The sequence below is a fragment of the Dendrobates tinctorius genome, unplaced genomic scaffold (assembly GCF_039654945.1).
Source record: "Dendrobates tinctorius isolate UK_male_01 unplaced genomic scaffold, ASM3965494v1 ptg000020l, whole genome shotgun sequence".
Lineage (NCBI taxonomy): Eukaryota > Metazoa > Chordata > Amphibia > Anura > Dendrobatidae > Dendrobates > Dendrobates tinctorius.
In genome coordinates, this window is record NW_027361688.1 from 25646520 (window position 1) to 25790698 (window position 144179).

At 43.9% G+C, this 144179-nt stretch overlaps 1 protein-coding gene and 1 long non-coding RNA gene across 3 annotated transcripts; one reads left to right on the plus strand and one right to left on the minus strand.

Moving 5' to 3' along the window:
• Positions 1-14397: 14397 nt before the first annotated feature.
• On the minus strand, positions 14398-35520 carry LOC141083162 (uncharacterized). The gene is made up of 4 exons (XR_012230656.1): positions 35499-35520; positions 32137-32228; positions 25710-25844; positions 14398-15115 (listed from the first exon to the last, which is right to left on the minus strand). It is a non-coding gene; the product is annotated as an uncharacterized lncRNA (long non-coding RNA).
• A 109-nt stretch (positions 35521-35629) lies between these two features.
• On the plus strand, positions 35630-103334 carry LOC141083564 (LON peptidase N-terminal domain and RING finger protein 1-like). 2 transcript variants are annotated; one of them, XM_073567908.1, is made up of 12 exons: positions 35630-35746; positions 37541-37710; positions 42973-43091; positions 53673-53795; positions 54959-55117; positions 69314-69440; positions 74928-75030; positions 77169-77283; positions 77371-77492; positions 82201-82359; positions 85553-85865; positions 96786-103334. In XM_073567908.1, the coding sequence occupies exons 2-12, from the start codon at positions 37614-37616 to the stop codon at positions 96939-96941; spliced, it is 1593 nt and encodes a 530-aa protein (XP_073424009.1). In that variant the 5' UTR covers positions 35630-35746; positions 37541-37613; the 3' UTR covers positions 96942-103334. The 2 variants fall into 2 exon arrangements, with proteins under 2 accessions (XP_073424009.1, XP_073424008.1); XM_073567907.1 differs by lacking the exon at positions 35630-35746 and having other exon boundaries at positions 37170-37710.
• Positions 103335-144179: the final 40845 nt, after the last annotated feature.

A 144179-nucleotide genomic window follows, 5' to 3' on the forward strand; every position in this document is an offset into this window, starting at 1 on the left:
AATGTTTAAATTACACCTATCTAAAAACAGCCTCCTCCATATCCCCTCAAGCTGTCCTATCCATCACCTAGATAGGTGTGTTTTCTACCATTTAGGTAGAAGTAAACGTCAAACAATTTGCTTCTAATTTAGATAAAGTAGCTGGAAGTTATATCATGCAAATTCTACATGTCAGGTCTGCCTATTAAACAATTGCTGTAATATGTATTTACAGAACTTCCATTTTCTCTATACTTGACCTACACAACTTCATGTTTTTGGTAGGTGTTTGTACACAATGGCGTGGCCTTTCATCTATAGGCGCCATCCATTTCCTGAACTGGGCACCATCATTGGTATTTAACAGGCCAAAATTACTTAAGTGCATCTCAATATGCCTTTTAAATAGGCTGTCAGGCTTATAAAGTTTACTGGAAGAATACTAAAATTATATGCAAGACTGTGACAACTTATCAGTGATGAAGACACCACAAAAGAACCCAGCATGGTAAAACTCTTGGTTTTGACCTGTGACAACATACAAGGCAAAAATACACTGTAAACAAATGTACTCTTTAACGCTAGTATCAATTAGACAATAAGATGCATTTTTAGCAAAAAATCTTGCTAAATAATGTATGCGTCTTACTGTCCGGAGGCAGCTTATTCTGAATGAAGAGATGCTGACACCATCCTTCCTGATCACTGAGAGACCTGTTCTCTCTGTGACTGACCCGCACTGATCTATCTGATCGGTGTGGTACAGGAGAAAAAGATATAGGGACCTGCTAGGATACTGCATGCCCTATGTAGCTGAAGGACCTTTGTCATGTATATAGTGCTTATGTGTTATCTTATGTCTATCTTTTATATCTATGTTATCTATGTCTTATCGTATTTATATCTTATCTTGTCTATATCTTATCAATATCTATCTTATCTATATCTTAATTTATCTATAGCTTATCTATATCTTATCTGTATCTAATCTATACTTTATCTTATCTATATCTTATCTATATCTTATCGATATCTTAGCTTATCCATGTCATACCTATATCTTTTCTTATCTATATATTAGCTATATCTTATCTTATTTATATCTTATCAATATCTATATCTTATCTAGATATATAACTTTTATATACCTTATCTTATCAATATCTTATCTTATCTATATCTTATCTATATCTCATCTATATTTTATCTTTATCTATATGTAATTGATAATTTATCTTATCTATATCTTATCTTATATTTCTTATCTATATCTTATCTATATCTTAGCTTATCCATATCCTTTCTTATCTATATCTTATCTTGTATATATCAAATCTTGTATATATCTTATATATGTTTATATCTTATCTATATCATATGTATATCTTATCTCATCTATATCCTATATAAACCTTATTTCATCTATATCTTATCTATATTTTATCTATATCTTAAGTTATCTATACAGTATCTATCTTATCTATATTTTATCTATATTTTATCTATATGTTTTCTATATCTTATCCTTATCCACTCTATTCTACTCTACAGCACTAAAGTTAGTGTTGTCAAATCCTCCACAAATTTACACCTCCAGGAAATCTTAAATAGTTGCAAAAGTGTTTTTCCTTTTTTACTGTTGAAACTGGTGGTGTGTTTTAAATTTAGGTGCATCTAATAGTTAGAAAAATATGAAACTTTCCATAAATTACTAGCAAAATGTTTAAATTACACCTATCTAAAAAAACAGCCTCCTCCATATCCCCTCAAGCTGTCCTATCCATCACCTAGATAGGTGTGTTTTCTACCATTTAGGTAGAAGTAAACATCAAACAATTTGCTTCTAATTTAGATAAAGTAGCTGGAAGTTATATCATGCAAACTCTACATGTAAGGTCTGCCTTTTATACAATTGCTGTAATATGTATTTACAGAACTTCCAGTTTCTCTATACTTGACCTACACAACTTCATGTTTTTGGTTGGTGTTTGTACACAATGGCGTGGCCTTTCATCTATAGGCGCCATCCATTTCCTGAACTGGGCACCATCATTGGTATTTAACAGGCCCAAATTACTTAAGTGCATCTCAATATGCCTTTTAAATAGGCTGTCAGGCTTATAAAGTTTACTGGAAGAATACTAAAATTATAGGCAAGACTGTGACAACTTATCAGTGCTGAAGACACCACAAAAGAACCCAGCATGGTAAAACTCTTGGTTTTGACCCGTGACAACATACAAGGCAAAAATACACTGTAAACAAATGTACTCTTTAACACTAGTATCAATTAGACAATAAGATGCATTTTTAGCAAAAAATCTTGCTAAAAAATGTATGCATCTTACTTTCCGGAGGCAGCTAATTCTGAATGAAGAGATGCTGACACCATCCTTACTGATTACTGAGAGATCTGTTCTCTCTGTGACTGACCCACACTGATATATCTGATCGGTGTGGTACAGGAGAAAAAGATATAGGGACCTGCTAGGATACTGCATGTCCTATGTAGCTGAAGGACCTTTGTCATCATGTATATAGTGCTTATGTTTTATCTTATCTATATCTTTTATATCTATATGTTATCTATGTCTTATCGTATTTATATCTTATCTTGTCTATATCTTATTAATATCTATAGCTTATCTATATCTTAACTTATCAATAGCTTATCTATACCTTATCTTATCAATATCTTATATATATCTTATCTGTATCTAATCTATACTTTATCTTATCTATATCTTATATATCTTAACTATATCTTATCGATATCTTAGCTTATCCATATCATACCTATATCTTTTCTTATCTATATCTTATCTATACCTTTTCTATATATTAGCTATTTCTATATCTTATTTTATCTATATATATATATATATCATATCTATATCTATATCTTCACCACCCTGATCTCCTCACTATCCAACAACCCCAAGAAACTTTTTGACACCTTTCACTCCCTCCTCAGGCCAAAAGCACAAGCCCCTATCACAGACATTTGCGCTGATGACCTGGCCTCCCACTTTATAGAGAAAATAGACAATATCCGTCAGGAAATCCGCTCCCAATCACCAAGTTCAGTGACTCCCATCCCTCCCTGCATTTCCCCTGGCTCACTCTCCACATTTGCTCCCATCACAGAAGAAGAAGTCTCCAGGCTCCTCTCCTCTTCTCGTCCAACTACATGCACAACCGACCCCATTCCCTCACATCTCCTCCAGTCTCTCTCCCCAGTCGTCACAACTCACCTAACTACAATCTTTAATCTCTCCCTCTCCTCTGGCATTTTCCCCTCCTCCTTCAAACACTCTATCATTACTCCATTACTAAAGAAACCCACCCTTGACCCATCCTGCACAAACAACTACAGACCAGTCTCCAATCTCCCCTTCATCTCTAAACTCTTGGAGCGCCTGATATACTCACGCCTTACCCGTTACCTCTCCACTCACTCCCTCCTAGACCCTTCACAGTCCGGTTTCCGCCCCCTACATTCGACAGAAACTGCACTCAAAGTGACCAATGACCTTCTGACAGCAAAACGTAATGGTGACCATTCTCTGCTCATTCTTCTCGACCTTTCTGCAGCTTTCGACACTGTTGACCATCCTCTCCTACTCTCTAGGCTCCAGTCACTAGGCATTAAGGACACTGCTCTTTCCTGGTTCTCCTCCTATCTTTCCGACCGCTCCTTCAGTGTTCTGTTTTCTGGCTCCACTTCATCTCCTCTTCCTCTCACTGTTGGGGTACCTCAGGGCTCAGTCCTTGGCCCCCTTCTCTTCTCTCTCTATACAGCCCCAATTGGACAGACCATCAGCAGATTTGGCTTTCAGTACCATCTTTATGCTGATGACACACAACTGTACACATCATCCCCTGACCTTACCTCCGCTGTACTACAGAACGCCACTGACTGTCTGTCTGCAGTCTCCAACATCATGTCTGCTCTCTATCTGAAACTCAACCTCTCCAAAACTGAACTTCTTCTGCTCCCACCATCTACTAACCTCCCTAAATCTGACATTTCCCTCTCTGTGGGTGGCACCATAATAACACCCCGACAGCAGGTGCGCTGTCTGGGTGTTATGTTCGACTCCGATCTCTCCTTCACCTCCCATATACAATCTCTTGCCCGCTCATGCCGCTTACACCTAAAGAACATCTCTAGAATCCGCCCTTTTCTCACCATGGAAACAACAAAAACTCTCACTGTCGCCCTGATCCACTCCCGCCTAGACTACTGTAATGCTCTATTAATTGGCCTCCCTCTCACTCGACTCTCCCCTCTCCAGTCTATCCTTAATGCAGCAGCCAGGGTTGTCCATCTGGCTAATCGTTTCTCAGACGCGTCCGCTCTTCGCCAGTCATTACACTGGCTGCCAATTCATTACAGGGTACAATTCAAAGTACTTGTTCTCACCCACAAAGCTCTCCACAGTGCGGCACCCCCTTACATCTCCTCCCTCATTTCTGTCTATCGGCCTAACCGACCGCTGCGCTCTGCAAAAGACTTTCGACTAACCTCTGCCCTAATCCGTACCTCCCACTCCCGACTCCAAGACTTCTCCCGTGCTGCGCCAATCCTCTGGAATGCTCTACCCCAAAATATTAGGACCATCCACTATTTGCATAGTTTTAGGCGCTCGCTCAAAACACATTTGTTCAGAGCGGCCTATCACATTCAGTAATCAAAGTCATGTTTGTGTGTGTGTAGCCCATTCACTATCTCCATCTAACCCCCACCCCCTGAAGATGGCTGGACCGTCATTGTAAATACATCATTGTAAATACAAACCTGTGATTTGTATCCCCCCCACCTCATTGTAGATTGTAAGCTCCACGAGCAGGGTCGTCTTATTTCGCTTTAATTATTGTATTGTTAACGTTGTTACTTATGACTGTTGTGTTTGAAACTGTTCAACTGTAAAGCGCTGCGGAATATGTTGGCGCTATATAAATAAAGATTATTATTATTATTATTATTATATCTTATCTATATCTTATCTTATTTATATCTTATCAATATATATATCTTATCTATCTTATCTAGATATACACTCACTGGCCACTTTATTAGGTACACCATGCTAGTAAGGGGTTGGACCCCCTTTTGCCTTCAGAACTGCCTCAATTCTTCGTGGCAGAGATTCAACAAGGTGCTGGAAGCATTCCTCAGAGATTTTGGACCATATTGACATGATGGCATCACACAGTTGGCGCAGATTTGTCGGCTGCACATCCCTGATGCGAATCTCCCGTTCCACCACATCCCAAAGATGCTCTATTGGATTGAGATCTGGTGACTGAGGAGGCCATTTGAGTACAGTGAACTCATTGTCATGTTCAAGAAACCAATCTGAGATGATTCGAGCTTTATGACATGGCGCATTATCCTGCTGAAAGTAGCCATCAGATGTTGGGTACATTGTGGTCATAAAGGGATGGACATGGTCAGCAACAATACTCAGGTAGGCTGTGGCGTTGCAACGATGCTCAATTGGTACCAAGGGGCCCAAAGAGTGCCAAGAAAAAATTCCCCACACCATGACACCACCACCACCAGCCTGAACCGTTGATACAAGGCAGGATGGATCCATGCTTTCATGTTGTTTACGCCAAATTCTGACCCTACCATCCGAATGTCGCAGCAGAAATCGAGACTCATCAGACCAGGCAACGTTTTTCCAATCTTCTACTGTCCAATTTCGATGAGCTTGTGCAAATTTTAGCCTCAGTTTCCTGTTCTTAGCTGAGAGGAGTGGTACCCAGTGTGGTCTTCTGCTGCTGTAGCCCATCTGCCTCAAAGTTCGACGCACTGTGCGTTCAGAGATGCTCTTCTGCCTACCTTGGTTGTAACGGGTGGCAATTTGAGTCACTGTTGCCTTTCTATCAGCTCGAACCAGTATGCCCATTCTCCTCTGACCTCTGGCATCAACAAGGCATTTCCGGCCACAGAACTGCCGCTCACTGGTTTTTTTTTCTTTTTCGGACCATTCTCTGTAAACCCTAGAGATGGTTGTGCGTGAAAATCCCAGTAGATCAGCAGTTTCTGAAATACTCAGACCAGCCCTTCTGGCACCAACAATCATGCCACGTTCAAAGGCACTCAAATCACCTTTCTTCCCCATACTGATGCTCGGTTTGAACTGCAGGAGATTGTCTTGACCATGTCTACATGCCTAAATGCACTGAGTTGCCGCCATGTGATTGGCTGATTAGAAATTAAGTCTTAACACACAGTTGGACAGGTGTACCTAATAAAGTGGCCAGTGAGTGTATAACTTATCTATACCTTATTTTATCAATATCTTATCTATATATTATCTATATAATATCTATATCTTATCTATATTTTATCTTTATCTATATGTAATTGATAATTTATCTTATCTATATCTTATCTTATATTTATTATCTATATCTTAGCTTATCCATATCCTTTCTTATCTATATCTTATCTTGTATATATCAAATCTTGTATATATCTTATATATGTCTATATCTTATCTATATGATATGTATATCTTATCTATATCTTATCTTATCTATACCCTATATAAACCTTATTTCATCTATATCTTATCTATATTTTATCTATATCTTAAGTTATCTATACAGTATCTATATCTTATCTATATTTTATCTATATCTATGTTTTCTATATCTTATCCTTATCCACTCTATTCTACTCTACAGCACTAAAGTTAGTGTTGTCAAATCCTCCACAAATTTACACCTCCAGGAAATCTTAATTAGTTGCAAAAGTGTTTTTAATTTTTTACTGTTGAAACTTGTGTGTTTTAAATTTAGGTGCATCTAATAGTTAGAAAAATATGAAACTTTCCATAATTTATTAGCAAAATGTTTAAATTACACCTATCTAAAAACAGCCTCCTCCATATCCCCTCAAGCTGTCCTATCCATCACCTAGATAGGTGTGTTTTCTACCATTTAGGTAGAAGTAAACGTCAAACAATTTGCTTATAATTTAGATAAAGTAGCTGGAAGTTATATCATGCAAACTCTACATGTCAGGTCTGCCTATTAAACAATTGCTGTAATATGTATTTACAGAACTTCCATTTTCTCTATACTTGACCTACACAACTTCATGTTTTTGGTAGGTGTTCGTACACAATGGCGTGTCCTTTCTTCTATAGGTGCCATCCATTTCCTGAACTGGGCACCATCATTGGTATTTAACAGGCCCAAATTACTTAAGTGCATCTCAATATGCCTTTTAAATAGGCTGTCAGGCTTATAAAGTTTACTGGAAGAATACGAAAATTATATGCAAGACTGTGACAACTTATCAGTGCTGAAGACACCACAAAAGAACCCAGCATGGCAAAACTCTTGGTTTTGACCTGTGACAACATACAAGGCAAAAATACACTGTAAACAAATGTACTCTTTAACGCTAGTATCAATTAGACAATAAGATGCATTTTTAGCAAAAAATCTTGCTAAATAATGTATGCGTCTTACTGTCCGGAGGCAGCTTATTCTGAATGAAGAGATGCTGACACCATCCTTCCTGATCACTGAGAGACCTGTTCTCTCTGTGACTGACCCGCACTGATCTATCTGATCGGTGTGGTACAGGAGAAAAAGATATAGGGACCTGCTAGGATACTGCATGTCCTATGTAGCTGAAGGACCTTTGTCATCATGTATATAGTGCTTATGTTTTATCTTATCTATATCTTTTATATCTATATGTTATCTATGTCTTATCGTATTTATATCTTATCTTGTCTATATCTTATCACTATCTATAGCTTATCTATATCTTAACTTATCAATAGCTTATCTATACCTTATCTTATCAATATCTTATCTATATCTTATCTGTATCTAATATATACTTTATCTTATATATATCTTATATATATCTTATATATCTTAACTATATCTTATCGATATCTTAGCTTATCCATATCATACCTATATCTTTTCTTATCTATATCTTATCTATATCTATACCTTATCTATATATTAGCTATTTCTATATCTTATTTTATCTATATATTATCATATCTATATCTTATCTATATCTTATCTTATTTATATCTTATCAATATCTATATCTTATCTATCTTATCTAGATATATAACTTATCTATACCTTATTTTATCAATATCTTATCTATATATTATCTATATAATGTCTATATCTTATCTATATTTTATCTTTATCTATATGTAATTGATAATTTATCTTATCTATATCTTATCCTATATTTATTATCTATATCTTAGCTTATCCATATCCTTTCTTATCTATATCTTATCTTGTATATATCAAATCTTGTATATATCTTATATATGTCTATATCTTATCTATATGATATGTATATCTTATCTATATCTTATATTATCTATATCCTATATAAACCTTATTTCATCTATATCTTATCTATATTTTATCTATATCTTAAGTTATCTATACAGTATCTATATCATATGTATATCTTATCTATATCTTATCTTATCTATATCCTATATAAACCTTATTTCATCTATATCTTATCTATATTTTATCTATATCTTAAGTTATCTATACAGTATCTATATCTTATCTATATCTTATCTATATTTTATCTATATCTATGTTTTCTATATCTTATCCTTATCCACTCTATTCTACTCTACAGCACTAAAGTTAGTGTTGTCAAATCCTCCACAAATTTACACCTCCAGGAAATCTTAATTAGTTGCAAAAGTGTTTTTAATTTTTTACTGTTGAAACTTGTGGTGTGTTTTAAATTTAGGTGCATCTAATAGTTAGAAAAATATGAAACTTTCCATAATTTATTAGCAAAATGTTTAAATTACACTTATCTAAAGAACAGCCTCCTCCATATCCCCTCAAGCTGTCCTATCCATCACCTAGATAGGTGTGTTTTCTACCATTTAGGTAGAAGTAAACGTCAAACAATTTGCTTCTAATTTAGATAAAGTAGCTGGAAGTTATATCATGCAAACTCTACATGTCAGGTTTGCCTATTAAACAATTGCTGTAATATGTATTTACAGAACTTCCATTTTCTCTATACTTGACCTACACAACTTCATGTTTTTGGTAGGTGTTCGTACACAATGGAGTGTCCTTTCTTCTATAGGTGCCATCCATTTCCTGAACTGGGCACCATCATTGGTATTTAACAGGCCCAAATTACTTAAGTGCATCTCAATATGCCTTTTAAATAGGCTGTCAGGCTTATAAAGTTTACTGGAAGAATACAAAAATTATATGCAAGACTGTGACAACTTATCAGTGCTGAAGACACCACAAAAGAACCCAGCATGGTAAAACTCTTGGTTTTGACCTGTGACAACATACAAGGCAAAAATACACTGTAAACAAATGTACTCTTTAACGCTAGTATCAATTAGACAATAAGATGCATTTTTAGCAAAAAATCTTGCTAAATAATGTATGCATCTTACTGTCCGGAGGCAGCTTATTCTGAATGAAGAGATGCTGACACCATCCTTCCTGATCACTGAGAGACCTGTTCTCTCTGTGACTGACCCGCACTGATCTATCTGATCGGTGTGGTACAGGAGAAAAAGATATAGGGACCTGCTAGGATACTGCATGTCCTATGCAGCTGAAGGACCTTTGTCATCATGTATATAGTGCTTATTTGTTATCTTATCTATATCTTTTATATCTATATGTTATCTATGTCTTATCGTATTTATATCTTATCTTGTCTATATCTTATCAATATCTATCTTAACTTATCTATATATTATCTGTATCTAATCTATACTTTATCTTATCTATATCTTATATATCTTATCTATATCTTATCTATATCTTATCTTATCTATATCCTATATAAACCTTATTTCATCTATATCTTATCTATATTTTATCTATATCTTAAGTTATCTATACAGTATCTATATCTTATTTATATCATATGTATATCGTATCTATGTCTTATCTTATCTATATCCTATATAAACCTTATTTCATCTATATCTTATCTATATTTTATCTATATCTTAAGTTATCTATACAGTATCTATATCTTATCTATATCTTATCTATATTTTATCTATATCTATGTTTTCTATATCTTATCCTTATCCACTCTATTCTACTCTACAGCACTAAAGTTAGTGTTGTCAAATCCTCCACAAATTTACACCTCCAGGAAATCTTAATTAGTTGCAAAAGTGTTTTTAATTTTTTACTGTTGAAACTTGTGGTGTGTTTTAAATTTAGGTGCATCTAATAGTTAGAAAAATATGAAACTTTCCATAAATTTTTAGCAAAATGTTTAAATTACACCTATCTAAAAACAGCCTCCTCCATATCCCCTCAAGCTGTCCTATCCATCACCTAGATAGGTGTGTTTTCTACCATTTAGGTAGAAGTAAACATCAAACAATTTGCTTCTAATTTAGATAAAGTAGCTGGAAGTTATATCATGCAAACTCTACATGTCAGGTCTGCCTAGTAAACAATTGCTGTAATATGTATTTACAGAACTTCCATTTTCTCTATGATTCTATGATTCTATACTTGACCTACACAACTTCATGTTTTTGGTAGGTGTTCGTACACAATGGCGTGTCCTTTCATCTATAGGTGCCATCCATTTCCTGAACTGGGCACCATCATTGGTATTTAACAGGCCCAAATTACTTAAGTGCATCTCAATATGCCTTTTAAATAGGCTGTCAGGCTTATAAAGTTTACTGGAAGAATACAAAAATTATATGCAAGACTGTGACAACTTATCAGTGATGAAGACACCACAAAAGAACCCAGCATGGTAAAACTCTTGGTTTTGACCCGTGACAACATACAAGGCAAAAATACACTGTAAACAAATGTACTCTTTAACACTAGTATCAATTAGACAATAAGATGCATTTTTAGCAAAAAATCTTGCTAAATAATGTATGCATCTTACTGTCCGGAGGCAGCTTATTCTGAATGAAGAGATGCTGACACCATCCTTACTGATCACTGAGAGACCTGTTCTCTCTGTGACTGACCCACACTGATCTATCTGATCGGTGTGGTACAGGAGAAAAAGATATAGGGACCTGCTAGGATACTGCATGTCCTATGTAGCTGAAGGACCTTTGTCATCATATATATAGTGCTTATGTGTTATCTTATGTATATCTTTTATATCTATATGTTATCTATGTCTTATCGTATTTATATCTTATCTTGTCTATATCTTATCAATATCTATCTTATCTATATCTTAACTTATCTATATCTTATCTATATCTAATCTATACTTTATCTTATCTATATCTTATCTATATCTTATATATCTTATCTATATCTTATCGATATCTTAGCTTATCCATATCATACCTATATCTTTTCTTATCTATATATATATATATATATATACACCTTATCTATAAATTAGCTATATCTATATCTTATCTATATCTTATCATATCTATATCTTATCTTATTTATATCATATCAATATCTATAACTTCTGTCTCTTATCTAGATGTATAACTTATCTATACCTTATATTATCAATATCTTTTCTTATCTATATATTATCTATATCTTATATATATTTTATCTTTATCTATATGTAACTGATAATTTATCTTATCTCTATCTTATCTATATCTTAGCTTATCCATATCCTTTCTTATCTATATCTTATCTTGTATATATCAAATCTTGTATTTATCTTATATACATCTATATCTTATGTATATCATATGTATTTCTTATCTTATCTATATCGACCTTATTTCATCTATATCTTATCTATATTTTATCTATATCTTATCTATACAGTATCTATATTTTATCTATATTTTATCTATATGTTTTCTATATCTTATCCTTATCCACTCTATTCTACTCTGCAGCACTAAAGTTAGTGTTGTCAAATCCTCCACAAATTTACACCTCCAGGAAATCTTAATTAGTTGCAAAAGTGTTTTTAATTTTTTACTGTTGAAACTTGTGGTGTGGTTTAAATTTAGGTGCATCTAATAGTTAGAAAAATATGAAACTTTCCATAAATTATTAGCAAAATGTTTAAATTACACCTATCTAAAAAACAGCCTCCTCCATATCCCCTCAAGCTGTCCTATCCATCACCTAGATAGGTGTGTTTTCTACCATTTAGGTAGAAGTAAACGTCAAACAATTTGCTTCTAATTTAGATAAAGTAGCTGGACGTTATATCATGCAAACTCTACATGTCATGTCTGCCTATTAGACAATAGTTGTAATATGTATTTACAGAATTTCCATTTTCTCTATACTTGACCTACACAACTTCATGTTTTTGGTAAGTTTTAGTACATAATGGCGTGGCCTTTCATCTATAGGCGCCATCCATTTCCTGCACTGGGCACCATCATTGGTATTTAACAGGCCCAAATTACTTAAGTGCATCTCAATTTGCCTTTTAAATAGGCTGTCAGGCTTATAAAGTTTACTGGAAGAATACTAAAATTATAGGCAAGACTGTGACAACTTATCAGTGCTGAAGACACCACAAAAGAACCCAGCATGGTAAAACTCTTGGTTTTGACCCGTGACAACATACAAGGCAAAAATACACTGTAAACAAATGTACTCTTTAACGCTAGTATCAATTAGACAATAAGATGCATTTTTAGCAAAAAAAACTTGCTAAATAATGTATGCGTCCAGTCCGGAGGCAGCTTATTCTGAATGAAGAGAATGCTGACACCATCCTTCCTGATCACTGAGCATCCTGTCCTCTCTGTGCCTGACCCGCACTGATCTATCTGATCGGTGTGGTACAGGAGAAAAAGATATGGGGACCTTCTAGGATACTGCATGTCCTATGTAGCTGAAGGACCTTTGTCATAATGTATATAGTGCTTATATGTTATCTAATATATAAAGCTCAAAGTGGGTGTGTGTGTATGTCCGGGATAGGCATCCGCTCCGTCGCAGCTACAGCCACAAAATTTGGCACAGTCACACGTCTGGACACCGAGAGCATCCTAGGCTATGTTGTGAGGCGAAATTTTAACCCCGCGTGCTCCAATTCACCAAACAATTTTGCCCCTATCTCCATAATGGGGAAAGTGTGCGCATCAAGCCCCGCCCCTCATTATGATGTCATAATGGTTGCCATGGTGATGCTGATGTTATCATAGGTTGCAAGCCCCGCCGCTCATTATGATGTCATAATGGTTGACTATGGATGGAGGATGTGTGATGGGTATATGGGCACTGGACTATGGGATGGAGGATATGTATGACGGGTATATGGGCACGGGACTATGGGATGGAGGATGTGTGATGGGTATATGGTCACTGGACTATGGGATGGAGGATATGTATGATGGGTATATAGGCACGGGACTATGGGATGGCGGATATGTATGATGGGTATATGGTCACGGGACTATGGGATGGAGGATATGTATGATGGGTATATGGGCACTCGACTATGGGATGGAGGATATGTATGATGGGTATATGGGCATGGGATTATGGGATGGAGAATATGTATGATGGGTATATGGGCACTCGACTATGGGATGGAGGATATGTATGATGGGTATATGGGCATGGGACTATGAGTTGAAGGATGTGTGATGGGTATATGGGCACTCGACTATGGGATGGAGGATATGTATGATGGGTATATGGGCAATGGACTATGGGATGGAGGATATTTATAATTTGTTATAACTAACCACAGTTAGTTACTATGCCCGGGCAGCGTCGGGCTCTTCAGCTAGTCTTATCTATATCTTATCTACAGTATGTGTGTGAGTGCATATAGTAGAGCCATTATAAAGTCCGTAGAAGAAAAATGGTGGCAGTTACTATTGCTTTTATTGGTTAATGTTGTTAAAACATGCCAGCAGAAAGGTATTCATGACAAACACAATGGACGACGGCCATTTTGTGCCTCCTGAGCTTCAACCCCTGCTGGCAGGTTTAACAAGATTAGCCAATAAAAGGAAGCTTTTATTAAGGAACAGTGAGGGCTAAGTTTTTTCTTCTACAGACATTTGAACTGATTTTTTTCATGGTCCAGGGGCGACGTGTAGAGCGCAATCAGCTGTTTAGCAACTAACAGGTGTTATAGCGGTGCCGTTTTTTTACCTTTTCGCTGTGACATATAGTTGAGCCGTGTGCGTGTATATGAAATTTTTGTGTGAGCGTGCGTGTATGTAGGAAAACTGTGTGTGTGTGTAAAATAGACAGCACATCTACACTACACAGATACATCCATCACATATACAATGTGGATCACGTCATTATTTTAAGTGAAAACCAGGAGTGAAACGTAAACTGATACAATCTATTTTGGAGCGACCTGCACCTCTGTTGTGTTTTGCACACTTTCCTGGATTTTAGCTTGCAAATTCCAAACCGTGTGTGTGTGTGTGTGTGTGTGTGTTTGTGTGTGTGTGTGTGTGTGTGTCCTTATGGTGTAACTATTGAAGTTCTAAAGAACAACTCCCCTGTAAAATGGATGGGCTACAGCAGCTCTTGTCATACGCTCCCCCATCCCCTGGTATGATAAATGTGTCACTAAAGGCTGAAGCTGCGGTCCTGATGTGTGCAAGCAAGGCCAATTCCAGTGGAAAGAATATTTTCCTGCACCCTCAGGATGGCCGCAGTAATATGGGATAGTGTATTAATCTTTTCTCCCATAGTCTCTGCAGCTTCAGTCTCTATTTTGGAGTGATCTGCTCCTCTGTTGTATTTGCAGAAACTCCTGGTTTTGGATTACAAATTCCAAAACCTAAATCCAGGATGGCGGCAGTAATATGGGATAGTGCTTTTATCATTTCTCCCACAATCCGCACAGTAAACAGATATGATCCCGGGCGAGGGGTGACATCTGCCCCAATCCTTATACCCTGCAGTACTGCGGCCATTGTAAGGGGGTCCTAGAAAGTTATAAAGTTATACCACAGGGAAGACAAAGGAGGGGAGGAATACGGAAAGCTGTCACTGGTACTTACCCGTCACTTAGGAAATCCCAATCTTCTATCTGTTGCCTAAGGAAAAATGCTGGTCTTGTTTGGCACCGAAGGGAAGGACGAACATCTGCCGGTGTGAGGACTGCTCTGCTCCAGTGATCAGCTGCAACTGGTGCGACAGGCGGATGGAGCTATGTAATAAGGGAGAAGGCGATGATGTCATAAAGAGAATGCGATGATGTCATAAAGAGAAGGCGACGGTGTCATAAAGAGAAGGCGATGATGTCATAAAGAAAAGACGATGATGTCATAAGAGACAACAGAAGCCCAGAATGAGCCCAGCAATATCGCCTACAGCAATTCATTATTTTCACTGCATTGAAAATATTGTAATATGTTTTATAATTTGGAATAAATATATATAGAGAGGTAACTCTCGATTAAACTCCTACCCACAAAATATCACTATATCATTAATGACAAAATGTATATATATACTGTATATATATACACATTATCTGAAGAGTCAGGCGCTGCCCAGGCATAGTAACTAACTACAGTTAGTTATAATAATAATAATAATAATAATAATAATACATTTTATTTTTATAGCGCCGACATATTCCGCAGCACTTTACATTTCAGAGGGGATTTGTACAGACAATAGCCATTACAGCATAACAATAATCACATACAGTAGATTATAACAGATACCAAGAGGAATGAGGGCCCTGCTCGCAAGCTTACAGTCTATGAGGAAAGAGGGAGACACGACAGTTGCCCTGATTGTATGGACCAGCCATAATGTTAAGTGTGTAACAGTACAGACACAGAGGGCTAATGGATGCATAAAGCATGTGGGAACATGATGCTGGGAACCTGGTTATGGTAAAACTTTTGGCTCTGCCACACAGGGATAGGTTAGGTTAATGTGTTGAGGCGATAGGCCAGTCTGAATAAATGCGTTTTCAGGACACGCTTAAAATTGTGGGGATTGTGGGGTTATAACAAATTATAATGATTATATCTACATATATAAAGCTGAGTGTGCACTATAATATCCCACATCATCCCGTCAGCCAGAGCCACTGGACAACTACCACTAATATGCCACATCATCCCGTCATAGCCACCAGACTACTACCCCTAATATCCCACATCATCCCGTCAGCCAGAGCCACCAGACTACCTCTAATATACCACATCATCCCATCAAAGCCACCGGACTACTACCCCTAATATCCCACATCATCCTATCAGCCAGAGCCACCGGACAACTACCACTAATATCCCACATCATCCCGTCACAGCCGCCAGACTACTACCCCTAATATCCCACATCATCCCGTCAGCCAGAGCCACCAGACTACCCCTAATATCCCACATCATCCCGTCACAGCCGCCAGACTACTACCCCCTAATATCCCACATCATCCCATCAGCCAGAGCCACCGGACTACTACCACTAATTTCCCACATCATCCCGTCACAGCCACCGGACTATTACCCCCTAATATCCCATATCATCCCGTCAGCCAGAGCCACTGGACTAGTACACCTAATATTCCACATCATCCCGTCAGAGCCACCAGACTACTACCCCTAATATTCCACAACATCCCATCAACCAAAGCCATCGGACTACTACCCCTAATATCCAACATCATCCATTCAGCCAGAGCCACCGGAATACTACCCCTAATATCCCACATCATCCCATCAGCCAGAGCCATCGGACTACTACCCCTAATATCCAACATCATCCCACCAGCCAGAGCCACCGGATTACTACCCCTAACATCCCAAATCATTCCGTCAGAGCCACCGGACTACTACCCCTAATATCCCACATTGTGATGGTGTGATATGTTATGTGGATGTCATTTTTTGTATATTCCTATTTTTAACAATTCCAGTTATTTTCATAGTGTTTTTCTTATTACATTGTAAGTCTACAGCCTCACTGTATCTGTCTCTTGATGACCCCCTGTAGTGCATTAATCCCTAAGGCCTTTTGTTCTCCTCTGGGAGGCAACTTGTTTGACTACCCCTGGGAAGGAAGGGGGTGGGGGGAAGAACGGCAGCTGGACAAGTCAGTTCCGGTAGAGACAAGATGGTGAAAAGGCTGCATTTCAGAGAGAAGGACCCATTTTTATCCTCTGGTGCTAGAGTGTTTTGGAATCTCGTTTCCCTGGACATTTTATCCTGATACTGGACTGCATTCTTATTCTGGACTATCTTATCCTTTGTGTGGTGGACTGAATATGGACCTTTTCGTATTTTTGCCTGAATAAAGGTCTTGGAATTGTTCACTCTTCGCTTGCTCTGTTGATTGTGTGAAACCAGAGAAGGACCCCGTGACTCACATCATCCTGTCAGCCAGAGCCATCGGACTACTACCCCTAATATCCCACATCATCCCGTCAGCCAGAGCCATCGGACTACTACACCTAATATCCCACATCCCAACTTGCATACCGGGTATCCATTTAAGAGGGAATCTGTGCCTACGGGATGGAGGGTGTGTGATGGGGATATGGGCAGGGAGGGGGGATTCATTTCTGTCCTGTGCTCTCTGCTCCTTTCCAGAGGCAGGCAATGGCTGGGACCTTACGTTCCCAGGGATCTCTCCCACCATGGCAGTGACTGCTGAGGTGTTGTCATGGAGTGAGAAAACTATTGCTCATAGCAACCAATCACAGCTCAGCTTCTTTGCTTAGTGATTGGTTGCAAGGAAAACTGTTGCTCATAGCAACCAATCACAGCTCAGCATCTTTTAAACAGGTCTGGTGAAATGAAAGATGCTTTGTGATTGGTTGGTGATACACACACATACATACACTTTTATATATATATAGATAGCTCATTGTGGTACTAATAGTAATCACCACTCGTTTTATCTGATGTAGACATCCGATTACGCTATATACTGTATACAGTGATGTAAAAGATTACATGATGACTACCTGCTGCCACCAGTAGAGGGAACATAAGAGCCACTGGAATAAAGCTATACATTACACATAATGTGCATACACCATGTATACATTATACAGACAAATGCACATACATTGGTATTGTTATACACGGCACCTATATATATTGTAGATACACAAATCTACCATATATAGTACATGTATATATAAATACATGTTCCAAATATGTTTCAAAGACACACAATACACATACATGCTATATATATATATATATATATATATATAATGTGGTATACAAATATAGTGCACAGACTGCATATCCAAATGACACATAATACACTGCACTATATTCACATACACCTATTATAAACTACACACATTATATATAACTCTACACACACTGTGTAAATAGACAGCACATCTACACTACACAGATATGTCCAACACATTTTGTACACTATAGATCACATCAGTATTTCTTAAGCAAAAACCAGGAGTGAAACCTAAACAGATAAAACTTATTTTGGAGTGATCTGCTCCTCTGTTGTGTTTTGCAGAAACTCCTGGTTTTGGCTTATAAATTCCAAAACCCAAATCCAGGCCATAATCTGTGTGTGTGAATGTGTCCCCAGGATGGCGGCAGTAACATGGGATAGTGCTTTTATCATTTCTCCCACAGTCCGCACAGTAAGCAGATATGATCCCGGGCGAGGGGTGACATCTGCCCCAATCCTTATACCCTGCAGTACTGCGGATATTGTAAGGGGGTCCTAGAAAGTTATAAAGTTATACCACAGGGAAGACAAAGGAGGGGAGGAATACAGAAACGGGTCACTGGTACTTACCCGTCACTTAGGAAATCCCAATCTTCCATCTGTTGCCTAAGGCCTGTTTCACACTTCAGTCATTTCATGTCAGCGAAAATCCGCCAGAGTGTCTAAAAACGGATTCGTGTGCGTCTTGGTCCAAACGGATGCCTCCGGACCCATTTTTTGGACGGATCCGCTGTAGCTGGGAAGTGGTTGAAATTTAAAGGAACCGAGGTCGCTATAAAAAAAAGTTTTATAGTCCGTCTGCTCCGCCCGGGAGACGCTACAATTCAGACGGATCCATCAAAAAACGGAGGCGACGGACCACCATCAGTCAAAATCCGCCGGTAATGCAAGTCTATGGAGGAAAAAAGAGGATCCGCCAAAAAAGGGTCGGATCCGTTTTTTTCTAAAACTGTCGGATTTTGACTGACGTCAAAAAACTGAAGTGTGAAACAGGCCTAAGGGAAATGCTGGTCTTTTTTGGCACCGAAGGGAAGGCCGGACATCTGCCGGTGTGAGGACTGCTCTGCTCCAGTGATCGGCTGCAACTGGTGTGACTGGCGGATGGAATAAGGGAGAAGGCGATGATGTCATAAAGAGAATGCGATGATGTCAAGAGAGACAATAGAAGCAAAGGATGAGCCCAGCAATAGTGCCTACAGCATTTCATTGACTGCATTGAAAATATTGTAATATGTTTTATAATTTGGAATAAATATATAGAGAGAGGTAACTCTCGAGTAAACTCCTACCCAAAAAATATCACTATATCATTAACTAGCTGAAGAGCCCGGCGCTGCCCGGGCATAGTAACTAACTGTGGATAGTTATAACAAATTATAATTATCCTCCATCCCATAGTCCCATGCCCATATACCCAACATACCTATCCTCCATCCCATAGTCGAGTGCCCATATACCCATCACACATCCTCCATCCCATAGTCCCATGCCCATATACCCATCATACATATTCTCCATCCCATAGTCCCATGCCCATATACCCACCACACATCCTCCATCCCATAGTCGAGTGCCCATATACCCATCACACATCCCTCATCTCATAGTCCCATGCCCATATACCCATCATACATATCCTCCATCCCATAGTCCCGTGCACATATACCGATTATACATATCCTCCATCCCATAGTCGAGTGCCCATATACCCATCACACATCCTCCATCCCATAGTCCCATGCCCATATACCCATCACACATCCTCCATCCCATAGTCCCATACCCATATACCCATCATACATATCCTCCATCCCATAGTCCCGTGCCCATATACCTGTCATACATATCCTCCATCCCATAGTCCAGTTCCCATATACCCATCACACATCCTCCATCCCATAGTCCCGTGCCCATATACCCGTCATACATATCCTCCATCCCATAGTCCAGTGCCCATATACCCATCACACATCCTCCATCCCATAGTCAACCATTATGACATCATAATGAGGGGCGGGGCTTGATACACACACACTTTTTCCCCATTATGTAGATAGGGGCAAAATTGTTTGGTGAATTGGAACGCGCAGGGTTAAAACTTCGCCTCACAACATAGCCTAGGACGCTCTCGGGGTCCAGACATGTGACTGTGCCAAATTTTGTGGCTGTAGCTGCGACGGTGCGGATGCCAATCCCAGACATACACACATACATACATACATACATACACACCCTTGAGCTTTATATAATAGATGACAAAATGTATATACATTATATGGTATATCTAATATATAAAGCTCAAGTGTGTGCATGTATGTATGTATGTATGTATGTGTGTGTGTATGTGTGTGTGTGTGTGTATGTCCGGGATTGGCATCCGCACCGTCGCAGCTACAGCCACAAAATTTGGCACAGTCACACGTCTGGACCCCGAGAGTGTCCTAGGCTATGTTGTGAGGCGAAATTTTAACCCTGCGCGTTCCAATTCACCAAACAATTTTGCCCCTATCTACATAATGGATGGAGGATAATTATAATTTACTATAACTAACCACAGTTAGTTACTATGCCTGGGCAGCGCCGGGCTCTTCAGCTAGTATCATTCTGGTACTAATGGTAATCAGCGCTCATTTTATCTGATGTAGAGATCTGATTTTGCTATGTGCTGTATACAGTGATATAACAGATTACATGATGACTACCTGCTGCCAAAACGAGAGGGAGCATAAGAGCCACTTGAATAAAGCTAAACATTACTCATAATGTGCATGCACCATATATACAATATACAGACAAATGCACATACATTGGTATTGTTATACACAGCACCTATATATATTGTAGATACATAAATCTACCATATATAGTACATGTGTATATAAATACATGTTCCAAATATGTTTCAAAAACACACAATACACATACATGCTATATATACACTGGGTGCAGAATTATTAGGCAAATGAGTATTTTGATCACATCATCCTTTTTACACATGTTGTCCTACTCCAAGCTGTATAGGCTTGAAAGCCAATGACCAATTATGCAAATCAGGTGATTTGCATCTCTGTAGTGAGGAGGGGTGTGGTCTAATGACATCAACACCCTATATAAAGTGTGCTTAATTATTAGGCAACTTCCTTCCTTTCCTTTGGCAAAATGGGTCAGAAGAGAGATTTGAAGGACTCTGAAAAGTCAAAAATTGTGAGATGTCTTGCAGAGGGATGCAGCAGTCTTGAAATTGCCAAACTTTTGATGCGTGATCACCGAACAATCAAGCGTTTCATGGCAAATATCCAACAGGGTCGCAAGAAGCGTGTTGATAAAAAAAGGCGCAAAATAACTGCCCATGAATTGAGGAAAATCAAGTGTGAAGCTGCCAAGATGCCATTTGCCACCTGTTTTGCCATATTTCAGAGCGGCAACATTACTGGAGTATCAAAAATCTTAAGGTGTGCCATACTCAGGGGCATGGCCAAGGTAAGGAAGGCTGGAAAATGACCACCTTTCAACAAGAAACATAAGATAAAATGTCAAGACTGGGCCAAGAAATATTTTAAGACTGATTTTTCTAAGGTTTTATGGACTGATGAAATGAGAGCGACTCTTGATTGGCCAGATGGATGGGCCCGAGGCTGGATCAGTAAAGGGCAGAGAGCTCCACTCCGACTCAGACGCCAGCAAGGTGGAGGTGGGGTACTGGTATGGGCTGGTATCATCAAAGATGAACTTGTGGGACCTTTTCGGGTTGAGGATGGAGTGAAGCTCAACTCCCAGACCTACTGCCAGTTTCTGGAAGACACCTTCTTCAAGCAGTGGTACAGGAAGAAGTCGGTATCGTTCAAGAAAAACATGATTTTCATGCAGGACAATTAATGCTCCATCACATGAATCCAAATACTCCACAGCGTGGCTGGCCAGTAAAGGTCTAAAAGAAGAAAAAATAATGACATGGCCCCCTTGTTCACCTGATCTGAACCCCATAGAGAACCTGTGATCCCTCATAAAATGTGAGATCTACAGGGAGGGAAAACAGTACACCTCTCCGAACAGTGTCTGGGAGGCTGTGGTGGCTGCGGCACGCAATGCTGATCGTAAACAGATCAAGCACTGACAGAATCTATGGATGGAAGGAAGGTGAGTGTCATCGTAAAGAAAGGTGGCTATATTGGTCACTGATTTTTTCGTTTTGTTTTTGAATGTCACAAATGTTTATTTCTAAATTTTGTGTTGCTCTATTGGTTTACCTGGTGAAAATAAACAAGTGAGATGGGTATATATTTGGTTTTTATTAAGTTGCCTAATAATTCTGCACAGTAATAGTTACCTGCACAAACAGATATCCTCCTAAGATAGCCAAATCTAAAAAAAAACTCCACTCCAACTTCCAAAAATATTAAGCTTTGGTATCTATAAGTCTTTTGGGTTGATTGAGAACATAGTTGTTATTCAATAATAAAAAGAATCCTCTCAAATACAACTTGCCTAATAATTCTGCACGCGGTGTATATACAGGGTCGTATTTGCCACTAGGCACTCGCGGGCACGTGCCTTGGGCGGCACGATTGCGGGGGCCGGCACCTGAGTAAGGCAAGTTTTTTTTTTTTTTTGTTATGTCCTTCTTAAGTCAGTCATCCCCTGAATAATCTGTTCCTGGTAACATTGCCTATGAGGTTCAGCATCAATGAAAGGGTTAAATAAATTTGGGCCACTGATCTCACACCGCATACACATAGATCATGATGCCCAACATCAAATTCAGGTCCCTTTATCCTGTCCTATATGTGTTATGGGTATCAGAACTGGCATCAAAGTGGGCAGACGGGCGATTTTGATTTGGTTAAGTGCTGTTTTTCAGGGGTTAAATGACTTTGAGCCTCTGATCTCAGGTTCTGTGCACACGTTGCGGATTTGTGTGTGAATCCTCAGCGGATTTGGCCCTGCGGATCCGCAGCTGTTTTCCATGCGGTGTGCACTACCATGTTATCCTATGGAAAACAACAATCGCTGTGCACATGCTGCGGAAAATTCCAGGCGGAAACGCAGCGGTTTATTTTCCGCAGCATGTCAATTCTTTGTCCGGATTCCTCAGCGTTTTTACACCTATTCCATTCTAGGAATCCGCAGGTGTAAAGACGCAGCTGAAATCCGCAGAAAATCTGCAGTAATTCCGCAGTGAATCCGCAGGTAAAACGCAGGTCATTTTACCTGCGGATTCTGCAGATTCCGCACGGAAAAATCCGCACAGGAATCCGCAACGTGTGCACATACCCTAACGTCTCGCGGTGAGGATTCTCCTGCGCCAGTGCTGGGCGTGTGACTGCAAAGATGGGATTTGCAAAAAAAAAAAAAATCACATCTTTGTGAAAAACATAAGTGTGATCATTGTACCGTGAAGTGATTTGTGGCTAGTACACAGCACAGATGGGTTCATAATGAAGGTTTCTGCCATACAAATTCACACACTCAGCTATAGTGCCTAGGTAATATCACTATGACAGTACTCCCGGGGTCACAGACTGAGTATAGCTAGGGGAGTCTCCGTTATTATTAAAACATAACTTTTAATACAACATATTTTCATAGCGGGTCCACTTTTTCATGAGAAGGGGACAGATAGGACAGGAATAATTTTCCCTGACTCCCCGTTGCGCCCCTGTATAGCTCCTGGGCATACCAATGGCCCACACATAGGCGGAGGCACAGACAGCCACATTGGCTCTAGGGACCTTCTGCCACTGCAGGGCCCTATAATGAAGACGGATATACAATAATAATTCTACCACAGAATTAATTTGGGTAGATCCCCAGAAACGGGAGGAAACGGGTAGGGAAGTTGCAATCTATCTGGATGGTGGGTTATCCATAGCAGGGCACACTTGAGGCCTGTCCTTGTAAGGACAGGCGCTATACAGGGGCACGACAGGGAGTCAGAGAAAATTATTTCTGTCCTATCCCATCCCATCTCATGAAAAAATGGACCCTCTATGAAAATACGTCTACTATAATGGTGAGACCAAACCATTTTTTAACTTGAGCACTGGTATGCACGAGCACTTTATACACGTGGTTTTCTTTGTGTCTTTTTTGTCCATGATTTTAGTGTTGTATTAAAAGTTATGTTTTAATAATAAGGGAGACTCTCCTAGCTGTTCTCAATCATGCCATACAAATTCATCAGATTAAGAGAGCTGCTGTTAAAATACCATTAGAAACAGCAAACATTTTTAAAGCTGCTGGTGTCTCTGGAGTCTGTGAACCCAAAGGTGCAGGATTCTCCAGCTGCCCCTAACATACCCCTGTGGGTGTATGGGCTGTACGGTCTGGGTCCGGGCGCAGTACTCATATTGAAGCTGGCCCATACATCTGATAAGCCCCCACAATGCACCGGACCGGAATTGACGACCGGCTGCGTGTCATACTATGAGGAGAAGGCGGGAATTTTAACATAGGGGGCGAGAAGAGAAGGAATGATGACGCCCAGTGGGCGTGATAAGAGCGGCAAGGGGGAGAGAATGGCGACCCAGAGACTGCCCATCCCAGTCTACGCCGTAGCCTGGAGCCCTCATATCATAGGAATATGTAAGTTGATTGTTTTTCTAAAGCTTTATAGTGTAGTTTTAGGTCAGAGAGGGAAGGTTAGGGATGAGCTAGCAAAGTGCAGGGACAGGTAGTGATGTTTATTTGCTGACATGTGCTGCACTTGTGGTGAGACAAAAAAAACATCGCTAGCAGCATTTTTTTCCATTGCTGCAAGTACCGCATTTGCGGGATCGCGGCAAAACCGCAAGTGCCGCACATGTCCGCAAGTCCCATAGGGAATGAATGAGGCCGAATGCAGTGTTGCCGTAAGTGATCCGTTACGTGGCAGATGCGGAAAACTGCAGGATCTGCCGCGAATGGCAAAAATCGCTGATGTAAAAGTAGCCTAAGTCACTGCCAACAATGTATGCATTAGTCATACTCACCGATGGGGGGGGAGCAGCACGAACTCTAAATACGGCCCTGTATATCTATAATGTGGTATATAAATATAGTGCACAGACTGCATATCCATATGACACATCACACACTGCACTATATTCACATACACCTATTATAAACTACACACATTATATATAACTATACTCACACTGTGTAAATAGACAGCACATCTACACTACACAGATATGTCACATTTTGTACACTATAGATCACATCAGTATTTTTTAAGCCAAAACCAGGAGTGAAACCTAAACAGATAAAACGTATTTTGGAGTGATCAGCACCTCTGTTGTGTTTTGCAGAAACTCCTGGTTTTGGGTTATAAATTCCAAAACCCAAATCCAGGCCATAATCTGTGTGTGTGAATGTGTCCCCAGGATGGCGGCAGTAATATGGGATAGTGCTTTTATCATTTCTCCCACAGTCCGCACAGTAAGCAGATATGATCCCGGGCGAGGGGTGACATCTGCCCCAATCCTTATACCCTGCAGTACTGCAGATATTGTAAGGGGGTCCTAGAAAGTTATAAAGTTATACCACAGGGAAGACAAAGGAGGGGAGGAATACAGAAACGGGTCACTGGTACTTACCCGTCACTTAGGAAATCCCAATCTTCCATCTGTTGCCTAAGGAAAATGCTGGTCTTGTTTGGCACCAAAGGTTAGGACGGAAATCTGCCAGTGTGAGGACTGCTCTGCTCCAGTGATAGACTGCAACTGGTGTGTCTGGCAGACGGAATAAGGGAGAAGGCGATGATGTCATAAAGAGAATGCGATGATGTCATAAGAGATAATAGAAGCCCAGAATGAGCCCAGCAATATCGCCTACAGCAATTCATTATTTTCACTGCATTGAAAATATTGTAATATGTTTTATAATTTGGAATAAATATATATAGAGAGGTAACTCTCGATTAAACACCTACCCACAAAATATCAGTAGATCATTAATGACCAAATGTATATACATTATACAGTGTGTGTATATATATATATATATATATATATATATCATTCAGGTACTAATAGTAATCGGCGCTCGTTTTATCTGATGTAGAGATCTGTTTTTTGCTATATGCTGTATACAGTGATATAAAAGATTACATGATGACTACCTGCTGCCACCACTAGAGGGAGCATAAGAGCTACTGTAATAAAGCTATACATTACACATAATGTGCATACACCATATATACACTATACAGTCAAATGCACATGTTATATCTCACACCTAAATATACTGTATATACAAAAACACAAGAGATTTGTTGAAAGAGGAACTTCAAAAAGCCGGATGCACTAGAGACGCGGGACGTTAGTGAACTCCCGCTGGGACCCTGGTGTGCAGACTGTCATTAGGAATTAGAGCGGGTTCATGGAAACCTTATGGTTTCAACGAGGACACTGTCAGGTGACAGATTACTGTATTCTTATGACCACACATTAATGCCCATTCATCCGGATAGCCATGTATAGTGTAATTGTCACCGTTTCAGCCTCGTAGGGTAATGAGTGCATAACCCACAGTGAGATGGCTGGCAGGTGGCCAACCAAGCTCACTGAGTAGCCCAAGTTCAGTGTGTCGAAGAGCCAGTGGCTAAATGGCTAAGGGTCATTCAGGGACAGTAAGTCGATGAATAGGATACTGGCGTCACACTTTTCAGTGCAATAGCGCTGGGTTTGTTTTTCCAAGATGGTGCTTAGGAGTCCAGGGCCAGGAATAGGGGCAGTCCCAGAACCGAGAGAGCGTAGTGATAATGCCATACAGTCAGAACTGTTATAAAAGCAAAAATTGTCATTTCCTCCTATTTTGATTTGTCTTGTTAATGGTGTGAATAGTTGAATAAATAATAACCTGTTTTTTTTTTTTTAAAACCACTGAGTCCATGTCCTTTGTGCCGCTGCATCCCCGCAACGAATGGCATAAGCACAGCCCAGCACTTGGACTATAAGCGGCTGAGTTTTTGGCACTGCAAAAATATGCAGCGTCAATAACTCATGGAGGGTACACAGCCTTAAATATATGCACAGGAAGGCTCCGGGTGCACACAACAAAGCTGTCCATAGGCCCGACTCCGGTCATTTTTGGCATCTATTGGTGTACTGTATAACATGCTGTACATTTTTCCTACTAATTGACAACTTTATATCCACTAAACATCATAACCTGCATCATATACGTGTTTATCATGGTGTCTTTGCTGATGACATAGAACTATAAGGCTGGTTTCACACGTCGTTGTGTCTCCGGTACGTGTGGAGAGAGTTTTTCTCACGTACCGGAGACACTGACACACGTAGACCCATTCAAATGAATGGGTCTATGCACATGTCAGTGTGTTTCCATGGACCGTGTATCTGTGGGCAAAACACGGTGACATGTCCGTTTTCTCCCGGACGCACGGGCCGCAAAATGGCCCGCAAACGTGCACACGGAGAACACACATTGATGTCCTCCGTGTGCACAGACGGCCGCCCGGGAAGTAGCGCTACTGTAAGCGCTGTTCCCCGGCGGCAGGTGCTGAACGCGGCTGTCATTATTCTCCCCTGCTCTGCCGCGATCAGCGCCTGCCTCTGGGGAACAGCGCTTACAGTAGCGCTACTTCCCCGGCAGCCGTCCGTGTGGTACTGATGCGGCACACTCAGGGGTGAACCTAGCCTCTCTGCTGCCTGAGGCGAACTGCAAAATGGCACACCCTTCCCCCGTAGTAAAATCAGTATAAATAAATCTGGTTTACTCTCTACTAGCCTAACCTGCCGCACATGTAAAATACATACACTTTTAAATACAGTAGGAATATATTTGAAACATCGATCTTTACACTTGTCTTCAGGGACTCAATGTCGCCTGAGGCGAAGTGATCAACTTGCTTTATTTTTATTATAGGTGCTTTCCTGGCGGGGAAACAGTGTTTACTGTAGCGCTTCTTCCCCGGCGGCCGTCCGTGCGGTACTGATGCGGCACACGGATGGCACACAGTTGCCACACGTATTACACACATGGACATGGATATCTCCAGTACCGGAAATCTCAGGATGTGTGAAACCAGCTTAAAGCCACATTCACACGTTCAGTATTTGGTCAGTATTTCACATCAGTATTTTTTAAGGCCAAACCAGGAGTGGGTGATAAATCCAGAAGTGGTGACGTGTTTCTATTATACTTTTCCTCTGATTGTTCCATTCCTCTTTTTGCCTTACAAATACTGATGTAAAATACTGAACGTGTGAACGTGGCCTGATCGCGTGTTTCTGTTACTTCTGACTTCCCGCAGACAGAAGTTGCGGTCACAAAATGGTGCTGATAAAAGGTGAAGACAGCTGCAGGGAGTATAGGAGCAGGGCAGGGACCTTAGGTTAGAAGCACCGCTACAGGGCAACCCCCCCCCAAAAAAAAAAAAAAAAAAAAAGTGGTGCTTAGAGTGCAGAATCCCAGCATTAAATCTACACCTAAATACATACACTGGGAAAATCTAAAAAATACAGCAATAACCCAATAATCGGAGCAGATTGTTAACAACAAAATATATATATATATTAAAGACAAAATGTGGAAAAACGCAGTGTTTCTGCATTTAGGACCATGGCACAGGGGGCAGACAACCTGGATATATCAGCAGCACCCAGGGAGTAGGATTTGGGGTGACACAAATTACTTGTGAATAAAACTGGTGATAAATCTTATAAATTAGTGCTTAGTAATAGTGTAACAAATGCTGTAAGAACAATGGAGATTCCTCCTGCTTTGTCCCGGCTCAGCACCTTCCTGGGAGCAAACATTACTGGTGAGCACACAGGCAGAGCTGTCCCTAGGAATTTCGGGATCTGAGAGGCCAGTAGTACCTTTTTAACAACCCCACCTTTTCTGTTCGTTGGTTATAGGGCACTTCCTCTACTGTGGTACCCCTATGTTTTTAGTTGTTTGACTAATTTGGCTTTTTACAATTTTACCTAATAAAGGTTAAGTTTTAATATCCACCTTGCTACACAGATAATCCCTTAATTAGCCCTTATGGTAATAATATCCCCCATCCTTGCCCCCGTGTGTCAAATTCCTGGCTCCAGCCATATGTTCTCCTATCCTGCCATCATGAGTATTCATTCTGCCCCCATGTGATGTCCCATCCTGCCCCATCTGTCCCACGATCCTGCCCCATCTGTCTCCAATCCTGCCCCATGATCCTGCCCCATCTATCTCCAATCCTGCCCCATGATCGTGCCCCATCTGTCTCCATCCTGCCCCATGATCCTGCCCCCTGCATCTCCAATTCTGCCCCCTGCGTCTCCAATCATACCCCCTGCAATCATGCCCCATCTGTCTCCAATCATGCCCCATCTGTCTCCAATCCTGCCCTATGCATTGCCAATCTATCCCCCGTATCTCTATTCTGCCCCCGTGTCCAGGGCGGTTGGGAGGTATGAATACTCACCACCATACACCTCTTACACGCACGGCTCCGCACACCTCATACACACACGGTTCCGCTTTGTATGCCTCGTACACACACTCCGTATACCTCGCACACACACGGCTCCACTCAGTACACACATGGCTCCACTCCGTAAACCTCATACACATGCGGCTCTGCTCCGTACACCTTGTACACACGTGGCCACTCTCCGCAAACCTCGTACACACATGGCTCCACTCCATAAACCTTGTACACATGCGGCTCCGCTCCATACACCTCATTCACACGCTGCTCCGCTCTGTACACCTCGTACACATGCGGGCTCTGCTTCGTACGCCTCGCACACACAGGGCTCCGCTCCGTACACCTCATACACTAACGACTCAGCTTTGTGTGCTTCGCACAGACATGGCTCCGCTCTGTACACCTCGTACACACGCGGCTCTGCTCCATACACACGCGGCTCCGTACACACACGGCTCAGCTCCGTACACTTCGTACACACAGGGCTCCGTTTCGTACACCCCGTAGACATGCGGCTCCGCTCTGTACATCCCAATCACACACACGGCTTCGTACACACAGGGCTCTGTTCCGTACACTTCGTACACACACACTGCTCCATTCCGTACACCTTGTACACATGCGGCTCCGCTCTGCACACCCCGTACACACGCGGCTACACTCCGTACATCTCGTACACACACGGTTCTGCTCCGTACACCTTGTACACACACGGCTCTGCTCTGTACACCTTGTACACACATGGCTCTGCTACATCCACCTTGTAAACCCCTCCTGACCCCACACATAAACTTCCCCTCATCCAGTACCATGACAGCCAGCACAGCAGAGTCCTGCAGTCACTGAGGCCCCTGATCATGTGACCCCTGACTCCTTCCCTCCTGTTACCTTATCCAAAGGTCCTGTGCGCACAGAACAGCAATATATGTGGTGTGCAGCTCTGCAGGTTGAGGTGGGTCTCTCTGGGAGGGCGAGGATGGGTGCATGAGGACATGGCAGCTTATCAGTGCAGTGCGGGGGAAGTAGCTCCAGGCAGGAATAGCCCGGGCCGCAAAGCAATAGAGTAGTAACTGAACCTGCGACTCCGACGCAAGTTCAGTTACTACACCAGCAGAATCTGCCCCCCTATCTTCACCGCCGCCTGAGGCAAAGTGCTCAACCTGCCTCATGGTAGGTGTGCCCCTGCCTCCCACACACCAAAGACAGTGATAGGAAATTTAGACTGCAAGCAAAAAATTGCAATTCCACAGTTGCATTTTCTGCTTGTTTTTTTTTTTTTTTTTTTACCAAATTCACTAAATGCTAAAACTGACCTGCCATTATGATTCTCCAGGTCATTACGAATTATCAGATACCAAACATGCATGGGTTCTTTTTTAGTTAACTGGGGGAAAAAAATCCAAAGTTTGCAAAAAAAACCCCCTATATGTCATTAGTTACGAAGGGGATAACGCCTCATTCACACATCTGGTTTTTCCATTTATGAGAAAACCGGACCAATTATTCCAATCAGAGTTTAATTAGAGCAATCCGATTGTCTCCTACATGGAGAAATTAAAAAAAGAAAAAAATTCCCGTCTCCATTCTGACAGTTCGTGAAAACAGACCGCGCTTTAATAATATCCGTCTGCGGTCCGATTTTTACCGGACCCATTGACTTGCATTGCCGATTTTCATCCTACCCTCGGATCAAAAAATTGGACATGTCTCTGATATTTTCTGCCGACAGCTCAGAAAAAAAATGGACGTGTGCCCCAGCCCCATAGAAAATCATAGGTACGAATGCTAAACCACAGATAGCACTCGTACGCATAAATCGGAAGTGTGAATGAGGCCTAAAGCTTGTTTTTACGGTGTTTAACCACGCGTTCATGCTGAGTGTTTTGGCTGATGAAACTTGGTAGTTTTTTATTTTTATTTTGGAGAATTTGGACAGTTTTTGCTTCACAAAAACTCAAAACACCTCAGTGAGACCATACTCTAAGGCCATGTTCACACGTTCAGTATTTGGTGAGATTTTTAACCTCAGTATTTGTGAGCCAAAACCAATAATGGGTAAAAAAAAAATCCAGAAGTGGTGACATGTTTCTATTATACTTTTCCTCTGATTGTTCCACTGCTGATTTTGGCTTACACATACTGAGGTAAAAAAGTAACCAAACACTCAACGTGTGAACATGGCCTAACGGAGCGACTTTTAGGCCTCATTCAGACGTCCGCGAAACGTGGTCCGAGTACGGCCGGCCGTGCGTCTCGTGCCTCGAAACAGCCTTGTATATCCAGTTCAGCTCGGGAGACTCGGACACAGCGGTCCATACTCGGACGTCTGAACGAGGCCCAGAGGTGTAGCTAGGGTTTCGGTTCAGGTGGGGGCGAAACTCCAGAGTGGGCCCCTAACCAGGAAACTTTGATTACAACTCGGTGACGCCCCCTAATAGTGGATGTAGGAGATGACTGCGCTGTTACTGAAAATAATCCCTATATAAAGACCAACATGGATATTACCGCCATATGGTCAGAGGTAAATACCAGTCCTACACAACATAAAAGTGATTACTGCACAGGTATAGTTGGTGTCTTACCGCTGACGTTCTTTCTGATGGAATCCTTCACTTTTCACGTCTTTTCTATCTGGCCCAGACCGACAATGACAACGTCTCCAGCTACGACTCTGCTACAGAGAAAACAACAAAGACACGTTTCACTTCTCATATTCCAGCTCCATCACCATGTATCCCCAACCTGCACAAACCCCTCATCCTGCTGATACCCCAATGCTGAGCCGCTGCTGCCGTATGTGTCCCTATTACTGCACCTGATACCCCAATGCTGAGCCGCTGCTGCCATATGTGTCCCTATTACTGCACCTGATACCCCAATGCTGAGCCGCTGCTGCCATATGTGTCCCTATTACTGTACCTGATACCCCAATGCGGAACCGCTGCTACCATATGTGTCCCTATTACTGCACCTGATACCCCAATACTGAGCCACTGCTGCTGTATGTGTCCCTATTACTGCACCTGATACCCCAATGCTGAGCCGCTGCTGCTGTATGTGTCCCTATTACTGTACCTGATACCCCAATGCGGAACCGCTGCTACCCTATGTGTCCCTATTACTGCACCTGATACCCCAATGCTGAGCCGCTGCTGCCATGTGTCCCTATTACTGCACCTGATACCCCAATGCTGAGCCGCTGCTGCCATATGTGTCCCTATTACTGCACCTGATACCCCAATACTGAGCCGCTGCTGCTGTATGTGTCCCTATTACTGCACCTGATACCCCAATACTGAGCCGCTGCTGCTGTATGTGTCCCTATTACTGCACCTGATACCCCAATGCTGAGCCGCTGCTGCTGTATGTCTCCCTATTACTGCACCTGACACCCCAATGCTGAGCGGCTGCTGCCGAATGTGTCCCTATTACTGCACCTGATACCCCAATACTGAGCCGCTGCTGCTGTATGCATCCCTATTACTGCACCTGATACCCCAATACTGAGCCGCTGCCATATGTGTCCCTATTACTGCACCTGATACCCCAATACTGAACCGCTGCTGCTGTATGTGTCCCTATTACTGCACCTGACACCCAAATATTGAGCCGCTGCTGCCGTATGTGTCCCTATTACTGCAACTGACACCCCAATGCTGAGCTGCTGCTGCCGTATGTGTCCCTATTACTGCAACTGACACCCCAATGCTGAGCGGCTGCTGCCGAATGTGTCCCTATTACTGCACCTGATACCCCAATCCTGAGCCGCTGCTGCTGTATGTGTCCCTATTACTGCACCTGATACCCCAATGTTGAGCCGCTGCTGCTGTATGTGTCCCTATTACTGCACCTGACACCCCAATGCTGAGCGGCTGCTGCCGAATGTGTCCCTATTACTGCACCTGATACCCCAATACTGAGCCGCTGCTGCTGTGTCCCTATTACTGCACCTGATACCCCAATGCTGAGCCGCTGCTGCCATATGTATTCTTATTACTGCAACTGACACCCCAATATTGAGCAGTTGCTGCCGTATGTGCCCCTATTACTGCACCTGATACCCTAAAACTGAGCCGCTGCTGCTGTATGTGTCCCTATTACTGCACCTAATACCCCAATGCTGAGCCGCTGCTGCTGTATGTGTCCCTATTACTGCACCTGATACCCCAATGCTGAGCCGCTGCTGCCGTATGTGTCCCTACTACTGCACCTGATACCCCAATACTGAGCCGCTGCTGCCGTATGTGCCCCTATTACTGCACCTGATACCCCAATGCTGAGCCGCTGCTGCCATATGTATTCTTATTACTGCACCTGACACCCCAATACTGAGCCGCTGCTGCCGTATGTGTCCCTATTACTGCACCTGATACCCCAATGCTGAGCCGCTGCTGCCGTATGTGTCCCTACTACTGCACCTGATACCCAAATACTGAGCCGCTGCTGCCGTATGTGCCCCTATTACTGCACCTGATACCCCTATACTGAGCCGCTGCTGCCGTATGTGTCCCTATTACTGCACCTGATACCCCAATACTGAACCGCTGCTGCTGTAAGTGTCCCTATTACTGCACCTGATACCCCAATGCTGAGCCGGTTGAGAGGTATGAATGCTCCCCACCATACACCTTGTACACGCACAGCTCCGCACACCTCATACACACACGGTTCTGCTTTGTATGCTTCGTATACACACGGCTCCGCTCCGTACACCTCACACACACGGCTCCACTCAGTACACACATGGCTCCACTCCGTAAACCTCGTACACACATGGCTCTGTTCCGCTCCGTATACACACGGCTAAGGCTAGCTTCAGAGTAGCGTTTTCGGGTGCAGCGCAGGGCCTCCGTGCAGCTCCGCCCCGGCTGTGCCCCCTCCGGTCAGCTTCTCCTAGGGTCGCACATCGCTGCATGCGATCTGCACACCCTATCTTTAGCATAGGGTGCGCAGACCATGGACTAGGATGATTTTGAGTGCACTGCGCCCTTTTGATGGTGCGCGTCGTGCGCCGAAACGCACCATGTTGCATTTTGACGCGCTCAGCACACCGTCAAAAGGGCGCAGCGCACTCAAAATCATCCTAGCGCACGGTCTGCGCACCCTATGCTAAAGATAGGGTGTGCAGATCGCATGCAGCGATGTGCGACCGTAGGAAGAACTGACCGGAGGGGGCGCGGCCGGGAGCGGAGCAGCACGGAGGCCCTGCGCCCGAAAACGCTAGTCTGATGCTAGCCTTATCTCTTTAAACTTTGTACACACATGGCTCCGCTCCGTACATACACGGCTCCGCTCCGTACACCTCGTACACACACGGCTCCGCTCCGTACACCTCGTACATACACGGCTCCGCTCCGTACACCTCGTACACACGCGGCTCCGCTCCGTACACCCCGTACACACGGCTCCGCTCCGTACACCCCGTACACACGGCTCCGCTCCGTACACCTCGTACACACACGGCTCCGCTCCGTACACCTCGTACATACACGGCTCCGCTCCGTACACCTCGTACACACACGGCTCCACTCCGTGCACCTCGTACACACGGCTCCGCTCCGTACACCTCGTACATACACGGCTCCGCTCCGTACACTCATACACACACGGCTCCGCTCCGTACACCTCGTACACACACGGCTCCGCTCCGTACACCTCATACACACACGGCTCCGCTCCGTACACCTCATACACACACGGCTCCGCTCCGTACACCTCATACATACACGGCTCCGCTCTGTAGACCTCGTACACACACGGCTCCGCTCTGTAGACCTCGTACACACACGGCTCCGCTCCGTACACCTCGTACACACACGGCTCCGCTCCGTACACCTCGTACATACACGGCTCAGCTCTGTACACCTCATACACACACAGCTCTACTACATACACCCTGTAAACCCCTCCTGACCCCACACATAAACTTCCCCTCATACAGCACCATGACAGCCAGCACAGCAGAGTCCTGCAGTCACAGAGGCCCCTGATCATGTGACCCCTGACTCCTCCCCTCCTGTGACCTCATTACAGGTCCTGTGCGCACAGAATAGCCCAGCAACGTCATTGCTGGCTGTGAGGTGGGGGGCCTGGGGCCCACTGCTGGCATCGGGGCCCCCCTGCTTGCTCAGGGGCCCATAGCGGCCGGGCGGCAGAGTCGGGAGCTCAATTCTCCCTGCGCTGCCGCAGAAGGTAACTGTATGGCCACGCTGCACACACCGATACAGTAAGGCTGAGTTCACACGTGGCGTTTTTTTCGCGGCGGATTTAACCGCGAAAAAGCGAAAAATAAGCATCCCATGCATTCCTATGGGATTCCGCAATGCTGTGCTAATGCTGCGGGTTTTACCGCGGTGGAATCGCTTCGCGGTAAAAACCGCAGCATGCTCATTAATTTAGCGGAATCGTGGCGATTCCGCCCACATAGGAATGCATTGTTCCGCTTACTTCCCGCATGTGGCTGTGCACACCATGCGAAAAGTAAGCAGAACAGTTGCGGATGGTACCCACGGTCCGGAGGAGAGGAGACTGTCCTCCGGGCTTTGGGTACCATATCCCTGTAAAAAATAGAATTTAAAATAAAAAATATTGTTATTCTCACCTTCCGACGTCCCGCGCAGCCTTCCCGCCTCTCTCCACGCTCCCGGTCCTAGTAATCCTTTGCGAAAATGCCCGCGATGGCGTCCGTTCTCGCGGGATCGTGAAGTCTCGCGGTCATTCGCGCAACATCATTGCGAATTACCTCAAGACGTCGCGATACCGCGAAAACGGACGCCATCGCGGGCATTCTCGCAAAGGATTACTGGGAACGGGAGCGTGGAGAGAGGCGGGAAGGCTGTGCGGGACGTCGGAAGGTGAGAATAACAATATTTTTTATTTTTTTTTATTATTTTTTACATTTTATCTTTTACTATTGATGCCGCATAGGCGACCTCAGTAGTAAAAAGTTGGTCACACTCATCAAACACTATGTTTGACGAGTGTGACCAACCTGTCAATCAGTTCTCCAAGCGATGCTACAGATCGCTTGCAAAATGCTAGTTTTTCCGCGGGAAAATCGCGGGAATTTAAAATGCTATTTTCCCGCGGAATGGAATTCTGGAATTCTCGCGGTAATTTCCGCGAGAGTTCTGCTACGTGTGAACGTAGCCTTACAGTAGTGTAGCTCCGGGTGGGCCCCCTCAGAGCGTGGGGCCCGGGGCCACCGCCCCTATACTCGAAATGAACATTTATGTTTTTACTTATTTTTTTCCGTTATTTTTTAAGGAGATTAACATAATTTTATTTTTCCGTGAGTTGTTTTATTTGTAGCATTTACGTCTTTTTTTTTTTACGGAACAAAACAGAATTTCTTTTAATTTTCGTTTTATTATGATGACGTTTACCGTGTGGTATAACGTTATATCACTGTACTAGAGGTGGCTAAGGGGTTAAAAGCGACATTTTCATTGCAGGCCTGTGTGGTACTGAAAGCCCCCGGTACAATGCCGGTCACAGTGTGTCACAGAGACCGTCGTCCGTGTGTTTTTTCGGTCACGTCACACCCGCCGCCTCCTCCTCCTCCCGGTTATGTGACACATTATGAAACCCAGACTCCGGGCTGTTTCACAACAGGGGCAGGAGTCCCCGCCGCAGCCAATGGGAGCGCGCCCTGCGCGTCATGTGACCGGCCACTTTATGTAACGCAGCGGGTGGCACTCGCTGCTTTGTGCTATGTCCGCGGTGCCCGGCGGGGACATCAGGTGGGGGCGTCAGGCAGGGGCAGTGCAGGCTGTGACTTTCCCCGTGTGACAGTCAGCTGTTCCTGCTGCATTGCATGCCAGGGCCGAGCACTGGCAGATGCTGAGGCTACAGGTGCATGATGGAGCTCCTCAGCTGCCCATCCTGCCAGCACACCTTATGGGAACCTGTCACTTTAGCCTGTGGGCACACTTTTTGCAAAAAATGCCTTAAAGGGGTTAACAGATGCCAACTCTGCACTCAAAGGGTAAAGATCAGCGGCGCCCGGGAGCTCAGGTGCAACACGCTGCTCGCCAACCTGCTGGACAGGTGCCTGAACATGGAGGTGAAGAGGATGACCAGGGACCTGGAGGGGCTGATCGCCAGCCAGCGGTATGAGGACGCCGGGGCGCTGGCCTGCCGAGGAGTCGGCATGGGTAAGGGTTAAATGAAGACCCCTCTTATAGGGGTATGACTCTGATTTTATCACATCCTCCTGACCTGTATTATTTATTTTAATTTTCTTTCCTCCTTTTCCGAAAGCTTTAACACTTTTTTTTTTATTTATTATTATTATTATTATTATATATTTTTATTTTTTTTTGGGGGGGGGGATTTTTGAATTTTACCGTTTATTTTTTTTTTAAAAAAAATCGTAGACCTTTCCGATTTTGATCCGAGGGATCAGATCAAAATCCACAATGCGACTTTGTGGGTCCGTGAAAACATTCGACTGCACTCGGATGACGTCTGAGTGCGGTCCAATTTTCACGGACAGACAGAATGGAGAGGATAGAGAAACTCTTTTTTTTTTTTTTTTTTTCTCTCCACCTATGAAAAAACTGACGGCTCTGTGATCAAAGTCTGATCAGAATAATCGGAGAAGTTGGTCGTGTGATACGAAACTTGTACAGGGTTTTTAATTTTTTTTTTTTATGTGAGTGGCGAGAAAAAAATCTGAAATTTGTAAACAAGAAAAAACACAACATGGTTTGTACCCGAAACTTTTTCTTTCTTTTATGACATTTTGATATTCTTTTTTTTTTTTTTTTTTTGCATTTTTTTAAAGGTACAAGAAGCACATACTGAACCCCACCCTCCATAAAAAAAAATTCTGGAATATATATATATTATTATTTATGTTTTTTGCTTTGTAGTGTTTATCATGTTATCATATGGGAAGGAAGGAAAAAAAAAAAAAACATTGCCAATTTTTTTTTCCTAATACTTGTAAGACAATAGCAATATGTCCTTTTCTCACAATAGCTTCCCTTTCAGGAGAGCTTGTAACCTGACATAAATATGTCATTTTTATACCCAATATAAACGCCGTCGTTCTCCTGAATCCGGCGCTGTTTTTCTTTTGTTCCTGCGCCTCTCCGTTCCTGAGACATGGTGGCCACTTCTTCCCTGTATATAAATTCTTATCTTTTAGCCAAGTGGGCGTGATCCTCAAGTCGTCTTCATGGCCATGAACTTGAGGGCCACGTCCACTTGGCTAAAAATACAAGAATTTCTGTACAGTGAAGAGGAGGCCGTATCTCGAGAACGGAGAGGTGTAGAAACGAGAGAAAAACATCGCCGGATTCAGGAGAAGAGCGGCATTTATGCCAGGTTTAAAAATAAATATTTATGGCAAGTGGCAGATCCTCAAAATCAGGCAACCTGTCAGGACATTTTTACTCGTAGGCATATTTTGGGTCGTTTCCATCAGAGACGGTGTGAATCGGTACGCAGGAACATGTCAGTAATCTGTTGCCTCCTACCTACCAGCGTCCGCCACTTTTCATTAACCAGCTTAGCGCATCGCCACAAGTGTCACGTCGCAACGATGACGTCAAGCCAGGCCGGCTAATCATAAGACGAGCTGAGGTGGTTCTCAGGGCGCAGATTACTGCCGTGGTCTTCCGAATGGATTCACACGTTTAGCTCTGGTGTTATCTAGTTTTGTTAGATAAAATAGCATGGGTGGATGATTTACGGTAGTAGGTGAAATATGGGACATTAATGGTGGGCATACACATCCATGTACGCTCATCTTGGCCAAGCGTACATGTAGGAAAAGGGGGAAAAACCACAACGTGCCCAATCTATCTCCCCATGCCTAGACGCGTCCATACACTTGCATAGATGGTTGACCGAGTCGGCAGATGTCACCGAGTTCGGACAGGTGTCGAAAGTCTACAGGTCTGGAGGCCTCTGTACACCGATGGATGGCGTGACATGTTTGCCTGACATGACACCGTTTTTTTTTTTTTCTGTCGAATATGACGGCATCTGTGATGAAGGCTCTGACGTCAGCCTCGTTCGCTCGTGTGTTATCTCTCCAGGGCTCATCCTCTCCCTTCAGGAGCCATGTTGTGTAAGACTCTGCGCTGTTACCAGGAAGTAAGCGGAATGGAGCGTTCCCTTCATAGATCTGAGGATCGGGTGACAGGATTTTATGTAACAGACTGTGACGTGGTGTAAGAAGTGATTATATAAGTGAAGCCTAAAAGGGGATGTCTGACAGCAAAACATTCTTCTTTTTTTAATTTTCTTGGATAGTTTGAAATCGACAAATGGAGGCATCCTTACCTCAAATCCAGGGAAAATGGCTCCATAGTTCTGCGCTGGCTCCAGAAATGGTGTTCGCCCCGTTGGAAAGTGACAGCACCGCTGCTTCCTGTGATTGTCTGCAGTGGTAGGGTGACTTCAAAAGAATGTCATCAGATGTTTCATAGACCGCTGCAGCTCATCACAGGTTGCAGCCGTTCTGAGACCTCCGGATGGAACAAACGCAGGTATCGGGTTTTGCTGCGTTCCTTCCCCCAACACTAAACTTTATCAGCATGCACAAGAGACAAATCTTAGCATGCCAAAAACGCAAGAAAAGGATAACATTTTTTTTTCTGCAGCTTCTTTAACGCCAAGAGATTAGGTTTTGGTGATGAAAAATGCCTCTCGTTAACTTACCCTAAGGGTCTGTGCACACGTTGCAGATTTGCCTGCAGAATTTTCTGCACAGAATCTGCACCTCTTGGCAGAAAACGCTGCACACTCTGGTCCCGAGTGCCGGGTATTGAAGTGCGAGACTCGTGTGAGTTTCTTGCAAGTGTGACCCCGACCTTAAACGCAATATCTGTTTAATTTAAAAAAAAAAATGGGGAAAAAAAAATTGCGTGGGCTCCCGCGCAATTTTCAAGTCCAGAGTGGGAAAGCCGGCGACTGGGGGCTGATGTTTATAGCCTGGGAAGTGGATAATACCCATGGATCTTCCCAGGCTATGAATATCAGCCCGCAGCTGTCTGCATAGCCTTTACTGGCTATTAAAATAGGGGGGCCCCCAAAAAATGATGTAGGGTCCCTCCATAATTAATAGTCAGAAAGGCTATGCAGACAGCTGCGGGCTGATATTCATAGCCTAGAAGGGGCCACGGATATTGCCCCCCCCCCCTGGTTACAAACACCAGCCCGCAGCTGCTCTAGATATGGCGCATCTCTAAGATGCGCCAATTCCAGCACTTAGCCTCTCTCTTCCCACTGCCGTGTAGCGGTGGGATATGGGGTAATAAGGGGTTAATGTTACCTTTGTATTGTAAGGTAAGCCCGGTAAATAATGGAGAGGCATCAATAAGACACCTATCCATGATTAATCTTATAGTATGAAAGGGTTAAAAAAACACACACACATAAGAATAAACTATTTTAATGAATTAAAACACAACACAGTTTGCCATCTTATCCGCCTAATTCCCCGAAGCCATCGATCTCCTGCAAAAAAGTAAAAAATAATAAACCAACCGTATACTCCCTGTTCGACGCAGTCAAATTAATAACGAGTGTCCCACAATGATTAGCCTGCGGTTTGACACCTGTCATGGAGCAGGTGCCAAACCGCTGCGGAATCCGCACAAAGAATTGACATGCTGCGGATTTAAATCCGTGCGGAAAATTCCACAACGTGTGCACTGCGTTTTTCTATTTACATAGACTTAATGGGGTACTGTACAATGCAGCAGAAGCTGCTGCGGACCCGCAGGGCCAAATCCGCTGCGTATCCGCAGCAGAATCCGCAACCTGTGCACACACCCTTAGGCCGGTTTCACATTTGCGTTTCAGGGCGCAGCGGCGGCCTGCGCACGGCCGCCGCTAAGCCCCGCCCCCTGCGGCAGCTCCGCCGGTAGTTCCACCTCCGGGCGCATGACGCTGCATGCGTTATGCGTCCCCTATCTTTATCACTGAGGACGCAGGCCGTGCGCAGTATGCGTTTGGCGGCGCCTGCGTTCTTTTGACGGTGCGCCGAGCGCAACCAAATTGCAACAGGTTGCATTTGGCGCTGGTCGGCGCACCGTCAAAAGGACAGAGGCGCAGCCAAAACGCATACTGCGCACGGCCTGCATCCTCAGTGATAAGGATAGGGGACGCATGATGCATGCAGCGTCATGCGCCCGGAGGCGGAGCTACCGGCAGAGGCGCGGAAGGGGGCGGGGCTTAGCGGCGGCCATGCGCAGTCCGTCGTTGCGCCCTGAAACGCAAATGTGAAACCGGCCTTAGTGCTTTTGCTCCACATTTCACCCATACAAATGAATGGTGAAAAATCTGCACCAGAAACGCGTTTTGCCTGCCAAGAGATGCAGAAATGGTGCAGAAATTTTTGCACCAAAAACGTGTGCACATACCCTTAAAATGTTGCAAGTTATTTTTCAACTATGCAAAAAAAAAAGTGTCGTGTACCCCACCAGGATATTGGTGTAAAGTTGCTCAAAAATGTGACCATTCAAGTGGTCACAAATGATGAATTAGCCAAAAAAAACCTCCAGAAATTAGAACCGTGTCCATGGTTTCAAGCTAGCCTTAAAAAATGCTGAAAATCTGGCGGAGCAAAAGTCTTTGGGATGGAAAACAAAAACTTCTGTGCACGTTCTTGCTTACATCCAGATGCTATAAAACTTGCACAGTCCTAATATTTCTCACTGCTGAGGGGTTGACTCAATCATCATTAAAAAAAAATAATCACAATTGATCAAATTATTTGCTGAAATGTATAACAATTAAAGGGGTTGTCCAGTTGTCATCCATGGTGCCGGAAAAACACGTCTTCATGAGTTTTGCCCGGACACACCGTCTGTGTTAAAGTTTGTACATGTGCATAGCAAGTGTTGAATATAATAGGTACATGCGGCATCTGTGAAAAAACGGATACCACACATGCTGGAAACTTTGTACTGAGTATCGCCAGATGTTCTGGGCCAGACTTATATGCATAGCTCTATATTTCCATTTATTTTTACCTGCTGTGAATGCCGTTGTTTTTCTTTTGGTTCTGCACCTTTCCATTCCTGAGATATGGCCCCTATTACTTGTATATAAATCTTGTCTATTTTTTTTAGCCAAAGGGGTGTGGCCCTCAGTCAGCCATTCACAAAGCAGAGTTGATGACCACGCCTGCTTGGCTAACAAGACCAGATTTATATACTGGGAAGAAGGGGCCATATCTCAGGAACAAAGAGGCACAAGAACGAAAGAAAAACAACGGCGGATTCAGGAGAATGGTGGCATCATGGGAAATAAATATATGTTTATGCCAAGTGACAGGTCCTCTTTAAGGGGTCAGTCGCATAGATAAGGAAGGAATTCATGGCAAAGAGTCATTGTTTGTATCGTTGTATAAATGTCTTGATGAGCTCTCCATATAATATGGAAATTGTATTTTTCAGCTCCTGACTATGTTCCCTTGAGGATACTGCGCTCCCAGGTGTATTTGGGTTTAAAGCAATATCCAGAATCTTTGCGGGAAGCGGAGGTGATCTGTGATCTGCAGCCACAAAACCCCGAGGTGTGTATACATCGGCTTTACCATACTGCCAAATACTCTGCAAAGCAGGGGGGTTTCACCGAGGCTGGAAGTTACAAATGCATCGGGCACTAAAATATGAAGGGGATGGTTGACCAGGGATTTTTGGTAAGAAGACGTTATCACCTGTCCATAGGAAAGATGATATGTGCTAATTCAGCGGGGGTCCAATCGTTGAGACCTCCACCGATCGATCACCAGAAGAGGTGGGACACTTTTCCCATTCTGAATGGAGCGCAGTGCATATACTCAACCGCTGCTCCATTCATTCTCCATGGACTGACAGACTATAGGCTACTGTTAGTTGTGTGGTCAGGATCAGGGGTCTGCAATCCGCGTAGTTACCAACCTCTCTGGTTTTTCTGTGACTTGGCTTGGTCTTGTTTTCCTCCTCGGTGTCCCATTCATAACAAGAACTCCAAATGCACAAAGAGGAAATCACCAGCAACTACCAAGGGCAGCCTGCTCAATTATATGCTCCCAGCCAGTAATGCCAGGTTCCCAATTATCGTTGTCAGGTGGGAAACTTCCATCAACCTGTCCAGCTCCAATATTCCCAGTAACCACCAGAGGGAGCAAAGGGAGCTTCGGCTCAGAAGTCCGAGCAAGGGACTTCACAACAGCCGCCCTCCGCCATATGCCTCTGCATTACTTGGGTGTTGTCCTCAGCTTACTGTCTGGCTACTTTCCATATATTGCTTAAAGAAGCTCTCCTCTTCCTTCCCCTCCTATCAAAATATTTATCCTCTTAATATACTGCAGTCATCATATTATATAGCACTGTGTACTTAGAATTGCTCATTTTGCCTTTCTACACAGATAATTCTTCTCTTTTCCATTAGGTCTATGACTTCACGTGATTATAAACTGACTAGCTGAATCCTTCTAAGCTCTATGTAGAAATAGGAGGTACATTTTCTCCGCACAAGTCATGAGTCACAGCCAAAGTCTATGGCAGTAGGAGAAGGGAGCAGCATCAGGAGTTGAAGCGGGGAATGATAATTGCAGGGACAAGAGATTTCCTGTCTCTACATAGAACAGAGAAAAGAGAAGAATTAGCTGGGTAGAAAGGCAAAATGAGCAATTGTAAGTTGACAGTGCGATATAACATGACTGCAATATATTAAGAGGGTAAAACCTTTGACGGGAGTGCTTCTTTAACCCCTTCCTGACATCCGACGTACTATCCTGTCCACGGTACCCGGGCCCGTATGACCGTGGACGGGATAGTACGTCTACCGCGATCAGCGGCGCCCACGTGGTGAGCGCCGCTGATCGCGGCCGGGTGTCAGCTGATTATCACAGCTGACACCCGGCACAATGTGTCAGGGGCGGTCACGGACCGCCCCCCGACACGTTAACCCCTTGCACACCGCGATCAAACATGATCGCGGTGTACCGGGGGTTAAAGGGAAGCATCGGCAGGGAGGGGGCTCCCTCCGTGCTTCCCTGAGCCCCCCACGGCAGCGCAATGTGCAGCGCTGCTGCGGGGGGCTCCTTTCCTCCAGGCCCCCAAATCCAAGATGGCTTCGGGGGCCTGAGGAAGCTGGCTTCCTCAGTGCCTGCAAAGCGCAGGCATGAGGAAGCCTTTTGCAGTGCCTGTGTCAGATCGCTGATCTGTCACAGTGATCTGTGATGTGACAGATCAGCGATCTGTCACAGGACAGTGATGTCCCACCTGGGACTATTTAATAAAGTAAAAAAAAAAATAAAAAAAAGTGTTAAAATAATTTAAAAAAAATCGCCAAATAAATTAGAAAAAAAAAAAAAAATATTCCCCCAATAAATCCATTTTTTGGAAATAATAAAAAAAAAAACAATAAAAGTACACATATTAGGTATCGCCGAGTCCGTAATGACCCGCCCTATAAAACTGTCTCATTAGTTAACCCCTTTAGCGAACCCCTTAAAAAATAAAAAACGAAGCAAAAAATAATGATTTATTATCATACCGCCAAACAAAAAGTGTAATAACGCGCGATCAAAAAGACACATATAAATATCCATGGTACCGCTGAAAACGTCATCTTGTCCCGCAAAAAACGAGCCGCAACACAGCATCATCAGCGAAAAAATAAAAAAGTTATAGCTCGCAGAATAAAGTGATGCAAAAATAATTATTTTTTATATAAAATAGTTTTCATTGCATAAAACCGACAAAAACATAAAAAAACGACCTAAATGAGGTATCGCTGTAACCGTACTGACCCGAAGAATAAAACCGCTTTATCAATTTTACCGCACGCGGAACGGTGTAAACGCACCCCCCCAAAAGAAATTCATGAAACGCTGGTTTTTGTTCATTCTGCGTCCCAAAAATAGGAATAAAAAGCGATCAAAAAATGTCACGTGCCCGAAAATGGTACCAATAAAAACGTCAACTCGTCCCGCAAAAAATAAGACCTCACATGACTCAGTGGGTCAAAATACGGAAAAATTATAGCTCTCAAAATGTGGTGATGCAAAAACTATTTTACAATAAAAAGCGTCTTTTAGCGTATGACAGCTGCCAAATATAAAAACCGCCATAAATAGTAAATCAAACCCCCCGATATCACCCCCTTAGGTAGGGAAAAATAATAAAATTTAAAAAAAAGTATTTATCTCCATTTTCCCGTTAGGGTAAGGCTGTGTGCACACGCTGCGGATTAGGTGCGGATTCATCCGCGCGGATTTTGCAAAAGACCTGCGGTTTTACCTGCGGATTGCTCTGCGGTTTTGTCCTGCGGTTTTTCATCTCCTCAATAGAGGAGATGGCAAACCGCAGGAGAATCCGCAGAAAGAATTGACATGTCAATTCTTTCTGCGGATTGAAAACCGCAGATAATCCGCGCGGAAAATTCCGCACCGTCTGCACTGCGGTTTTTGATTCCCATAGGGAATCATGGTACTGTACACCGCAGCAGAAACTGCTGCGGGTCCGCAGCAGCCAAAACCGCTGCGGAACCGCAGCAAAATCCGCAGCGTGTGCACACAGCCTTAGGGTTAGGGCTAGGGTTAGGGCTAGGGTTAGGGCTAGGGTTAGGGCTAGGGTTAGGGCTCAGATTAGGGTTAGGGGTGTGTTGGGGTTAGGGTTGGAGTTATAATTGGGGGTTTCCACTGTTTGGGCACATCAGGGGCTCTCCAAATGCAACATGGCGTCTGATCTCAATTCCAGCCAATTCTGAGTTGAAAAAGTCAAATGGTGCTCCTTCCCTTCCAAGCTCTGCCATGCGCCCAAACAGTGTTTTACCCCCACATGTAGGGTATCAGCCTACTCAGGACAAATTGCAAAACAATTTTTGGGGTCCAATTTCTCCTGTTACCCTTAGGAAAATAAAAAATTGGGGGCAAAAATATCATTTTTGTGGAAAAAAATGATTTTTTTATTTTCACGTCCGAGTGTTATAAACTTCTGTAAAGCACTTGGGGGTTCAAAGTGCTCACCACACATCTAGATAAGTTCCGTGGGGAGTCTAGTGTCCAAAATGGGGTCACTTGTGGGGAGTTTCAATAGTTTAGGTACATCAGGGGCTCTCCAAACTCACATGACACCCACAGATCATTCCATCAAAGTGTACATTCCAAAACGTCACTGCTTCCCTTCCGAGCCCCGACGTGTGTCCATACAGTAGTTTTCTCCCACATATGGGGTGTCAACGTACTCAGGCCAAATTGGACAACAACTTTTTGGGGTCCAATTTCTCCTGTTACCCTTGGGAAAATGAAAAAATTGGGGACTAATTGATCATGTTTCTGGAAAAAATACGATTTTTTTATTTTCATGCCCTGGCATTATAAACTTCAGTGAAGCCCTTGGGGGTTCAAAGTGCTCACCTCACATCTAGATAAGTTCCTTAGTGGGTCTAGTTTTCAAAATGGGGTCATTTTTGGGGGGTTTCCACTGTTTAGGTACATTAGGGGCTCTCCAAAGGCAACATGACACCCGCAGACCATTCCATCAAAGTCTGCATTCCAAAACGTCACTACTTCCCTTCCGAGCCCCGACGTGTGCCATACAGTAGTTTTCTCCCACATATGGGGTATCAGCATACTCAGGACAAATTGGACAACAACTTTTGGGGTCCAATTTCTCCTGGTACCCTTGGGAAAATAAGAATTGAGGGTGAAAAGATCATTTTTGTGGAAAAAATATGATTTTTTAATTGTATGGCTTTATGTTATAAACTTCTGTGAAGCCCATGGGGGTTCAAAGTTCTCACCACACATCTAGATAAGTTCCTTAGGGGGTCTAGTTTCCAAAATGGCGTCATTTGTGGGGGGTTTCCACTGTTTTGGTACATCAGGGGTTTTCCAAACGCGACATGGTGTCCGATCTCAATTCCAGCCAAAAACGTCAAATGGCGCTGCTTCCCTTCCGAGCTCTGCCATGCGCCCAAATAGTGGTTTACCCCCACATGTGGGGTATCAGCGTACTCAGGAGAAATTGCACAATAACTTTTAGGGTCCTGTTACCCTTGGAAAAATAAAAATTGGGGTGAAAAGATCATTTTTGTGGAAAAAATATGATTTTTTAATTGTACTGCTGTACGTTATAAACTTCTGTAAAGCCCTTGTGGGTTCAAAGTTCTCACCACATATCTAGATAAGTTCCTTGGGGGGTCTAGTTTCCAAAATGGGGTCACTTGTAGGGGGTTTCCACTGTTTAGGTACATCAGGGGTTTTCCAAACGCGACATGGTGTCCGATCTCAATTCCAGCCAAAAACGTCAAATGGCGCTGCTTCCCTTCCGAGCTCTGCCATGCGCCCAAATAGTGGTTTACCCCCACATGTGGGGTATCAGCGTACTCAGGACAAATTGCACAATAACTTTTAGGGTCCTGTTACCCTTGGGAAAATAAAAATTGGGGTGAAAAGATCATTTTTGTGGAAAAAATATGATTTTTTAATTGTACTGCTGTACGTTATAAACTTCTGTAAAGCCCTTGTGGGTTCAAAGTTCTCACCACATATCTAGATAAGTTCCTTGGGGGGTCTAGTTTCCAAAATGGGGTCACTTGTAGGGGGTTTCCACTGTTTAGGTACATCAGGGACTCTCCAAACGTGACATGGCGTCCAATCTGAATTCCAGCCAATTTTGCATTGAAAAAGTCAAACGGCGCTCCTTCCATTCTGAGCTCTGCCATGCGCCCAAACAGTGGTTCCCCCCCACATATCAGGTATCTGCGTACTCAGGACAAATTGCACAATAACTTTTGCAGTCCAATTTCTCCTGTTACCCTTGGTAAAATAAAAAAAAATTGAACCTGAAGTATTTTTTTTATGAAAAAAAGTTAGATGTTCATTTTTTTTTAAATATTCAAAAAAATTCCTGTGACGCACCTAAAGGGTTAATAAACTTCTTGAATGTGGTTTTGAGCACTTTAAGGGGTGCAGTTTTTAGAATGGTGTCACTTTTGGGTATTTTCTATCATATAGACCCCTCAAAGTGGCTTCAAATGTGATGTGGTCCTAAAAATAAAATGGTGTTGTAAAAATGAGAAATCGCTGGTCAACTTTTAACCCTTATAACTTCCTAAAAAAAAAAATGTTGGTTCCAAAATTGTGCTGATGTAAAGTAAACATGTGGGAAATGTTAGATATCAAGTTTTTTGTGTGCTGTATCTCTGTGATTTAAGGGCATAAAAATTCAAAGTTGGAAAATTGCGAAATTTTCTAAATTTTCGCCAAATTTCCGTTTTTCTCACAAATAAACGCAAGTTATTTGAATGAAATTTTACCACTAACATGAAGTACAATATGTCACGAGAAAACAATGTCAGAATCACCGGGATCCATGGAAGCGTTCCAGAGTTATGACCTCATAAAGGTACAGTGGTCAGAATTGTAAAAATTGGCCCGGTCATGAACGTGCAAACCACCCTTGGGGGTGAAGGGGTTAATATCAATACACATGAACATTTTGACCCTAATGTGTCATTTGCGGGTTTTTTAAGTCCTTTATTTAATGTTGTCTTGTAGCATTTTACTTTTTTGCTCCAAATTCTTCAAAAAGGTGCACGCGGTTTGTGGTTTGCGCAAAATGAACACTGTAACATATTGTGTTACAGAGGCACACAAAAATGAGTGTATTCCACTAAAATGTTATGGAATTTGTTGAAAATTTTGAGTACATTTTTGGAAAAAAATGTTACAGCCTTTCAAAAAGTTGCAGTTGATTGGTCAAAGTTCTGCCCGTGATGATGAATATTTTAAAAAAAAAGTTTAAAAAAACCCTTATAAATTAGGCTTGGAAAAAAAAATTGTAAATTAATTAGAATAAGGTGCAAAAACAAAAAAAAACACACCAAAAACTTAACTAAAGAAAAAAATAGGCACAGATGAAAGAATGAATCAGGCTCTATGTCCTTTGGGAGGACGGACCAGTCTGAGGTCTTTGTCAAGCTCAGTATACCGAAACATTGCAATCACAGATTAAGGCTAGTTTCACACTAGCGCTTTGGAGTGCAGCGACGGCCTGCGCACGGCCGCCGCTAAGCCCCGCCCCCTGCCGCACCTCAGCCGGTAGCTCCGCCTACCGGCGCATGACGCTGCATGCGTCCTGTGTCCCCTATCTTTATCACGGGGGGCGCAGGCCGTGCGCAGTATGCGTTTGGCGGCGCATGCGTCCTTTTGACGGTGCGCCGACCTGCGCCAAAAGCAACCTGCTGCAGTTTGGTTGCGCTCGGCGCACCGTCAAAAAGGCGCATGCGCTGCCAAACGCATACTGCGCACGGCCTGCGCCCCCGTGATAAAGATAGGGGACGCAGGACGCATGCAGCGTCATGCGCCGGTAGGTGGAGCTACCGGCGGAGGCGCGGCAGGGGCGGGGCTTAGTGGCGGCCGTGCGCTGGCCGTCGCTGCGCTCCAAAGCGCTAGTGTGAAACTAGCCAATATATACATCCATAATCAGAAAAAATAGAAAAAAATGCGGCACTCACCCGTAGAAGCTTCTCTGTCTCTTGATGCAAAACAATTGTCGTCCTTCTCTTTCCCCGCTATCCTCCTATACCTGTTTGTCCCATGAAGTGTGTCCAAATACCATGTTTGGTTGAATAAAGGACTTCATTTTCTAATAGTTCATGGGTGAGTGCCACAATTTTTTTCAATTTTTTCTGATTATGGATGTTTTTTCAATGCTGTGCACCACAACCCGAAGCTAAGCACACCGCTGTTCATTGGATGCCGTCTCTCTTTTGTGGCAAGTCGGATGGTTGGATCTTAGTGCCATTTCATTTTTCTTTTTTTAATATATACATCCTACCACCCCTATTACTGGTGTGGCCATTAGGTCTGATTCTGGCCATACGGGCAAGGTGTGACTGCTTCCCCTATGGTATAACTTCTCAATGACCAAATGGGCAATTTTTTTTTTCGGTCTCACCCCATTTGTGTTAATGCTTCCATTAATTTCTGCGTTGTGCCAATATTGATGACATGTAAGGGCATCGGTCGCGTAATCCACGTGAAACGGACCCCTGCTATATCAGTGGTTTCCAGTTTCCGAGTTTCGTGCCGTCACGAGTCACGTTTCAAAGTCTTATTTTAGAGTCTTTTGTCACTTAAATTCGAGACTTGTTGACCTTTCGTAAGTGATTTATGGGTCTGGAACATGGTGAGGGCTCAATACTGAGCCGTGGTGGAAAGACTAATGAATGGGGGAGGCAGCGCACTAGTATGCAACCTGGGAACACACGGAGCTACTCCTGACAACCGGGGAATATTAATATCATCCTGGTGTGTGAACTGGACTAGGAAAGCCTTCTAGTAATCTCTTATAGAAGACCTGTCCGCTCTCCGATACATACGTTTAGTAAGTGGACCCAATAAATTGCTAAGTCTGAGGCATCTTATCTTGTGCGGTTCCTCTTTTCATAATTCATTTCTTTGTTCCATTAGTTTAGCATATATGTCAGGAAAATCCCTTAACCTGCACAATTCATGCCTACTGAGGGTCCATGAGTCAAAAAGGGTGTCCTCCTTGCCCTGGATTAATCATTTAAAAAAGAAAATAATGGGTAAACATTCACTCTGTTTTTTTTATTTTACCCCTCCTTCCACCATAACATGTTTTTATTTTTCTGTACACATACAGTGGCATGTAAAAGTATGGGCACCCCTAGTCAATATAACTGTTTATATATAATTTTCATCTTTTACATTTTAAAAGTTACAAAAAGGAAAATGGTCCTATGCAAAAGTTTGGGCACCCTTGGAGATTTGTGCACTCGCATAACTTTGACCAAGGTTTCAGACCTTAATTAGCCTGTTAGGGTTATGGCTTGTTCACCATCATTGTTAGGAAAGGCCAGGTGATGCAAATTTCCCAGCTTTATGAAAACCCAGCCTCCTCTAACCTTGTGCCAAAAAACAGCAGCCATGAGTTCCTCTAAGTAGCTGCCTAGCACTGGAAGTGGTGCATGCCCACAAAGCAGGAGAAGGCTATAAGAAGATAGCAAAGCGTTTTCATGCTGCCCTTTTCTCAGATCGAAATGTAATTAAGAAATGGCAGTTAACAGGAACAGTGGAGAATAAGATAAGGTCTGGAAGACCAAGGAAAATTTCAGTGAGAACTGCTCTTAGATTGCTAGAGAGTCAAATCAGAACCCCTCTTGACTGCAAAAGACCTTGAGAAAGATTTCTGGAGTTGTGGTCCATTGTTCTACTGTTCAGAGACAACTGCACAACTATGGCCTTCATGGATGAGTCATCAGAAGAAAACCTCTCCTGCGTCTTCACCATAAAATTCAGTGGTATGCAAAAGAACACCTAAATAAGCTTGATGCATTTTGGAAACAAGTCCTGTGGACCGACGAGGTTAAACTTGAACTCTTTGGCCACAATGATCAAAAGTATATGTGGAGAAAAAAGGGCAGAGAATTTCAGAAAAAAAACATCTCGCCAACCTTTAAGCATTGGGGTGGATCAGTCATGCTTTGGAGTTGTGTTGCAGCTAATGGCACAGGGAACGTTTTACGGGTAGAGGGAAGAATGGATTCAATGAAACTTCAACAAATTCTTGATGCAAACATAACACCATCTGTAAAAAAGCTGAAGTTGGAAGAGGAAGGCTGCTACACATGGATAATGATCCTAAACACACATCAAAATCCATAATAGACCACCTCAAAAGGTGCAAGATGAAGGTTTTACAATGGCCCTCACAGTCCCCTGATCTCTGAACATCATCATTGAAAATCTGTGGCTAAACCTCAAAATAGCAGAGGATGCAAGACGACCCAGGAATCTCATAGAACTGGAAGAATTTTCCAAGGAAGAATGGATGAAAATCCCTCAAACAAGAACTGAAAGACTCTTGTCTGGCTACAAAAAGTGTTTAGAAGCTGTGATACTTTCAGAAGACAGTGCTACTAGGTACTAACCATGCAGGGTGCCCAAACTTTTGCATCGGACCATTTAACTTTTTGTCATTTTTAACATGGAAAAGATGAAAATACATATATATTTTTTGCCAAAAATACAATGGAAATGTGTCATCTGTAACTCTCGTCTGTGTCTCATTCCTGCGCTCCTAAGACCGTTATTCATTTTCTCATTGCTCCCATCCTCCATTGAAGGTTCTCGGCTGGAGCTGCGGTGGAGACCTGACATCCTGCCTTAAAAAAAAAATTCTGACATTATACGCCATAAAAACAATTCCCAAAAAACAATGTATGGTAAAAATGACCTGGCAATATGATTCTCCTCATCAGAACTTATTTTAGTGATGGAAAATAGAGCTGTTTGAGGGCTTATTTTTTGCGGGGTGAGAACGTTTTTATTGATTCCATTTTAGGATTGATGTGACTTTTGGATCGCTTCTTGCAGCGGACAAAAAAAAGTTAGTTTTTTTTTCTGTTTGCGGTCTTTATCGATTGGGTTAATTTTTTTTTTTTGATAGATCAAACTTTTGTGAACCTGGCAATAATATCACGTGTATTTTTTTTATCCTTTTTTTTATTTTTAATGGGAGAAAATTGGAGTGATTTTTAACTTTTATTTGGACCTATGATTGTCCGACTGCTGGTGCTATATACAACGATGCTATATCACTTCTGTTTATAGCAGAAGTCATTATCTCCTTTGAAGCCCCGTCCATAGGCAGGATTTCAAGAGAGCTACATGTTGACAACCATGGAGGTCTTCAACAGACCCCCAGCTCTCATAGGAACCCATCCGCGACCTGAGATAACTTCACGGGTGTGCTGATGGGCGGACATTTGGTAGTCCATGACTGCCAGACCAAAGCCATGCAAACCTGCAATCCTTTATATTCATCAGCTCTATATAACCGCACCCCTCCCCCACTGATCGACAACTTTCTGCCTATGCACTGTGAACACATAAAGCTACCAATCAGCGGTGTGGGCGGGGTTATACACAACTCAGTATTCTGAGGACCGCTAGATCTGCAGCAAAGAAAACTGATTTTATCAAAACTACAGCAAGCAGCCCAGTAAGTGACACATCGCTGGAATCAGGGTTTCTACCCCTAAATCATGTTGCTCTCACATGGGGTAATCAAAAAGTTGGTAACAGATTTCCTTTTAATAAGCTCTTTTCTCATTATGTTGTATTTCACAGGGATACTACAGACAGGGAATGGCTCTCCTTTATATGGAAAAGAAGGAAGCTGCTCTTAAAGAATTTCAGCGATGCCTATCCTTAAATCCACATTTTACTACAGCCCGTCATGAGATCGAGCAGGTAACGCATTTTTCTTGTGTTGTGCTGAAGTAGAAAAACATGACTGATTTCCTTCAAAAATAGCATCACCCCTGTCAATAGGTTTGGTATGGTTTCGTAGCCCAGTCTCATACCTTTTCAATAGAGGAAAGGCTAAGCTCCAATATTATTATTATTATTATTATTATTATTTATTGTTATAGCGCCATTTATTCCATGGCGCTTTACAGGTAAGGAGGGGTATACATAAAAACAAGTACAATAATCTTAAACAATACAAATCATAACTGGTACAGGAGGAGAGAGGACCCTGCCCACAAAGGCTCACAATCTACAAGGGATGGGTGAGGATACAGTAGGCGAGGGCAGAGCTGGTCGTGCAGCGGTTTGGTCGATCGGTGGTTACTGCAGGTTGTAGGCTTGTCGGAAGAGGTAGGTCTTCAGGCTCTTTTTGAAGGTTTCGATGGTAGGTGAGAGTCTGATATGTTGTGGTAGAGAGTTCCAGAGTAGGGGTGATGCGCCGGAGAAATCTTGTATGCGATTGTGGGAAGAGGAGATAAGAGGGGAGTAGAGAAGGAGATCTTGTGAGGATCGGAGGTTGCGTGCAGGAAAGTACCGGGAGACGAGACAAGTCATGGATCGGTATGGTGCTGACTTTTTGTATAACTCCATTAAGACTGAAACTGTGTAGAAAACGCTAGTAATGCAAAGCTCATCCTAGATGACAAGGATTATTTTTAAAAAAGTTTTCCAAATCTTGGCAAAGCATTTGTTCAGTGTAGCACAGGTCAGGAACGGAAAGATCAGGATGTACAAGCAGCAAACCGGGTCGATAACAGGAGTGAAAAAACAGGACTAGGCCAATACAGATAACTAGCTACTGGGAACCTAAGTTCAGGCAAGGAGTGGAGTTACCTGATATGTCACCTGCTGGCAGGTGATAGTCTGGGGAAGCAAATCTCTGCAGGACAGAGTGGATACAGATTCTTGCCACCTCCCTATAGCCGGGAGGAGATTTTCAGAAACAGCAGCGCTGGATGTGATACAGGAGGCAGCTCAGAGCGATGGTCAGGTACTGGGTGGAGCAGAGCAGAACACGCGGTGAGTAGGGCGGCGCTTAGAAAGCATGCGAATCACCGACGTAGCATTCAGAACACGGCTTACTGTACCAATGTTTCTTTTAGATATTGGATGACACAGGTTGTTCTGGGCCTTCGTCTCTGGAAGATTTTATGGATGAGGGGTCTCAAATGTCTAAATGGACCATGACGGAAGCCTCCAGCTTTATATCTCCTCTTCAAGCTGCCACCATTGGATCAGAACACTGCGGCACCGACAATAAGGTAGCACGGCACAATGGAAAAAATTTACGTACTGTGCACTTTTTTAAAAAAAAGATCTTCAAAACACATAACCTTAGGTTTAAGAAAATCTCATGATGAAGCCCTATGGGGCTATGGCTCATATATGTGTGGATTTCAGTACAGGAAAAGGTATCGGTGCAAATATAAAGTAACTTTTATTGCGTTTTTCTGCACTTCCACTGAAATTGTTTCCTTCAGCACATTAAGATATTGCATACAATTTTTTTCTTTAGGCAAGGCAAAACAAAGTAACTGTAACGGTCTCATCAGTTCGCAGGCAGGGGTAACCCAAGCAGCTTTCATACATGATACACCAATGTTCACCTCCAGCACAGAACTCCTTCTGAACTGTGTCAGCTTCTTTTCATTAGGCCAGTAAGGCCCGGGCTGGAGTATGGGAGCGACATTTCCCACCCAGGTTCTCTGGTCACTCCTAAATCCTGGACCCAGAATCTACTCAAACAAATTACTCAATAACCTAGTGTTGCTGGTACAGACTTCCTGGGATTTACATCACAACGACCAACCACCTCAGTGTACATGCACGCTGCGAACCACTTTACCTGACTCTTTCTTGCAATATATATATATATATATATATATATATATATACACAGTATATCTTTCTCCTTTGTCTCATTGGGGGACACAGAGACTGTGGTTATATGCTACTGCCGTCTGGAGGCTGACACTAGGTATACAAAAAATCAAGTTAGCTCCTCCTCCGCCACATACACCCTCGCCCCAGTACTGGGCGGAAACCAGTTTTTTGCTTAGTGTTCTTAGTGTTCTTAGTGTTCTCCAGACTATTTTTTTTTTTTATTTATTTCTTTTTGGTTCTCTCGCTATGAAGAGGAGACAGGGGCGACGGATCCTATAGAAAGGGTCCGATCTCCCCAAACCAACAACGAGCAAGCACGCGTTGAGCATCGCTCCGCGTATCCTTTCCCGCACCGAGGGACATCTCTGGGACTTTTCCCCAGACATCTATTTTTTCCGTGTTTGTTATTTTATGAAGATAAGACAGGGGCAACGCATCCTATTGAAAGGATCCGATTTCCCCAAACCAGCAACGGGCGACCACGTGCGAGTGTTCCTCCACGTTCCCTCTCCCGCGACGTGGGACATTATGCCAGACTTAGCCCTGTCCACCCCTAGGTATGGAAACCATGGGCTTGCACAGTGGCACAAGTCTAGTCTGTGCGCCCCCACTGCTCCACCAACGCTAGACGACGGTCCCTCTCCTCGCCCCTGCAGGGCAGACGGAGTTAGGGTGCCTGCACCGTCCAGAGAGCAAATACCGGTAAGTATGCAGCTGGGGAGGGCTCTGGGCAGCGAGTAGGAGCCAGGGATCCCCTCGACCATCGCTCCCGCCTCCCGCCTTCGCTCCTCGCCTCAGAGTACCTGCAGCCGGGGTAGTAGGTGTCACCGTCGGGGGGTGAGTGTTGAGCAGGATAGGGGTGACTTGGTAGGCTGCGGTTTTCGGCCTGGGCGCCGGTGGGTCCCGGCCTCGGACGCGGCGTCCTATCTGGCGCCGCCTCCCGGCGCAGTGGCGCCGACCCCGGCGCGACGTCATGGCCGGCGCCGCCCCCGGCGCGGCGTCACGGCCGGCGCCGCCCCCAGCACAACATCACGGCCGGCGCCGCCCCCAGCACGACGTCACGGCCGGCGCCGCCCCCGGCGTGACATCGTATCCGGCGCCGCCCCCCAGCCTAGGGCGGGCGCTGGTTTAAATCAGGGCCCCGGCTTCAGAGCAGGGTAGGCCGTATCTGGAAACAGACGCGGGCGACCTACCCAGAGGCGAGGAGTCACGCTGGAAGGGGGGCACACAGAAGCAGGGTAAGTGCGACCCTGTCCTGGAGCTGCGCGGGTACATTTAAGGGTTACCCTCCTCCTTTCCCCTTTAACTGGTGATAGGAGTAAGCGGCATTATGTCTGGAAAAGGGAAAACGCACACGTTCCTTTATGCCGCATGCGTTTCCTGTGGGGTGATGTTCCCACGAGCACAGACTATCAAATTGTGTGAAGCCTGCGACTCCGAACGCGCCCAGGAGCCCTCCCCTGCGACAGAGCCCAGGGGTCTGGATCCCCCGGAATGGGCGTTATCACTGTCTCGGTCCATGGTTTCACTTACGAAGGCGATTGAGACCCTTTAGGCCCCGGATAGGGGTAGAGACGACGGCTCGCTTGTGTGGGAGGGGTCGTCCACCTCACAGGAGCCTCCGGCCTGCAGGGGCCGCACACTCTCTAGGCAGACGCACAGGAAAAGAACCCATACTGCGTCTCCAGGCCCCTCCGGTGCGTCAGCATCCGCGAGTGTGGCATCACGCTCACCGTCACCTTTTTCCGGGAGCGAGCAGAGCTCAGGTGACGACGTAGAAGAATCCTTGAACCTGGATATACCGGGGTGTCGGGAGACGGTAGACAGTCTTATTGAAGCTGTCAATCAGACTCTGGGGATTGAGGATGATGTCTCCCCAGCTGCAGGTCATAAGGTGTCTTTTAAAAAGGCCAGGAGACCACATAGAGTGTTTAGCACTCATCCTGAGTTCGAGGACATTGTGCAGCGGCACAGGGAACGTCCAGATAAGCGTTTTTCGGGACAAAAAACGCTAGAAGCAAGGTATCCGTTCGCATCAGAACTTTGTAAAAAATGGGCGGAATCCCCGGTAGTGGATCCCCCAGTGTCTCGCCTAGCCTCAAGATCCCTGTTGTCAGTTCCCAGTGGTTCCGCCATTAAGGACCCCACAGATCGGCTCATAGAGGGGTTAGCCCGCTCGGTGTATGAGGCATCAGGATCAGCACTCTTTCCTTCTTTTGCAGCGACATGGGTAGCCAAGGCCATGATGTCATGGTCGGATTCTTTAAACAAGATCCTGCAGGATAGAGAATTGCCGACAGAAGTAGGCGAGATAGCAAGTCAGATCGCAATGGCAGGGGACTATTTAATTAGTGCATCTTTAGATGCGGCTAATGGCGCAGCACTAGCGGCGGCAAACGCAATCGCCATTAGGAGAGCCTTATGGTTAAGGCTCTGGCGGGCTGATTCAGTCTCTAAAAAATCGTTGACTTCTCTGCCCTTTCAGGGGGACCGGTTATTTGGGGAGAAACTGGATAAGCTTATTTCAGACGCCACGGGGGGAAAGAGCAGCTTTCTTCCACAACAGAGGATTAAAGTGCCGTTTCGTCAACCGCAGGCGCGCTTTCAAGCATTTCGTGCCCCAGGGTGGATGGCAGCGGCCGGTACCTCCGTCCCAGCTCGCTATGGCCAAGACAAAGAGCGTCAGGTTACGTACAAGGCCAACCCCTTGGGCAGGATGCGGGGCCGGCCGCCCAGATCAAGGGGGGCCAGGTCTCAGAGGACCTCAACAAAATGACTCGAAACATCCAGTACCCGTGGACAGCAGGGTAGGCGGACGCCTGCTCAGGTTCTGCCACGTCTGGGTCGCAGTGGCGCGCGACGCATGGGTGGCAGAATTGGTGTCCTCTGGGTACAAAATAGAATTCATCAGGGATCCCCCAAAACGATTTTTTCTTTCGCGGCTTCCCAAGACGGAAGTTCGGGCACAGGCTTTGCTAGAGGCCATCGAGGTGCTGCAGCGCAACGAGGTCATTGTCCCCGTACCAGAGGGCGAAAAAACCCAAGGTTTTTATTCCAACCTGTTCGCGGTACCCAAGAAGGATGGAACAGTAAGGCCGGTTCTGGAGTTAAAGCTCCTGAATAGGTTCATCAGGGTCAGGCATTTCCGCATGGAATCTCACCGGTCGGTCATATCGTCCATGGAGCAGGGAGAATATTTGGCCTCCATCGATATCCATGATGCCTACTTGCACATCCCTATTTTTCCCCCGCATCAAAAGTTCCTGTGGTTCGCAATCGATGGGCGACATTTCCAGTTTGTCGCCCTACCTTTCGGGTTGGCCACGGCCCCCAGGATATTCACGAAAGTGATGGCGGTCGTTATGGCCACTCTGCATTTTCGGGGCATAGTGGTTTTGCCGTACCTGGACGACCTCCTGGTAAAGGGTCCGTCTTTTCGAGCTTGCGAGGAGAATGTCAGCATCACTCTGGATACCCTAGCTCGTCTAGGATGGTTGGTCAACGGGAAGAAATCATCCCTTACTCCGGCCCAGAGGATTCTGTTTCTAGGGATGATTTTCGATACTTCCCGAGGGTTGGTGATTCTCCCTCAGGACAAGGCTCGGGCACTTCAGCAGGGAGTTCGAACCCTTCAACAGCCGGGGCCCCACACTATCCGGTTTGGGATGAGGGTTCTAGGAAAAATGGTGGCGGCGATGGAAGCAATTCCGTTTGCGCAATTTCATCTCCGTCCCCTGCAGCATGCTCTCTTAGCATCATGGGACAAAAGTCCCTTCTCGCTCGATCATCAGTGCAGGTTGTCCTCTCAGGTCCGAAGGGCGCTTCAATGGTGGACGCGCGACTCCTCTCTCCGTCAGGGGAGGCCCTTTCCCCCGGATCAATGGTTAGTGATCATGACCGATGCGAGTCTTTTCGGTTGGGGGGCAATCTTCCGCCATCACACGGCCCAGGGGCAATGGTCGCCTCAAGAGGCGCATCTCCCTATCAACTTGTTGGAGATTCGAGCAGTGCGGTTGGCACTGCAGCAGTTTCAGCACTTGCTGGCAGGGCGCCCGGTCCGGATTCAGTCAGACAACGCCACGGCAGTAGCATACGTGAATCACCAGGGAGGCACGAGCAGCAGGGCAACCATGCGCGAAATAGAGCATGTACTCCGCTGGGCCGAGAGGAACCACTCGATGATCTCAGCAGTTCACATACCAGGCGTGGAAAATTGGGCAGCAGATTTCCTAAGCCGGCAGGGGATCGCGGCCGGGGAATTGCCAGCGGTGGGGGACTCCGGACGTGGACCTAATGGCCTCCAGGGAAAACGCCAAGGTGGGCGTGTTTGTCGCCCGGTCTCGGGACCCGCGAGCGATCGCAGTAGATGCGCTGGTCCTGCCATGGAACCAGTTCCGGCTCCCGTACTTGTTTCCCCCGCTGCCGCTTCTCCCGAGGGTCATCTGAAAGATCAAGACCGAGGGGGTTCCGGCTATTCTGCTGGCCCCAGACTGGCCCCGTCGGGCATGGTATGCAGATCTGGTGCAGCTCCTCGCAGACGTACCCTGGCGGCTACCAGAACGTCCAGACTTGCTGTCTCAGGGGCCGATCTGCCACCCGAACTTAGGGGCCCTGAATCTTGGGTTCTGACCCAGGCGGGGTTCGGGCGTGATGTGGTGGCTACAATGGTTAGCGCCCGGAAACCGGCCTCGGCGAGAATCTATCATAACACTTGGAAGGTTTTCTTTCAGTGGTGTCGAGAACGCGGAGTGGCGCCATTATCCTTCTCGGTCCCCAACATCCTGGCCTTTCGCCAGTCCGGCCTAGACGCAGGGCTGGCTCCGAGTTCCCTTAAGAGGCAGATATCGGCCTTGTCGGTCGTTTTTCAGCGGAAGATCGCTACCATCATGCAGCTCAGGACGTTCATTCAAGGGGTTTCTCATTTGGTACCCCCCTTTAGGGCACCTTTGGAGGCCTGGGACCTGAATCTGGTACTGAGTGTCCTGCAGGAGGCCCCGTTTGAGCCGTTACAGGAGGTTTCGTTGGCATAACTTTCCAGGAAGGTGGTATTCCTGGTAGCCATAACTTCCATTAGGCGGGTCTCGGAGTTGGGGGCATTGTCTTGTAGGGCTCCATTTTTGACTTTTTTTAAGGATAAGGTAGTCCTTAGACCGCCGCCGCCTTTTTTGCCGAAGGTCGTGTCCTCTTTCCATATTAATGAGGACATTGTTCTGCCTTCGTTTTGTCCGGCACCAGTTCACAGAGTGGAGAGAGCGCTCCACACGTTGGACCTGGTAAGAGCTCTCAGGAGGTATGTGTCAAGGACAGCACCTTTCCGCCAGACAGACTCGCTGTTTGTGATCCCTGAAGGGCGCAGGAAGGGGCTCGCAGCCTCACAGTCAACCATAGCCAGATGGATTCGCCTAACTATTCAGGAGGCTTACCGTCTTAGAGGCACGCCGGTTCCTACAGGAATAGGGGCGCACTCTACTCGGGCAGTGGGCGCCTCTTGGGCGCTTCGACACCAGGCTTCGGCAGAGCAGGTATGCAGGCAGCAACCTGGTCCAGCCTGCACACTTTTTGTAAGCACTACAATGTGCATACTCAGGCTTCGTCTGATACGAGCCTGGGTAGGAAAATTCTCCAGGCAGCAGTGGCACACCTTTAGACAGGAGGGCATGCGGCTTGGAGCGGTGAGTTGTCTTCCCACCCAGGGACTGCTTTAGGACGTCCCACAGTCTCTGTGTCCCCCAATGAGACGAAGGAGAAACATGGATTTTTGTGAGTACTCATCGTAAAATCCTTTTCTCCGAGACGCTCATTGGGGGACACAGCACCCACCCTAATAGCCAAGTGGCTTTCGTTTATTTAATTAATATAATTCCTTGTTTAAGGTAGGGTGGTCCTTTTTCAGACATATGTTTGGCATAAGGTTAAAATTATGTTTATATCCTCCTACTGCTTTCTGCACTAAACTGGTTTCCGCCCGGTACTGGGGCGAGGGTGTATGTGGCGGAGGAGGAGCTAACTTGCTTTTTTGTATACCTAGTGTCAGCCTCCAGACGGCAGTAGCATACACCCACAGTCTCTGTGTCCCCCAATGAGCATCTTGGGGAAAAGGATTTTACGGTGAGTACTCACAAAAATCCATGTTTTGTTATTGTGCAGCAGTTTTGGGCATATGTGGAGAAATTGTTGCTAGGTAAGAAGGTTTTTGAAAAAAATTGAACAACCAATGTAAGAACTATCTTCAGTATAAAGTAGGGGTGAAGAACCTTTTTTCTGCCAGGGGCCATTTGGATATTTTTACTATCCTTCAGGGGACGTAGAACGTTTAATGGCCTCCCCCGTAATGTGATGGCTGTGATGCTTCTCTTCAGTGCGGCTGTGATGTCGGGTGGTACGGCTGATGTTGCTACTTGTACTGATTTTCCAAGTTTGCATCAGTCTGGAGCGCAGGCGACTCTTTGCAGTGTTAAGTTTTATAAGGAGCTCGCAGATATACATTGTACCGGAGACAGATGTTTATTACACTACATGTCTTCTCACAGTGGCATGTGGATGTAATCTTTTATTGCACACTCTGCAGTTTTCAGTAGTGAACGCTACATGCTCACACAGTACGAAGAAATTACAGGGCTGATAGCCGTCAAAACTCAGCTGCTGGCATGAGCACTTTAGTCGCCAGGAATCTGCCCGGGGGCTGAAGAAAAGGTCATCATGGGCCATGAATGGCCCTCGGACCTGAGGTTCCCCACCTTTGGTGTGAAGGAATAACAAGCAGTCCTGGAAGTGATGATTTGGTGTCACAGAGCCCTGATATCAGCATCATCTAGTCTGTCTGAGATTACATGAAGAGACAGAAGATCTGTGGTTACTTCTACAAGATATTTGGAACACCCTCCCTGCCAACCTTTTTCAAAAAATGTGCTAATGTACTGAGAAAAACTGATGAAGGCAAAGGGTGTACAAAAAAATTGATTTTATTATAAATTACAATAAATATTATTATTGTAATTTAAATTTATCTTTTTAATTCACTTTACAAGTTGTTAATTGATAAAAAATAAACTTTTTTAAGTTTTAAAACATTCTTAAGTTTAAGTTGGTGAAGTGAAGCGAGAAAATATAGGCAAAAATTAAATTTATGGGATAAAATAAATAAAAATTGGTACTTGCATATGTATCCATCCCTTTTGCTATGAAGTCCTTAAAAATTTCTGGTGCAAGCAATTGCCTTCATAAGTCACATGCTTAGTGACAAGACGTCCACCTGTGTGCAATCTACGTGTCACATGTTTGTCAGTATTTATCTTTTCTGAAAGGCCACAGAGGCTGCAACACCATTAACCAAACCACACCATGAAGTCCAAGGAGATCTCCAAACAAGTCAGGGAAAAAGTTGTTCAGAAGAACAAGTCAGGGTTGGGTTATAAAAAAAAAAAATGTCCCAATATCTGATGATCCCCCGGACCACCATCAAATCCATTATAATCAAATGGAAAGAACATGGTGCCACAACTAACCTGCCATGAGAGGGCCGCCCACCAAAACTCAGCCCGGGCAAGAAGGGCATTAATCAGAGAAGCAGCACAGAGACCAAAGGAAACCCTGAAGGAAGAGTTACCAAGCAGAGACTGGAGTAAATGTCCATTCGACCACAATAAGCTGTACGTTCTTTTAGAAGTGGCATTTGTGGAAGAGTGGGCAGAAATAAGCCTTTATTTACACACAAAAATTGTAAGGCTCATTTTGAGTTTGCCAAAAGACGTGGGAGATTCGCCAAATGTATGGAGGAAGGTGCTGTGGTCAGATAAGACCAAAATTCAACTTTTTGACCAACAAGGTAAATGCTATGACTGGCACGAAACCAACACAGCTCATCACCCCAAGAACACCATCCCCCACAGTGAAACATGGTGGTGGCAGCATTATGCTGTGAGGATATTTTTCGGCAGCAGGGACAGGGAAAATGGTCCAAGTTGAAGGAAAGATAGATGATTCGAAATACAGATATTCTTTAGCAAAACTGTCTGTCAGTGATTTGAGACTGGGACGGAGGTTCACCTTCCAACAAGACAATGACCCAAAGGATAGTGCTAAAGTAACACTTGAGTGGTTTAAGGGGAAACGTGAATGTTTTGGAGTGACCTAGTCAAAGCCCAGAACTTTACCCAATTGAGAATCAGTGGACAGACTTGAAGATTGATGTTCACCAGAGGAAACCATCTAACTTGAAGGTGCTGGAGCAGTTTTGCAGTGAGGAAGGGGCAAAAATCTCAGTGGCAAGATGTGGAAAGCTCATAGAGACTTATCCAAAGCGACTTGCAGCTGTAATTACTGCAAAAGTAGGCTCTACAAAGTACTGACTTTAGAGGGATGAATAGTTATGCACACTGAAGTTTTCAGCTATTTTCTCCTACTTGTGTGCTTCACAAAAAAAAAGAAAATTCAATGTTCACAGTTGTACACGAACTGATGCAAACCCTCAAAACAAAATTCCAGGCTATGAGGTACCAAAGCATGAAAACTGCCAAGGGTGCGAATAGTTTTGCTAGCCACTTTGTATGTGTGTATCTGTGTAATGGCGTCACCGGTAGCACTGGGTAATGTTGGCTTCATAGGCAACAAGGTTAACAGGATGTGAACAATGCGACTTTGATCTTTGTACATTGTCCTCCGGAGCAGTGTTTCTTAATGTTCCTACACCAAGTAAACTACAAATTAAATCACATTCCTCCGGAGGCCATGATCATACGTTGCGCTATGAAAAGAACAGAGTGAACAAAGCGCGATTACTTGATACACGTGGCATGTACTCCCCTCAAGTACATGTACTACATAAGTGGAGAACGGAGTCCCGGAAAATCTCTTGATCAGTTGAGATCAGTTTTCACTAGGCTAGATATTTTCTATTCCCAAGTGGCCGCTGCAGAGGAAAGGAAGCAATATATGCCATCCAATCAAGTTAGTGGCCAATCTTGTATATCATGGACAGGCCAGGTCCACTAGGCGAGAGCAATTTTTACTACGCTAGTAACCCTTTGCTCCAGGGAGAATTTAATTTAAAACTATTAGCCACATACAGTGTCTTGAAAACGTATTCATACTTTGTAAAGTTTTCTACCTTACTCCCACAAACTTAAATATATTGTGATTTTACGTGATATACCAACACAAAGTAGCAAGTATTTGTGAAGTGTTAGGCCTGTTTCACATTTCAGTTATTTGACGTCAGTCAAAATCCGCCAGGTTGTAAAAAAAAATGGATCCGTTTCAGTTGTGGCCCAGACGGATGCCACCGGATCCGTCTGACGGATGAGAGAGAGAGGGATATTTGGGGTGAAATATCCGGCAAGGAAATTCTTCCGGGCATGCTCTGTGTCAAAAAGCGGATCCGTTGCCGGATTCCGTCAAAAAACGGTTGGCAACAGATCCGCCACCCATAGGCAACCATTATAACGAATGGCGGATAGCGGCGGATCTGTTGCTATCCGCTATTTTGACACAGACAAACGTTTCATTGTCCGTCCACTGTAGTCAGCGGACGCCAAAATTTGGGTGGATCCGTCAAAAACGGATCCAACGGATGACCCATCAGTCAAAGTCCGCCACTAATGCAAGTCAATGGGGGAAAAAAACGGATCCGCCAAAAAAATGACGGATCCGTTTTTTTTGCAAAACGGCGGATTTTGACTGATGGCAACAAACGGAAATGTGAAACAGGCCTTAAGGAAATGATAAATGTTTTCTAAATATTTAAAAAGTGATCATGGGCCTCTTGGCTGTTTCCCTAATTAGTGTTCTGTTTGCCTAGGATGTCCGCTTTGGTTGTCTGCCATGTCTTAGTAGGTTTCGAGTTGTCATACTCCTTTCATTTTTGGATGATTGCTCCGTGAGATATTCAGAGTTGGCCTATTTTTGTATAAACTAACCCTGTTTTAGTCTTCTCAACGTTATCCCTGACCTGTCTGGTGTGTTCCTTGGTTTTCACCTAAAATCCTCATAAAATAAATTTAAGTTTGTGGGTGTAGCATGAAAAATCTGGAAAAGTTCACGGGATATAAATACACTCTCAAGGCCCTGTAGCCTGAAGTGCCCAAAGGACCCTCATGTGAACACTTTACTAAATTATAACTAAAGAGGACACTGCTACAGATTTTGTGTTATTACCCAGGTGGCTGTATATGTTTAAACTTTATAGGGAAAAGCTCGGCTGGATAAAGAAAAAGATAAGAAAATAGATTCATCCCTGGAATCCTCCGCCATCTGCTTCGACAGTCTCCCCTAGACCGGAAAATTACATCCAGATAACCAGTCATCGGCCCTAGCGGTCAGCTCACTGGTACTCCAGACATCATTGTCTCTAATCCGGTGTAGACTGTTGGAGCGGCAGTGAAGGAGCAGAGGGTGGATTGCAGGGGTGACTAGGGCTTCTTTTTTTAACTCTCCAGGCTGGGTTCTACCTGTCAAGTTTAAAAGTGTATCTGACAATTTCTTTAAAGAGTAGTGGCTCCACGGGGTCGATATGTGCTGGAATTAGAGATGAGTTATTTGATTCGTATTGCACAGGACCAACATCTAGTGTGGTCCGCCAACATCCTCGGTCTGACATCCTCAGACTGACATCCTTAGTCCGGCATCCTTAGTCCGGCATCCTTAGTCCGGCATCCTTAGTCCGGCATCCTCAGCCTGGCGTCCTCCTCAGCCTGGTGTCTTCCTCAGACTGACATCCTTAGTCCGGCATCCTCAGCCTGGCGTCCTCCTCAGCCTGGCATCCTGGCCAGGCACCTCTGGCCTTACTAAGCCTGATAATGTCATACCATCACGGAGCTTAGGAAGTGCCACAGGCACGCAGGATGCCAGACTTAGAAATGAAGATCTGCAGCCATAAAGAACCTGGCTAGATGTCTTACGGTATAGTATGAAGCTGTTGCTCGTCTCTAGCACACATACACTTGCTCAGTTTGTTATTTCTGCATTTTATATTTTCCACATGGTTTTTTTCTAATTACAATAAAGAATCTGTTGTTGTGAAAAAAAAAAATACAGGAAAAGTATTTTTCTTTGGCATCTGATAATCCACCACATAACATGTATATTGGTCCTTGTTCCCATTACTATGCTTTCCACCATTTATTGACAATATTAAATTTACTAATGGGAAGTACCGTGAAAACTAATTCATATATAGGAAAAACATTTTTTTTTCATGATATGATTATACGTAAATATACATTTTGTTTATATAATATTTCTTCTTACATAATAAATATATATATATATATATATATATATATATATATATATATATATATATACAGTGAGTGTATGTATGTTTAATTGTAACAATATAATATAAGGAAAAATATAATAAAAGAAAAAAAAAATATACTGTATATATATACACTATAAATATATATACAGTGTATGTGTGTGTTTTATAGAAAGCTCTCATCCTACTGCAGAATGAGGATTCTCATAAGTGAAGTGATTTCTTTGACTAGCCAGTGCTTGGGGGCCCTCTAGTGTATAAGTGATGCTACTCCAGTGTTGAAACAGAAGTTTTGGTGATTTTACAGCTTGATGCTTCTTATGGATATCTATGGAGCTTTTATGTAGCCTTATGGATCGACACACAACTCTGTAGAGGAGATTTATTAAAACTAGTGCAAAAAGAAAAAAATATATACATTTATGGGTGATCCTCCACTCTTCCTTTGCACTAGCATTGGTAAATCAACTCCACAAGGTATGCCATAAATGTCTGGTAGAAGACATCCACATAAGTGGATGAACAGCGCTTTTGAAAAAGGAACGCCGAAACGCGCGTCAGGGGACGCAGTGTGGGTCCCTATACAGCATCTCAGGTATTTTTACATAGTTAATGGTGGATGATTATTTTATGTTTCACTAAGTACTCTGATTCTCATAGTAACATTAACATGGCTCTCGATCTGCACATAGACACTTTATCATTTAAGTAGCGGTCAGGCGCCATGATGTAATTTGTTGGCTGCATTTAGACATTTGGTCATTAGCAGCGGTCAGGGGTCTTGTTAATTGTTTTTCAGCATCCTTTTAATGATTTAGCTGCTTTCTATTGAATTTGTCACACTATTTGTGCAATATCTAGAAAATGGAAAACCATGAGCATTTATTGATATGAGGTATATATGAGTTTTTACACAACCAAGTGCCATATATATATTAATAATTTTTGATCTGGGTGACTGTTTGCTCCCAACCGTTTCTGATTGATCTGTGAGCACTCATAATATGTATTGTTTTAATATTGACTAATAAATTGAGTTTTAAGATACAATTAATTGTCATACATTCGTGATATCCCTTTAGGATATAGTTGTTTTGATTGCTATTCTTTTGTTCCTGCTCCTCTCTGATCATGAGATATGGCCCTTCATTCCCTGTATATAAATTGTTATTTTAGCCAACTGGGCTTGGATGACGCCCACAAAGATTAGCTGAGGACCCCACCCACTTGGATAACAAGACTGGATTTATACACATACACGATGCGACTATCCACCAGATTCTAACGGTGACAACCCATCGTCCACGATAATTGTGTAGTGTGACTGGGTTGAGCGACTGAACGATGATACGTCCTAAAAACACTCGTTCATCGTGCATGACATCTTGTAGGTTAACAAAAAATGATTTCATGTATTGAAGATTGTGTTATGTAAATGGAGATTGTTCACTTGTTCAGTGATTGAACCCGCAAAAAAGAAGTGGAACAATCACTATTCAACCATGTCATTCACTGTTCTCATCCAATATAAAATCTTGTTTGACATCGTTTGCTAGTCGTGAGTTATGCTCGCATCATTTTAAAGGGAATCTGTCAGAAAATTTTTGCTATGTAAACTGAGAGTGGCATGATGTAGGGGCTGAGTTCCTGATTCCAATAATGTATCACTTACTAGGCCGTGTTTCGCTGTTTCAATAAAATACATTGTTTTATCTGCAAGAGATTATCACTAGAGGACTAGGTGTCTCGTGCCTCCTGGTCCAAAGCGGCCAATCAGTGGTGTGGGCGGGGTTATACGCCTCTCTGCATTCCCAGCTCTGCTAGAACAGCAGCAGAGAATACTATGATTCTAACCCATCTGCTGCACCCAGTAAACTAAGTGATACATCACTGGAATCAGGGTCTCGGCAACCAACATTATGCTGATGTCAGATTACATAGCAAAAACCTGCTGACAGATTCCCTTTAAACACACTTACCAAGATTTTCTAGTGCCTGTAGAGTAGAAGAAGTGTAGAAGTGATTGGAAAGTATGGCGGCCCAAATATTTCCTTGTAGCCAACCCCCTTTTTAGAACCACGATCTCCAACTTTTCTCACATGCTCCCTGGTAGTGTAGCTGGTAGCTAGAACTATCTCATGTACAGTATAAGGTCACCTTTGTCCTGATTTTGGGAGGGGGGCATGATGCCATTATCCTTACTAACCTGTAAGTGACTTTCGGGGGCCATGATTACATGTAGTGCATGCAGCTATGGTTGTTCTATGTGTGTCAGTTTTTACGTATCATGGAGCTGTATTGTGATGTATTTGCCCCTCAGGGTGATGGAGACGAGCAGAGTCGCCCATTCATCCTGCCTTGTGATCAGTCAGCGACTGCCTTAAACCAAGCGCAAAGGAAGAGGAAGGAGATGAACGGGTCATCCCCAGCAGACACAGAGAGAAAAAGTAAGCATTTGAAACTTCCAGGTCATTACTGCATGGAAATGGAGGAAATGGAAAGCAGTATAGGGCCATTCATCACAGCAGATATCTGGGAAAAGAAGGATTGGACATGTTGGAATTTAATACGCCCGATCCATTTTTACATGCAGAATAGTTGTCAGACAAATACAAAATTTGTCGCAAAACTCACTTAATGAGTCTGTCAGCCCGAACTGATACTATAAGCTAAATATACAGCCTTGTGGGGATTGTAGTCCCTACAAAAATAGCACCTTTAGTGATATAATCACTGCAGAAACTTGCATTTAATCAAACATGCTAATTAGGGTGCTCGGTGCACCTTGGGTGTGGTCGTGTCTCTGTTCTGTGCTCCGCCCACTGATTTTGTCTGTACCCACCTACATCACTGGTGATTGGCAGCACTATCTCGTACAAAGAAAGCTCAGGCAAGCCAGTGCTGTCAATCAGGAGTGAGGGAGGCAGGGAGACAAAACCTATGGGCGGAGCAGAGCACTGAGCCTCTTGGCCACACCCAGGGTGCACCGAGCGCCCTAACTAGCATGTTTGGAGGCAGCCATTAGAGCACGACAGGTGCAATTTTTTTTAATAAGGGCTACATCCCGTAAAAGGCTATGTGCTTAGTTTATAGTGTCAGTTTAGGATTAAAGACTTCCCTTTAAAGCGTATGGTAGAATTGAAGGTGTTGATGAGTGAAAAGAAGTATCGCACATGCATTGTACAAGTGATAACATTTTTTGGGGGGGTGTCTGATGAATGGGATCTGCACTGATCGACGGAACAGAGCACTTGTATCTCTATTTGCTCATGTGTGACCACCACTTACTATACACCCAATTGGGCTGCGGAGCACTGCGCTCTGCCCCGGGCATGTTATCCATGGATATGGATACCGAACTGGTGGGAAAATTCTCCATCCAACTATCATTAGAGAAACCTACGGTGTATAGTAATGCCATGTGTTCCCCTCTTAAAGGGCTCTGGGTGTGAAGGTGAAAATGGCTAATGAAATCAATTATTAACCTTACATAAGCTAGTTCAGATGTGGTGTGACAAGATGGCGTCTGCATCCTGGAGTAAACTCCATGGAAGGAATCCTTGGAATGTGAAATGGATAACACTGAAGACTATATATGGAACGGACCTAACATGGACCAATCACAGACTGACATGACAGTTACTCAGAAGATGTGCCACACCCTTTTTCTGCCTGTTACATGATCTTTTGTTCTGTACTAATAAAATCAGTTGTGTGCCAGCTTTTTCTGAGAGAGGACCACACATCTGACCTCTGTCCGATGTAATTCCTCTATGCATGCACTCGGCTCATGTTTATCAGGTCAGGGACAAGCAATCGCTGAGATCTCACCTTAAGAGATCACCCCCACATTGGGACCACCATCTTTCTCTAAAAGATGGTTTGAAGATTTCCACTTGAAAATTAGTCATTTCTGACAACCTCCAAAAAAACCTTTAGCCTTTGATTGCTGTCTGGAGAATGCTTGCTCTTCCGATGTTTGCCATTTGCCCCCTTCATACGAAACCTCGCCCATCTTTGACTTGTGTGCAAGTGTTTTCGATGGGGGGAGGGGAGTAAGCCCCTGCCAAACACATCTTATGGCTTATAGTCCGGAGTTGCCCAATCTTCTTTTTTTTTTTCTCCCAGCTGGGTCTGTTTGGAAACATGCGGAGACCCCCATACATTGTATACAGTATACGGGCCCTCTGACGTGGTGCCAGCTCACTAGTGTACAGCTTTCCTCTGTATATGGAGCAAGTCACAGGAATGGACATGCACGACGTTCTGCCATACTTCATCTGGAATCTTCGCCTCTTGAAATCCTATTAGCGCTTTGCCTCTTATTTCTGTCTCCCATCGTCTCATTCATTTCATGTCAGTAAATGCTTAGAGAGATGAGTCATGGCGGTTCTGCATCTGCTCCTATTGTCTCCAGGCCATGAAATGGATAAAAAGATCTACATGATACACTGCTGCGTACAAGTCGTCCTCCTGCTTCTCATATGTCATATCTTCCTCCCCCTTGGGAAGTGATTATTTGGTCGTTCCTTACTTGCGCCTCTGTTCCATCTAAAAAAAAAAAAAAATTGGATCAGATCTGAAATGACTGTAGATTTATAATCTAAGTGGTCAAATTCTGCCAGCAGAACATTGCTCTCATATCTCAGATATAGGCTGCCCTAGTCTTTGAAGATATGACTCCTCTTTAAAGCCCCCGTCACACATAGCGATCTCGCTAGCGAGATCGCTGCTGAGTCAAAAGTTTTGTGATGCAACAGCGATCTTGCCAGCGAGATCGCTGTGTGTGACACTGACCAGCGACCAGCCCCCCTGCCAGTATCGCTGATCGTCCTGGACTGACCAGGACATTTTTTTTTATCGCTGGTCTCCCGCTGGCCAGCACGCATCGCTGCGTGTGACAGGCGGGAGACCAGCGATCAGCACGCTGGTAACTAAGGTACACATCGGGTTCCTAAGTGACGCACGCCACTTAGAAACCCGATGTGTACATTAGTTACCAGCTCCCTGCATCAGCGCGCTGGTAACTAACGTACACAGCGACGCCGCGCGCTCGGCGTCGCTGGTGAAGCTGCCTGTTTGGCAGCTCACCAGCGATCATGTAGCGACTCACCAGCGATCATGACAAGTTGATATCGTTGTCGGGATCACTGGTGAGTCGCTATGTGTGACGGGGCCCTAACGGGCAGCCGCACCAGCGACGCCAAGTGGGCGCGTCGCTGTGTACGTTAGTTGCAGGGAGCTGGTAACTAAGGTACAGATCGGGTTTCTAAGCAGCGCGCGTCAACTCGCTGATCGCTGGTCTCCCGCCTGTCACACGCAGCGATGCGTGCTGGCCAGCGGGAGACCAGCGATCAAAAAAATGTCCAGGGCTTTCCAACAACGATCAGCAATACCGGCAGGGGGGGCGGTCGCTGATACTGTAGGTGTCACGCACAGCGATCTCACTGGTGAGATCGCTGTTGCGTCACAAAACTTGTGACTCAGCAGCGATCTCGCTAGCGAGATCGCTATGTGTGACGGGGGCTTTACTCTCCTCCAGTGATCTTGAGATAATGACAATCAGTTTTACTGTAGGCTGTAAAGCAACATGTGTTTGTGCCCTGTTATACTGACATCTAGTGGTCAGTGCAGAAACTGCAATATTGTAGCATTTATTTTTACGTGGATGGATATCTTTATTGCAGCGGTGTCATTTTAGTACTTGAGTGATTTATAGGCCATGCAGTGCTACATGGGAAATAAAATATGCAAACTACGTCTTCACAGAAAAAGAGAACAGGCTCTTTAGTGCCAACAATTGGATGTAGCAATCCTGTAATTCAATATGGACTGTTTAATGAACCTTACCGCATAACTTAGGATATAAAGCCAAGCCAGAATCACTATTTGCACACAGCTGTTTTGGTGATCTTGCACCTCATCAGTGCATAGTAGAAGACTAGTTAGTTGGATGAGAGGCCTTTTGATGAGGGGGTCTAAGGAGTATAGTTACTTCTAATGAAGACCACTGAGAAGGTGTAGGGAGAAATATAAACTGTACCACTTAGACCTCTGTCAAAGGCTTCTCACCCAGTTAACCAGGGTTTCACTTTGACCTGATGAGGGGCAAGATCCCTTAGACAGCTGTTTGCAAATGGAGATTCTGGTTTGTCTTTATATCCTAGGTCGTGTGGTAAGTCTCTGGGGTTGTTATCGAGCTATAGTATTTCTATCTCCAATAAGTGCGGCTGACCCTGTTGTCTTTCTCTTTCTAGATGCTATATAAATAAGCTTAAACCTTTTTGGATACGCCCCCCCCCCAAAAAAAAAGTATCCAAATAATATTTTCAAAGAGGAGGACATGATTAGTACCACCTGCTAGATGTAGTAATCCTATAGGTTGATATGATCCCCAGAGACTTACCGTATGATCTAGGGTATAATGCCAAACCAGAATTTCCATATGCAGACAACTGTTTCGGGGATGTTGCCCCTCATCGGTGCAAAGTAAGACACTATTAGGCTGCGTGAAAGGCTTTTGACTGAGGGCTAATGCTTATGCCAAGCTGTTCTAGGGAGCATCGCTTGGCCTATATATCTCCCTACATCAGCTTGGTGATTTTTTTTTTTTTAGGAGAAACTTTACTCCGAAGACCCCTCATCATAGTCCTTTCGTCCAGCTAACCATTGTCCTGCTTTGCACCGATGAGGGGCAAGATCCCCAAAACAGCTGTCTGCAAATGGAGTTTCTGGTTTGACTTTATATCCTAGGTCATGTGGTAAGGCTCTGGGGTTGATATTGACTTATAGGCTGAAGCATAAAAGTGAGTGGAGACATCACTTTTTTTCCCTTTTCATTCCCTGTGCCATGTAACCATTCCTGGTTGGTTCATACATAATATTTGGCCCATAAATAGTGAGGTCACATCTCTCTGTGCTTGCTTGACTTTCTTCTAACCCCTCATCAAAGGCCTACCATTCCTGTTTTGCACTGATGAGGGGCAAGATCCCCCAAAACAGCTGTCTGCAAATGGAGTTTCTGGTTTGACTTTATATCCTAGGTCATGTGGTAAGGCTCTGGGGTTGATATTGACTTATAGGCTGAAGCATAAAAGTGAGTGGAGACATCACTTTTTTTCCCTTTTCATTCCCTGTGCCATGTAACCATTCCTGGTTGGTTCATACATAATATTTGGCCCATAAATAGTGAGGTCACATCTCTCTGTGCTTGCTTGACTTTCTTCTAACCCCTCATCAAAGGCCTACCATTCCTGTTTTGCACTGATGAGGGGCAAGATCCCCAAAACAGCTGTCTGCAAATGGAGTTTCTGGTTTGACTTTATAACCTAGGTCATGTGGTAAGGCTCTGGGGTTGATATTGACTTATAGGCTGAAGCATAAAAGTGAGTGGAGACATCACTGTTTTTTCCTTTTTCATTCCCTGTGCCATGTAACCATTCCTGTTTGGTTCATACATAATATTTGGCCCATAAATAGTGAGGTCACATCTCTCTGTGCTTGCTTGACTTTCTTCTAACCCCTCATCAAAGGCCTACCATTCCTGTTTTGCACTGATGAGGGGCAAGATCCCCAAAACAGCTGTCTGCAAATAGAGATTCTGTTTTTCTTTATATCCTAGGCCATTTGGTAAGGCTCTGGGGTTGATAACGACTTATAGGATTGCTACCTCCAATAGGTGGCCTTGTTCTCTTCCTCTTTAAAGATTCTATTTAAATATGTTTTTTTTTTGGGTGAGACATCCTTAAAGATTTAAAGCTTTCTTGGGATAGGTAATGCAAATCAGATCAGTGGGGGTGCTTAGTGTCGGACCGCCCATTGATGATAGAGGAAGCTTTCCCGCTAATGTAAATTGGCATCGCAGTTAGAACTCAGAAAATTACAGACTACCGACACACGGAGAGAATGTCATGTCCTCGAAATATGTTTTGCAGACGCTCAGGCGGATGAGGAGACTGACACAGATTGCCTCCCACCCGATCCAGTGCTGAAAGACGTCTTGAGCCTCCCGGATGTAGAGTGTTCACTGTGTATTCGGTGAGTTATCAAGAGATTAAATGAGGAAATAACGTAAAATTTCAGTATTTTTGTAAGGAATATACAGAATTCTCAGATTTATTCCTGTAGACGAGAGAATAGCAAGCAATGACAATGAGCAAAAATCAGTGCTGGATATCAATATTGAGAGGCTTCCACAATTTTTTGCCGACCACTCGGTCATCACGGACATGTGAATTACGGTACTCTGTTCGCTATCATTGGAACGAGCGCCATACAGGATTTTCAATGATGGCACTCGTGCGCAAAAAACAACATCTGAATGAGGCCTAATAGTGAGTCCCCTTTTTTTTTTCTGTGCCATGTCACCATTCCTGGTTGGGCCATACATAATATTTGGCCCATAAATAGTGGAGTCACATCTCTCTGTGCTTGTGTGACTTTCTTCTGACTACTTCATTTTGATAAAAAAATAACGATTTTTTTTTTTTCAGGCAGGGTGTGTTTTCTTTTTTCACATACTCGTTTGATACATGCAGGTCTGTGGAGTCGGTAAGCCAAACCTATGACTCCGACTCCAGCAAAATGGGCTTCGACGCCACGACTCCGACTCCACAGCCCTGGTTACATGCAATTTTGTATTCTGTATAAATATGTTTATTAAAAAAGTACAGTACCAATCAAAAGTTCTTACACACCTGTTCATGCATTACTTTTCCTTGTTCTTAATGGAATGTGCACATGATAGATTCAGACTGAAGGCAGCAAAACCACGAAGGAACACATTTGGGTCCACATGTAAAAGAAATCAGAAAGGGGGGGTAATTAATGAGGATTCTAAGTTTTAAAACACATTCTGGTTTGTTTCACATGTGTATTTTTTACTCCTTGTTTGCATACTTGTTCACTTGGGGTTTTGCTGCCTTCAGCCTGAATTTACAATGTGCAGATTCCAATAAGAACAAGGTAAGCCATTGTATGAACAGGTTTGGCCAGCCTTTTGACTGGTACTGTATGAAAATAAAAGCATCATACCGAACATGTCTGCATTTTACAAGCAATGGCGTGATTTGCAGCATTTCTAGGGTTAATAGAGTGAAGTCCTTTTACATTCCGGTCCCATCGTATTTACACGATGTTCTCTGCCACGTCTATAGAGCAGCAGGACAGTCCTCCAGTCTATTTACAGGATTTGGAGAGACTCTTGCATGTTTCCCTGGAAACTGAACAGAAAAATGGTCTTTTTGCAAAAACCACAGCCAGGATCCAAAACAGATCTGTCATGTCTCTTATACATAACCATACTGCCTGAATGCCTCTGTTAATGCACTGGAGAGCTGTCAGCCTCCCTGGCAGGAGCCCTGAGTACATCAGTACAGTCAGAGGTTTAGTAACCCATTCCTGAGATAGACCATAATAGTGTAGGTGAATGGTGCAGCTTCAGGAGATGAGCCTGCTAAATAAACGATGGCTCCCAGCTGTGTTATACAGCCAGCACCTGCCTCTAACAGCAGTAATCAGAGCTAGCTCCGATCACTGCTGGTTAACCCCTTATATGACAATGTGAAAGATGAGCTGTTGCATTTAAGTGGAGAAGAGCGAGTGGATTGTCTATTCAGATACTCATCGCCTTCGCAACGCAATCTTAGTGTCAGGATGATTATTAAATGGGTGTTCCAGTTTCAGAAACACCCTGTCCACCAACTACATTTTTGTTTTAAGAAAATCAAAGTGGGCTTACTCATCCTCCCCTGGTCCAGCATTGAGTCTTCATCTGTTATTGTCTGCAGCCAATCAATGAACTCAGTGGCTCGAAACGGCCTCATCTTGTCAACTTGACATAGATACCGCGCTCACCGATTGCCTGCAGAGAAAAAGACACCTGGAGCTGCTGTGTAGATTCAATGCTGGACCGGGGGAGGGTGGGTAAAGAAAAAAAAAATATATATGTATATATACAAAATCGCCCTCTTTATCCCCCCCAAAAAATAAAAAGTTCAGACTATCAATATCTAAAACTATTTAACCCATAAGTTAAAAGCCAAAAAGTAAAGAAGAAAAATATGGAGCTTCCTGAATTGCCGTTTTTCAGTCTCCACACTTTGCCCAAAATATGCAATGAAAAGCTATGAAAATGTTGTATGTACCTTATCTGTGTTTTTTTTGCTCCTTCGCAGGATGTTTTTGGAGCCAGTGACCACCCCTTGTGGACACACCTTCTGTAGGGAATGCCTGGAAAGGTGCATGGACCACCAGCCATACTGCCCACTATGCAAGCAGTGCTTGCGGGAGGTAACATGGACATTTGTCATCGGTGTTCATTTCGTAATACCTTCATTGTACCCTCTGTTAATAATTGTGTAATGGTCTCCTTCGCAGTATCTGAGTGCGGGGTCTTATCCCATCACTGCTCTCCTGCAGGATCTCATGACCACCATATTCCCTTTGGAGATGGCTGATCGGAAGCAGGTTCATCTTACCGAAATTGCCGAAATGTCCAAGTAAGTCTTTAATTATGGTCAACAAAGAAATGGCCCACCATCCAAAGCCTCGAGACTAGTAGTTCTTAAAGAGTTAGCCAACTTTTTTTTTTACATACTTTATGATAGAAAATTAAAAAATATCCACTTTGTATGATATATATATATTTTTTGGATCGGTCTGGGGTCTTCCGACCTAAACTCGACAGCTTAAATGCTAATGACGCTGCTTAAAGGGAATCTGTCAGCAGGTTTTTGCTACCTCATCTGAGAGCAATATAATGTTGGCAAAATCAAGCTGAATTCAGTGATATCACTTAGTTTACTGGGTGCAGCTGTTCTCATACAATCAGAATTTTTAGATTTAGTTAGATTTAGCATGCAACAGAGCTGCTCCATATGTACAGTGTCTATTGACAGTGAGCTGATTATCACAGGAGGGGGCGGAGTCAGACCAGCATGCACGCGCTGCTGTAATCCAGACAATGATAAACACCAGGTGATAAAATCTTAGGTGTAAGTAAACATGTGACAGAGATCATTGAAATCTACGCCCTCAGATTACATGTCAAAAACCTGCTGACACATTCCCTTTAATTCATGTGTGGAGGCCAGCGTCTGGTCCGAAAATTACTCTCTGTAGACGGAGCTGGATGTGATTAAAGAACCTTGTGTTTGTCATAGAGAACTGATGGGTCAGTGCGAAATATGGGAATCAACATTGGGTCAGTATAGTGAACCCCTTAACCACCTTTTAGGATAATTTTGTTTTTAATTTAAATGCATTTTGGGCTAAAAAAAATAAATCATTTTTGCAATTGGGTTCCATTACAAATGTAGCGCAGGTTGCCTTCCAACGCGTCAGTATTGCACTGTCTAGTGTCGGCTGCAGAATGAGTTAACGGATAATCAATCAGTGAGTTGTCCTGCCGGTCTGTTGAGAGAGCTTGTAACTCTTTTATCTCTCTTTTTTTTTTCTTAGCTCCTCTCAGCTGATTTATGACCACAGACCACATTCAAAGTTGACTGTGCAGAGAAACAAAGAGCCTGTAAAAGCCAAACGGTGCAACATTTTTAATAAAACCCTATTAAAAAAATTATTTTTAGCTCCAAATACAAACACTTTAAGCAAAGAAAAACAAACATTTTGAGTAAAAAAAAAAAAAGGTAGATAACTGCTTTAGGACCGCCCATAGACTTTAAACGTCCTGCTGCAACTCTGCATTGACATTCTAAGTTATCACTGAATAGTAGCGAAGCTGCACCCGGTCTTGAGGAGCGCTGCAGAATCGAGGATCCGGCTGATGGAGGCAGCCAAAGTATCCATAGGGAAGGCAGAGACGGTTTATTACCAACTCTGCCTTCTCGATCACTCTACACACGGGCATTTTTTAGTTGTCGAAATGTCTTAAAGAGAACCTGTCACATCATTCTTAGCAACTAAACTGTCCCCAATGTGTTGTTAGTGATGCAATGTGCAGCCTCGTAGTCATCTCCAAAAATCACTTTGTATAGTCATATAGTACATTATATTTAAGTCATAGGGGTGGAGCTTCATTTTTTTTCTGTCACGTGCTTGTCATATTGTTGATGCCCATGATGTTCCGGGGTGCGCCGACGTCACGGGAATCTGCTCTAAAATGTCACGCTTGCGCAGTGATGAGCGGCGCCCCGCGCATGCGCACTGAATCTGGATGTACGTACACAGCTTCATTGACTGTGTGCACATGCTCCAAAAGCTGCTGCAAGTCACAGGCTCTGTAACCACGCTCGTCACTGCGCATGCCGCGGGGAGTTGCTCAACACTGCGCAGGCGCAGGGAGCTGCTCGACACGGATTTTAGAGCAGATTCCCTTGACGTCGGCACACCCTGGAACACCAATCAGAGTGCGTGGGCGTCGACGATATGGCGAGCCCATGACTGAAATAAAATGAAGCCCCACCCCTATGACTGAAAGAGGAGGTACAATTTATGGAGATGATTACGGCACCGTTTGGGTTGAAAACAACGTATTAGTGATGCACATTGCATCACTAACAACACACTGGGGACAGATTAGTTGTTAGTAATGATTTGACAGGTTCCCTTTAAGCCAGTTTTACGTGATGTTGATGGTCATATGGACTGCTATGTCCTGACCCGAACTCTTCAGCTTCTCAGGTTTATATAAGGCCCGTGAGTTCGGGACAGGAAATCTACGGCTGCTTTTGACATCACAGTCCGTACTCAAACTATGAAAATTTGCAGTAATGTAAACCCCGCGGCTGCTGCACGTCAGGCCATTGTGTTTCAATCTGCGCCTTCCGTCTCGGAAAATGAATGAGACGTTCAGGTTGAAGAAAAGATAATTACTATAGCGAGAGCAGCTTCACGGGATAACAGAGATCACTAATTGTGGGCCCCTCCGTAATTACTCTGATACAGAGCCTCGGCAGGTGGAATTAGAAATTTGCCCTTAGATATTCTGCCGGAATTAATGTGCTTGTCCTGACCTTCGAGGCCCGAAAATGAGGATTCTTCCACCTGTCCGTAATTGACTTCCCTCTGAAGTCTGCAGTTTGGGCTAGTCACAGGCTCAGCGGAGATCAAAGATCTTTTCGGCAAAGAGCGCTATAGGTACCGGCGGTACAGAAGTCTTTTCCCCTTTAGGATTTTGCTTTTATTTTTCCAGTACCAGTTTTTAATGTAAACTGGATTGTGATTGGTAGCTGCATTTTGTATCTAAATAATATTAATATAATTGATAACACTTGGAAGAAGCTGACAGGGTAATTCAGCTGAAAAGCAATCAAAAGGCACATCTTTTGGCCAGTCCGTTCTCCCGAGTCAGAAAATTTCCCCTTCTATTTTTTTTCTCCTTTTTATAGCGAATCTGTCAGAGGCTTTAGGCCGCACCCCTCTTCCCAAGCTCCACCCTTTATATTTATTTTTATTTTATTTTTATTTGTAATACCTACTCAAGGAAGTTAATAAACAAGAAAGTCCAACAGTATTGAAACTTTAAAATAATCTTATTCATAGCAATAATAAAAGGAGAACCAGCAACAGACTACACATAATAAAGTACCATAGTATAGGGAGATAGTAATGATATAATATATGAAGGGGCCATAATTAAATAACATGATCATACATAATCCTAAAATACTTAGTTTAAAGTGCAATAATAAACAGACAAAAAATCTGACATAAAGTGCAAAAAAAAGTACAGCAAGGGTTACAACTACCAGTTAGGAATGGCCCCCTTGGATCTCCAGCTCCAACGCACGTTTCGCTTAATTGTGGCTTTCTCAAGGAGTTTTTTAATTTGTGTTAAATGTGCTTATTTAGCAACTTTTCTACCACAGTTTTTCTGGTGTAAAATGCATGATTAAGTCCCTTTCTGAATCTATTACTTATAATGTTAGATGTACCATGAGGGCAAATTGGTCTTCTGCCTAGGGCCAACTCTGCCGGAAAATGCACAGTTTTTTTGTAAACCCTGATGGAATGATTGAGCTTGTTTTGTCACATAATGCAGAAGGGTTTGTCACATCCACATCATTTTTACATGAGATGTATAAATGTATGATCGCTGGGAGGACAGGGGACTGGTGTACCCGGTTTAATTGAAACGGTAGTGCACATTCATGAATGCCATTCATGTCACACAAGGAACGTTGAGACCCCCATTCTAAGAGGCTGCTGAATTTTTCATGGCTGTCATGTTGGTAGTCTTGTGAATCCCACGGTGGTATAGCAGTATATAGAACAAGCGATCAGACGATCATCATGTTAAAAAAAAAAAAAAAGTTAAATTTAAAAAACATTTGCACTTGCATGACTACTGCTCCTTTCACACAGGGGGTCTTCGGATCCCCCCGTTCTAGAGATCGGTGGTCGAATCTTCCTTCAGCTGTTACACATTTTTAACTTATCCCGTGGATAGGTAATGAATGTTTCTGGAATAACCCATGTAAGAAGAATATTACTTTAAACCGGACCAGTGACTTGTCAATAATATGAAAATGTTTTATTTGGTGTAAACGCCGCTGTTCTCCTGAATCCGGCGCTGTTTTTCTTTTGTTCCTGCGCCACGGCCTCCTTTTCTTTGTATGTAAATGTAGTCTTGATAGGCAAGGGGGCGTGATCTCCATGATGACGCCCTTAAAAAGGTGATCGCCACACCCACTTGGTAACATGATTAGATATATACACATGGAAGAATGGGCCATATCTCAGGAATAGAGAGGCGCAGGAAGAAAAGAGAAACAACGCCGGAATCGGGAGAAGAGCGACATTCACATCATAAGAAAAAAATATGCCTTTAAGTCACGGGTCCTTCTTAAAGGGGTTGTCCATTAGTGAATACCCCTAGTGTACTAGATAAAATAAAACAAAGCATACTTGCCTACCAGATTAGATCGGCTCCGATCTCTATATCCTCTTGTACTCAGAAGAGAGGAGCAGTGTTCTATTTTTCTTTTAGGACACGGAGTGGGCAAAACGATTTTTGGACAATCCCTTTGAAATCATACAAGTATTAGGGCTAAGAGCTGTAAAACTATAAATAAAATTAATTCTAGATAATAGTTTTTCTAGAGACTAGAAAAATCTTCCATAAAGTATACTTCCGGTTATAAATGACTGGATGATGTGGCGTTTCATGACGGAAGCTCTCGCAGCAGTCTACAATGTCTGACTCCACATAAAAGTTACTGACCTGTTGTTCTTTACGGTTGGTTTCAGTCTGGTTAGCAACGTGCCAATCTTCGTGTGCACCGTGGCCTTCCCCGGAGTTGCTTGTCCCCTCCATGTGTTTGAACCACGTTATCGCCTCATGATGCGCCGCTGCCTCGAAGCTGGGACTAAGAGCTTTGGGATGTGTTTATACGAAAGCGGCAAAAGGTACTGATCGGCGATCCTACATGTCTTGGGTATATTCTTCCAAAGCTTCACGTCATTCTGTACCGCTATACAGTAACACAGACGCTAGCAATATGTATAAAGTTGTTTGTACTTAATAGGCAAGTGGAGTATATGAACATCCAAGTAGTCGTAGAAGTCGTCACATGTGAGGAGCGCCTTGGCCATTAGCGCTCACATAGATGAAAAGGTTTCCTTGCATACCACCAGGGCTGTGGAGTCGGTAAGCCAAACCTGCGACTCCGACTCCTCAATTTCCCTTACACCGACTCCGACTCCGACTCCACGACTCCGACTCCGACTCCCACACATATTGCTTATATTTAAGTGAAAAATTTATTGTAGTACAATGTGAACCTCAGACATTTAATCATTTTTATGATCCCATAATCAAGATATTTAGATAGAACAGAATATATATTGGTGTACTACCCGGTTTTCATTCTTTTTGGTACAGATACGATATGGATAGACAGATATGGATAAATGGATAGATAGAGCAGATTTCTAATCTGCTTTTGCTATTGAAAACATTATCTATGAGCTCAAAAACCTTTCAGGTGATGCGGTTTTTTAAAAAGATGATCAGCTTTTGCAGCTGAAAAAAGTATCCTCAAAAAACACAGGAAAAACGCTGTGTGTGAATGTAGCCTTAGATCAGGAATATAACAGCCATTTATAGGACATTTCATAACTTTCCCAAATTCCTATGAAAAAATATTCAGCACATTCTGCATTGAATTACTGTACCCAATTTATTATATATTTTAGGAGTCGGAGTCGGTCCATTTTATACCGACTCCAACTCCGACTCCGACTCCACCAAAATGAGCACCGACTCCGACTCCACAGCCCTGCATACCACACTACAGTTCCTGGATACTGCATTGTGCGACCTCACAATCTAGCTAAGGACAGTAGCACAGACCCAAAATCATCCAACACGTTTCAGGAAAACGGGGTTTTCTTCCTTGGGTGTAGCATAGGCCCCTTTTCAATTCGATCCCAGAAATAGAGATGTTATATGTAGTCACAACTATATCTGGAGGATCTGTCCTTTTTCTGCCTTATAATGTATTGAATGGAATGAGCACTGGGTAATAATGCACAGTATGTTCCCTGTGTTGGCACATTTGAAAAATTAAATGCTCACTACCTTGTTTTTCTTAGATAATAGCTGGTCGCTTGTCGGCAAACTTTGTGATCAGTTTGTCACAGAGTATTTTTAACAAGAATTAATCAAAGCAGAGAATCCTTTGAAAGAGGACCTGTGACTTACTATACAGATGGATTTTTTTTTTTTACCCAGAATAAATGCCGCTGTTCTCCTGAATCCGGCGCTCCTGACGGATTCGGGAGAGCAGCGGCTTTTACACCAGATAAAAAAAATTACATACAGTGGGAATGGAAAGTATTCAGACCCCTTTACATTTTTCACTCTGCACCCCATCTTGACTGAAAAAAAAAAACCAGAAATGTAGAAATTTTTGAAAATTTATTAAAAAAGAAAAACTGAAATATCACATGGTCATAAGTATTCAGACCCTTTGCTCAGACACTCATATTTAAGTCACATGTTGTACATTTCCTTGTGATCCTCCTTGAGATAGTTCTACTCCTTCATTGGAGTCCAGCTGTGTTTAATTACACTGATAGGACTTGATTTGTAAAGGCACACACCTGTCTATATAAGACCTCACAGTGCATGTCAGACCAAATGAGAATCATGAGGTCAAAGGAACTTGCCAAGGAGCTCAGAGACAGAATTGTGGCAAGGCACACATCTGGCCAAGGTTACAAATGAATTTCTGCAGTACTCAAGGTTCCTAAGAGCACAGTGGCCTCCATAATCCTTAAATGGAAGAAGTTTGGGACTGCCAGAAGTCTTCCTAGACCTGGCCGTCCAGCCAAACTGAGCAATCGTGGGAGAAGTGCCTTGGTGATGAGAGGTAAAGAACAACCCCAAGATCACTGTGGCTGAGCTCCAAAGATGCACTAGGGAGATGGGAGAAAGTTCCACAAAGTCAACTATCACTGCAGCCCTCCACCAGTAGGGCCTTTATGGCAGAGTGGCCCAACGGAAGCCTCTCCTCAGTGCCAGACATACGAAAGCCCGCATAGCGTTTGCTAAAAACACATGAAGGACTTCCAGACTATTAGAAATGAGATTCTCTGGTCTGATGAGTGATAATCCTATGTGTGGAGAAAACCAGGCACTGCTCATCACCTGCCCAATACAATCCCAACAGTGAAAAATGGTGGTGGCAGCGTCATGCTATGGGGCTGTTTTTCAGCTGCAGGGACAAGACGACTGGTTGCAATTGAAGGAAACATGAATGCGGCCAAGTACAGAGATATCCTGGATGAAAACCTCTTCCAGAGTGCTCTGGATGTAACAAGATCCTAAGCACACATCTAAAATAACAAAGGAGTGGCTTCAGAACAACTCTGTAACCATTCTTGACTGGTCCAGCCAGAGCCTAGACCTAAACCCAATTGAGCATCTCTGGAGAGACCTGAAAATGGCTGTCCACCAACGTTCACCATCCAACCTGATGGATCTGGAGAGGATCTGCAAGGAAGAATGGCAGAGGATCCCCAAATCAAGGGGTGAAAAACTTGATGCATCATTCCCAAGAAGACTCATGGCTGTACTAGCTCAAAAGGGTGTTTCTACTCAATACTGAGCCTAGCGTCTGAATACTTATGACCATGTGATATTTCAGTTTTTCTTTTTTAATAAACATTTCTGTTTTTTCCAGTCAAGATGGGGTGCAGAGTGTGCATTAATGAGAAAAAAAATGAACTTTTTTGAATTTACCAAATGGCTGCAATGAAACAAAGATTGAAAAATTTAAAGGGGTCTGAATACTTTCCGTACCCACTGTATGTATGCCAAGTGACTGGTCATCTTTAAAGGGGTTCTACACTTTAGATAATGCCTACTCTATGACAAACTGATTACAAATTCTCCTGATACAAGCCACCCAGCGACCAGCTATTATCTGTGGAAAACAAATTTGGGAACATTCAATTTTTCTACCTCACCAACACAGCGAATATAAAGTATTTACACTAGGTAAAACAAATGATATTTTTCTGCCAAGTGACAGGTCCTCTTTAATTTTTCACTTTCTGCTATTGATCCTTCATCCATGATTGTTGGTTTGTGCAGCTTTGCAGACTACGGGTGCATGCTGGAGATCCAGCACTTGGACTATTTACCTGATGGTCGGTCATTGGTGGAGACGGAAGGGAGAAGACGTTTCCGGGTACTTCAAAGAGGCCTGTTAGATGGATATCACAAAGCGGAGATAGAGTACCTTGCAGACAAGAAGCTGGAGGGCGAGGAATTGCAGGACGTACAGGGATTACACGACATGGTGTATCAGCAGATGGAGGAATGCTTCTCCCAGCACATCGGAAGCCTTCCACGTCGCATCTTCATGCATCATGCCAGCCCACCTCCCAAAGAGGATGACATACAGGTCAGTGCTCAAAGCAAGGACAGTCGACCTCCCAAAGAGGATGACATACAGGTTAGTGCTCACGGCAGGGACAGCCCACCTCCCAGAGAGGATGACATACAGGTCAGTGCTCAAAGCAAGGACAGTCGACCTCCCAAAGAAGATGACATACAGGTCAGTGCTCAAAGCAAGGACAGTCGACCTCCCAAAGAGGATGACATACAGGTCAGTGCTCATGGCAAGGACAGCCTACCTCCCAGAGAAGATGACATACAGGTTAGTGCTCACGGCAGGGACAGCCCATCTCCCAAAGAGGATGACATACAGGTCAGTGCTCATGGCAAGGACAGCCTACCTCCCAGAGAAGATGACATACAGGTTAGTGCTCACGGCAGGGACAGCCCACCTCCCAGAGAGGATGACATACAGGTTAGTGCTCACGGCAGGGACAGCCCATCTCCCAAAGAGGATGACATACAGGTCACTGCTCATGGCAAGGACAGCCTACCTCCCAGAGAAGATGACATACAGGTTAGTGCTCACGGCAGGGACAGCCCATCTCCCAAAGAGGATGACATACAGGTCAGTGCTCATGGCAAGGACAGCCTACCTCCCAGAGAAGATGACATACAGGTTAGTGCTCACGGCAGGGACAGCCCACCTCCCAGAGAGGATGACATACAGGTTAGTGCTCACGGCAGGGACAGCCCATCTCCCAAAGAGGATGACATACAGGTCACTGCTCATGGCAAGGACAGCCTACCTCCCAGAGAAGATGACATACAGGTTAGTGCTCACGGCAGGGACAGCCCACCTCCCAGAGAGGATGACATAGAGGTCAGTGCACACAGCAAGCACAGCCCACCTCCCAGAGAGGATGACATACAGGTCAGTACTCATGACAAGGACAGCCCACCTCTCAAAGAGAATGACATACAGGTCAGTGCACACAACAACGACAGCCCACCTCCCAAAGAGGATGACATAGAGGTCAGTGCACACAGCAAGGGCAGCCCACCTCCCAGAGAGGATGATATGGAGGTTAGTGCACACACCAAGGACAGCCCACCTCCCAAAGAGGATGACATAGAGGTCAGTGCACACAAGGACAGCCCACCTCCCATAGAGGATGATATGGAGGTCAGTGCTCACAGCAAGGACAGCCCATCTTCCAAAGAGGATGACATAGAGGTCAGTGCACACAAGGACAGCCCACCTCCCATAGAGGATGATAAGGAGGTTAGTGCACACAACCAGGACAGCCCACCTCCCAAAGAGGATGACATAGAGGTCAGTGCTTACAGCAAGGACAGCCCACCTCCCAAAGAGGATGACATACAGGTCAGTGCACACAACAAGGACAGCCCACCTCCCATAGAGGATGATTTGGAGGTTAGTGCACACAACAAGGACAGCCCACCTCCCAAAGAGGATAACATACATGTCTGTGCTCACGGCAAAGACTGCAGGATAAATAGTACGGTGTTATGGTGATCACGCTCAAAAGAAGTCAGTTGTGCTGATCACATACAGAGCCCGCTTAATGGAGCCCTGCACCATTTAATGGGAGCCTGTCAGGACAGTTTTACTACTGTACCTAGAAGTATGGCGGTATAAATACAAGTGCCAGTGCTAATAAATCAAGCTTCGAGCCAATTTAGCATTGAAGTGCATCTGGGGTGTGTCCATGCATTCTCAGTACATCAACACGCCCCCAATGCACTTCCAGGCTAATTTGCATGTGGCTTTAAAGCTCGATTTATTTTTTTTCAGCACTGGCACATCAGATTACTACAAATTGGGTGTCATATTTATTCTTATAGAACTACCTATACAGCCATACCACTATTACACTAGTAATATCCTACTGATTGGTATCTTCATCAGTACCTTAGACTTAAAGGGATCCCAAGTGCAGTGTTTGGCTGTCTACAGCAGTACCATAGGCTCTGAATGGAGCAGTAGGTTGCATGTATGACCTGCAGTCTATTCTACGGTCTTCTGGCTGTGGTCCTATCTAGTGGATAGCTCAGCATTGTCTCCTTTCTGACATGAGACATATTTGCACGTCCCACGCCATTTGTGGGTGTATGGAGCAAGCTTGTGAGATTGTGGAGTGACATTTTTCTACTCCTATCCATAAAGTTTGTATACTGCAATACTGGAGCATAGCAATGTATCGTACAAGTGATGATCACAGGTTCAAGTCTCCTTGGTGGATTAAAAAATAAGTAAAAGTTAATTAATTAAAAAAAAGTTAAAAAAAAAACGCATTTGTTATCGCTGCACACTTACAAGTCTGCTCTGTGTGAAAAATGGCGATTCTCAGTCACTTCATATTCTGAAAGAAAAAAAATGTAGGAAGAAAAATACATTGTACCTATAAAAAGCAAAAAATCAAGCCCTTACATAGCTCCATCAATGGAAAAATGGTGACATAAACCCAATTTATTTTTTCAAACTTTAAAGGGGTATTCCCATCTCCAAGATCCTATCCCAATATGTATTAGGTGTAATAATAATAATATTAGCAAATACCTCCAATTAGAAATGTAGTATAGTTCTTCTGATTCACTATGTCTTTTTCCTCATGCGCAGGCATTGCAGGACCTTGGCTATCCATGGTTACGACCACTATTAACTAGCTAACTGTCACTACATCAGTGGTCATAAGCATGGCTACCATAGGTCCTTCAATGCCTGCACATGAGGAAAGAGACATAGTAAATCAGAAGAACTATACTACATTTCTATTTGGAGGTATTTGCTAATATTATTATTACACCTACTACATATTGGGATAGGATCTTGGAGAAGGAAATATACCCCTTTAAGATATTTATTTTTTTTTTATCTCTAACATATAAAAATAACCCTTTTAATTGTTCTGACTTGGGGAATTATGATCCCAGGTAATTTGAAAGCCGTGAAAAATGAAAACCAAAGATTGCAATTGACTTTGCCTTCCACCTTCTTTTTTTCGTACCACTTTTATGTATGTCCTGCTGTAACCTGAGCTCGGGGCTGGTGGAGATTTGGGTGAGACGTGCTCAGAAAAAGATCCGACTTGCTTCAGCCCTGGGCTGGCACATTTTGTGCTCCTGCATCCAAGTTTACTCTCAGCCTCTGATAACCACACACTGATCTCGCTCCACGTTGTATAACCGTCCCACATGTTCTCCGCAAGTACAGCAGCGTGCGTTATGCAGCACACGGCGTCCGCCGCACTGCGCGATAATCTCATCCTGCTGTACACCGTCATAAAAAAAAAGTAGACGGCAGAATGTTTCCTGTCTTGTCACTCTCCCAAAAAAATACAAGCCTCATGTATTCCTAAAACGAGATCCTCACAAGCAGAAAACACACATTTATTTCGAGCCATGTCAGTATATTGCTACACACCGTGTTTTATTTTAATTGAATAGCGCACTAATGAGCAGACGCCATGATGCTATTGCCGGGGATGGAGCTGCGGTATTGACACGCATACTGTACAGATCTCCTTTCAAATTTGTCGCAAGGCTGCAACTAATTTGACATTGCCCATAAGATCCTATTGTAAAAAAAAAAAAAAAAAAAAAAACTGGTGTTAATTAAGGTGTGAGCATGATGTTGGTTAAGGTGTGAACGTGGTGTTAATTAAGGTGTGAACGTGGTAGTTAAGGTGTGAGCATGATGTTGGTTAAGGTGTGAGCATGGCATTGGTTAAGGTGTAAGCATAGCCTGGGTTAAGTTGTGAGCATGATGTTGGTTAAGGTGTGAACGTGGTGTTGATTAAGGTGTGAGCATTGTCCTTATTAAGCTGTGAACATGGTCTTAACAACAATAATCTTTATTTTTATATAGCGCTAACATATTCCGCAGCGCTTTACAGTTTGCACATATTATCATCACTGTCCCCGATGGGGCTCACAATCTAAATTCCCTATCTTTGGAATGTGGGAGGAAACCGGAGTACCCGGAGGAAACCTACGCAAACACGGGGAGAACATACAAACTCCTTGCAGATGTTGTCCTTGGTGGGATACGAACCCAGGACCCCAGCGCTGCAAGGCTGCAGCACTAACCACTGAGCCACTGTGCTGCCCTTAGGGTGTGAACACGATCTTAAGGGGGGTGTGCATGGTCTTAATTAAGGTGTGAATATGGTCTTAATTAAGGTGTGAATATGGTCTGTCTTCTTCTCCACTCTAAAACTGCCCACAATTTTATGATGTCGCTGTCAGTAATTGACAGTGGCATTTAACAGGTTAACAATCTTACCAGCTTCAGGTTCTGGCTGTAATACAGTTATCACTTGCCGGGTATGGGGCGGGCCTGCTGGATGAGCCCGCTAAATACATCTGCTTCCGACTTGCATCGTACATGTTCGGCGGATGTCGTGAAGGGTTTAAAACCTTAAGCGATGCCCAGTCATAAGCTACAAGTCTGCAGTCACTTAAGGATTCACCGGTGCCAGGAGCAGCGGGCATCACGCCGTATTTAGGCAATTTACATACATGCGGTCACGTTCCTACTAGACTTGCGCAGATACAGTCTAGTTTGAATGTGTCTGGAAGTATGAACCTTACAGAATTGTGGTCACATGACCACCCACGCCGGCACCATAGAATCCTCACAGTGCATACGATGTGAGAATTCACAAGTCTGCAGTCACAGAGTTACTAGGTATACAATAACAGTGTTCAATTATTCATAGCCATCACATTATCCCCCAGATCCCAGCGGGGGGATCTAATTGCTGTGTTGTAAATCCCTACCTTTGTTTGGCAGGCTTAAAGCTGAGCTGAAATCCTCCGGTAAGAGGGTCCAAGTTTCTAGGTGATAATATAATTATGCATTACATTTGCTTCTAGTATTCTCAGTGCTTGTTGTTCTGTCTGTGCTCACGAAATCTACTATTCTTGACATATGATGAAGAGTTCTTTTCATAGCTGGGTTATTGTTAGATGGAGCTTGTGCAAACAAGCATTTTTCCATTTTACAGCTTTTTAAAAATGGCATCCTTTCTTGAGATATTGCCACTTTTCATTAGTTTAAAGCTTGTTGCATTGGAGACCGACCACCGCTGCGAGACAGGAAACCGTGCAGCGCTTACAAACTTTTCTGTTGCGCGTGTAAACGGTCTCGAAGCTGCTGTCTAGCTTTTAAGCACCGCGCCGAAGCTGGCCAGCTTCAAAACAGTTTACACGCTCGATAGAAAAGGGTTTACATCTTTTGAGATCTGGCAGCGGTGGTCGGTCTCCCATGACAACGAGCTATAAACATAAGAAAAGTGTTAATATCTCAAGAACGGCTGGAAATTTTTATTTGGAGTAAATTGCTAAATTGCTTGTATTTACAAGCTCTAGCCGACCATATCGATCTGTGACGTTGGGAGCAACCCTTTAGGACTTAAGGACACCCCTCCAAAAAAAAAAAGACCTTCCAACCTATTTCTATTAGAACACATAACAGTGCCACAGAAACATCAAGTCAGTGACAGTCATAGTGGCCTAAGATAGCGAGAGCCATTGGAAGTACTGCCCTTTCTCTAAAAGTCTCCATACACATGGGCAGCCAGTCCCAATTTCAGCGGTACTGGCCGGCCACCTGGTGTGTATGGGGGCTCTCCAACGTTTCCCATTCAGATGATGTGAGAAGAGAAAAGAACTGGGCATGGGGAGTTACAGTGCCCAACCGTTTTGCCTTTGGGGAGCTGCCTGACAATGGCTTACTCCACTCTCCCTTTTGGAGACACATTCACACTCTGCCGTTTAGAGCATTCATGGAATACGGAGGAGATACATATCATCCAACTAATCATTTGGCTGACTGTCATCTAAGGTGTATTGGGACGTTTACCTGGGACAGCCTGATGTCATTGGTGCCTAAATGGCAGAAAGGACCCAGTAAATTGTGTACACCTTTTCATGCACACTCAAACACTGTGTGCATGCAAGTATTAAGGCACAAAGCGCTGTAGGTGCCAATGAATCCATGTGGCAGAGTAAGCATGTATAAATTGCTACAGCATCAAGTGTGTACGTAAAAAGGATCTTTCACTTTCAAAAAAAATGTAATTTATTTTACCTGGTGTTAATGCCGCTGTTCTCCTGAATCTGGAAATGTTTTTCTTTTGTTCCTACGCCTCTCTGTTCCTGAGATATGTCCTCCTCTTTGATGTGTGTGTGTATATATATATATATATATATATATATATATATATATAGTGGCATGTAAAAGTTTGGGCACCCCTAGTCACAATTACTGTTATTGTGAACAGTTAAGCAAGTTGAAGATGAAATGATCTCTTAAAGGCCTAAAGTCACAGATGACACATTTCCTTGGCATTTTAGGCAAAAATATATTTATATATTTTTATCTTTTACATTTTAAAAAATTCCAAAAAGAAAAATGGGCCAATGTAAAAGTTTGGGCACCCTGCATGGTTAGTACCTGGTAGCACCCCCTTTTACAAGTATCACAGCTTGTAAACACTTTTTGTAGCGAGGCAAGAGTCTTTCAGTTCTTGTTTGAGGGATTCTCATCTATTCTTCCTTGGGAAATTCTTCCAGTTCTGTGAGATTCCTGGGTCGTCTTGCATCCTCTGCTATTCTGAGGTCTAGTTACAGATTTTCAATGATGTTAAGATCAGGGGACTGTGAGGGCCATTGTAAAACCTTCAGCTTGCGCCTTTTGAGGTCGTCTGTTGTAGATTCTGACTTGTGTTTAGGATCATTATCCATTTGTTGAAGCCATCTTCTTTTCACCTTCAGTTTTTTACAGATGGTGTTATGTTTACATCAAGAATTTATTGAAATTTCATTGAATCCATTCTTCCCTCTACCCGTGAAATGTTCCCCGTACCTTTGGCTGCAACACAACCGCAAAGCATGATTGATCCACCCCAATGCTTAAAGGATGGCGAGATGTTCATTTCCTGAAATTCTGTGCCCTTTTTTCTTCACACATACCTTTGATCATTGTGGCTAAAGAGCTCTGTTTTAATCTCTTCGGTCCACAGGAGTTGTTTCCAAAATGCATCAGACTTTTTTAGATGCTCTTTTGCATACTTCTAACACTGAATTTTATTGTGAGGACGCAGGAGAGGTTTTCTTCTGATGACTCTTCCATGAAGGCCATATTTGTGCAGGTGTCTCTGAACAGTAGAATAATGTATCACAACTCCAGAGTCTGCTAAATCTTTATGATGGTCTTTTGCAGTCAAGCGGGAGTTCTGATTTGCCTCTCTAGCAATCCTACCAGCAGCTCTCACTGAGATTTTGCTTGGTTTTTTAGATCTTATCTTGACTTCTACTGTTCCTTCCATTTTTTAATTACATTTCAAACTGAGGAAAGGGTAACTTGAAAACGCTTTGATATGTCCTTATAGGCTTCTCCTGCCTAGTGGTCCTCCACCATTTTCATTTTCGGAGTGCTAGGCAGCTGTTTAGAAGAATCCATGGCTGCTGTTTTGTCACCAGGTTAGAGGCTGGGTTTTTATAAGGCTGGAAAATTTGCATCAGCAGGCCTTTCCTAATGATGATAGTGAACAAGCAGTAACCCTAACAGGCTAATTAAGGTCTGAAACTTTGGTCAAAGTTATGTGAGCTCACAAATCTCCAAGGGTGCCCAAACTTTGGCATGAACACATTTCCCTTTTTATAATTTTAAAATGAAAAAGATGACACTATATTTTTTTTTTCCTAAAATAGAAAGGAAATGTGCCGTCTTTAACTTTAGGCCTTTTAGAGATCATCTCATCTTCAGCTTGCTTAACTGTTCACAATAACAGTAATTTTGACCAGGGGTGCCCAAACTTTCACATGCCACTCTGTCTAGCCCTTTTAGTCAGCTAGGCATGATCATCAAGAAGATGCCATGGAAATGTTAAGGACCAGAACCACGCCCAATTGGCTAAAAGGATCAGATTTCTATACCGTGAAGAGGAGGCCATATCTCGGGAACGGAGAGGCGCAGGAACAAAAGAAAAACATCGTCAGATTCAGGAGAACAGTGGCATTTACATCAGGTTAAAAAAAATACAGATTACTGGCAAGTAGTAGATCTTGTTTAAAAATAAATTAATCTGAAATCTTAATCAAAATAGCAAAGAACTTTGAGAATTTGATTGGTTTTGGGTGGAGCTACCCTCAAAAAAGCCAAATAATGTGATTGTAATAGTAATACATAGCAGATATGAATAGTCTTGTTTCATGGCATGGAGGTGGTTAAAAACTGACGTTAGCAAACTCAGTGCACCGCGTAGAGCTGTTCCCCCTGCTCGCACCCCGCAGTCCTTCTCCTTGCCCACACTGCCGGCTTCTGAAAGCGAGATTGATGCGGCTGTCCATTAAAAAGCCGCCAGGTGCTTGCAAGCAAATGACTGGAAAATGTTCTCAAAACCAAAATAGCATACTTAAAGACTCCGAGGGGACGCTTTCACCCAAACAGGGCATTATAAATGACTGCTTTACTGTCTTTTTTTATTTTTTTCTCTACCTTAATATTCTGGAATCCGACAATAGTCTGTGATGTTCATCTGCCTCTGATCCATATATCGCATATATCTTAGATGTTCTGACAGTATTTTATGGAGAAAACCAAGGTAGCAACCAGAAAATGACCCCTAAAACTTTACTTTTATTCAATAATTAAAACCTGGACAATCCCAGTTCATAGGGTACAGGGTGATAATTAACACAAACACTAGACCAAGAATAGTAAATACTCAGGGCCACTACACTCGCCCTAATAGGCCCTAACAAGTCCCTCCCTGGCCGCGGAGGTTAGCACCCTAGTTGTTGACGATGTGGCGCCCCCGCTCAACGTCGGTGACCCTATAACACCCTGAAAAACCCTAGCCGACGACGAGGATACACAGAAAAAACACAAACACACAATAAACACCCGAAAACAACCCCTGGTGGAGAGACTATATGTCGTCTCTAAAGGTGTAAACTTGTCTCGTAGTACGGTCGTGGGCATATAAGCCCACCCTAATTTTATCTCGTAGTACAAAAGGCTTATGCTGCGTACAGTGACAGACCGAATATAGCCCCAAAGGGAAAAACGTTTACACAGGAAAAATGCAAAATGCAACCACAATAATGCACAATCAATGCACTTCGGGTAAATAACCACAGAAAATCCACCAGATGGAAATTAATGGCATATAAATGGCGTAAAGACGCTGATTAAGCATAAGTAATGGACATAATAGTCCTAAATGTAAACGGGGACGGCAGTGACGGCACTCTCCCTAAATTGCAGGGTGCCCTAATGACCAAAAAACTATTTTGCCATCCATCAATCTGTCAGCGTTAAACATTGATACTTATCAGCCATCAGAAGATATGAGACCCAGCCCGACGCGTTTCCCCCTCCTAGATGCTGAGGGTTCATCAGGGGCAAAGGAAAAAAGGGGTCTCCTCACCCCAGCCGAGAGATCAGTGCAATGGGCGGCGTGTTTTCTGTGTCTCCGACGCTCATATTGACCGCGTCCCAGTTGTGTCGTCACTTCCGGTGACGCGCCGTGGTCACGTGTAATACAGGCGATCATTTCAGTGGAGTGTTTGTGTTTTTTCTGTGTATCCTCGTCGTCAACTAGGGTTTTTCAGGGTGTTATAGGGTCACCGACGTTGAGCGGGGGCGCCACATCGTCAACAACTAGGGTGCCAACCTCCGCGGGCAGGAAGAGACTTGTTAGGGCCTATTAGGGCGAGTGTAGTGGCCCTGAGTATTTACTATTCTTTTTCTAGTGTCTGTGTTAATTATCACCCTGTACCCTATGAACTGGGATTGTCCAGGTTTTAATTATTGAATAAAAGTAAAGTTTTAGGGGTCATTATCTTGTTGCTACCTTGGTTTTCTTTTTGCCTTGATCCTAAAAATATTTTTTGTGGTTTTAGTATTTTATGGAGCCCTCTGTACCAGGCCACCATCTGATGTGTACGGGGGGGGGGCTCCTGGCTGTCCCACGACAGATCATGTCGGGGGAGAGAAGCCTTTGTGATTTTAAAGGTTGATCCTTTTGTCTTCCAGAAGATAAACCGTTTCTTTAACAGCCTGGCAGCAGCTTTTTCCCTCTCTGTTCAAGACACATGAGCACTTGACTGAGTCAAGGAGGCGGAGGCTTGCAAAGTGCTTTGACACTCCCACAGCACTTAAGTCTCTCTTGTATATACCATAAATTAAATGAGCATTTTTTTGTCATCGTCAGGGAGCAATCTATTACACTTATAAAGGAATAGTTAACATTATCTTTCAGAGATTAACTTGACCAAAAAAGTATTTATTTTGGTTTTTTTGGGGGAGTGGGGGATTGTTCTGACAGACTCTCTTTAGAGAAACAGAGATAGAAAATGAATTTAAAAAAAAAAAAACCTCTACTAGCTCCAATTTTTATCTGTTTGTTTTCTTTGATCCTCTGTGCTCTTTGGCGCTCACCTATGCTCCACCCAGTATCCACCCAGTAATATTTTAACAATGGGCTGCAGCAGGAGCCTCTCCCCTCTGCAATAGAACTAAAGCTAGCCATACACGTGAGATAACGGCTGTTCATTGAATGAGTGTCCATGTATTTTCCATGGAAAGAGAGGAGAAAGGTTTCGCCAGGCTCCTTCAGCAGTGGGTAATCATTGGATCAGCTAATAAAAGTCCAACAGGCCCGATCCTTCTCTCTGCCAATATCCTTTTTCAGGGGGTGGTTGGGAGGCTCCCATACAAATCAGATTGTCCCGCTCTTTTTAAAGATTGCTAAGCCTCCACACCTCCTGGTAAGATGGTAGGTCCTTGTTTGGCCACCAGCTTGAGATGAAACTGGTCAGAACTCAGCGGGACATTATTCGCCATGTTTTCCAGGATTTATAGGTTTATTGTTTCTTCAACTTCCATTGTGACTGAACATGTTTATTTTTTAGATCTTTTTGCATCTCGTTTCCTTTGTCTCTTTTTCAGGGATCTCCAGACGGTCCGAACTGGTGTTGGTGGCTCCTGTCTGTGTTACCTTTGGATCCGACATACCAGATGCTGATTCTCTCCATGACCTCACTAAAAGAAAGGCTTTTCCACTTGAAGCACATTCTGTCCGTGTTCCTACAGAACAGATCTTAGGAATCGTCCATCCTTCTTAAGATGTGTCCTCTCCGTCCATTATATATATAAAAAAAAAAAAAAACAATGGTGCTTACTGGGCTGCCATCACTTGCCATTAATGGAAACCTTGACATTGGATTCAAGTATGAACTGAATGATTTAAACAAAAGTTCATTTTCTGACAACACATTCCTTTTAAAGGGAATGTGTTAGCAGATTTTTGCTAGGAGGAGGCTGAGACACAGATTTCAGTGATGTGTCACTTATTAGGCTGTGTGCTGTTGTTTCAATACAATGAGTATTTTAACAGCAGGAGATTATCACTGCCCAGACTACAGCTCACATGCCTGCTAGTCCAACCACACCCCCAGCACTGATTAGCAGCTTACTGTCTGAATACAATGTACACACAAAGCTGTGGTGTGTGGGGCGGTCTCAGCTTTCTGAGCTCTGCTACAAGCTACAGCTACACAATGTGATTGTGTCACAACTGCTGCACCCAGTAAGCTAAGTGATACCTCGTTGGAATCAGGGTCTCTTTTCCTACATTACGCAGCTATAAAATGAGGTAGTAAAAACCTGGTAACAGATTCCTTTACGATGTCTGAAAATCCAATGACGTCACTTCACTTTCTCCATTAACATCTTCAATGAAAGTTTTTCTAAAAAAAAAGTTTTTAGCATGTCCACAAGTTTGATATTGGCCATTTTTTCTATTTTACAATGCGCTCTTATTTCCAACAAACCAGTGGCCAAACTGTTGCAAAGTGATTTTACTATACTTTTACTGCCTTTTGCTTGATTTACTAAGTACTTTAATATTTCCTTGTTTCTCTATTTATTCTGATTTTATCTATAAGGCTTATTTGTAGGCAAGCTAAGCCGAGCATTGCTTATAGAAGGGAATTAATTTGTAAAATTGGAGCGGCTATAAAAGTTGAAGCTGGTTACCGTTTCCCTGCAGTAGTATCCCGCAGGCACTCTTGCACTTTACGAAATGGTTTAGCTGACTGTCATCATATTTCTGTTCATGAAGAAACTTCTTTTTTTTTTTTTTTAAATTTTGTAAGTACATTATGTAGCATTGTTCAGAATTTACAATATTTGCAAAACTTGGATTTTGTTGTAAGTGCTCATTTAACAGGTTGTCCAGGAACATGATGTTGATGACCTATCCCTGGAATAGGTAATCAATGTACAGATCAGTAGGGCTCCGACACCTGGCCGTACCACGGGTCAAGTTGCCTAAACAGAGCTAAGAAGCAGCAAAGCAGCCCATCATTGTCTGTGTAACAGTTTCTGCCAGGTGCTGCACATCAGCTCCTACTGTACTGCTCATCTGCAGTACTCTGCAGTTGCTACTACACATTGATCAGAGCTGTGCTGTTCAGAAGTTTACATCTGACTGCCGCAGGAGCTAGTAACAGGCGATCCGTGGAGGTTCTGAGTGTCGGACCCCAGAGGATAGGTCATCAATATCATAGAGACTTGGAAAACAAAAGAAAAATGTCCCGTCCCTACCCAGTCTAGAATACATGATAAGAGCTTGGGTAATAGATTCAGCTGTAACAATCAGTACAATTTATTGTACTTCCATAAAAATGATTACGAGATGGCATGTAACATACACCTTTTGTGTTGCTCCTTCATCTTAAATGGGCCGATTCACCTCTTCGTAGCAACACGTTGCGCAAAAATGATGCATTTCTTAGCAACTTTTTTCTACCCGCTCCTACAACTTTTTGAAAAGTGAGTTTAGGGGGAATGGCCAGAGAGATTCCCTATAATTTATGCCAAAAGGGTGGCATAAAATATAGCAGAAATGTACTTTAGTCCTCGTCTGGAGCACATTTTCTGATGCTGGCACATGGACACAAGCACATTTACTGACGCTTGCATGAGCTTTTTTTTATGAATTTGGTAAATCTTGCTCCTGCAGATTCTGGATCAAGGCTGGTGTTCAAAATCAAATGTGTCTTGATAAATTATCCCTTCCCACTAAGCCTTTGAGAGTAAGGTTAAGTTCCCGCTATGGGTTTTTTATGTTGCATATTTTTGCTAAACAAACGCAGCATTTTACAGTTACAGCAAATTGAATGGGGTTTACAGAAATCTCATGCTTACTGTGCCCCTTTGGGATTTGTAGAAATCTCACGCTCACTGTGCCCTTTTGGGATTTGTAGAAATCTCACGCTCACTGTTCCCCTTTGGGATTTGTAGAAATCTCACACTCACTCTGCCCCTTTGGGATTTATAGAAATCTCACACTCACTGTGCCCTTTTGTTATTTGTAGAAATCTCACGCTCACTGTTCCCCTTTGGGGTTTATAGAAATCTCACGCTCACTGTGCTCCTTTGGGATTTGTAGAAATCTCAAGCTCACTGTGCCCCTTTGGGATTTGTAGAAATCTCACACTCACTGTGCCCCTTTGGGATTTGTAGAAATCTCATGCTCACTGTGCCCCTTTGGGATTTGTAGAAATCTCATGCTCACTGTGCCCCTTTGGGATTTGTAGAAATCTCACGCTCACTGTGCCCCTTTGGGATTTGTAGAAATCTCACGCTCACTGTGCCCCTTTGGGATTTGTAGAAATCTCACGCTCACTGTGCCCCTTTGGGATTTGTAGAAATCTCATTCTCACTATGCCCCTTTGGGATTTGTAGAAATCTCATACTCACTGTGCCCCTTTGGGATTTATAGAAATCTCACACTCACTGTGCCCTTTTGTTATTTGTAGAAATCTCATGCTCACTGTTCCCCTTTGGGGTTTATAGAAATCTCACGCTCACTGTGCCCCTTTGGGACTTGTAGAAATCTCACGCTCACTGTGCCCCTTTGGGATTTGTAGAAATCTCACGCTCACTGTGCCCCTTTGGGATTTGTAGAAATCTCATTCTCACTATGCCCCTTTGGGATTTGTAGAAATCTCACACTCACTGTGCCCCTTTGGGATTTATAGAAATCTCACACTCACTGTGCCCTTTTGTTATTTGTAGAAATCTCATGCTCACTGTTCCCCTTTGGGGTTTATAGAAATCTCACGCTCACTGTGCCCCTTTGGGACTTGTAGAAATCTCACGCTCACTGTGCCCCTTTGGGATTTGTAGAAATCTCACGCTCACTGTGCCCCTTTGGGATTTGTAGAAATCTCACACTCACTGTTCCCCTTTGGGATTTGTAGAAATCTCACGCATCCTGTGCCCTTTTGGGATTTGTAGAAATCTCATGCTCACTGTCCCCTCTTTTTATTACTAAACGTAAATTGATCTGCGGCACGTGTCACTGAGTTTTTTGTGCAGAATGTCCCCTTAGCATTTTATTACATGCGGAAAATCTGCAGCTAAAAAAAATGCATATGGGTTTAGTGTGTTTCCACTATAGGAAACATTTAATACACGACATACCAAAAAGAGGCAAAAACCACAGCATCAAAAAAGCAGTAAGAATACAGTTAAAATATGCACTCAAAAACGCAATAAAAAAACGCAAGTAACCTAATTTATATAAAATGTGCAACACCAAAACTTATCGTGGGAACTTAAAGGGGTGGTTGGAAAAAACTCTTCTCAATCCCTATAGCACCTATAAGCCTCTCCGATGTCGGTACCGTTACTGGATCTGCCAGGAATCGTGTCCGAAGGCATGGAGAGCGAAGCCAGCGCCGAATGGCCGCAGGGATCGAGTGATGTCACACGATCCCCAGGAGAGACCGTGCCAACACTGTTGGAATGGCGCCGACATCGGAGGCGAGTATAGGTGTTATTGTCCTTGTAGTGACATCCCCTTTTAAAAAAATAGAAGTGCCTTGACTTTATAGGTTTCTTTTTTTTTTGGGGGGGGGGGGGTTATAAGTATTGTTGTATACTAGGCACCAGCAAAGGATGAGATTTAGGGATTGATGGTTGCCTAGATCCTGTCCAAAAAATCTGGCAAATCGACCCAAAAGGAATAACATTTTTCCAAGTATCTGAAAATAGAATTTCTACCCGAAGCGCAAGGTTTTTTGTTTTGAAAAAAATGTAATAGTGAAGGTTGATATAGGGATTGGATGTATTGAGTCGCTCAGGTTGAGGTCTACATCAGCTAAACACTATCGGCAGCACTGGTTGCTATGGGTAGTCAGGCCTAGTGTTCCTAGTAACCAGTCTGGCTTCCATTACTCAGGTTGGCAGTTTGGAGGGGATGCTTAAGATGCCTTAGTAATTCCCAACAAGCCTGACACATCCCAGTAGCCAAGTCATGTAGGACATCCGCAGCCAATTGTAGATTATATAGGAATTTCAATGGCCGATTTATATGACCTGTTTCTAATTTATTTGACTACCTCCTGCTTTTTTTTTTTTTTTTTTTTTTATTATTATTTTCCTAATGTTTTAAACCAGTTTTAATTTTATGTTGCCAAGGAATGTGATCTTAAGGCCCACATGACGTCACTTAGGTTGTGGTGATTGATAAAATGGGATTTTAATAGACATTTTAAGTACATTATAGCAGTAAATGAGGATTTTGATATGCGCCTTTTCTGTCACTTCTGAAGTAAATGATTTCATTACATTTTTTTGCTCATGCCGCTTTACTTCGTTCTTTTTTTTTTTTTTCTATCTCCAAATAAATAACCTTGGAAACGGTCAGCATGCATGCATACACCTTTTTGTAGTTTGTGTTTCTTTATAGCAGATATCTGTGCTGTTCATCGCGCTATTCACACTTTTAAGAGTACGTACACGCGACAAGTCTTTCAGGCACATTCTGCTCCAAAAACCACCTGGAAAAGTGCGAAACGCTCGAAAGAACGGACATGCGCATTTCTGAAATGTAAAGTGCTGTGGAATATGTCGGCACTATAGAAATAAAATTTATTATTATTACTGTGTAAAAACAACCCGCTGATCATATGTTCAGTCTTTTGGGTGTCTTTTAACTGTTTCAGGTTTCCAAAGACACCAAGCGGTTAAAAGAAGCCTTCTTCAGGCGCTCAGTATTTTATCATAGGAGTCGATGGGCGTCTTTTATTAGCGCTGCTTTCACTGTTGAATGGAGTTAATAAAACATCCGGAAAATGGCAGTAAAAAAAATCTGCCACAAAAACGCTGAAAAATGCGTAAAAAAACCCCGAAGGCGATCAAAAAACATTGGAAAGCCCTCTGGAAAATTACCAAAATGCTAATAATAACTTAAAAAAAAGGTCGGCGTTTCCTAAAGCATCTTTCTGTTGCAAAACTCAGCAGGTTCACCCTCCTGAAAAAGACCTTTTGTATCCTAATATTTCAGAGAGTACCTAGGGCCCGGATTTAACAAGTACAATAATAATTTCATAGGCCAGACTACATTGTGTAACCATTTATTAATGGACTTACTTTATAGTTGTTTAGGTACTAAACTAAAATCTGCACCATTTCTGTTCTTAAAATCTACACTTATTTTCCACATTTTTGGAGCTTTATTTTAGTTTTTTGTTGCAGAATTGCCGGTGGTTTCACCTGCGGATTTAGGGTAAGGCTATGTTGACACGTTGCAGGAAATTTTCTCTGAGGATTTGGAAACAAATCCGCTACAAGTCCCACAGACAGACTCTGCATTTACTAAGTCCTTACTAGAAGTGAAAATCAAAAATAATTAGTTTCAGATTTGAAATCCACAACGTGTTTTCATCTTCTTGCTGTTTTTTTTTTCCCACAATGTGTGCATAGGATTAAAACATTTTTTTTTAACGGTACTTGTATTGTACTGTAAATTGCTGTGGATTTGCGGTGCAGATTCTGCACCACAAATCCGCCATGTGTGAACATGGCCTACGTTCACACTGTACTGACTTGTGTCCAGAAAATACACAGCAAATTACAGCACCAGCTCAGAACATAAGATTACAATAAATCTCATCTACACACTGCTGAAAATTTCAGCTTGGCAATTAATCTGCAGTGCAGATTTTTCTGCAGCGTGTCAATACTTTCCAAATTTCTGCATGGATTTCACCCTTTTCAATGGAAAAGTTGAAATCTGCACCAAAATCGGCATGCAGCAAGTGTGAATATCCCTGAAGAAGGCACATAGCCGAAACGCGCGTAGGGGTTGTGCCACTGCAGGTCCGAGGTAATTATTGTGTGGTTATTGAATTACTTCCTTTGCTCCTTCACTCTCCTATTTATTTTACAATCACTTTGGTGATACTTTAATTGTGGCTGTAGTCAGCCCCATGGTGGTATAGAGCCCACCTTAGTTAATATGTCTAGTATCAATGTCTGGAGTGTTTGTATATAGCTGTTACACACTTGATTGCCTCTGATCTGTGGTTCCACCGCTGGTAGTTTTCACTATTTTACTATCCCTTATAAATGTAATGTAAGATCTATGGTTTTCTTTTAAGGATTTCTACTCAATAAAGTATACTTTGGTTCTTTTACGTGCAATTTGTTCTCTATGTGGGTTATATCGATTCCTTGCACTGAACAATTTACACGTACTCCCCTGCATGGGCACAGGTGTTTATGGTGATTCACACTATGTGTTGTTTTCTACATTGGTTTACCAAAGTCAGCATGCAGCAAGTGTGGATTTTGCAGCAAAAAAGCTGCAGAGAAATACACACTAAATATGCAATGTGTGAACTTATCCTAGGGATCGCCAGTGAAATGAATGGATTTCCTTAAATGGATGTTCTGCGCATTTAAACAAAAAGTGCCGCCAAAAAATCCACATGTGGTGCAGCGTTTAAGAGGACAGGAAGTTGATACTCACCATTTTGAAAATTGTTGGAAATTATCCTGGCGGAAAATCCACACTAAATACTCAATGTGTGAACCTGGCATTAAAGCTTTTAGCCCATTCCAACGTCCTTTTCCCTATGATCGCTCCATCTAGTTGAGCAGTAAGTTCTGAACCCAGATCATGCAAGTGTCTCGGCTGGATTTCAAAGACTGATGAGCGCTGATGTCACTTGGTTGGAGCAATCAATTAAGGGAAAGGATGTTTTCTTCAAACTGTGACTGGGCCAATGTACTGTACAGCCCCGATGACTCGGCGGGGGTAATGGTGGTCCAGTCAAAGAGGCAGGTTTTACTTTATAGGATAACCACTACACCTATAGTTTGGCTACAAACATCAATGTCACGTTATTCCCTGTAGAAGCATGAGATTAGCTTAAGGAGGTTGTTCACTACTTTTTATTGATGGCCTACTCTTAGGATAGACCATCAAAATTTGATCTGTGAGGGTGCGACGCTAGGCACTACCAAAGATTTAGCTATTAATGGTGGTGGCTGGAAGTTCTCAGATGTTGCCGGACTGCAGAATCTATAGTGGCTGCAGCAGGGTAGTGCATATCCACACCCTAACTATTATAATAGAGACGGATCTGCAGTCACAGTATAGAAATGACGGAGGAGCATCCAAGAACGTAAGCCGGCACCAGTAACAGTTGATCGGTGGAGGTGCTGGGTGTCTCCTACCAATCAGATATTGATGACCTATCCTAAGTACAGGCCATCAATAGGATAGTTAAATAGTCAATTTTCTAATGTCCGGTTCCCTTTAAGAAAACTACTTAATAAAACTGTCAGTAATCATGTGATTGGTGCAGGTCCTGTTTCAAAATTTTTGGTCATCATTCTGTGATATTTGGCTAACTAGATCATTCAAATATAAACCCTATTTTTTCGACCCCCTGCCTTTGACATCCTTATGTCTTAATGACAACTCCTTTCAAACACTCCACTATCAGACAATCTCTTTACTGATCTACACTGAATTAAGTGCTCATGTGTTAATGCATTTATATCCTTCCATGTATTACATTTTACTTGTGTAGACAAAATACTAAATAGCGACATATACAGTAATTTAAAATAGCCCTCCTATATAACACCCTTGTGCAGTTAGGGTACTAAATAGAGACATATACAGTGATTTAAAATAGCCTTCCTATGTTACACCCTTTTGCAGTTGGAGTATTAAATAGAGACATATACAGTGATTTAAAATAGAAATAGCCTTCCTATATTACACCCTTGTGCAGTTGGAGTATTAAATAGAGACAGTGATTTAAAATAGCCTTCCTATGTTACACCCTTGTGCAGTTGGAGTATTAAATAGAGACATATACAGTGATTTAAAATAGCCTTCCTATGTTACACCCTTGTGCAGTTGGAGTATTAAATAGAGACATATACAGTGATTTAAAATAGCCTTCCTATGTTACACCCTTGTGCAGTTAGAGTATTAAACAGAGACATATACAACAAAAAAATAGCTTTGCTGTTGCATGTATCCAAGTACCAACAAAATATCTTCTTTCTATTCCTCATACAGTAAAATCTAACTAAATGAAAGCAAAACTCTAATATAAATATATATATTTATAGATCTGTATCAAAGATGGTAGTATTTTCATTTAATGATTGTATAAACACAAGGTAGGGCTTCTTTTTTCCCTGTTTGTGAGCTAAGACATAAATGCTTTTGGCTGAAACTATGTTTCATATCTTAACGTTACTAGAATGTCATAAATTGTCTATTGTGTAACACATTCTAGTGAATATTCAACATACACAAAGGGCTGTTGATTTACAGTATTTTTTAATTAGGTTCTTAGAGTGTGTAATTTGATTGTCTTTTTCATATACTTTATAGTGGGATATTCATTCCCATATGTAACATTTAGCCTTTTTTAACACAAATTCTCTCGAGATCTGGTAAATTGTGGGACTAAACAGGATTACAAATTGTATAACAATAGCGGAATAGTCATGCATGATCACACATACTTTACAGTTGCTGACACTTATCCTTGTAGCCGAGCATTAATTGAAGATTTCACCGTTGGTCTTGGTGGTTGATTTTATATATCAATAAATATTCTAGTTGTAAATTCCTATTTTCTAGAACATCCAAGGTAGTTTCTGATCTACCTATCCATCCACGTGTAGTAATAAACAGTCTTTCCAGCTAAAGTCGATCGGATTTACAGCTACGGGCAACCACAGAAAAATGAGTTATTAAATAGATATATTCACGTGGGTGGGCTGCCATGCCCTTCAGAGCAGGAGATCCTCAAGCCAGTATCCTTACCGTAGACATTTACAGCATATCACTGAGTCTAGCCCACCCCAAAACAGATCCTCTGTTCACATTGGCTTGTTCAGTAACTCCTTCTACGAGTCAATAGAGAATGCCACACACCTGACAATCGACTCCCCGGGCACAACGGAGGTCAGCGGTGGACCCCTGTTCTGCATATACTGTAAGTATGGATCCCACAAGTGGAAGCTGCAGCGATCAGACATGGCATATACTGATGGAATATCTCTGAAGGGGTGGAGGGCTTCTCCTTGTTATGCAGTAGGGCATGTAGATTGAGGTTGTCCATTTTGTGCACTAACTTTAATGTCACTGATATTATGCAGTAGAACGGTAAATTATAGCATCTATAATATGGACATAAGGAGTGTAAAAAGTACAGATAGTGGGGATTCTATCTGGTGCTGTCATCAATCCCATCAATTAGTGTTTTTCTTCTAGTTAGTGCTGCCCAGTGGTTTCGAGATATCTTTCTTTGCCCACGTAGGACAGATATGGAAGGAGACTTCGATTCATCAGTAAATTACTTTTGCTCATTTAAAGTGGATCTTCAAACTGGACACTGTCATGCTACTGCAGTGCAGTATAGTTCATCCTCCACCAGGGGGTGCTGGTGAGGGAAGAGAGGTTGCACACACACAGCGTAGCAACACTGAACAGCAGCACAAGCACCACCAGGTGGCGAAAGAGTGGTCAAACGAGCTGAGTCAGAAACAGGAGCAGAAGTACCAGAGGTCACAGCAGTACACGTGGTCAGAAACAAGCCAGGGGATCAGCAAAGGTCGGAAGCTGAGAAGACAGCAGCAGGTCTGAATGCAAGCCAAGTCAAAACCAGGGAGTCAAACTTACAGGGAAGGACTAAGGCAAAACAGACAGAGGGAATAAACAGACACGGGGCAAGTCAGGGATCACAGCAGGACAAATCAGGATATACCGGAGTCAGATACACATGCTGAAGGCAGAACTGCTCTAACACCGCCTGCAGGATGCAGCGGAGCTGAAGAGCAAACCTGAAACCAGACTGAGGCTGAGAAAAGTTAAACCCTGAAATGACCAGACCAGGAACATGGAAAGACAGGACTCAAAACCCGGTCTGGATCATGACAAACATTATGAATGGATCTTTGACTTTATGAGACTAGTGTTCTTTGAAAATCTATGTTCAAATGGCAGTACAATCTTGATATTAATTTGAGTATTTTATGAGTCCAGCTGATAGGTAAGAGAACTCCTGAGTCCAAATGTATTCAATCTCCCCCCATCCAGTCTTACTGACAACTATTTAGTCACTAACAACCCAACCAGCTTGATGGCTGCAGCTTGTTATTAGCATTGTGAGATCTCAGCAGGAAGGATGGACATTGAGAAGCTATCAATCAGGCTAGGCAGGGAATTAAGTTTAAACTTTCACAAAGGTATGTTCAGCCATTTTGAAATGGAATTTCACAGCAAATACACCATCCTCCTCTGGTCTAAGAGATATATTTAATGTATGGAGTTTGTAATGTGAAATCTGGTGACAGATCTATAAATAGTATCTCATCAGAGTCAGACGGGATATAATAGCAAGTCAAAAGTCAATTTTTAAAGTTGATGTTTTGGACGCATAAAAATGGGCAAGTGTAAAGACCCCGAGCACAATAGATAGCTGTCAGAGGACCCTACTGCTATCAGCAGGTTTGGCTGACGTAATGAACGCCAATGTCTATGGAGTCTTAATGATCTGACTAGGGTAAAAGCTAGATTTTGATGGTTAGACAACTGGGTCTAAAATGGCAGTCTTGAGGTATGTTCCTAGGGTGCAGTGTTTAGTACCTACCAAAAGTAGTCTTTAGGAAAGACAACTGGTGATCCAATGATACGGTAATGGGTATTCAAAGATCATAGATGCTCGAGAGGGGTGAAGGCTAGGCAGGTTGGTATGATCCAATAGAAAATCTAATGTAGCCAAAATTGCTGAACAAGTCAATGTTGGCCTTGATAGATGCCAGAACACGTGGAGCATCACAATGAGTTGTGTAAAGGATTGGAGACTGGTCAGTGCGCCCATGCTGACCCCTGTCCACATCAAGAGGCACCTACAATGAGTTAGTGGGCATTACCAATGGACCATGGAGGAGAGGAAGAAGACCTTACCTGAGGAACGGTGATTATTTTTCATCACTGGAATGACCATATATATAGATTCACGCAAGCATATGCAGGTGCTTCTCACAATATTAGAATATCATCAAAAAATTAATTTATTTCAGTTCTTCAATACAAAAAGTGAAACTCATATATTATATAGAGTCTTAACACACAGAGTGATCTATTTCACGTGTTTATTTCTGTTAATGTTGATGATTATGGCTTACAGCCAATGAAAATCCAAAAGTCATTATCTCAGCAAATTAGAATAATTAACTAAACATTTAAAAAGGTCCCTTAGTCTGTTTCATTAGGCTCCACAAACATGGGGAAGACTGCTGACTTGACCGATGTCCAGAAGGCAGTCACTGACACTCTCCACAAGGAGGGTAAGTCACAAAAGGTCATTGCTAAAGACGCTGGCTGTTCACGGAGTGCTGTATCAAAGCATATTAATGGAAAGTTGAGTGGAAGGAAAAAGTGTGGTAGAAAAAGGTGCCAAGCAACCGGGATAACAGCAGCCTTGAAAGGATTGTTAAGAAAAGACGATTCAACAATTCAGGGGGAGATTCACAAGGAGAGGACTGCTGCTGGAGTCATTGCTTCAAGAGCCACCACACACAGACGTATCCAGGACATGGGCAACAAGTGTCACATTCCTTGTGTCAAGCCACTCATGACCAATAGACAGCGCCAGAAGAATCTTACCTGGGCCAAGGAGAAAAAGAACTGGACTGTTGCTCAGTGGCCAAAGGTGTTGTTTTCAGGAGAAGGTAATTTTTGCATTTCATTAGGAAATCAAGGTCCCAGAGTCTGGAGGAAGAGTGGAGAGGCAACAATCCAAGCTGCTGGAGGTCTAGTGTGAAGTTTCCACAATCAGTGATGGTTTGGGGAGCCATGTCATCTGCTGGTGTAGGTCCACTGTGTTTTATTAAAACCAAATTCAGCGCAGCCGTCTACCAGGAAATTTTAGAGCACTACATGCTTCCCTCGGCCGACAAGCTTTTTGGAGATGGAAATTTCATTCTCCAGCAGGACTTGGCCCCTGTCCACACTGCCAAAAGCACCAATACCTGGTTTACACACAACAGTATCACTGGGCTTGATTGACCAGCAAACTCGCCTGACCTTAACCTCATAGAGAATCTATGGGGTATTGTCAAGAGGAAGATGAGACACCAGACCCAACAATACAGACGAGCTGAAGGCTGCTATCAATGCAACCTGGGCTTCCATAACCCCTCAGCAGTGCCACAGGCTGATCGCCTCCATGACCCGCCGCATTGATGCAGTAATTGTTGTAAAAGGAGCCCCGACCAAGTATTGAGTGCATTTACTGAACAAACATTTCATTAGGCCAACATTTTGGATTTTAAAATCATTTAATCATTTTTCAAGCTGGTGTTATAAAGTATTCTAATTTACTGAGATAATGACTTTTGGTTTTCATTGGCTGTAAGCCATAATCATCAACATTAACAGAAATAAACACGTGAAATAGATCACTCTGTGTGTAATGACTCTATATAATAGATGAGTGTCACTTTTGTAATGAAGAACTGAAATAAATTAACTTTTTGATGATATTTTCATTTTGTGAGAAGCACCTGTATCCCCTGGTGAGAGGAATAAAATAGACGGGGTTTCCTCACTGTGGATTGAGTTCCCCTTCGGGTGAAGAAGTAGAAATATTTTTTTTCCCTGTTACAGCTGATTCAACAATTTAGGACGTGAACACTTTCATACCCTTTGGAATAATAAAAAATGTCTTGCGCTATTACGCCTTCTTCATTATTCAGTAATTACTGGAGAGACATCTACAAAGCTATGTCGGCATTGGCTCGAGTGCCATAAAAAGTGTAGTCTCTGTTCACACCAGTGTCATGGCTGCCATTTATAACTGGCGAACAGACATGGGAGTATTAGCTGCGAGTGATTTATAGGGTAATATTAGCTGTTATTTTAACAGCTAGTCAACTCCATTAAAGGGGTTTTACCTCTGTACAAAGTGATATCATCTTTACGTTACACCAGAAAACCTCTGGTTAATTGGGCTGCAGCTCGAGTCACGCGGTGCGTCTTCGGCTCTACAACATGGTTTGCCGGGAATTACAGCAAAGATCTATTCAGTTGAATGGAAGCAAGAGAAATGCCAAAGGGACATCGGTTGCATGGATCCTGGTGGTCCCAGAGGTCTGACAAATCAGATTATAAAGGCGCATATTAGTGATATGCTTTTACATACTCTAACAGGTAAAAAAATAGTGTTACACTCAATATGCAACCCAATGTAAGCATATGGACTGCACCCTTAACATTTCTGAGGTGTTTAAATGGAATCTGTCAGCAGGTTTTTTTTATTTATTCTGAGAGCAGAATAATGTAAGGGCAAACACTCTGATTCCAGGGAAGTATAATTTACTAGGCTGTGTGCTATAGTTTCAATACAATCAGTGTTTTATCAGCAGGAGATTATCACTACAGGACTAGGTATCATGTGTAGGCCAGTCATGTGTGGAAAAAAATATTGACACCCCTGCAATTCTGTCAGATAATACTCAGTTTCTTCCTGAAAATGATTGCGAACACAAATTCTTTGGTATTATTATCTTCATTTAATTTGTCTTAAATGAAAAAACACAAAAGAGAATGAAGCAAAAAGCAAAACATTGATCATTTCACACAAAACTCCAAAAATGGGCCAGACAAAAGTATTGGCACCCTCAGCCTAATACTTGGTTGCACAACCTTTAGCCAAAATAACTGCGACCAACCGCTTCCGGTAACCATCAATGAGTTTCTTACAATGCTCTGCTGGAATTTTAGACCATTCTTCTTTGGCAAACTGCTCCAGATCCCTGATATTTGAAGGGTGCCTTCTCCAAACTGCCATTTTTAGATCTCTCCACAGGTGTTCTATGGGATTCAGGTCTGGACTCATTGCTGGCCACCTTAGACGTCTCCAGTGCTTTCTCTCAAACCATTTTCTAGTGCTTTTTGAAGTGTGTTTTGGGTCATTGTCCTGCTGGAAGACCCATGACCTCTGAGGGAGACCCAGCTTTCTCACACTTGGCCCTATATTATGCTGCAAAATTTGTTGGTAGTCTTCAGACTTCATAATGCCATGCACACGGTCAAGCAGTCCAGTGCCAGAGGCAGCAAAGCAACCCCAAAACAACAGGGAACCTCCGCCATGTTTGACTGTAGGGACAATGATCTTTTCTTTGAATGCCTCTTTTTTTCTCCTGTAAACTCTATGTTGATGCCTTTGCCCAAAAAGCTCTACTTTTGTCTCATCTGACCAGAGAACGTTCTTCCAAAACGTTTTAGGCTTTTTCAGGTAAGTTTTGGCAAACTCCAGCCTGGCTTTTTTGAGTCTCGGGGTAAGAAGTGGGGTCTTCCTGGGTCTCCTACCATACAGTCCCTTTTCATTCAGACGCCGACGGATAGTACGGGTTGACACTGTTGTACCCTCAGACTGCAGGGCAGCTTGAACTTGTTTGGATGGTAGTCGAGGTTCTTTATCCAACATCCGCACAATCTTGCGTTGAAATCTCTTGTCAATTTTTCTTTTCTGTCCACATCTAGGGAGGTTAGCCACAGTGCCATGGGCTTTAAACTTCTTGATGACACTGCGCACGGTAGACACAGGAACATTCAGGTCTTTGGAGATGGACTTGCAGCCTTGAGATTGCTCATGCTTCCTCACAATTTGGTTTCTCAAGTCCTCAGACAGTTCTTTGGTCTTCTTTATTTTCTCCGTGCTCAATGTGGTACACACAAGGACACAGGACAGAGGTTGAGTCAACTTTAATCCATGTCAACTGGCTGCAAGTGTGATTTAGTTATTGCCAACACCTGTTAGGTGCCACAGGTAAGTTACAGGTGCTGTTAATTACACAAATTAGAGAAGCATCACATGATTTTTCGAACAGTGCCAATACTTTTGTCCACCCTCTTTTTTATGTTTGGTGTGGAATTATATCCAATTTGGCTTTAGGACAATTCTTTTTGTGTTTTTTCATTTAAGACAAATTAAATGAAGATAATAATACCAAAGAATTTGTGTTTGCAATCATTTTCTGGAAGAAACTGAGTATTATCTGACAGAATTGCAGGGGTGTCAATACTTTTGACCACAACTGTGTGTGTGTGTATATATATATATATATAAATAAAAAAAAGCGGCACAAATGAAAATGACAATGCGGGTGCAGGCCTTCCAGGCATATACCAAACCTCAAAAATAGTCCTCAAGATGAAAGGAAGACACCAAGGAATTTCCAGTTAAATTGCTATTTATTAGCCCATCTGGCTATTTGCCCATACAGCAACGTTTCGGTCCTAAAGAGTGCAGACGTTTTTTGCAACAGGTACTGTTCACATTATCAGGTTTTAAATACATTAGATTGGACTGCTCCGACATGGGTATACCGTGACGTGGTGGAGTGGCTTAGTATACATTTTTTGCAAAAAATGTATCAACTAAATACCCTGTTTTTGTTATCATCTTTTTACTAGCACTTGCTGTCTACTGTTATATATATTTTTTACAACAGAGTATTTTTGTACATTTGTCATACTGTGTTTTTTCTTTGTGTTTCAGTCTTTGAAGGAGCTGAAGCAGTTTTGCCTTGAGGAATGGGCAAAAACCCCAGTTGCAAGATATGGAAAGCTCATAGAGACTTATCCAAAGTGACTTGCAGCTGTAATTGCTGCAAAAGGAGGCTCTACAAAGTACTGACTTTACGGGGTGAATAGATAGGCACAATGAAGTTTTTATTTACCGTATTTGGTCTTATTTGTTGCTTGCTTCACAAATAAAAAGAAAATAAAATGTTCACAGTTTTAGCCATGTTTTTTACATGAACTGATGCAAACTGTGAAACTAAGACAGTAAAATTCCAGGTTGTGAGGCAGCAAAATATGAAAAATGCCAAGGGGGTGAATACTTTCACAAATCACTCTACAACTTCCCACCCTCTATCTCCATTATTCCCTTATTTAATTGACAGCTCTATCTTCAAAGAGCCAGAGAAGCTCAGAAATAGATGGAAAAGAAACAGCTGGGAAGTTGTATATAAATGATTGGCCCCGCCATGGAGCACCGAACGCCAGTACTTGGTTTGAACAGTCATCCTGTGGTGACCGACTCTTTTTAAGAAGTGCATGCCTCTTATTAAATCCAATGCAAATTACCCTGCCATAGGCTAGCCTAGATTTGCGCTGTCGTTTTCGCCACTTTCTGGCATCAATTGTAGTAAATTTGTCCCTTTCTGCAAAACCCCCCATTCACTTTTTATAAAAAGCGTTGTAAAAAAATCGCAAAAAAAAATGAATATTTGGGGTACACCTTAATTTTCAACTTTTTTACATCATAAAGTGGTGTAAAAACTATAACTGTCCCCGAAATATTGCAGAATAGTGTAGTTTACTATTCTAGGTGATGGTTTAAAGAAATGTTTGCCGACATACTGGCCATCGGGACATCTTGTTGTGTATGTAGGTGAATTGGACCATATATGCATACATTTTGATGGGAGTATTACCCCATCTTAAACAAAACACAAAGCATAAATGAAGTGTGAACCAAAAGGACATGTTTACAGGTGTTGACTATCACATAGATTTTGAATAAGAATCTCCCGTAGAATTAAGTTCCATAAGTATTTTTTTTTTCGATTGGAAATGCAGATAATGACAATGGGGAACAACAATCCTTGTTCCAATCTGATGCCTAAGGAATCCATGGGTGTAGCCTTTGATTTCTTTCACGGAAATACACATTGGACAAATGTTATCATCAATTAACAAGTCCCCCCAAAAAATATAAAATATACTTGACCAGATGAGAGAAAATGGATTTTGGATGATTAACAGGTTTCTTTCAGGCTCATCCACTTCAGTGTCGTAAAAAGATGTAGATGTTGGCCCTATGGTTGCATTATCCAGCTGCTACCCAACATTATCATGTTCTCTGGGTTATACATCATGAATCCAAATATCATTTCCCGTCCACTAGATGTCAATACAGAACCTTCAAAACCAGCAATATGTAAGGAATGAAGTCACCCAACTCACAGGAGATGTAGTGATTCATAACAACAGTTATGTCACATGTTAAAAGGGCAAAGTGAAACCTTTGAAGGGCTCATGTCTGCCGGTATTGCTCTGTGAGCACAATTCTTGAAAAATTCAATGCAAAGAGCCGAAATCAGATACATGTTTTCCTGACTTCTGCCCTAGCTACTAATGCTGAGAGCTTCATCTATTGTTATTGCCTTGCAGAAACTTGTCCTCTTCACCCGGCTCCTCAAGAGCCATAGATGTGTGACCGGTGTAGATGTATCAGCTGTCCCTGCTGAAAGGGTTGCCGTAAATTGCCTGGCACCTGGGACTTATGACCACTATGACACTTACTAAGGCGGTAATTCACGCTAGGCAACTTTCACAGAACATACAGAAAACTTCCAGAAAAAGGGGAAGCTTTGTGGAGGAGTTGGCATATCTGTAGGAGGCTTAACTGTTGGTGGACCCTCTAAAAAAGATTAATGCCTTTACTGTTGTACCCTTCTGCCCCCACGATTGTTCTTGTTGCACCATGTTGGTTTTATCTATGTTGGGTTTTTCGCTCTTACAGAACACTTATTATTTTGGCACTGATGTTACGTGTTACATTGCCAGAAAGGAGATAGCCTCTGTGACTAAAGCCCCCGTTACACATAGCGATATCGCTAGCAATATCGCTGTAACGTCACCGATTTTGTGATGTAGCAGCGATATTGCTAGCGATATCGCTATGTCTGATACTTTCCTCCGACCGGCTCCCCCACTGCTCATGTCTGGTCGCGTGAGAACGTCCTGGACCATTTCTCGTCGGGCGCTTCCTGTGGCGCCGACGAGCGACGCGTGGACGTTGGCGGGAGGACGTCAGGATCGCCTCGTCTGACAGGTAAGTAGCGACTCCCGACCCCTGCGATGTCGCTGGTGAGATCTGCCTGTGTGGCAGCTCACTAGCGACCACTGAGCGATGCACCAGCGATCCATATCGTTGTCGGGATCGCTGGTGCATCGCTAAAGCTGGAGTCACACATAGCGACGTACCAGCGATCCCGACAACGATATCAACATGTCAGGATCGCTGGTAAGTCGCTATGTGATCGCTGGTGAGCTGTCAAACAGACAGCTTCACCAGCGATCAGCATAGCGACGCCGCGGGCGTGGCATCGCTGTGTTCAGTGCTGATTCATGTCAAAAATAGAATTAAAATAAAAAATATTGTTATTTTCATCTTCCGACGTCCCGCGCAGCCTTCCCGCCTCTCTCCACGCTCCGGTCCCAGTAATCCTTTGCGAGAATTACCGCGATGACATCCGTTCTCACGGGATCGCGAAGTCTCGCGGTCATTCTTGCAAAGGATTACTGGGACTGGGAGCGTGGAGAGAGGCGGGAAGACTGCCCGGAATGTCGGAAGGTGAGAATAACAATATTTTTTATTTTTTTTTATTATTTTACAGCTGATCGCTGGTCTCCCGCCTGTCACACGCAGCGATGCGTGCTGGCCAACGGGAGATCAGCGACGAAAAAAAGGTCCCGATGTTTCTTGCAGCAATCAGCGATACCGGCAGGGGGGCCAGTCGCTGATCGCTGTCACACACAGGGATCTCGCTGGTGAGATCGCTGTTGTGTCACAAAAGTTGTGACTCAGCAGCGATCTCGCTAGCGAGATTGCTATGTGTGACGGGGCCTTAAGTGTAACGGTACCCTTACTCAGTCTTGGGAGACTGGCCACCAATGAGTGGAGTGTATTAGTTGTCCTGAGAAGGCTGGAGTTGAGAAACTAGACCCACAGAGGAGTTGAGTACTTGCAAAAGAGCTAAGGAGACCATGACAGTGCATGGTCTGAATGTGTGGTTTTTGCAGAGAGACAGCCATGAAAAAAAAGTAAGTCACTGAAGGCACAAATGCCATGTCCATGAAGCTGAAGTAAGCATGTGAGGCTTCTGATGGCTACAAGAAGTGAGGTGACCGGACATGAATGGAACTTTGACACCCAGCAGAAATAAATCCAAAGGGGCGGGGGTGACGGGGTGTGTAACAGGGTGACTGGGTGTGTAACAGAGCAGGCAGGAATAGGCCGATGAACAATCCAACAACTTTTATTAAGACGGGGAAACTATTACACCGAATGTAGATTCCTTAGAGTCTGCAAGGTGGCCACACAAAAGGGACAAATTCAGGGGCACCACCAGGTAATCCAACGCCAAGGAATATGTAACAACAATCTCTAGATTCGGTCCTTAAATCCAACTGGGTTGTAAGAGGTCACAATCCCATGTGGCATATGATCTTCCATCTCTATTCATTACACAGGGACCTGGCCGCAGCTGCAGATCCTTGCCCTTCCTAAGATACAGCATCAACTAACTCAACATGTGGCTTATTGTCCTACCTCTCTTGGGATCAGCCCCCTTGTTCTGCAGATACTGACACCCATCCCCTTAAACATAGCTCCAAAGATTAAGAATGTTCCAGAAACCCAGTCTCCAGCCTGTCTGCAGGTTTTGTATTGGAGATGCCCCCTGCAGAGAGGAACAAAGACAAATATGACCCAACCAGATGCAGGACAAGGAATGCTATTGTAGGCCTGATTACAGTATGGTCTATGTGTACAGGCTGGGGGAGACACTGTCACAGCGAGTAAGGGAGGTGCAGAAAAGAGTGCAAAACTACAGCTGGACTGCAGATGGTTGAGAGGTGTGCCTAGGAAGACCTGAGTGAACCTGAGAGATACCATGCTGGAAGATATGAGAGAGTGTCCAGTGGGCGAATGTAATGTAAAAAATTACATTATTTAGCGTCCAAGTTCTCTGCCTCAATAAGCCTGATGAAGGGGCCTTTTGAGCACTGAAAGCTTGCAAATATAATTTCTGTGGTTAGCCTATAAAGGTATCACTCCTTGAATACTTTTCTCATTTTTTGGGACATAAGTACCGTATTTAAATCGATTTTTCTGGCTAACACGGTACCACAATATTATTTTGCATTGCCTCCATTTGGAAGAAACAGGTAGAGACTGTTTGAAATCAACTCTGTGGCAGTCGTGACTACTCCTGTTGGTGCTTCTACATTATTGCTCCAAGGCGTGTTATGCAACCATACGGAAAGAGAGTGTTGTGCAAATTTTTAAAAATTATGACAATGCTGTAGCATTTTTCAGCTACTTTTTTTTTTAAATTAGGAAACTTGTGATAAAATCGTAATATATTGACAGAGTTGCATAATGCAGGGAAGATCAATTCTTTGTCCGGCAATCTGATCGAGCCACCTGAAGAAAATTGCTTTTTGCTCGTAGATCTATACAAGCCACTTAGCAGGAGGAAGTACCGGTAGATTGTTTGTAAGTATGTCTGTGTTTGTCTATGTTTGCTTGCATTGTATATGTAAAAGTGTGAACACATGTATACTTACTTGTAAGATGGATGTACTAAGGCCCAGGTTCAGATGGGTACACTGGTTGGTGCAGAAGGCATGAAGGCAAGTGAGGAGCCAAGTCTTGGCACATACAGGAAACTCGGGACCGGTAGTACAGGTAAAGTGGAACAAAGCAAGAATAAAGGCAGAATCAGAGCGTTAGACCACAAATGTTGGAGAACACCAAACACAAGATACTAGAGTCTTAATCCTAAACCACAGGTGTGTGCCTTAGTGGGCCTTAAATAGGATTAGGGAGATGATGTCACTGAGCCACACCGGTCAACCTGCAAAATGTGACGTGGAGCACAACAGAGGGCAGTGGACCGAGGTGAAGGAAGCAGAACTCAGGATATCCAGGACAGGTGTGTAACATGAAGTGTGTGCATCTGACTGGGATGATTTAGCGAATGCTGCTTTGAGCAGGGGGTTGGACCAGATGGCCCAGGAGGTCCCTTCCAACTCTACGATTCTATGATTTGGACATATGCATGACTATGTGCATTTGGATGTGCATGAAAAAAAGCAATAGAGCACATTCACAAATCTAACAAAAAAAAAAGAAGAGATAAGAAAACTTTCGCCAGTGCTTGAATGCTAGCCAACGAATAAGTAGAAAATATATACTTCAGTCTTCAAAAATGGCATGAGAGCGCAAGGAGCTACTGACAGGTGGTAAGAAAAGTGGTGATGTCAAGCAGAACAGAAAAAGTGCTAATCTTTCTGCTTGCGATGGGTCACCCATCATTTACGTATACCACTTACAAAGGGCAGAGAGTCCTGGTGACACTGTGACTGCAATTTCCTTATTTCTGATAGAACAATAGGGGATAGTTGGATAGATCTAATTAAAAAATAGAGAATTACCAAGCAAAATGTTATAGGTCATAATGAAAATGTTAAACTGAAATACTTTTTAAAGGTTCATGTGTAAGAGTATGTGACTATCAATTAAGTGGGGTATGATGCTCAGCTGGTCTGTGGCTTAGCACGGGGGGTATATGTAGTGTAAGGTAGCGCTCACTGAGTGCATTGGGGAACACTCACTTGGCTGCGATATTGATGCATACAGGAACACTTTCCACTTAAACAGTCTAGTGCAGTTTATTGCGCCATCATAAACCGCACCGTAAGCCATGTTATACTTCACATGCTTCCACATAGTCCATAACATTACATAGTACACGGCTTTAATACACTGTCACTAAACACGCTGGACCTTTTTGTCCAGTTACCGTGAGCGACCGCACGCTGTACAGTTCATTAGTGTCCATAGAACATCATGGGCACCAACAGTTATATCCCCATGTCCAGGGTTACCTCGCAGGAGCTCCTGCTCCAGATGCCGACTCTTTGGTAGTCCTCTCTCTCAGGGAAGCTGCCGAACTGGGATCACCGTCCCGGACAACACCTTGCTCACCAGGCCACCTGACATTCCAGATCCACAGACGGACAGTAGCTCCCCCAATGCAGTGCCGTCACTGACTCTGCGAACACATGTGGCCTGTCTGTGTGCTATTCAGGACGTCCGTCCCCACTTTGGAACCGTCCAACACACAGGCCTCACCGGGTGCTATTCAGGGATCTGACCCTCCTCCCAGGGTCTCCCAACACACCGGCCACCAGGTCCAGGGCCTCAGAGGGTGCTATTCAGGATGTCAGTCCCCTCCTGAGAGTGTCCAACACTCACGCCTCACCAGGTCCAAGGGCGCAGCACGTGCTCCAGGGATCCGATCCTCCTCTCAGGATCTCCCAACACTGACCTTCCAGGACCTTGCACCCTGAACCATTCAGGTACCCACTCTCTCTCATGTGACCAGACCTCAGGCACATTATATGGTACATAACCACACCCACAGGTCCACAGGTGAGGTATGGATCACATGGTCATGACCTCACTACAGGTCCTATTACACACATCCAGCCATACACACACAGGATTTACTTTGGGCGTTCAGACACACGCCCCTGGGGAGGTTTGAAGGTAACTGGTCCCACCCATCTCACCAAGTCACCTGGAAGCTTCCCTAATACACAGTTACAAACCCTCAGCAGTACCTCTGCTGATCAATACATGTTCCAGCTTCCATCACAGGGTAACCCACCCTGTAATACATATTGGCCATTTACAATCCTGCCGCTCATCATTTCCCCATCACAATAAAGGAAATGCCTGCATGCATGTCCTGGAAAGCCCATACAGTGCCCCCTAGCTGTCACAGGGGTCACTGCATCACAGGGGGCACGATTCGGCCGACTGACGCTTCTTCTTAAAGCTAGGAGTACCCACTTGGAAAATTGGGAACTAGATGATTAAAGTAGTCAAAGGTCACGTTGACATCTAGGTTGGTGCCACATGGTCGTATGCAGAACGCAGAAGTCGAAATGAGTGTCACCAGTTACTGCCCTCTGAAAAGGCAGAAACCAAGATAACAAAGCTCTGAGTGTGATGGATTGAGCTTTCTTATCTTGGTTGTCACCTATGCAGCTCACAGCAGCCGATGACTAACTCTAACATCCCTGTGTTGAACTCTGCATAGGCAGCAATTGAGATGACAAAGGCGGCACTGTGACCTCCCACAGCTCCACCCCTCTCCTGTCATTTGTAATTTTGTGGAAGAAGGAAAAGAGAAGTTCCGGGGGATTTTCTGACACAAAATGTGTCAAATAGAAAAAAAGTAAATGAAGAAGCTAGCTTAATCTAGCTGGGAGGGTTCACTAGTAGCTTATCCTGACACCCTTGTAAAGAGAGATCTGACATTTTGCATCCCCATAGAATTTGTTGCCCTGTGGTCACCCGCCATTGCAAAGTATCAGCCAAAAGCAAGGCACCAGTCAATATACTGTATACAGTATGTATGATATTAACAGGCTCGGACTGGCCCACAGTCGAGTGGGAGATTCCTCCGGTAGGCCCCCTCTGAAAGGGCAGTAATGGATAGTACTATTATACTTGAGTCACAATTTGCAGGAAAAGGTGTAATCTACAGTAATCATTCATTAAACAAGCTAGCCAAGTTAACATTACATAGAAGCAAACGTAAATTTGGGTACTAGGGTCAGGTTATTTTTGCATGTAGCTGAACAGTGGACCCCAAGAATCAATGTTATGGCTGGGTCTATGCCAATACAGTCCAACATTGGATATTAGCCAGGACGTGTATGTCTGATCCTACCAGATTAAAAAGCAAAAAAAAAAAATTATTCATGGGTGGTCATTATTACCTATAAACTATGCAGACATATTATTATCTCACCTGGCAGTAAGTTTTGGACATATGACTAGTGACCTTTACCGAAATCTTTCCTCCCACACTATTGTTCTGACCTGTCCTTTCTATAATTTCACCTTTCACAAGAGCAAGCGCGAAAACATCTGAACCTGTGAGAATACAATAGAGTAAAGGAGCGAAGCAGCTCCCACATAATCCGGCAACAATATTAACACTGCTGGGCTGACTTTAATAACACCGCAGGCTTGATTGGTTATCTATAATTACTCCTCTCCTGCTGGGTATACGGGAACGCACATTCAGATCCCCCCACACGCTGCACTATGTTATGTATCCTCCGAGCTTGGTACATAAGAGGCGGTATACACAGATTCAGATGTGTACCGATAATACGCACCTGTCTTATGCATGGAATGAGCAATATCTGCACTCCCACGCAGGCGTCCTTATTCCAAGCCATGAGCTCAAGTCAATGCTTTTTTTTTATTGTAGGGTATTACCATTCCTATATTATGACGAGTAAATATATTGGAATAATATTCAAGGCAATCATTAAAATTAATAATGGAGGCACCGGCTCTAACTTCTCTTGTAATCACTCTTCCCTTTGACAGATATGAGTTCTGATTAAGGGATCCCCCACTAGTCAAGCAAAATAGGTTAATTGGGTGTTTTTAAAATCAAACTGATTTAACCTCATAAAAACCAAGTGCTTCAAATTCACGGCTCTCGGTCATGGGATTTAATTTCCCACTATTGTACATTGATGGCTCCTATAATCTAGCAGGAGCAGGTAAGTTCTTTAGCTGGCACACACATCCAAGGATGCAGGGGAGAAGACAGAAGCGGTTTATTACTGCCTCTGTCTTCTTTTTTTTCCAGCTACATAGCGCTCAATGAGTGTTATGGAGTGTATAGAACCCTAGGCATATCCAATGGTTTGTCACGAAGGTGTCAAGTCCCACGATGGCCACGTCGGGTAATGAATTGCAGTTCTTCTTTAGAGATAGTGTGATCTGTGTCCCTTATTAAATGCGTTTAGTTTCCTCAGGTGCTGAAGATTTTAATGACCCTTTCTATGACGGTCAGAAACATGCAGCTCCATTTCAGCTGCTTCTGATCTGGTCATTACCTCTTCCTATAAAAACTGTCCAGACCTTCTTGTCCCTGCTGGTGCAAGATTTGTCTTCCTATGCTGTATGCTGAAGCTAAGTGGTTGGAGTGGATTTGTTGTAGTGGTGTTCTGTGGTTTGCTGTTGTACATGTGTGTTCATCTCCTGGTCCCTATCCTCCTCTCTATTGTTAGTTAGTGCTTTTGTATGATAAAGGTTTTCTGTTATCCCTGCTTTGTCTTTGTGTCTAGTTTGCCTTACATTTCTGTCCCATGCCTCATGGGGTGGAGGGAGGAAATCAGGGTTTAACAGGAGCATAGTAAGGTCGGAGACTCGTGCCTCTCTACCTTCAAGAGTACCCTCAGGACTGGGATAGTTAGGGTCCCAGTTCCATGGACAGTTTGAGGCCCCTCTTCCTTAAGGGGGTTTTACACATAGCGATATCGCTAGCAATATCGCTAAAACGTCACTGATTTTGTGACGTTATAGCGATATTGCTAGCGATATCGCTATGTGTGATACTTACCTCCGACCGGCTCCCCCGCTGTCCATCGCTGATCGCGTGAGATCGGGCGGCTCCATTTCTCGTCGTCAGCTTCCTGCTGTGTGAGACGAGCGATGCTGGACGCGGGCGGAGGACGTCTGGATCGCTGTGTGTGAAAGGTAAGCATCGTCCGCTGCGTCGCTGTGAGATCTTTCTGTGTGAAAGCTCACTAGCGATCATTTAGCGATGCACCAGCGATCCTGACCGGGTCGTATCGCTGGTCGGATCGCTGGTGCATCGCTAAATGTAAAATGGCCTTTACTGAAGACTGTCACAGCATGACATAGTTATGTAGGAGCTGGCAGGGAGATGATTGTCAGGATACTGCTGACATATCAAAGATGCTGAGCCTAACTAACCCAGATCAGTTTTGCCAGTGGCTTACGTCATTGTAGTGTGCTGTTTTCCTCTGTAACTGGGTTGCTTGTGAATGCCCAGTTTCAGAGGAAAAATGAGCAATAAAGTAAAAAAAAATCTTGCGATTAAATTATATAAAAAGATATACATAAATACATGTGCACAAAACTAAAGTAATAAATAGTATAATTTTTCCGCTGCAAAATAATATATAAAAAAAGTTTTTTTTCATCTAATATATAAAGCTCAAGTGTGTGTATGTATGTATGTGTGTGTGTATGTCCGGGATAGGCATCCGCACCATCGCAGATACAGCCACAAATTTTGGCACAGTCACACGTCTGGACCCCGAGAGCGTCCTAAGCTATGTTGTGAGGCGAAATTTTAACCCCGCGCATTCCAATTCACCAAACAATTTTGCCCCTATCTACATAACGGGGAAAAAGTGCGCGCATAAAGCCCCGCCCCTCATGATGTCATAATGGTTGCCATGGCGACGCTGATTCATCATAGGTTGCAATGGGGACTTTTATGTCATAACGGTTCTCATGGTGATGATGATGTTAAAATGGGTATATGGCGACGCTGATTCATCATAGGTTGCAAGCCCCGCCGCTCATTTTGATGTCATAATGGTTGACTTTGGGATGGAGGATGTGTGATGAGTATATGGACATGGGACTATGGGATGGAGAATATGTATGATGAGTATATGGGCACGGGACTATGGGATGGAGAATATGTATGATGGGTATATGGGCATGGGACTATGGGATGGAGGATGTGTGATGGGTATATGGGCACTTGACTATGGGATGGAGGATATGTATGATGGGTATATGGGCATGGGACTATGGGATGGAGGATAATTATAATTTGCCATAACTAACCACAGTTAGTTACTATGCCCGGGCAGCGCCGGGCTCTTCAGCTAGTCTAATATATAAAGCTCAATGTGTGTATGTATGTATGTATGTGTGTGTGTATGTCCGGGATAGGCATCCGCACCGTCGCAGCTACAGCCACAAAATTTGGCACAGTCACACGTCTGGACCCCGAGAGTGTCCTAAGCTGTGTTGTGAGGTGAAATTTTAACCCCGCGCGTTCCAATTCACCAATTTTGCCCCTATCTACATAATGGGGAAAAAGTGTGTGCGCATCAAGCCCCGCCCTTCATTAAGATGTCACAATGGTTGCCATGGCGACGCTGATTCATCATAGGTTGCAATGGGGACGTTTATGTCATAACGGTTCTCATGGTGATGATGATGTTATAATGGGTATATGGGCACGGGACTATGGGATGGAGGATGTGTGATGAGTATATGGGCATTGGACTAAGGGATGGAGGATATGTATGACGGGTATATGGGCACGGGACTATGAGATGGCGAATATGTATGATGGGTATATGGGCATGGGACTATGGGCTGGAGGATGTATGATGGGTATATGGGCATGGGACTATGGGATGGAGAATATGTATGATGGGTATATGGGCATGGGACTATGGGATGGAGGATGTATGATGGGTATATGGGCATGGGACTATGGGATGGAGAATATGTATGATGGGTATATGGGCATGGGACTATGGGATGGAGGATGTATGATGGGTATATGGGCATGGGACTATGGGATGGAGAATATGTATGATGGGTATATAGGCATGGAACTATGGGATGGAGGATATGTATGATGGGTGTATGGGCATGGGACTATGGGATGGAGGATGTATGATGGGTATATGGGCACAGGACTATGGGATCGTGGATATGTATGATGGGTATAAGGGCACGGGACTATGGGATGGAGGATAATTATAATTTGCTATAACTAACCACAGTTAGTTACTATGCCCGGGCAGCGCCGGGCTCTTCAGCTAGTATAAAATATATTTTATTACAAACTGCACATGTAAGAAAAAAATCTAAGTCCTACACATATTACGGTAAGTTTCTACATGACCAAAATAAAGCAAAAAAATAATTTAACAAATTTAACAGGTATAACAGGTAGTTTTGGCCTGAAACATCACTTTCTTTAATTATAGAAATAACACATTACTTTATCTGTGTCCCAAAGCAGAGCTAAAAAAAATAAATAAAAATAAAACTTGTCTCCCATAAAAAAAGCTTTCTACTGGTAAAAATAAAAAGGTATGACTGCAGAACAGCAAAGAGTCAGTACTGTAATGTGTAAATGTGTAAAAATAAATATATAAATAAAATTTGACAGGTCATAGGGTGCTTTCAGGCCTGGTCATAAAGGGGTTAATTTGTAATTCTTGATTGTTTGGTACCGAGCAGCCAGATCCTCCATACAGCGGTAAATCTCCATACACATGTAATTAACCTTCAGTGCCGTACAGTTCGAAGAGAGAAGATTGTTCAGCTTCTTCGGATGCACTTGGTGTAAATCTTCACAAAGCTTTGGAAACAGAAACCTGGAATACATATTCAGTACATGGATCTTTATCAGTAGGTTACTTGTCGCTCAGGACTACTTTACTTATATAGGGATTTAAAGAAGGAAAAGGACAGAATTTAGAAGAAGAAAGAAGGAGCATCTAGCGTCTCTTCTTAAAATGTGCCTGTGACTCCACAGAGTTAGGCTGGTTTCACATTTGCGTTTTTTTTTGCGGTAATTTAGCGCTAAATAGCGCATGCGTTTTTTTTTTCCTATACTTTGCATGGGATGCGCTTATGTGCGCATACACATGCGTTTGTACGCGTTTTACCGCGCATGCGTTTTTTTGCGGTATGCGCTCGGGCGCACAAAATGCAACTTGTTGCATTTTTTGTGCGTCCGATTTGCCTCAAAAAAACGCATGCGCGCGCAATGCGTTTTTTTACAGCAAGACACCCATTATAAGTCTATGGTGAGCATATGTGCGCATTGGCATGCTTATGTATGCGTTTTTTTGCACATGCGTTTTTTTTTTTACCATTAGTTTAGACAATGGAATTTAGGGGTTTGGGTAAAGTTAGGGTTAGTTAAGGGGGTTTAGGGTTAGGGTTAGGGTCAGGGTTAGGGTTAGGGTTAGGGTTAAGTATGGTTTGGTTAAGGGTTAGGGTTAGGGTTAGGGTCAGGGTTAGGGTTAGGGTTAGGGTTAGGGTCAGGGTCAGGGTTAGGGTTAGGGTTAGGCTTAAGGTTAAGTATGGTTTGGTTAAGGGTTAGGGTCAGGGTTAGGGTTAGGGTTAGGGTCAGGGTTAGGGTTAGGGTTAGGGTTAGGGTCAGGGTTAGGGTTAGGGTTAGGGTTAAGGTTAAGTATGGTTTGGTTAAGGGTTAGGGTCACGGTTAGGGTTAAGTATGGTTTGGTTAAGGGTTAGGGTCAGGGTTAGGGTTAGGGTTAGGGTTAGGGTCAGGGTTAGGGTCAGGGTTAGGGTTAAGTATGGTTTGGTTAAGGGTCAGGGTTAGGGTTAGGGTTAGGTTTAGGGTCAGGGTTAGGGTCAGGGTTAGGGTTAAGTATGGTTTGGTTAAGGGTTAGGGTCAGGGTTAGGGTTAGGGTTAGTTAAGGGGGTTTAGGGTTAGGGTTAGGGTCAGGGTTAGGGTTAGGGTTAGGGTTAGGGTTAAGTATGGTTTGGTTAAGGGTTAGGGTTAGGGTTAGGGTCAGGGTTAGGGTTAGGGTTAGGGTTAGGGTCAGGGTCAGGGTTAGGGTTAGGGTTAGGGTTAAGGTTAAGTATGGTTTGGTTAAGGGTTAGGGTCAGGGTTAGGGTTAGGGTTAGGGTTAGGGTCAGGGTTAGGGTTAGGGTTAGGGTTAAGGTTAAGTATGGTTTGGTTAAGGGTTAGGGTCAGGGTTAGGGTTAAGTATGGTTTGGTTAAGGGTTAGGGTCAGGGTTAGGGTTAGGGTTAGGGTCAGGGTTAGGGTCAGGGTTAGGGTTAAGTATGGTTTGGTTAAGGGTTAGGGTCAGGGTTAGGGTTAGGGTTAGGTTTAGGGTCAGGGTTAGGGTCAGGGTTAGGGTTAAGTATGGTTTGGTTAAGGGTTAGGGTCAGGGTTAGGGTTAGGGTCAGGGTTAGGGTTAGGGTTAGGGTTAGGGTTAGGGTCAGGGTTAGGGTTAAGTATGGTTTGGTTAAGGGTTAGGGTTAGGGTTAGGGTCAGGGTTAGGGTTAGGGTTAGGGTCAGGGTTAGGGTTAGGGTTAGGGTTAGGGTCAGGGTTAGGGTTAAGTATGGTTTGGTTAAGGGTTAGGGTTAGGGTTAGGGTTAGGGTCAGGGTTAGGGTTAGGGTTAGGGTTAGGGTCAGGGTTAGGGTTAGTAAAGTCATGGTTTGGGTTAGTGTGAGTGGCCACCTAATGTTGGAAAAAAACGCAAACGCGGTAAAAACGCACTAAAAACGCATTCAAACGCTTAAAAACGCTGCGTTTTTTTCATGCATGCTCATAAAAATGCTTGAAAAAAACGCAGCAGTTGTATGCTTTTGTATGCGTTTTTCAATGCGTTTTTTTGCGGGAAAAACGCGCTGCAAAAAAAAGCAAGTGTGAAACAGGCCTTAGCTGTCATATGTGTGTGCAATGAAAAATAACTTGGTTTCTGGGCATTATATGACTTGAATCATAAATTGTTATCTCGTTTTCTCCTTTGTAAGCTCTCTCTCTGATTTTCAGTTGCCTCTGAGCTGGTGGGTGGAGGCTAGCTGCTATGATGTTTTCCATACAGAGCACAAAGTCACAAGCAGTAGCAGCATGGATGACATTATAAAGTAGTACTGAGCAGAATATATGTGAATCCATCTCTGGGATGAGATAAAAGAAGCAGCATAGTCAGACATCACGTCTAAGGCTAGTTTCACACTAGCGCTTTTGAGCGCAGTGATAGTCGTGCGCAGCATGAGTCCTTTTGACGGTGCGCCGACCTGCGCCAAACGCAACCTGCTGCAGTTTGGTTGCACTCGGCGCACCGTCAAAAAGGCGCATGCGCCGCCAAACGCATACTGCGCACGGCCTGCGCCCCCAGTGATAAAGATAGGGGACGCAGGACGCATGCAGCGTCATGCGCCGGTAGGCGGAGCTACCGGCGGAGGCGCAGCAGGGGGCGGGGCTTAGCGGCGGCCGTGCGCAGGCCGTCGCTGCGCTCAAAAGCGCTAGTCTGAAATTAGCCTAACTAGAAATTTTATTAAAGGGTTTTTTTTCATCTTCTTTCTCATTGACAGTTCTGGTCAACAGCATGGTCGCGCTGAAATTTTGAATGATGCGCTATCTCATGCTGCAGAGGAAGCATAGGATGAGTGCAGGGTCACTGAAGCTGACTAAATCCAGCGATCTAGCCAGTTTCAGATTGCCACTTGTAAACTGTATAGCAAAAATCTTGCATGCTTGTACTCTTTATAAGGACACTAGCTGAAGAGCCCGGCGCTGCCCGGGCATAGTAACTAACTGTGGTTAGTTATAGCAAATTATAATTATCCTCCATCCCATAGTCCCGTGCCCATATACCCATCATACATATCCACCATCCCATAGTCCTGTGCCCATATACCCATCATACATATTCGCCATCCCATAGTCCCGTGCCCATATACCCATCACACATCCCCCGTCCCATAGTCCCATACCCATATACCCATCACACATCCTCCATCCCATAGTCCAGTGCCCATATACCCATCACACATCTTCCATCCCATAGTCCCGTGCCCATATACCCGTCATACATATCCGCCATCTCATAGTCCCATGCCCATATACCCATCATACATATCCACCATCCCATAGGCCCGTGCCCATATACCCATCATACATATCCTCCATCCCATAGTCCCATGCCCATATACCCATCATACATATTCGCAATCCCATAGTCCCGTTCCCATATACCCATCATACATATCCTCCATCACATAGTCCCATCCCCATATACCCATCAAACATCCTCCATCCCATAGGCCCGTGCCCATATACCCATCACACATCCTCCATCCCATAGTCCAGTGCCCATATACCCATCACACATCCTCCATCACATAGTCCCATGCCCATATACCCATCTAACATCCTCCATCCCATAGTCCCGTGCCCATATACCCATCACACATCCTCCATTCCATAGTCCCATGCCCATATACCCATCACACATCCTCCATCACATAGTCCCATGCCCATATACCCATCAAACATCCTCCATCCCATAGGCCCGTGCCCATATACCCATCACACATTCTCCATCCCATAGTCCAGTGCCCATATACCCATCACACATCCTGCATCCCATAGTCCCGTGCCCATATACCCGTCATACATATCCTCCATCCCATAGGCCTGTGCCCATATACCCATCATACATGTCCACCATCCCATAGGCCAGTGCCCATATACCCATCATACATATCCACCATCCCATAGGCCTGTGCCCATATACCCATCATACATATCCACCATCCCATAGGCCAGTGCCCATATACCCATCATACATATCCTCCATCCCATAGTCCCATGCCCATATACCCATCATACATATCCACCATCCCATAGTCCCATGCCCATATACCTGTCATACATATCCACCATCCCATAGGCCAGTGCCCATATACCCATCACCCATAGGCCAGTGCCCATATACCCATCATACATATCCTCCATCCCATAGTCCCGTGCCCATATACCCATCATACATATCCTCCATCTCATAGGCCAGTGCCCATATACCCATCATACATATCCTCCATCCCATAGGCCCGTGCCCATATACCCATCATACATATCCTCCATCCCATAGGCCCGTGCCCATATACCCATCATACATATCCACCATCCCATAGGCCAGTGCCCATATACCCATCATACATATCCTCCATCCCATAGTCCCGTGCCCATATACCCATCACACATCCTCCATCCCATAGTCCTGTGCCCATATACCCATCATACATATCCTCCATCCCATAGTCCCGTGCCCATATACCCATCACACATATCCTCCATCCCATAGGCCCGTGCCCATATACCCATCACACATCCTCCATCCCATAGGCCCGTGCCCATATACCCATCATACATATCCACCATCCCATAGGCCAGTGCCCATGTACCCATCATACATATCCTCCATCCCATAGTCCAGTGCCCATATACCCATCACATGGGTATATGGGCACAGGACTATGGGATGGAGGATGTGTGATGGGTATATGGGCACGGGCCTATGGGATGGAGGATATGTGTGATGGGTATATGGGCACGGGCCTATGGGATCGTGGATATGTATGATGGGTATATGGGCACAGGACTATGGGATGGAGGATGTGTGATGGGTATATGGGCACGGGACTATGCGATGGAGGATATGTATGATGGGTATATGGGCACTGGCCTACGGGATGGTGGATATGTATGACAGGTATATGGGCATGGGACTATGGGATGGTGGATATGCATGATGGGTATATGGGCATGGGACTATGGGATGGTGGATATGTATGATGGGTATATGGGCACGGGCCTATGGGATGGAGAATATGTATGATGGGTATATGGGCACGGGCCTATGGGATGGTGGATATGTATGTTGGGTATATGGGCACGGGACTATGGGATGGAGGATAATTATAATATGTTATAATTAACCACAGTTAGTTACTATGCCCGGGCAGCGCCGGGCTCTTCAACTCGTATAAAATATATTTTATTACAAACTGCACATGTAAGAAAAAAATCTAAGTCCTACACATATTACCGTAAGTTTCTACATGACCATAATAAAGCAAAAAAATAATTTAACAGGTATAACAGGTAGTTTTGGCCTGAAACATCACTTTCTTTAATTATAGAAATAACACATTACTTTATCTGTGTCCCAAAGCAGAGCTAAAAAAAAAATAAAAATAAAACTTGTCTCCCATAAAAAAAAGCTTTCTACAGGAAAAAATAAAAAGGTATGACTGCAGAAAAGCAAAGAGTCAGTACTGTAATGTGTAAATGTGTAAAAATAAATATATAAATAAAATTTGACAGGTCATAGGGTGCTTTCAGGCCTGGTCATAAAGGGGTTAATTTGTAATTCTTGATTGTTTGGTATCGAGCAGCCAGATCCTCCATACAGCGGTAAATCTCCATACACATGTAATTAACCTTCAGTGCCGTACAGTTCGGAGAGAGAAGATTGTTCAGCTTCTTCGGATGCACTTGGTGTAAATCTTCACAAAGCTTTGGAAACAGAAACCTGGAATACATATTCAGTACATGGATCTTTATCAGTAGGTTACTTGTCGCTCAGGACTACTTTACTTATATAGGGATTTAAAGAGGGAAAAGGACAGAATTTAGAAGAAGAAAGAAGGAGCATCTAGCGTCTCTTCTTAAAATGTGCCTGTGACTCCACAGAGAAAGCTGTCATATGTGTGTGCAATGAAAAATAACTTGGTTTCTGGGCATTATATGACTTGAATCATAAATTGTTCTCTCGTTTTCTCCTTTGTAAGCTCTCTCTCTAATTTTCTATTGCCTCTGAGCTGGTGGGTGGAGGCTAGCTGCTATGATGTTTTCCATACAGAGCACAAAGTCACAAGCAGTAGCAGCATGGATGATATTATAAAGTAGTACTGAGCAGAATATATGTGAATCCATCTCTAGGATGAGATAAAAGAAGCAGCATAGTCTGACATCATGTCTAACTAGAAATTTTATTAAAGGGTTTTTTTTCATCTTCTTTCTCATTGACAGTTCTGGTCAACAGCATGGTCGCGCTGAAATTTTGAATGATGCGCTATCTCATGCTTCAGAGGAAGCATAGGATGAGTGCAGGGTCCAGCGATCTAGCCAGTTTCCGAGTGCCACTTGTAAACTGTATAGCAAAAATCTTGCATGCTTGTGCTCTTTATAAGGACACTAGCTGAAGAGCCCGGCGCTGCCCGGTCATAGTAACTAACTGTGGTTAGTTATAGCAAATTATAATTATCCTCCATCCCATAGTCCCGTGCCCATATACCCATCATACATATTCACCATCCCATAGTCCATTGCCCATATACCAATCACACATCCTCCATCCCATAGTCGAGTGCCCATATACCCATCATACACATCCTCCATCCCATAGTCCAGTGCCCATATACCCATCACACATCCTCCATCCCATAGTCCGGTGCCCATATACCCGTCATACATATCCGCCATCTCATAGTCCCATGCCCATATACCCATCATACATACTGTATCCACCATCCCATAGGCCCGTGCCCATATACCCATCATATATATCCTCCATCCCATAGTCCCGTGCCCATATACCCGTCATACATATCCTCCATCCCATAGTTGAGTGCCCATATACCCTTCATACATATCCGCCATCCCATGGTCCCGTGCCCATATACCCGTCATACATATCCTCCATCCCATAGTCCCGTGCCCATATACCCGTCATACATATCCTCCATCCCATAGTCCCGTGCCCGTATACCCGTCATACATATCCTCCATCCCATAGTCCAGTGCCCATATACCCATCACATGGGTATATGGGTATGGGACTATGGGATGGAGGATGTGTGATGGGTATATGTGCACTAGACTATGGGATGGAGGATATGTGTGACAGGTATATGGGCACGGGCCTATGGGATGGTGGATATGTATGATGGGTATATGGGCACGGGACCATGGGATGGCGGATATGTATGAAGGGTATATGGGCACGGGACTATGGGATGGAGGATGTGTGTGATGGGTATATGGGCACGGGACTATGGGATGGTGGATATGTATGATGGGTATATGGGCACAGGACTATGGGATGGAGGATGTGTGTGATGGGTATATGGGCACGGGACTATGGGATGGAGGATATGTATGGGCCCCAGTGCGAACTTTCAAATGGGGCCCCCCATGCCAAAATACACGCACATCTCCGTTCCGTACACCTCGTACATACGCGGCTCCGCTCCGTACACCTCGTACGCACCGTGCTCTGCTCTGTACACCTCGTACACACGTGGCTCCATTCCGTACACCTCGTACACACGTGGCTCTGTTCCGTACACCTCGTACACATGCAGCTCCGCTCCGTACACCTCGTACACACGTGGCTCCACTCCGTACACCTCGTACACACACGGCTCCGCTCCGTACACCTCGTACACACGTGGCTCCACTCTGTACACCTCGTACAAACCGGGCTCTGCTCCGTACACCTCGTACACACGCGGCTCCGCTCCGTACACCTCGTACACACGCTGCTCCGCTCTGTACACCCGTACACACACGGCTCCGCTCCGTACACCTCGTACACACACGGCTCCACTCCGTACACCTCGTACACACACGGCTCCGCTCCGTACACCTCGTACACACGTGGCTCCACTCTGTACACCTCGTACACACGCTGCTCCGCTCTGTACACCCGTACACATGCAGCTCCGCTCTGTACACCCGTACACATGCAGCTCCGCTCCGTACACCTCGTACACACATGGCTCCACTACGTACACCTCGTACACACGCGGCTCCGCTCCGTACACCTCGTACACACATGGCTCCGCTCCGTACACCTCGTACACACATGGCTCCACTCTGCAGGAGGGCAAGGATGGGGTGCATGGGGGGCGTGGCGGCTCAGTGCAGTGCGGGATGTGGGTGGGGGGGGTCAAAAATGAGACTCTCCCGCGAGAATCGGGATGATTGGGAGATATGCCTGCCGGGCCCCTGACTCGCCCTGGGCCCGGTCGCAGTGGCGACTCCTCCATTCGTGGTAGTTACGCCCCTGCTCCTGGGATACTTTGGAGAAATAGTTTCCTGTCCAAATCAATGTAACGCCGAGCTTCCCCATCCCATGATCCTAGAGTGGGACCGGTGTGACGTTTCCTCGAGAAGACCTCTTTATGGCCCATGTGGTCTCATCACATTTGAAGAACGGATGGTAGTGATCCATTCTATATTATATAACACAGCATTTCCTATTGATGTATTGTTTCTAACACTTTGGAGAACACATTTGACTAGCAGACCTCGATAATTCTGCCAACAAAATCAGTCGTGCTTGTTCATAGAAAATCAAGAACAATCTGTGCTCAGCCCAGGAACAAGCTCATAAATGTTACATTCTGTAAAATACTGTGAAACGTGCAATGATTTCTGTGGGTCCTCTCTGACATTGTTGGATTCTCATCTTTATTCATGTGTGAACAGAATTGTTAAAGGTAATCAGTAATATTTTCCCATCCTTCTGCTCTATGTATTTTTTAGCATATTTCCCACCCTGTTCTTGAAACTTGGTAAGATCTGTGGGCTGTAGTAATAATAGATGTACATTTTTGTACCCTGCAGTCGGGGAAAAGGCCATTAAAATTTTGTTTATTGGAGCAGGGCTACTTCCTTAACAATGACAGGGAGGTTAGATCTGCCGCACCTAAGAGTTGCATATATGTATAACTCACAAGTTTGAATGATAAGAAAGAAGGACACAAACTGGATCCTAACCTTGCCAGACCTTAAAAATGTGTCTACAAAGAAATATTCTCCTAGTGAAGCCCATTAGTGTTACATGCACACAGTTCAGCTAAATATACGCATAGATCAGCTGCATCAGTTCTGCTACATCAACACCTACAGCGCTGCCACATCAACAAACAGATCTGCAACACCAACATGGACACAGCTCTTCAACATCAACACCCACACAGCTCTGCAACATTAACACATATACAGCCAGGGGCATAACGATCGCAGTTGCAGAGGTCGTGACTGTGACCGGACATGCGTGGGTGAGAGGAGCTCTCCGATGCCGGCGGAAATTTCAACTGGATGCATGTCCTTGGACGCACATTCAACTGAAATGTATGCGGCACAGAGTCCTGCTGGGCCCCTGCACTACAATACATGCTGCCGGTTAATCAGAACCGAGCAGCTGTCGTCACAATGCATGTGACTGAGAGCGCATGGCAGTTATGTCATTCGCACTGTGGAGGGACAGTGAGTATAATTATTTCGATATTTTTCTATGCATTAAAGAACAGCGGCATATATCAGGATGGGGGACATACACACGTGGCCAAAATTGTTGGTACTCCTCGTTTAATGACAGAAAAACCCACAATGGTGACAGAAATAAACTTGAATCTGACAAAAGTAATAATGAATCAAAAATCTATGAAAATGAACAAATGAAAGTCAGACATTGCTCTTCCTTCAACCATGATTCCACAGAATTTTTTTTTAAAATAAAGCTCAACAATTTTGCATATACCAGGATGGTGCCCAGGATATGAGACATGTATACCAGGATGGGGCCCAGGATAAAGGACATACTGTATAAACCATGATGTGGAACATATATACCAGAATGTGACATCTATAAACCAGGATTGGCCTAGGATAGTGAAACATAAATGCCAAGATGGGCAAAGGTTGGGGAACATAAATACCTTGAGGAGGAACATATATACCGAGATTTACCTAGGGTGGGGAACATATACACATATACACCAGGATGGATGTCTTATATACCAAGTTGGGACCAGGATGGGGAACATATATACCAGGACGAAAGTCATATATGTAAGGATGAGGAACATATATACCAGGATGGAGGACATATACACAACGATGGGCCCAGGATGGGGGACATATACACCAGGAAAGAGCCCAAGATGTGTACTACTACATAATGGAGGATGCAAGGCAACTTGTATGTCCTTATAGAATTTAGAACAGTCTTTTACTAGGCATTGCTCCTACTAGCCAGCTTCCTACTCCACACTGATGAGGGGCAATACCCCAAAACAGCTGTCTGTGGATGGATACCATGTTTTGGCATAGGTGGTTTCCTTCATTGGAGACTGCCCTTCCCTTGGTTGTTCCTTCCTGGGGAAAGACCTGGCTAGTCATTGCTTACGTTGAGAAACATGTGATGGTGTCTCCGCGGCTTGTGTTTTGCATGTTTTTGCATATTTCCCATAAGGGATGGGGGCATTGCTCTAGCATCACTGTGTTGAGAAACATGTGATGGTGTCTCCGCAGTGTTGGATGTTGATCTCCATGAGTTCATTCATCCTTATTTTTCACTTATAGAATTTAGAACTTTACAAGGGCCCATACATCTGACCAACATGCGGGGGAAGAGCGGGTCTACATTTTGCATCAAGGCCCATAGGACTCTAGTTACACCATTGCATACAGTTCTGCAACATCAACACTCACAGCTCTACAACATCAAAACACATACAGCTATGCAACCAAAAACACAGTGTCATGGTTTGAACAGGGTTCTTGCCCTGCACTCACAGGGTTAATTGTTAGTTACCTCTCTCTGGATCTGGGAGGGGTATTTATTCTCACTCTTTACCAGGGTTCTCTGTCAGCTATACTGTTGTTCTGGTGTGTCTGACCCCTGGTGTGTGTGTATTCTGCGTTGCTTGTTTGCTTCCCGTGTATGACCCAGTCTGTTCCCTCACTCTGTACTCCGTCTCTCGTTTTGGTACTATTGTCTTTTCTGGTTCTGACCTCCTGGCTTGGCTATCGTTACTCGTTACAGTTTGTCCCTATTGTACCGTCTATTGACCGTTCTGGTTTTCTGATCTATTGCTACGTCCTGACTATCCATTCTGTCTAACCCTTTGGTACTGTATTGCTATCTTGTGCTTTGACCCCGGCTTCATCTGGTTTCTGTCTTTGTCTATGCCCCTTGGAAACATTGTCCTGTAGTTACCTTTCTAGGAGTTTCCCTGCAGGTCCTAGATCTGTGGAGCTTAGGTCACACCCCCAGCAGTCATGTGCTTCCGGTCCTGATACTCTGAAGCACGCATCGTCACCGCTGCTGCCCTGCTCCACAGGTGTCTTTGCGCACTGTTTTTGTACTCAGGACACACGCACTGGCTCAGTGAGCAAGTGCAGTGCGGGGTTCCTGACATTATAGCTGACCATTTCAGTTTTTTTTTCCTCTGAAGGAAAAAAAAAGTGTGTTATCCTCATGGATCCCATACAAGCTTTGGCTGATCAGGTCAAGCACCTGACCCAAATGTTCCACAAACTTAATGTGGAACAGCACACGATGACCCAGACCCAGCAACAGTTGGTGGATACTGTGCAGGGGGCTGTCACTGCAGGGGCTCCTAGTGCTGGGGATAGAGATGTATCATTGGCATCCCCCGAATCTCCGGTCAAATTGCCAGACCTTTTCTCAGGGGATAAAAGGGAGTTCAGGTCGGTCAGAGAAGGATGCAAGCTTTTTTTTTCTCTGAGGCCCCGCTCCTCCCGGGATGAGTTCCAGAGGGTGGGGGTCCTCATTTCCCTACTTCGGGGGGCTCCACAGGCATGGGCTTTCTCTCTCTCTTCCGCTGCTCCTGAACGTATGTCTGTGAATTTGTTCTTTGAGGCTCTGGGGCACATTCATGATGAGCCTGATAGAGTGTGTCTGGCAGAGGATATGGTGATGAGTGTGACACAGGGGAGGCACTCTGCTGAATGGTTCTGCTCTGAGTTCAGACGCTGGGCAGCGGAGGTCTCCTGGGATGATGCTGCCCTCCGGGGTTTGTTCTGTAGAGGCCTGTCCGAACATTTGAAAGATGCCCTAGCCCTTCATCCTCCTCCGGATTCTTTGGAGGACGCTATGATCCAGGCTGTCCGCATGGACCGTAAGCTGCGGGCAAGAGGGGTCATGCTGCAGGAGACCGCTTTATTCTCCAATCTGAGAGACTCTGCATCTAGTCCTGAGCCCATGGAGGATGGTGCCACATCACTGAAGGAAAAAGAGAGGAGACACTGTAGAAACAACCAATTGTGCTTTTACTGTGGATCCGCTGGACATTGGAGATGGAACTGTCCTTCTTGCCCTTCTTCAGTGAAGCCGTCAGGAAAACGACTGAGTCTGGGTAACAATCAAGGAGGTTGCCCAGACTCCCAGGTACCCTTTTCCTCACTTACTAAAATTCTGCTTCCGGTGGAGCTAGAACTTACAGGCGGTACGGTTGTGACTACCGCCTTTGTTGATTGTGGTTCTTCTATTAATCTGATCGATGCCAAAGTTGTGACTTTTCATAAGATAGGGACAGTCAGGTTAAAAGATCCTGTTAAAATCGTGGCAATTGATTCTTCTCCTATCACCCAGGAGGGAATTTGTGTCATGACTGATACCTTTTCTCTGAAAATGGGTTCCACTCACGTGGAAAAATTAAGGTGTTTTGTTCTAAATAATCTGCCGGCTGGACTGGTACTGGGTATGCCTTGGCTTCAAAGTCACAATCCTACTATTGACTGGGTCACGGGGGAGATCATTCAGTGGGGTTGTATGGCTAACGGTCTATGTTGTAACTTGACAACTCTTGTCACCCCAGTAAAATCTGTGTCAGTGTCGTCTGTCGATCTGGAAGATATTCCGGAGTACCTGAAAGATTTTGAAGATGTATTTTATGAAAGTGAGGCTGAGGCGCTACCACCACATAGACACTTTGATTGTGTCATTAATCTAGTCCCTGGAGCCAAGTTACCCAAGGGTCGCCTGTTCAATTTGTCCGGGCCCGAACATCTAGTCATGAAGGATTACATTACCGAGAGTCTCCGCAAAGGGCAAATTAGGCCTTCTGTTTCACCTGTGGCGGCGGGCTTCTTTTTTGTTAAGAAAAAAGATGGTGGTTTGCGGCCGTGCCTCGACTTTCGGGAATTAAACAAAATTACTGTGAAAAATACATACCCTCTCCCCCTAATTCCTGATCTATGTAACCAACTCACCGGGGCCAAGTGGTTCTCTAAACTGGGTTTACGTGGGGCATATAACCTTATAAGAGTCTGGGAAGGGGACGAATGGAAAACAGCATTCCTGACAACTGAAGGGCTGTTCGAAAACTTGGTTATGCCCTTTGGTCTAACCAATGCTCCTGCTGTTTTTCAGAATTTTATTAATGCAATTTTCTCTGATTTAATTGGTCGTTTTGTGGTTATCAATTTGGATGACATTCTGGTGTACTCGGTGGACAGGCAATCTCACTTGCACCACAATTTGCGGATGGTTCTCATGAGACTGAGGGAGAATCATTTGTATGCCAAGTTGGAAAAATGCTCATTTTTTCATGCAAGAAGTATCCTTTATGGGGTTGACTGTGTCAGGGGAGGGGTTCCGCATGGATCCTAAGAAGGTCCAGGCTGTTACGGATTGGGTGCAGCCTCATGACTTGAAAGGGTTGCAGCGATTTTTGGGCTTTGCCAACTTTTATAGGAAATTTATTAAGGGCTTCTCGCAGGTGTTAAAGCCTCTAATGGACCTCACTCTCAAGGGAGCTGATGTAAAAATTGGTCTGTAGCTGCAAAAAATTCTTTCATGACATTAGAAAAGTGCTTTTCTTCCGCCCCTGTATTGGTATAACCCGACCCGTCAAGACCTTTTGTCATGGAGGTTGACGCCTCGGAAGTGGGGGTGGGGGCAGTTTTGTCTCAGGGCCCTCCTACCCTTACTAATCTGAGGCCTTGTGCCTTCTTCTCTAAAAAATTTTCCTCTGCCGAGAGAAATTACAATGTCGGCAATAGAGAGTTGTTGGCGGTAAAGTTGGCTTTTGAAGAATGGAGGCATTTCCTGGAGGGGGCTGTTTATCCCATTACATTCATCATTGATCACAAAAATTTGACCTATATTGAGTCTGCCAAGAGAATGACCCCCAGACAGGCTCGGTGGGCGCTTTTTTTTTTCTCGATTTCAGTTTACCATCATATTCTGCCCGTGGTCTAAAAACATCAAGGCTGATGCCTTATCCCGAAGCTTTGATTCGGTGTCCCCTCCAAAACCTCCCTCCTCCATTCTTCAGCCAGGAGTAGTGGTGGCCAAAATCTCATCTGAGTTACAGAGAGGGATTTTGGAGGCCCAGGCTCGGGCTCCGGGTGGTAAACCTCCGGGTAAATTGTTTGTACCGGAACGTTTCTGTCTCGGACTTATGCAGGAATTTCACGATTCTATGTTGAGTGCTCACCCTGGGATTGCAGCTACCCGGGGGGGGGCAATTGTGAGGGGTTTCTGGTGGCCCTCTATGGTAACAGATATTAAAAAGTTTGTGAATGCATGTGGGGTGTGCGCTCGTTCTAAAAGTTCTCAGGTCCGGCCGGCCGGGAAGTTGGTGCCTTTGCCAATTCCAGATAGACCATGGACACATTTGTCCATGGATTTTATCACAAATCTTCCTCCTTCCAGGGGCAACTCGGTGATATGGGTGGTGGTGGATAGGTTTTCAAAACAAGCCCACTTTATACCTCTCCCCGCGATCCCATCTGCTGAAAGCCTGGCCCGCTTATTTATGCAGCATATAATTCGGTTGAATGGAGTGCCTATGAATGTGGTGTCTGACAGAGGGGTACAGTTTGTAGCCAGGTTCTGGAGGGCTTTTTGCAAAAAGCTGGGGATTACGTTGTCCTTCTCCTCTGCCTACCACCCAGAGTCTAATGGACAGACAGAGCGCAAGAACCAATCGTTGGAGCAGATTCTGAGATGCTTGGCCTCTTCCAGGCAGGAGGATTGGTGTGAGGTATTGCCCATGGCAGAGTTTGCATTCAACGGTCGTGTGAGTCAATCTACTGGGAAGTCTCCCTTTCAGATCAACTATGGGTTTAACTCACATTTTGGAGAGTTTTCCCGCATGGATTCAGGTTGTCCTGGAGCTGAGGGTGCGACACAACGTCTTAGAATTCTTTGGAGGGAGGTTCAGAGGAATATTTCCAAGGCCCAGGAAAACTATAAGCGGTTTGCTGACAGGAGGAGGGGGCCAGGTCCAGCATTTGCAGTAGGGGAGAAGGTGTGGCTATCCACCCGCAATATCAAGCTTAATATACCATCTATAAAGCTGGGCCCCAAGTTTATTGGCCCATACAAAGTTGTGGAGGTTGTTAACGCAGTAGCCTACCGACTGCAGTTGCCCACCTCCTTTAAAATTTCTGATGTATTCCACAGATCCCTGTTAAAGCCTGTGGGGACGATGAGAGAGGATCCCTCATCAAATGCTCCACCAGTGCTGGTAGAGGGGCAGCTGGAGTATGAAGTATGGCGCATTGTTGACTCCTGGTGGGTGCGCCGGAGACTCCAGTATCGGATACACTGGAAGGGGTACTCTCTGGAGGATCGGTCATGGGTTCCGGCCAGTTCTGTGCATGCCGATCGTCTGGTGCAGGCTTTCCACGCCAGATACCCAGACAAGCCTGGGGGTCCAGTGGCCCCCAGTTAAGAGGGGGGTACTATCATGGTTTGAACATGGTTCTTGCCCTGCACTCACAGGGATAAGTGTTCGTGGCCTCTTTCTGGATCTGGGAGGGGTATTTATACTCACTCTTTACCAGGGTTCTCTGTCAGCTATACTGTTGTTGTGGTGTGTCTGACCCCTGGTGTGCGTGTATTCTGCGTTGCTTGTTTGCTTCCCGTGTATGACCCGGTCTGTTCCCTCACTCTGTACTCCGTCTCTCGTTTTGGTACTATTGTCTTTTCTGGTTCTGACCTCCTTGCTTGGCTATCGTTACTCATTACAGTTTGTCCCTATTGTACCGTCTATTGCCCATTGTGGTTTTCTGATCTATTGCTACGTCCTGACTATCCATTCTGTCTAACCCTTTGGTACTGTATTGCTATCTTGTGCTTTGACCCCGGCTTCATCTGGTTTCTGTCTCTGACTATGCCCCTTGGTAACATTATCCTGTAGTTACCTTTCTAGGAGTTTCCCTGCAGCTCCTAGCTCTGTGGAGCTTAGGCCACGCCCCCAGCAGTCACGTGCTTCAGGTCCTGATACTCTGAAGCACGCATCGTCACCGCTGCTGCCCTGCTCCACAGGTATCTTTGAGCACTGTTTTTTGTACTCAGGACACACGCACTGGCTCAGTGAGCAAGTGCAGTGTGGGGTTCCTGACACACAGAAACAGACCTTCAACATCAACACGCACAACTCTGTGTGACGTTTTTCGGGGCTGGACGTCCGAGAGTGGACCCTCTGGGTCGCGGATCTGGAGCCCCGGGGATCGAGCGCTCCAGGTGAAGACCGACCCCTATACAGGGATCGTTTGGGGCAAGACCACCGAGGACAGAACCGCGACAGCCGGTACCAGGAGGGGCGGCTCAAGGATAAGAGGCGCCCGTAGGCAGGAGTACAGGACTGAGAGGTAGAGGAACAAACAGGACTACCGGATGGGGAGACAGACAGGAAGCAGGTACTGGAGGGGAGAGGACCGGGAGGAAGCACACAAGGGGGTACCAGAAGGGAGCACAGAGCGGGCATGCAGGGAATGAACACTGGAACAAGGATGAAGAGCGGGGACTAGAAGCCAAGGAGAAGACAGCCAGGAACTGGGGGCACTATAGGAAGCTGAAGGGGGCCAAAGCGCAACGTGGCAAGCGCACAGAAACACTCAGGCGTCCTCTCAATAGAGAGCGCGCCAGAAGTACCCTAGGGACCGGAAGCGGGCGGTGCGTGCCGCCCCCGGCGCCACCCCCCGTAGGGGGAAGAGGGAACGCTGGTGCGCGCGCGCGCCCTAAGGAAGGAGCGCGGCGCGGTCACAGGAGGGGAGGCAGAGCGCGGGACCGTGCCGCGACGAGGACGCCGGCAGGAGGAGGAGGAGGCGGCGGCCGCCGCCGGAGGAGGGGTGGGAGCGGGCGCAGCCGCGACCGCTGACCTGACACTCTGTAAAACCAACACACATATAGCTCAACCACATTCACACACACCCAACTATGCAACATCAGTACAGACACAGCTGTGCAACATCAACACACCCAGCTCTGCAATATCAGCACATATACAGGTCAGCTACACCTACAGCATCACAACATGCACAGCACTGCCTCCTCAATACTCGCAAAGCTCTGCAGCATCAACACACATACAGATCTGCAATATCAACACACATACAGCTTAGCCAAATCTAAAAATAATAATAATAAATTTTATTTTTTATAGCGCCGACATATTCCGCAGCACTTTACATTTCAGAGGGGATTTGTACAGACAATAGACATTACAGCATAACAATAATCACATACAGTAGATAATAACAAATACCAAGAGGAAAGAGGGCCCTGCTCGCAAGCTTACAGTCTATGAGGAAAGAGGTAGACACAAAAGGTGGGTGGTAACAATTGCCCTGATTGTATGGACCAGCCATAATGTTAAGTGTGTAACAGTACAAACACAGAGGGCTAATGGATGCATAAAGCATGTGGGAACATGATGCGGGGAATCTGGTTATGGTAAAACTTTTGGCTGTGCCACACAGGGATAGATTAGGTTAATGTGTTGAGGCGATAGGCCAGTCTGAATAAATGCGTTTTCAGGGCACGCTTAAAATTGTGGGGATTGGGGACTAATCGTATTGACCTGGGAAGTGCATTCCAAAGAATTGGCGTGGCACGTGTAAAGTCTTGGAGACGGGAGTGGGAGGTTCTTACTATTGAGGATGCTAACCTCAGGTCATCAGCAGAACGGAGGGCGCGGGTAGGGTGGTATACTGAAACAAGGGAGGAGATGTAGGGTGGTGCTGAGCAATGGAGGGCTTTGTGGGTGAGGGTAATTAGTTTATACTAAATTCTGGAGTGGATGGGTAGCCAGTGTAATGACTGGCACAAGGTAGAGGCAGCGGTGTAACGATTGGTGAGGAATATGATCCTGGCTGCAGCATTTAAGACAGATTGGAGAGGGGAGAGTTTGGTAAGAGGGAGACCGATTAGAAGAGAGTTACAATAGTCAAGATCTACACATATACAGCTCTACAACATTCCACAATTGTGGAAAATCAACACACACAGCTCTGCAAACTTACATCAGCTACATCTGTTGACACACTGCGCTCCAACATCAACACACTGACAGCTCTGCAACATCAGCACACATACAGAACAGACACAACTATACGCACAGCTCTGCAATATAAACACACACCTCAGCTACATCTAAACACACAACTCTGTAACATCAACCCCCACAACTCAGCTACATCAACACACAGCTGTGCAATATTAACACACACAGCTAAGCAATATCAAAACACACACAGCAACATCAACTCACAGCTCTGCTACACAGAAAGATACAACTGTGATACATCAACACACAGCGCTGGAATATCAACACACACAGCTCTTCAACATCTTCACACATCCAGCCTGACTATGTCTATACACATTTCAGCTACATTAAAACTTATACATCTGTGCAACAACAGTACACACCAATATACACAAGTCTGCAACATCAACACAAAGCTTTATAACATTAACCCATACAGCTCTGCTACATCTACACCCACAGCTCACTACACGAACGCACACACAGTTGTGCAACAGCAACAAACACTGCTCTGCAACATCAATACACAAACAAATGTGCTGCATCAACACACAGCTTTGCAACAACAAATACACAATTTTGCAACATCAACACATAGCTATGC

Coding starts and splice junctions, on each gene's coding strand:
- LOC141083564 (XM_073567907.1), top strand. CDS start 37,413: ATGATGGAGCTCCTCAGCTGCCCATCCTGCCAGCACACCTTATGGGAA. Junction 55,118..69,313: donor ACTGCGGCACCGACAATAAG/GTAGCACGGCAC, acceptor TTTGCCCCTCAG/GGTGATGGAGACGAGCAGAG. Junction 77,493..82,200: donor GAAATTGCCGAAATGTCCAA/GTAAGTCTTTAA, acceptor GGTTGGTTTCAG/TCTGGTTAGCAACGTGCCAA.